The 144,179-nt window shown below is 46.5% G+C and overlaps 2 long non-coding RNA genes across 2 annotated transcripts; one reads left to right on the forward strand and one right to left on the reverse strand.

Annotated features, from left to right (window-relative positions):
• The first annotated feature begins 39,319 nt into the window (after nucleotides 1-39,319).
• LOC142774397 (uncharacterized) lies at nucleotides 39,320-114,534 on the forward strand. The gene is made up of 3 exons (XR_012886379.1): nucleotides 39,320-39,424; nucleotides 49,743-49,818; nucleotides 114,385-114,534. It is a non-coding gene; the product is annotated as an uncharacterized LOC142774397 (long non-coding RNA).
• LOC142774396 (uncharacterized) lies at nucleotides 76,335-78,352 on the reverse strand. Its single transcript, XR_012886378.1, has 2 exons — nucleotides 77,996-78,352; nucleotides 76,335-77,585 (listed from the first exon to the last, which is right to left on the reverse strand). It is a non-coding gene; the product is annotated as an uncharacterized LOC142774396 (long non-coding RNA).
• Nucleotides 114,535-144,179: the final 29,645 nt, after the last annotated feature.

The following is a 144,179-nucleotide window of genomic DNA, read 5'->3' on the forward strand; positions in this document are numbered from 1 at the left end:
GCCACCGTGGCAGTGGCAGACTATAGATTGCGATGTGTCTTTTTTAGAAGTTACTAAACATGCGCCTATTGCCCATATTCGAACATACTTCTTGGAACTTCAACACAAATACACACGTCCTGAGTTTTTTACAGATGCCTCTAAGTCTAACTCCTCTGTGTCCTACGCTGCTGTTGGCCCTTCCTTTTCGGATGCTGGCCCTCTACATCCAGACGCAAGTATCTTCACAGCGGAAGCTTACGCGATACTTGTGGCAGCTAAACACATCAAACAATCACAAATACAAAAAGCAGTAATTTATACAGACTCCCTCAGTGTGGTAACGGCTCTGCACAGTCTTAAAAAACAAAAAAAAAACCCTGTCCTAGTTTCACTTTACTCCATTTTATGCACCCTCCACACACTCAACAGACATGTTGTTGTGTGCTGGGTGCCAGGGCACCGTGAGATTCAAGGCAACGTGATGGCGGATCAGCTTGCTGCATCCGCCCACGAAAGCACCGCCATTACACCGACATCAATCCTGGCCCTTGATCTTAAGCCGTCTCTCAAACGAAAACTCAGGGACTACTGGCAGAGCAAGTGGGATACACACACACAAAACAAACTACACGTTATCAAGCCACACCTTGGCCATTGGCCACCAGTATCAAAATCACGTCTAACAGAGGTAACACTAACAAGACTCAGGATAGGACACATATACACGACACACACGCATCTTTTGTCTGGTGGTGATCCACCATTGTGTGACAGATGTGGAGAGGCATTGACAGTCCTTCACATATTAATCCAGTGCAAACACTTAGAAACTCTAAGAAAACGCATTTTCCATTACCCTACCGACAGCATATACCTTTACACCCTGTAATGTTCTTCGGTAGGGAACCGCTTTTTAGTCATAAATCATTGTTAGCGTTTTTAAAAGAAATTAATAATTTTCATATCATACACCCGGGCATTCCGTAGCACGACCTCTCTAGAGAGGTTTTTGCTGCGGCAGTTACACAAGAAAGCACTTGCCTCACGGCCCTTGGACGCAAGGGTATGAACGAGTGAGGCACTTGTGCTAATGCCATTCATATCCACCATCGTTTTTTATAATCACCAACTCTTGTCATCTATTCTCACCACACACACCTTTCACGGCATGGTCATGATTTTATTACATGTACGTTTTTACCCGCCTTACCGCGAGGAATTTTATGGCCTTTATACAGCCGCTTATCACAATCATTGTCCATATTATTAGTAACATGAACTGGCGCTCTTTGGCCGTGAAACGGCCCTTGCACCACAAAACTTCAAACATCATCATCATCGCTGAAGCTGGGCCTTGCGACAGTTGAACCGGCTAAACCTGTTTTTTCCAAACTTGCTTGCTTTTCCTTCTCCACCGTTCTGGTTGCCGGTTCTCTACTGTTCTCTCGGTAGGTCGCTTCTTCGTTCAGCTTCGCTAGCGCTTCCTCGGCGGACTTCAGTCTTTCTCCCATTGCCCTTGTTTTTTCTTGCTCTGTCGCCAACGCAGTCTCGAGCTCGGCGATTCTCATCAGCAGTTCACTCTGGGCAACCATCATTTTCTCCATTTTTTCCTCTACCTCACATTGCCTACACTTCGCGTCAGCCTCTTTTCCATCCGCTTTTACGCTTGGGTCCACTTTCAAACCCACTCCACATCCTGAACATTTTACAGTCTCTTTAACCATGCCTTTCTGACACCAATTGTCCCTATACTCGATAAATACTAAACTCGAGCCCTGCACTACGAAAAAAAAGAAAGCCTAAGCTCTACTACAAAAATTTGCGTGTTCAATGTACGCGCACCTCCCCCGCTGGGTGGCAAAAGAAAAAAAACAACAACAGCAAAATTCAAACACACACACCCGCACTAACTAATAAATACCTGGTGACTGGCCCCCGAAAAAGCCGTACCATAAAATAAGTGCTACGAAGATTTCCAACGCTGCTTTATAGTTATAAGGACAAGCTCAAAACATGCAAAAACACTTATCTGCGCAGTCGATCCGGAGCGCTCAAAAAACACGTCCATCCAACTTGACAGCCCGAACTGGAACCATATGGGTGGATGGATGCTATGAGCGTCCCCTTTATAACGGGGTGGTGACAAGTATGCCACCAGGCTCGACAAAAAAAAAACCTTTTTTCCCTTTTTTTTATGTCGGCCTAATGCCTCTACTTCGATAAATTCTATCTTAATGGAAAAAAGGTAAATTTTCAGCTTAAGTTCTCTGCCATTTACGGCACACTGTCCATATTTTATTTTTCCAATATTTATTTTTGTCCTTTCTCTCTAATTTTCTGCCACCAATACTCTAACCGTCTCTTACTTATTTCAATCGCGGGTGTGTTCAGCTTTCCATTGTTGTCCCTAAAACCCAAGGCTTCCTGTAGGCTCGTGCCCAAACGTACACCTGGGTGGATGTCTCCACATTAATTCAGAACATGCTCCGCCGTTTCCTTATCTTTCCCGCAGCATGTGCATTGTTCTTCTTCTTTACTGAATCTTGCTTTATAACTACGCGTTCTAAGGCAACCCGATCTCGCTTCAAACAGTAAAGCGCTTCCCCTTGAATTATCGTAAAATGCCTCCCTCCTTATTTCATTTTTGCCCTTTCGGTAGTTACTCAAAGCCGGTTTTTTCTCCATAGCTGCCATCCAGTAAATCCTCTCCGCCTCCCTGACTTTTCCCTTAACGCTCTTTGTTGACATATGGCTCACAATACCAGCCGTATATTTACTAGTGAGTCTTCTAGTTCTTTTTCTCCACTGTGTGTCCACGCTCTTCCTATACAAATAACGGAACACCTTCTCTGCCCATCTACTCTCCTTCATATTTCTTAGCCTTTCTTCGAACCTTATTTTGCTCTGCGCTTCCCTCGCCTCAAAACCTGCCCACCCCATATCGCCCTTTACAGCCTCGTTTGTCGTCTTCCCGTGAGCACCCAACGCGAGGCGTCCCACAGTCCTTTGATTTACATCCATTCCCGATTGCACCTCTGCCCTCATGCACACCACTGAGTTCCCAAAAGTAAGCCCTGGAACCATTACACCCTTCCACAGACCTCGAAGCACCTCATACCTATTGTATCCCCACAACGCTCTGTGCTTCATTATTGCCGCATTCCTCTTTCCTTTTGCTGCCGAGGCTTTTTCCTGTACCTCCATGTATCTATCACTCTCATTTACCCATACTCCAAGGTACTTGTATTCACTTACCCTCGGTATTTTTTGGCCTTGTATGGACACTGTCTGATCACAGGGATCATTGAATACCATCAAACCACACTTCGTTACACTGAATCCTAGTCCAAGAGCTTCACCTTCCCTTCCGCATATATTCGCCAGCTGCTGTATATCATCTCGACTGTCCGCAAATAAGACGATATCGTCCGCATAAAATAAACCTGGAAGCTTCTGCTCAATCATCATGCCGCCCTGTTTGTGTGACAGATTAAAACCAATGTTGCTACCTTCTAGCGCTTTTTCCATACTCACCATGTACAGCATGAATAACAGTGGGGACAAAGGACATCCCTGTCTCAGACCCCTGCTAACCTCAACGTTCTCTTTGCTACGCATTTCTTCCCACTCTATGCAAACTGTATTTTCTCGGTATATCTCCCTCAAAAGCTGTATACAGTCGTCGCCCATGCCCATTCCTTTCAATATATCCCACAAAATTTCCTGATTAACGTTGTCGTATGCCCCAGTGATGTCTAGAAAAGCCACGTACAAGGGCGTATTCTCTATTTTAGATATTTCTATACACTGAGTGAGAACAAACAGGTTATCGTCTAACCGCCTGTCGACTCGAAATCCGTTCTGAAGTTCTCCCAAAATATCGTTATGTTCGGCCCATGTTTCTATTTTCATTTTTACTGCTTGCATCGCCAACCTGTATAGTACCGATGTAATGGTTAGTGGTCTATACGAGCGAATCTTGTTCTTTTCTCCCTTGCCTTTATAGATTAAGTTCATTCTACTTTGTCGCCAACTGTCCGGTATTTGTCCGTCCTTTAAGCTTTTTTCTACTGCTTTTAACAATGCTTCTTTAGTGTTATGTCCTAGTTCGTTAATGAGGCTAACGGGAATCCCATCTAAACCCGCGGCAGTGCGCTTTGGAATTTTTCCTTCGGCCTTTTTCCAGTTGAAATTATCTAGTACTAGCTCTTCCTCTGTTGCTTTCTCCGCCACACTTTTACTCACCGGGGAGATCCCCTGGACGCTCTTTTGAAACGAATCGGCTGTTACCTTTTGGATGTAACCTAGCGCTTCGTACCCTTCCAATTGATTTCCTCCTTCATCTAGAATATGTTGTTGCGTTGTGACAGACTTCCTACCTAGCGCCTTTATGTGGCTCCAAAAAACCCTAGGCGCGGCCTCCTTTTTTTCGTGTATCTCTGTCATCCAGCGTTCACTTTCATCTTTAATTTTTGCCTCTACCAATTTCTGTACAAGGGATTTTTTCTCCAAATATATTTCCCATATTTTTTTGACTTCGTCCTGCGGCCGCTTCTCCTTTTTTGCCTTTCTATGCTCCCGTGATGCTTCGCGTCGCTTCTCGATCGCCTCCCGGATTTCCTTGTTCCACCAACTTTTTGGCTTCCTTTTTCCTTTCCAGCAAACGGTTTTCTTCTCTTTCCCCATCTTCTTCGTCATTAGATGTAACAGCTCCCTATACTCCCAGTCCTTGCCTGGTATTTCGCCTACTTCTTCCTCGACTCTTGCGGCTATATTTATTATTTGTTTGTCATTTAAATACGAGCTGCCAGACTTTGATTCCATGCTCATATTTTTAGTTTCGTATCCCATTTGTAATGTTATTCGTTTATGATCACTACCCAAGCTGTTAATGCCTTCCTCGTCTATCCTCATTTCTGTCAGTTTGTGGTAAATTCCTTCAGTCATGAGATAATAATCAATACTTGATTGCTTGTTTCCGACTTCCCATGTGATCTGGCCGTCACATTTAGGCCCCGTGTTAACTATCTCCAGACTATGTTGCTCGCAAAGATCTAGTAATAACTTCCCATTGGTGTCTGAATATCCGTCAAGGTCATGTATGTGGGCATTCATGTCCCCTAGAAGGATGATTTCGGCCCCATTACCAAATTCCTTAATATCCGCACTCCTGCAATCCACTATCTCCTGATTCTTTTCTCTGCAGTTATTCCCCGTCCACAAGTAGGCTACCCCTAGCCACGTTTCCTTTCCACCTACTGTGCCCAGAACCCAGAGGTGCTCTGAACACGTCTGTTTCACTCTAACCCATTTGGCTCCGCGGTGAATTAGCATTCCTACACCCCCACCTTTCCTTTCCGATATGGTCCTGTTACACCCTTCCCAAAGATAATTTTTAATATGTGGTGGCTCTTCCAAGTCTCTAAGGTGTGTTTCTGTAACCGCATACACGCCTATCTGTTCTTTGTTTAACTGCTCCTCAATCTCTAACCATTTTGCCTTCTTTCTGCCACCCTGCATGTTTATGTAACTAATTGCAACACGCGCCTTTTTCCTTTTTCTTTTACCTTTTTTCTGGTTTTTCGCAATTCTACCTGTCAAAGCGTCCTCCTGGTTGTTTTCCCTGTTACGAGCTACCCCGGACTCCGAAGGGCCCGTGAGCCCCCCAAAAAAGCTACTGCGCGTCCTGCCAGTCGCCAGCCCACCTCGTGTCCAAGCCTCTTATTGAAATGAATCTTGTCTCTTTGGAATCCACCCCACCTGTGCACTTCCCTGTTTAAATCCACTACCTCGAAACCCTTCTCTCGACTAATTCGCCATATCTCTTTGTTTGCGTCGACTACCGCTCTTTGCAGGTTGACGTTGCGTACTGGTACTTCCGGTACTGTGCATACTACAATTTGCACCTGGGGGGACACGGTGCGCATGTCATCCACCCCTTTCGCCAAGGTCGTCGCTAGTCCTGACGATTCTTTTTTCAGGACGTCATTTAACCCTCCCGCAATTACAATGAGGTTACGATTGTTAGCTTTAGCTGCGAGTTGTTCACCCGCTTGACTCATTACTGTCCCCAGCGTTTGTCCTGGGAACGTCCCTACCGCAACTCTCTTGTCGCCTTTCACCCTTTCTTTGATTGCCGCTGCGCATCGGACTAAATTTGAGTCACCGGCGATGATGACCTGTTCAGACATTCCTTCTGAAACCTGCACCTGGCTGCCGACTAGGTGACTAGCGTGAGTCACGGCTGCTGGTTTGCTCCCTCCCTCCCTCAAAACTACTTCCCGGTAGCTGGGCCCTGTGGCCAATGTATCTGCCTTTGTCATGCCTGTTTCCCTCATCTCTCCCGCACGGGGGGTCGTCGCCATAATGCTTCCGCCGTCACCTGCGTCTTCGTTCCCCTTCACGACCTTCGATAGGCCTTTCTCGGCTGCCCGGAGCCTTTCCTCCATGGCTGACGTTTTCTCTCGCTCCTTCGCCAATGCATTCTCTAGCTCTGCGATTTTCTCCATGAGCCCACTCTGGACCGCCATCATATTTTTCATTTTCTCCTCGAACTCGCACTGTCTACACTTGGCGTCATCTTCTGCTTTCTCTTCCGCACTAATTTCCACCTTCCTCCCTATCCCGCACTCTGAACACTTTACGGTCTTTTTGACCATGGCTAGCTCAGTTTACCGATGCCCACGTGTTAGAAAAACTGTACTAAAATACACTGGTCTAAGCCAAAAAGAACCACAATAATAAATAAATACGCTACACTTCACAGCACCTGCGCATGCACGTGGTCGGTCTACGCGCAGGCCTCAGCCACGTGGTGGCTGGAGAAAAAAAAGACACAGTACAGAATACTAAAAAAAAAACGTACACCGTACTAGACCTAATCAAGCTTTACGCTAGCGCCTTACGTTCTCATAACGCTACATACAGAGGCAAGCTGGAAACATGCAAAAACACTTATCTGTAGCTGTCATTCCGGAGCTCTCCAAAAACACGTCCGACCTCGACGAAGGCGCCTCAGCAATCCAATCCTTGGATTGGATTGCTGAGATGGCTGAGATGGCGCGCCACTACCATATTTTAGGTAGTGGCGCGCCATCTAGTGAGGATTGATCAAATCACCTTAGAAGCGACCGGAGCGGCGACCTTGAGCGGTGATCGATGTGTAGACTGGCAACAGTGGTGTACACACCCGCGCCACCAGACCGAGCGCTAGCATAAATGGATGGCTGAGCAAGCTCCTAGAAGAAGAAAAAATCCTCACGCTAGGGACACCAGCTTCTTTGAAAATTCAGAACTGTTGCCGTAAAAGTTTGAAACACTTACACGCCGAAAATCACAACACTTTTATATAGTTTTAAAGCTTTATAATGGACTGTAAGGTATAGTAAACAAACTTTCGTATTTACTCCAATGCAACATATCACGTTTAGGTACCCGTAAAGGCAATAAAACGAAACTTCGATATGAAATTGACCTTGCCTGCTTTTAATGGCGTCACATAAATGACACCAAAGTTTTGCTGCACATCGTCGAGGAAACTTCGAACATATAGATGACAGCACGCCAATCTCGAACCTATAGGCGCCTTCGGCGGTACACCCTCGCTCCCAGAGACGCCACAATTTCTTTGCAACTGCGAAGGCGCGCCTCGCTAGCATGGAATGCAGTGGCTCTGAGAGTTTCAAATGCGAAAAACCATCTGTTCACGTTGTGCATGCTTCTAAAATGTCATCTGGGTACCACTGCGCTGTCATCTGATGCGACAACAGCCAGTGCACGAAGAAGAGATTGCTGAGCACTGCCTGTGAAGTTCACAGTGCATCGTGGAATCGTGCACAGTGGACTCGTGCCGGTGCGGTGCTTTGTAATTTCACAGATTTCCGTCAACAGCGGAAAACGCAAAGCTCCGCCGTCTTAGAATATAATCGCAATTATCAGGAAAAACTACGAGCCCAGTGAAGTGTACAAGTAAGTATACTTATTGCGTTAATGCAAGCGCGACTCCAGCTGTTTTACTTTACAGCAGTGATTTGCGTGAAGTATTCCTGTAGTATGAGGCAAAAAACTATTGCCGTGCTCTTCCGTAAGCCGCACGCCAATAAAAGGATATACGTATTACAACTCGCGCGTGGATGCATGCACCGCGCAGGTTTCGTAGAACTGCAACGGCCTACTATCACGATGTGTGAATGACGCGGAAAGCATGACTTTCGACTCAGTCAAACTGCGACATGCCTGGACTGTCCCTATAGGCGAATTAAATGTCCTTTTAGTCGGCATTACCGTAGCATTTTAATACATTGTTCTGGCTTGCTCTTTTGCAGCACGTGTGTGTTCCGGGTGCCCGGCTTGACCGGCAATTGATACACGTGTGGTGCAGGAGCGTAAGTTGGGACCAGAATTTATAGCGCTACGATAACACCGGCTTACAGCACAAATTCTGCCTTGTCACAGCCAAGACACGCCGGTGTTCGACTGAGTCGAAAGCAACGCTTTATCTTGTTTGCGTTTCTCTCAATCGCCATAGTACGTATCTGATGAAGCTGCTTCCGTAGTTTGCAATGCACGTGCTGCAGACATTCCGGAGTGTCGAGGAAGTTCTCCTCGACGTTTTACAGGAAATCAGCATAGAATTTCAGCAGAGCAACTGCGCGAAACATGCGTATAGTCAACTCGTGTTGTGAAGTATCGCGTTTGATTTGCAGAGCGTCTGCTCACCTATCAGTTGAGTGTGTTGCTTGGCCGCGCTTGCAACAGACGGTGCGACGCGCTTTTCAATATGGCAGCAAGCACTAAGGTTGCTGTGTTCTGGTGTATAGTGTGCTCGCGTGTTGCTAACGTAGCATCACTGTGCCCAGAGTGCGAGCGTGTCAACGCCACATCGCAGTATATTGGGTCTTTCATGATGTGCTCGTGGCCATTTTGCTAGCTCCACATATACCGAATTTTGTGTTGCGTGACGTCAATGCGTGGTGAAATATATGACTGGTGCAAACATGATAATCTTGACACGCGCGTGATGTAAGAGCATGACAACATACGACGCTCATAGCGTGCTCGCTTCCGTTTCGCGAGCTCCACATATACTATATTTGGTATCACATGACGTCAATAGATGACGAAAGTAAACTACACATCCAAACACAGTAATCATGACACGGAAGTCATGTACGACATCATTTACCTCCACCTCGTTGCGCAGTGCTGATTTTAAAGTGACATATTACCCTTTTTCATTCGTGCTTCGAATATCGTTGATTCCCATTGTACGTGGGATCTGCCAATTTTTTTTGTGGGTAGAGTACAGACACTTCATGTCACCTGATTCGCAGTAGCAGTGGTCACTGCTTTCTTCAGACCCACGTGTTGAAAAAACGACGGTCCATAAAAAGCCGAAGACATTTTGCACGAAATGGCTGTACATTTATTTTTCTACTTGTTGATACAAACAAATCTTGTGTTCGGCCTTTTTGAATGCGCCTCTTCACGGCCGAACATCGGCTATGTGGACGACAGCGGGGAGCCAGGCACCCTAAGGACCCGCCAAACACCACTCCCCTACAGCACTAGCTGATGTTGAGCAGAACAGAAAGGAGGCGCGAGCAGAGCGAGTGCTATAGATGTGCGCGGCCCTATAGTCGTCTCCTTTTAAACCAGAGCACGTGCCGAGCGTGGTCTCTTTTCGGAGTGGTGTTGTGTCATCTAGAGAGCGTTCTTGAAATCATTGGTGGGAGAGCACAGTGGCTACGGCGGTGGACAAACTCCAACAAAAGGAGCAAGCCCCGAAAACAAATAGCAAGGAAGAGAGAGATTCGAAGAAAAGAAAACGAAGTGTATAAAGAGAAAGAGACAAAAAAAAGGGAAATGATAAATTGAAATAGAACTAAATACAAAAATTAAGAAAGATTGATTCATTGATATGCGGGGTTTAACATCCCAAAACCACTATATGATTATGAGAGACGCCGTAGTGAAGGGCTCAGAAAATTTCGACCACCTGGGGTTTTTAACGTGCACCCAAATCTGAGCACACGGGCCTACAACATTTCCGCCTCCATCGGAAATGCAGCCGCCGCAGCCGAGATTTGATCTCGCTACCTGCAGGTCAGCAGCCGAGTACCTTAGGCACTAGACCACCGCGGTGGGGCAATGGAGAAATTATAAAATAAATAGAACAAAATAGGAATAAAGTTAAGGCATGTACATAAAAAGTGGCCATTGAGACGTCTCGTGAGTGTTACCTGCCATCGTATAACTGGTAAAAATTTTTATAAATGCTTCGGTGAAATATTACGAACTGTGTCTTGTCGTTCAAGCGGAAAGCTATGTTGTAAAATGCAGACCCCTTAGCCGACTAGTCTAAGGAGAAAAGTGACTACCGGTGCTGCCCTAAATGCGAGTGGTGAAAGCACAGGATTAGTGAGTACGGCTTGATGTGTGCCAACATAACGCCAGAACGCGCTAAATTTTGTGACTTCATAGTGACGCCATCAAGACGTATTTGTAGAGTCAGGTAAATAAATCATCGCCTCGTGAAATGCGTGACGATACCTGAGGCAGCGCAATACTAGAAAACGTGCAGAAACCTTCTAATGCTCGCAACAGTGGAAGTAGCGTGGATGGAAATTGACTAAGAAGAAATAAAACGGAAGCTCAGAGTCTAGCAACCCAGCCAGCCCGCGTGCCCCACTTAGATCCCTGAGTTCGCCATTGGATTTGTTTTTCATTCGCGATAGGAGCAGTGCTCTTGTATCAGTGTTGCGGGTACAGAATAATATGAAACGGGCGACTGAAAGCATTGTGTAATTTTGTGCCATCCTGCATCTGAGCATACAATACGTTCCCAATAAACGCCTCGGTGTTCGTGAGGGTGGGTTGTCGCTCACCGGAATTGTTCTCACAAACTGTTAAACCAGACATAAAGGTTTGCAATTGACGGTATGTATCATGTACTATTTTATGAGTAAGTCTACAGAACAATAATAATTGCAACGAAGAGCACCTTTCAGCACGATCCTCCAAAACTTGGCTGGCTTATTTTCATCGTGAATATGAAACTGAAAAAAATTCACACCCGTATGAAAATGACAAAAACAGAAGAAATCGTATTGCGGTCGGAAACCAAACTCGCGACCTGTTGGCCCACGATTTTAAATGCCCGTCGCTCTATATCAACTTCGCCAACACCGCTGATAGAGGATGTACCAAGAACACACCTTATATTGCCATGTTCCGTGCTCAAATTCTGTTATCGCATCGTATCACTGCCAATATTTCTAAGCGCAAACCACGCCTACACTGTTCGAGAGACTTTGAGATGGTAGAAGATAATTTTGTTAATATTGTCACGCGCTAAGAGCTCCAAGGAACGTATAAAGGAACGCGACTGTCAAAAATGTGAGAGACAAAAAGGATGTCTCCACTGGCACGGGTTGCTCGTCTTCGTCTTCCTCGTTCACCGGCACAGAACTGACCCACTGTTCACTAGCACAGAACACCAGGTGGCATTACTCCTCCTCCCAAGAGGGCATCGACCCGATACCGAAACAAAAGTGTGCACAGCAGTGGGTCGAAGTGGGCAACCTAAAAAAAAACATTAAACAAATTAGTGCACGAGAGAAAATTCGTCCTGGGCACGGCAATCGGAAATAAATAGCATTCACTGTTCACATGAAGAGTTCACTGGCACAAGAAGAAAATTCACATCACCACGTAAAGTATGGTTTTAGGCGGACTACACGTACACTCTCTGGGCGTGGTAACCTACGCTGGTATGATGGTGAGCATCCGTCTGGAACCACTTCGTAGTTCACGTCGCTCACACGTCTGAGTACTTTGTAAGGTCCAAAGTACTTCCTCAAGAGTTTCTCACTGAGACCTCGCCGCCTAATGGGTGTCCAAACCCAAACTTGGTCACCAGGTCCATAATACCCTTCTCGATGGTGGATGTTGTACCGCCGTGCATCTGCGCACTCTTGAGTTCGGATGTGCACACAGGCCAGTTGACGTGCTTCCTGAGCGCGCTGAATGTACTCAATGATGTCGGGGGCTAATTGGTCGAGCTTGTCGATGTCCTCATATGGAATATTGGCGTTCAGCATAGTTCTAACATCTCGACCATAAAAGAGTCGAAATGGCGTGAAGCGTGTAGTTTCCTGCGTTGCAGTGTTATAGGCAAATGGTATGTACGGCAGGATGTCGTCCCACATTTTGTGCTGCACATCCACGTACATAGAGATCATGTCAGCTAGCGTTTTGTTTAGCCTTTCTGTTAAACCATTACTCTGAGGGTGATACGCAGTGGTCTTTCGATGGTTTGTGTAACTAAACCTGAAGATATCATCCAAGAGTTTTGCTGTGAATTATGTCCCTCGATCAGTGATGACATATGACGGGGCGCGATGCCGTAGCACAATTTTATGCACAAAAAAAAACTGGCAACTTCAGATGCGGTCCCTCGTGGCAACGCCTTCGTCTCAGCGTAACGCGTCAAATAATCGGTTGCGACAATAATTCATTTGTTGCCAGAAGAAGGCAAAGGAAACGGGCCCAGGAGGTCCATCCCCACTTGTTCTAACGGTGTACGTGGTGAATCGATCTGTTATAGATGACCTGCAGACTTTAAATGTGGTGTCTTGCGATGCTGGCATTCACGACATCCCTTCACGTAGCGTTTGACACAGGCAGACATTTGAGGCCAGTAGTAGAGTTGTCGCACCTGATCCGTAGTTCTCGAGTAGCCCAATTGGCCAGATGTGAGCTCGTCGTGGCAAGCTAATAAGACGTCATCGTGGAGGGCTTTAGGCACGACGAGAAGATGAGATCTGTCATCAGCACCGGCGTTCTTTTTGTGTAAGACGCCATTTCGTAGGCAAAATGATGGCAATGTTTGCGACATCGAACGAGGAATGGGCACGGTGCCACCTTCTAAATGATCTATAATCATTCTTAGGTCGGCGTCATTTCGTTGATGAGACATCAGATCTGGTCCGCTGACAGTTACCACAAAGGTGCCGTCCTCTCCTGCGCTAGTACTGGTGGATTGAAGAGGTGCTCTTGATAGGGTGTCGGCGTCTTCGTGCTTTTTGCCTGACTTGTACACGATGGTGACATCAAATTCCTGTAGGCGCAGACTCCATCGTGCTAACCATCCTGAAGGGTCTCGTAGATTGGTCAACCAGCACAAACCATGATGGTCAGTCACATCTTTAAATAGTCTTCCATAGAGATATGGCCTAAACTGTGTAATTGCCCAAATGACCGCGAGACATTCTTTTTCTGATGGGAAATAGTTAGATTTCGCGCGAGACAGTGTGCGACTTGCGTAGGCTATTACCCGTTCAATGCCATCTTGTCTTTGCACCAAAATAGCTCCAAGACCAATATTGCTGACATCAGTGCATACTTCAGTGTAAGCATCTTCATCGAAGTGCCTGAGCACGGGAGGGGAAGAGAGCCGGTGCTGTAGTTCCGCAAAGGCAGTCTGCTGGTCATCAGCCCAGACAAAAGCTGTGTCATCACGCGTGAGGCGTAATAGTGGCTCCGCAATGTTAGAGAAATTTTCAATAAAGCGCCGGTAATACGCGCAATGACCCAAAAACCGTTGAAGACTTTTCTTGTCAATTGGAGGTGGAAAAGCGGTGACGGCAGCAGTTTTATCAGGATCAGGCGGAACACCAACGGCGCTCCCGACATGACCAAGAAACTTAAATTTTTCGTAGAAATGACATTTCTCAGGCTTGAGTGTGAGATCGGCCGATTTAATGCCTTCGAGCACATTCAGAAGGCGACAAAGATGCTCGTCAAACGTTTCTGAAAACACAACGACATCATCGAGGTGGACGAGACAGCTTTTCCACTTGAGGTCTGCCAGGACGGTGTCCATCATTCGCTGGAATGTGGCTGGAGCGGAACAGAGGCTGAAAGGGAGCACTTTGAATTCATAAAGTCCATCAAGCGTTACAAAAGCGGTCTTTTCCTGGTCACGTTCATCGACCTCTATTTGTCAATAACCGCTCTTCAAGTCGACGGACGAAAAAATACTTCGCGCGTCACAGCTTGTCCAGAGAATCATCGACTCTGGGCAACGGGTACACGTCTTTCTTTGTGACATTGTTCAACTTTCTGTAGTCGACACAAAAGCGAAGCATGCCATCTTTCTTTTTTCACAAGAACGACTGATGATGACCAAGGGCTGCTTGAAGGCTGTATCACGCTATCCTGAAGCATTTCCTTAACCTGCGTTTGAATCGCGTGCCGTTTGATTGGCGTAACACAATAAGGCTGCTGCCGTATTTGATGCGCGTCGTCGTAGGTGATAATGTGGTGTTTGGTCATTGGTGTTTGACGTATCTTCGAAGAACGTGCAAAGCATGTGTTGAACTCCTGCAACAGCTCGCTCAAACGCTGCTTGTTCGCTTCAGAAAGCGTTGGATTGATGTCGACGCTGCGGAAAGGCGTTTCTGCAGTGCCGATGGCCTCGGAAGCAAAACACTCGATGACATTAGCGACTGGGTCGGCGTAGGCGATGACAGTTCCAGGAAAAAGGTGCCGGTGCTCGTAGCTGAAGTTTGTAACAAAAACGTTGCAGTGATTATCACGAAGATCAACAAGACTTCTCGCTATGCAGACACCCTGAGACAGCAAAAGCAAGTGATTGCTTTCTACGACTGCTTCACCGTGCATCACTTCGTCTCACGCCACCCAAACCACAACAGTTGCACGGGGTGGCAACGTGACAGCGTCGTCGACGACGCGAAGAGACAGGCGGGAGTGGCTGGGGTCGGCGTAAGCTGTTGTGGCGTTTGTGGTCGCGAAAGTGACTAGACGTCGTCGAATTACAATTATAGCACCATGCTTTCTGAGAAAATCCATGCCAATGATCAAGTCTCGAGATTCAGCCGGAGAACGCTCAAACTAGCAACAAATATACAACCGCGGACTTGAAGTCTTGCCGTGCACATACCAAGTGGCGTGACGATATGCCCGCCAGCTGTACGAATTGGCGTTCGGTTCCAAGGCGTCGTTACTTTCTTGAGAAGGGCGACCAGCTCTTCGCTAATTATGGAATAGTCCGCACCAGTGTCCACCAAAGCGCTGACTTCACGACCATCTAGCAGAACAGAAATATCTAAGGAAACCCTTCCGCAATCAGCCGGTGGTGTCGTTGTCGATGTATCGTCGGTATCTTCAGTCCGCGACAATAGGGGGCCTGGTGCATGACCAGTCTGAGCGGCCTTGCCCCTGAAGGTAGCTGAGGCTAGTTTTCCCGACGCGGGCTAGGTGACCGGCCCTGCGCCACGCCCGCATAGGTGCGATGATTCGGTGAGGTTCGCCGTGGTGATGGAGAGCGTGAGTGTTGCCGAGGTGTCGATCCGTGCTGCTGAGCAACGTAGTCAGTGATTTCCGGAGGCCACTGGCCGAACCTAGGAGGTGGGGAGTTGGCCGAAAAACCACGAAGTCCCAGCTGTTGATAAGTGCACTGTCGGTAGGTGTGCCAAGGTTCACCACAGTGATAGCAAAGGGGACGTCGATCGGGGGCCCACCACACGTCTGATTTTCGCGGAATCGGTCGGTGGTCACTGAGGTACGAGCCCGCTTGGACTGCCTAAAGCATGGCTGGGGCTGTGGTACAAGGCGGAGCGAAATGTGGTGCAGGTTGGCGCAGTGTTTGGTCTGCCGGAAGCATGGCAGAGGCCACGGTGGGAAGCGGAGCCAAAGGTGGTGCTGGCTGGAGCAGAGTTTGCGCATACGACATGCGAGGGAAGTCATTTAGGGGCCGCGGCTCTGTCTGACAGGACGGTTCTTGTAGTGCCTGCCGAACTCCATCTCGGACGATGCCGAACAAGTGGGCATTGAGGGTACAGATAACTTTTGCAGTTATTTGCGAATTACAGAGCGTATGAGCTCTCGGAAGAAGTCGACGTGGGCGCCAAGACCACCCATGTAGTCCGTAGCAGAAGCAAATTTCACTTGTCGCTGGTACGTTTGGGTCCGTTGCCGAAGCGTGCTTTCAATCAGGACGGCTTCAGCAAAAAACTCTGACGTACTCTTGGGGGGCTGCGTACAAGACCACCGAACAGCTGCTCCTTCACTCCACGCATCAGGTATCGCACCTTCTTCTGTTCTGGCATGTGAGGGTCGGCTCGTCGAAAAAGACGCGTCATGTCCTCAACATACATTGCTACGCCTTCATTTGGCATTTGCATACGGCACTGGAGTTCACGTTCAGCTAGCTCTCGGCGATCGAGACTTGCGTACGTTTCAAGAAGCCGGCGTTTGAAGTCCACCCATGACGTGAACACACCTGCCTGGTTTTCGTACCAAACACGTGCCCCGTCATTCAAACTGAAGTAGACATGTCGGAGCTTGTCTATGTCATCCCACATGTTATAAGCAGCAACGAAGTCATAGTGGACTGGCCAATTTTCAACATCCTCATGAACAGCACCATGAAAGGGATTCGGCGTTTTTGGTTTGAACACTGTATATTGCAATGGCTAGCGCCTTCCATACCGGCTGGGTTGGAGCCGCTTGGGACGGCGCTGCCTGGAATAGTTGGGGCCGTCATCTCCTCTGAGAGAAGTCTGAACTCAGGGTTTAGTCCACGGATCCTGTGGCTAGCACGGTGAACAGGCGTAACCACCGGTATGGGGCTGGAGCTTCTTGTACTAGGAGGGGTTAGGTGCATAGGGTACCCCGCACCTCCACCAGTTGTCACGCGCTAAGAGCTCGAAGGAACGTATAAAGGGACGCGACTGTCAAAAATCTCAGAGACAAACAAAGAAGGACCTCTCCGCTCGCGGGTTGCTCGTCTTCGTCTTCCTCGTTCACCGGCACAGAACTGACCCACTGTTCACTGGCACGGAACACCAGGTGGCAATATTACACACACTTTGTGAGCATTACAGATCATTCTGAACATACGTCGCAGCTAGCGATAACGCTAGAATATTCGATGGCAAGTGTACAAATGCCAACACGATTCACCGCTTGCCAGCTGATCGACAACCAATGCTCTGTTCGCTGCTATCAGTGCCAGTGTCTCACCTTTTGCGGGGCCACAACTTCGGCCCGAATGAACAGTTTCTTCTTTGACCTGTAGTCTGCTCCCTTCGTTCACGACATCTAATGAAGGTGCTGCTTCTTCCATGTACCGGACACCCCCATCAAGCCAGGAACCAAGTCCCCGTCGCGGAGAAGACTCCGACGCCAGACACGAACATTGAGTTAGCCGTAGGCAACAAGGTACGTCTGCCAACGGAGTACGTGCTTCTACCAGACGCGACACAGAAGGTCAAGAGCTTAAAGTTGACTACGACACAAATGAAACCGTCTGTGCCACCTGCACCAGTCTCCGGCAGTTCCAGGAGTTCGAGAAGCCGCCAACTTTCTGTGGTTCTCCACTTGAAGACCTAGAAAGCTGGCTGAAAAGGTTCGACCGCGTCACTCTTTTCAACACCCGGACCAACGATGACAAGCTGCGGCACGTTTATTTCGCCCTACAAGATTCAGCCCGGACAAGGTATAGAATCCAGAGGCTACACTTCTCACAAGGGACATTTTTCGTGCGTCTTTATGGACACCTTCACAAGCGTCGTCCGAAAGGAACGATAGGAAGCCTTATTAGAAAGGCGTGTACAGCTCGCAAACAAAAACGTTGGCATGTAGACGCAGGAAACGACCCGCTTGTTCCGTCTCGTGGATCCTGACATGGCTGAGGACAAGAAGATCGGGTTCCTCATGTGCGGTGTCAAGCAGGATCTCTTTGCGGGACTGACATAAGCTACAACGATACAAATCCTGACAGAAGCTACAACAATAGAGAAGGCGCTCGATGTGAGAACAATGCAATACAACCGCCGCTCTTTGATTTCGGGATACGCCGAAGTTTAAGCATTCAACCCCGACGATATGCGTGAGACCATCCGAGCGGTCGTACGTAAAGAGCTGCGTAAGATGTTTCCAAAATCGCAAACTAGAGTGGACTAAGTCCCCGACGTTGTTCGTCAAGAAGTCCAGCAAGTAGTTGGAATTTCCAAAGCATCGCAGCCTGAAGCGGAATCAATGAACTACGCCGCTGCAATGCGCCGCAATGCTCCTCCACGCCCTCGTAACGACACTGCCCCGCCGCAAATCTTCCGCGAGGCACCGCCACCATCACCACCATCGCCATACCGCCCGCCGTCCGGCCAGCGCTATGCTTCGAGAAAGACTGACGTCTGGCGTGCCCCTGACCACCACCCACTGTGCTACCACTATGGTGAAGCCGGGCACACGTAGCGCCGCTGCCAGTACCACCAGCTGAAACTACGTGGTTTCGCCATCGACGCACCGCGTCTACAGCGGGGCAAACGACCACGTGAAATCACCGACTATATCGCGGGAGCGCATAGGACACCCCGGGGATCATTTCGTTCACCCTCACCAGGCCACTACATGTCACCGTACTGTCGGCAGTACACTGGCCTAAAGAGAGACTGGGCGCCAAGCCCGCATCAGGAACACTAAGGGCAGCAATCGATGGAGGTGCGGTTGCTGTGCTACAAACTGCTGAAGATCCTCCTTCTCCTGACAATGCAACGCTGACGACGCAACGTAAAAGCAGATGTACAAATCGTCGTAGCCGTGATCCGACGCCAACCAACTGCAACGCAAAGTGACAAACTAGCGACCTCGACCACACCGTCATCGACGGCCACAGGGTCACAGCTCTCGTCGACACCAGAGCCGACTATTCTATCATCAGTGGGACGTTCCCCACGAAGTTGAAGAAAGTTAGGACAGCCTGAAAAGGCCCCAAAGTTCATACTGCTGGAGGTCATCCGGTTACGCCGGCAGGAATCTGTACAGCCAGAGTCACCATTAATAACAAGATTTATCCCGCAAGCTTCGTCGTACTACAGCGTTACTCGAGAGATGTATTTCTTGGTATAGACTTCCTAAGCCTCCATGGTGCCGTCATTGACCCGAGAAGTAAGTCCATAACACTATCTACGGATAAATTCCTGCCACCGCAAACGTCGTCAAGAAGGCACGCCTTGAATGTGCTTGAAGATCAAGTCACTATTCCTCCTCGCTCCCACGTCAGCGTTTCCGTCGGCTCACAAGAATCAACACACATGCAAGGCGTCATTGAAGGCGACCAGCACCTGTTGATCAACCGCGAATTTCGCGTCACCAGAGAAACAGCCATGCTGCGAGGAGGGAACGCAACAGTGATCCTCACAAACATCAGCAGCGAGTAGAAGCACCTGGGCAAAGGCACGATGGTTGCCTACATCGAAGAGATACTGGAAGCCAGCAACGCTTTCGCCCTTAACGATTCCGCCGAATCTACTCCGACAACTGAAACCCTTCAACCAGCTTTCTACGTTAATCCGAGCCTTTCAGAAGATTGCCATTCAGAAGATTACTAGGTAGTAATCTCGCTTTCGCATTGCTAGGAAATATATCATCATATGATAAGGCCGATTCCCGCAACGTGCCACTTATAGAGACAATATCATTAAGCCTTATAAAGAATAAGTCCAATAGCTGCTGGGTAAATACTACCTGAGGAGAACGAAAGCGAGGCATTGTTACATTGAAATACATAGCTAGATCACTCATTATTATATATTGTTCTCGTATTATCGGTGATTCATAGACTCTTAAGAATGTTTGAGCTGTGAATAATTTGAATCTAACAGGAAAAGACGGTATTTCTGATTCCTTATACAGAACAGAGTTTGCTACAAATTTGGGTAACCCAAGGCACCAGCGAAGTGCTTGGCGCTCAAGTAGAAGTAAATGACGTAACATTCATGCTGGTACGCCAAAAATAATAGACACCCAAACTCCAGTTTAAGGCGTATGAACTGGTACGCCAGAAAATAAGGTACACCCAAACTTCAGTATAGAGTGTATGGACATCTTCTAAACCAATAATAAGGCGTCTGTGCGCAGGCCCCAACGACTATTGCTAATCCTTCTTGCTAATCCTTCTTAGTAGGGGACGAACAAGCGTCTCTTTAGAAGAACGCTTATTTCTGCGCTCTGTTTTTTTAGTGAAATCATCGGTCCTTTGAGGTGCCTCGCCTCCCCATCTTGCGGTGATGGCCGTGGAGCATGCCAGAGGCCCGCCTGGTCACAGGTCCTCACACCCGTCAACCGCAAGGAAGCGAGCTGGCTCTCCCAGTGACACTGAGGACACCGATCTCCACTCTTTGTCGGAAGACGACACAACCGATGGCAGCTTTATACCTGTCCGGGGTAAGAGGGCGAAGAGAAGGATGGCGAATACAGCAGCATCAGCTCCTACAAGCACAACGACTGTGCAGTCAAGGCCTGCGCGCTGGCCACACGTCATCATCTTTTTGCCCGTATATCCATCAAGCAACCTACGGCTTCTGAACAGGCAAGCCTTTTCCGTTGCTCTCGAATGTGCGGTGCAACATCAAATTAAGGACGTACGAGTAAATCCAAGGAAGAACATTCTCGCGATAGACGTGCACAATGTGAGTGCACCAAGACAGCTGCAGAAAATGACTGAGCTTGGTGGCATTAAAATGCGCCCCTTTATCCCGATGGATGATAAATCAATTGCCGGTGTAATTTATGACGTCGACATTGCCATTCCTAATGCTGACTTGTCTACCCTCATCAAGCTAGCAAACGAGAGAACTGTCATTACGCAAGTGCGGTGCCTTGAAAGTACGCGCTGCGTAAAAGTGTTTTTCAAGGGAGATTGCATACCATTCCACGTTAAAGTTGGACATTTCCGGCATCCGGTTTGACCATTCATCCAAAATCCACTTCAATGTCATCAGTTCTTCAGGCTAGGACACGTCAAGGGCGTATGCCACAACTTACGACTATGTCCCCGCTGCGCTGAACCTCGTGCCGAAGACGCATGTCGGTCGACTACTCTGAAGCGCGCCAACTGCAGCGGTCCTCATGCTGCCTCGTCGAAAGACTGTCCTCGAATCCAAAAGGAGCGCGCGGTTTTTAGACAAATGGCGCGAGACAACTCGACACACAGGGGGGCAGCTGAAGTAGTCCGGCATCAGCGTCGACGTCGGCATCATCTAAAGTCTTCAAAGAAGGCACATTCCCGAGACGCTCCTTCCCACTCTTTAGCGGTTCCCTCCAGTAGCGCCGCGAAAGGGCCCACCACTTCTACAAAAAAAAACAGAGAAGCTTCCTTCTCTTGAGGAATAGGCCACGCTGCCGACGCGCTCTTCTGCCAAGGAACCTCTGCAGGTTCTGGCCACACCAGAGCCGTCTCCAGCCATGGAAGATTTGCCTAAAACTGATCGTCAAGTGATCTCGGTGCTGCGTTCCCCCATAGAAGCCATCCCCATAGAAGCCATCCGAGCGATATTAGTCGACATGAAGAAACCATCTGCTCGAAGCACCCTTGGACTATTGCACGCACTAAGCTCAGTGCTTGAATCTCTCAACTAGGAAGATGGCTACTCACACCTCATCATTTCGTAAAGAAGTCAAGGCTGCATCCGTCATCCAATGGAACGCCAGAGGACTAAAATCACGCTTTTCAGATTTTCGTCAGTTTGTGTTTACCAATGTCTTTCAATCACCGTCATTTGTGAACCCAATTTGTCGAAACCAATAAGACTGTCGGGGTACGAAGCTGTCATGTCTTCAACGAATGGTGCGTGCAGCAAACTCATCGTCTATGTTCGTCTTGAACTGACGTATGTTGTACTCACGATGATAATCAGTATATCTGCATCACTGTGAAAAAGAACAAACTCATGTTTACTCTCATAGGCGTTTATATATCGCCGTCGAATAATCTCAATTCCAGGAGATTAGCGGATATTTTGAGAGTGTGTCCTGCACCATGGGTCATCATAGGTGATTTCAATGCGCACAATCACGCATGGGGAAGTACGCGGACAAATGCAAGAGGACGCAGGTTGGCAAACATCGTCTACAACTATGGCCTTACTCTCCTAAACGAAGGCAGCCCCACTTTTCTTCGATGGGTGACATAAAGCAGCTGTCTCGACCTCGATTTTGTCTCCAACTCCCTCGCGAGATACGTAAAGTGGTTTCCAGATGTTGAAATACGAGGAAGTGATCACATTCCAATCTACCTTAACATCAAAGGCTTGTCTAGTTATCGTCCACGGACGACCATTCGAGCAGTCCAATGGACTAACTTCAAATCTGACATGGAAGATGGTTGCAGCGATGGCCTACGATCTGGGTTAGAGGAAACAAAAGCACAATGCAAAACGCCACTAGCAGAGTGACGATATCTTCCACACTTAAACGACTTTAATGTAGAGTTGGAGCGACTCCGAGCACTGCGACGCCGGGCAGAGCGTCGGTATCGGCGTACAAAATAAATTCACGATCTTACGGCTGCCAGGAGGATGCAAAAAAAGATTCAGCGTCACATGGATAGATTAGCGTCGGAACGATGAACAACGTTTTGCCAGTCACTACACTCTCGCAAGCCACTCTCACACATTTGAGAAACGGTGCAAGGTCTGCGTCACGCTACGGAACAGCGCTTTCCATTTAATGCGCTCGCGCTATTTCAAAGGAAGAAAGACATCGATCTCGCAGAAGATTTCTGTGCGCAGATCACCAACCAAGCCACTCGTTCAGATTTTCTAGTGAGAGGTGACGTCCCCCGTTCCCGTGACTACCACATGGACCTCCCTTTTACAATGAAGGAGCTCAAGGCAGCACTAGCTCTCTGCAGGCATTCAACTTCTGCGGGCCCAAATGGTACTCCGTTCCGAGCCTTGTGCAACCTTGGGGAAGGTGCAAGGAGACAGCTGTTGAGCCTCTACAACATCTCGTGGCAGGATGGCAATGTCCTTGATGACTGGAAAGTAAGCCGCTTGTTACCCATCTTGAAGCAGGGCAAATCCCCACTCGAACTCACCTCATACCGCCCAAAAGCACTGGCCAGCTGCGTAGGGAAGATAATGGAACGGATGATACTAGGCCGTCTGGAGTGGTATCTTGAATACTACAAGATTTATCAGAATTCAATGGCTGGTTTCCGACGCGACCGATCTTCTATTGACAATGTCGGTGATCTAGTTTCGTACGTTCAGCACGAAAGATCCCGTAAGCGACTATCTGCAGCTTTGTTTCTAGATGGGAAAGGCGCTTATGATAATGTACTACATGAAGCCATTTTGGGTGCTCTTACGGTGGTTGGCCTTGGTGGTCGAGTCTTTCGGTGGATTTCGGGTTACCTGGCTGCGAGATCATTTTTTGTCTTAACAGAATACGGCCCAACTACGCGACGCTATACTTCCAGGGGTGTTCCTCAAGGCGGAATTCTTAGCCTGACGCTATTCAATCTTGCACTAATTGGCCTGGCTGAATACTTGCCAAGCACCATTCAAATCTCAATATACGCAGACGACATCTGTGTCTGGACTTCGGCAGTCACACGTTCCCGGCTTCAAAAAGCAGCAACTATGATTGCCAACTACTTGTTCAAACAAGGTCTCAGCATATCACCCGAAAAATGCGCGCTGGTGGCCTTCACTCGCAAAGCAATGACCCCTTACGTCATCTCAATCTGCGGGCGACCGATTTCTTACGCCGAAACCCACCGGTTTCCGGGTATCATTATTGATAAGGACCTCTGTTGGAGTCCGCATGTGATCTATATGAAGAAGCGCCTGACCGCTATTTCCTAACTGTTCACGTTCCTGGCAGGAAAGACGTGGCGGATGTCAGTAGACGAAATGATTGAGCTCTACAGAGCCCTGTTTCTCGGTTTCCTCAGATATAGCTTGCCCGTGCTCAGCTTTCCCGGTTTCCTTAGATATAGCTTGCCCGTGCACCTGCAAAACCAATGTTCGTGTTCTACAGGCAGTACAAGCCTGAGAGCGTGCCTCGGTTTGCCCAGATGTACGTCAACGGAAGCAACAATTGCAATTGCTAGTGACTATCCGATACAAACTCACATTGTTGTAGAAGTCCTGAGAACGCACGTTAGACACTTCGCACGTGCTCCCTGTCATCACCTTGCACTATTGCTTCAGGGAGGCGCCAAGCTTCATTCCCCAAAATGATTGTGAAATACAACAATAAACTTCCTTTCGGCTTCACTCCCGCATCTAAACCACCCATACTGCCTTGGTGTCTTATTTGACCCACAGTGCATCTTAGTGTACCAGGGATCCAGGGGAAATCTGACCTTTCGTCGCCCGTGCTGAAACAACTGTCTCTTCTTCTTTTGCACGAGAAATATTCAGACAGCATACATGTATACACTGATGGTTCCACGAACCGCCAGTGTTCATCAGGGGCAGTAGTTGTCCCAGTAAGAGGTGTTAATATCAGCTTTAGGTCTGACCACTCCATGGCATTTACCGCAGCGGAACTAGCTGCTTTGCGCACTGCACTTTGTGTGGTCAATAAGGAACCACCGCAACAATGGTCGATTTTCAGTGACTCAAAAGCTGCCCTACAATCTGTGCTCTCAGCACTGTGTCGCGGGCTATACGAACAGCTTGTTTTCGAAATTCAATGCCTTCTCCACACTTCACACGAGAAAGGGCATCTTGTGACGCTTCAATGGCTGCCAAGTCACTGCGGCATCATAGGGAACGAACATTCCGATACTGCCGCGCGGGCAGCCCTTGAAAGAACACGAGAAGAAGCCATACCACTTTCGCAGACCGATGCTGCCAGTAATCTTCGACGACTTGCTTGTGAAATCACGTTTTCACTGTGGTACCCACCAAGCATCGATAAGAATCGTCAACACCACCTGTCCTCTTTGATGGCTCTCCGCATGCTCACTGGACTCGACCGAAGAGAAGCCACCCTTCTTCATCGCTTATGGCTATGAGTGGCATTTACAAAATCTCATTTCTTTGTCATAGGAATGACCGACAACGCTCTATGCAATGCCTGCTATTGCGAAGAGACGCTACACCACATCCTGTGTGACTGTCCGTTGTATGAAATCCAGGGACAGTCGCTGGCGTCCGCTTTTGCGCGCATCGACAACAGCCAAATGTCTGTGGACACTATTCTGTCAAGTGCCCGAGAGAAGACATTGCAACAGAAGGCGACGAAAGCTCTGTTGAAATTCCTACGCGACACGGACTTGAACGAGCGACTGTAAGAGCAATGTCACACGCCGCGAAAGACAAGACTGGACTATGACTGAGTGTGCGCGCGTGTTCTGCCGAATGTGCAGCGTTTCTTTCTTCCCTCTCTGCTCTCTATCTTTAATCTCCCCCATCCCTCTCGCATGCGCAAATAGTAAACCAGCTGCCTATAGGCTGGTTAACCTCCCTGCCGTTCTTTTCCCTCTATTTTCTTTCCTTCCTTCCTTCCGAGTAGGCCTAATGCGCGTGACGCTTTCGTCACAGTATGTTCAATATAGGCATGTGCCAGTTGATTTTCATCATGGATGATTCCGAGGTGCTTGACACTTTGCACTTGGGGAAATTCTGCTTGGTGGAAGAAGAGTGATATATTTGTATTGTATTGCGGAAAGAATGCTGGAACTGCACACTTCTGTACATTATGGGTAAAAAACACTGTCTAGCAAAGCTTTTAAGGTCAATAACTATCCTTGTAAAGGGGTATAATGTAATTTAATGTGATCCATAGAAGCAAAGAATTCTATATCATCCACGTTCACTGTTTGAGGACGAGAAATGGAGCTAAGCAACGTATTAAATAGTAGACGGTACAGAACCGCTCCTTGGGGGAGACCACGTGTCTGTCCAAATTTCTATGTTGATATCCCACCTTGTAAACTGTAAAACTCCTTGTCCAGCAAAAACTCAGTCGTCCATGCAATAAAGAGTTCAGTTAAGCCAATCTATCGCATCCTTTTTAGTAAAATTGGGTATTTGTTATCTACCAGAACCATTACCTGCTCGAACACCAATAGGTCTTCTTTATCTTCTACTCTCCCTTCGTTGTAGTGATGTTGCAGTTTCGCAACTATATAAAAGCGTATTTTGTAAAGCGTTTAAAGCATATGACCATGTTGCAGCGGATAGCGTTTCTGACATCTGTTCTGGTGGACTCAGAGTTCATAGCTTCGACTCCCTTTGTCACAACTCTTTCTCTTGTGATCATGCGTATTTTGGACGTCATTTCCGTGACGGAAATGTGTAACTGAAATCTCGGTGGGCCCTGGCATAAAACAATTTAATGTTAAAAACGAACTACAGTCGTAAACAACGAATAGCTACATAAATATATGTCTATAAACTTGAGGCCAAACCAGTTCTGTTCAGGAAGGTAATAAAAGTTTATAGACCTGGTCACGCCTAGCGGCATATTTTCCCGGGAACAGGCTGTTATCCAGCGTCATGCACTTAAGTCTAATAAGCATAAAAATACGCAAAGAATACCTATCCAGTTATCACCAAGAGCGGGCCAGCGTGCGGCAGAGCTGAAAAAACCAAATCTGGAGCACAAGCTACAGCTGGTCAACAAGGCTGTGCTACCGGCTCAAGCTCACAACTTCCAAGACAGATGCTGCCAACCACTTCCGGGCGTAAACACTCTGAACAAGGAAATATTATAGTTATTTGTGTTTGACATCTTGATGCCGTGATATCAATATGAGGGATGTCATAATGGGGGCATCGGCGATGGGGAGCACCCTGTGTTTCCTTTAAGATGCACCTAATCGAAGTACAGGTATTAGGTTTAATTTTCTCTCCTTTTCTAACATGCTGTGAAGCACGTAGCAATATAGACACTAGGAATGCAAATCTGTTCCTTTGGCATTTTCGAAATAAGAGAGTGTCCCTGAGGAGGTCTGCACGTTGACAATGACGCATGTTGCTCAAAGTGCAATTGTTTTAAGATGATGTCGGCAAGAGTCATCTCGCCCTGCTTAATTAAACGTTTATGTGAAGTCGTTCACCTCCGTGGTAAATCTTACTAACGTCACTACGTATGCGCATCATCGCTGCGACATGTAGAATAATATGCATGACAGAATAAGTGTACTTGGCGTTGCTAAAGGTCGGGAACACTCATTGCACAGACGCCTGTCCTTTGGAGGTCTCTGAACAATGACGTGGGCAATAAATTGGCCTTCATTCAACTTTAAAGTGCTAGCCTGCAGAAAGGACAATGTCAGCATTGCAGAACCAAATTATTTGTTATCATGGGCATGTGAAAGCATTCAAGCATCTAAGTGTGCACCCATAATTAGGTATAATGAAAATGATAATAAAACAAGACAGACGTCTTATTGCCAGCTGGATATCGTGCGCCAACAAGACTAAATTTATTGTCTTTGTTTCAGTAGAAAAAAAGACGTATTCGTGTAAGGGATGACCTTGTGTGCTTCCATATGTGCAGTTATTTATTGAAGGATGACAGGCAGACGGAAAAACTTTCAGAAACGATGAAGAGCCAAATTGACATTCACGCGACTTTTCACTTCATTGAGTACGACTCCGCCTCTGTGAAAAGCTTGAAAAACTCAATTCTTTCGATCAGCGACCTCCATCAAGGGCAAAAATTTTGGGTTCATGGCAAGAAAAAAAGCTACAAGCCACTGCAGCGCGTGCAGCCATTCATTTTCTGGAGGAATCAGAAATAGCTCAAAAATACTAAACAAAAAAAAACAAATGTACTTCATTGTGAACCACGATATGTTTCAAAACAGTGTTTTCGTGTTTCACTATAATATTTTTGGGAAAAATTTTCCGAAAACAGTTCAGTATTTAAGTGACAAGATCACCTTGGGCATTTTATTGAACTTTGACATTTTGCGTGAACACCCAAATTGGCGTGATTACTTTTGTTTTTACAAACTCAGTGTGGTGCGGACACAATTCCATGTAGTGTGAACACATTACTGTGTGGTGTGGACACTGAGTGTTGAAAAACGTGAACTTATTGTGTAAATGTTGTGCTATGTACATATGCATGGCCTTGTGTTTGCTACAAAATGTGCGTTGACGACTTTTGTGCAAGAGAAGAGGAGTAGCTGGCGCCACGCATTGGCACCAACATCTCCCTATATTCACTTATTAAAGAAACGCTACTTTTCATATTTTAACAACACAATATGCCGACTGTGCCTACTCTCATGAGTAGAGACCAGATTTCAGACAAAGGCATATTTTGTTCCAGTGTACCTATTGTGTCACAATAATATATGAGCATGAATTGAAGAATAAGAAGGGTGTTCACAACGTTTTAGAGTGCCTGTAAATGGCTATTTTCACGTTTCTGCTTAAGTTACAATAGGTGCCTACAAATGCGTATTTTACAAATTTGGTGCCTATATAAACACCATTTAAGCTCAAACCTCTCAATGCAGCTTAATTCAAATTGTGAGCGCAGCGCAATAAACACTGTGACCATTGGAATTCCGTATCTATGCCTGAACTAAACAAAGAAACATACTACCTAGTATTTATGTATTGATGTCAGGCCTCAAATATGCCTATTATTTGCTTTTTATTGACAATGTGCGCAAGCACGAAAGCTGCTACCAGATAAGGATGGGCTATCGTTGAGCACAAGCTTGAACTTTGGCCGGTAATCTTAACAGATGGACCAACCGACCGACCGACCGACCGACCGACCGACCGACCGACCGACCGACCGACCGACTGACCGACCGACAGACAGACAGACAGACAGACAGACAGACAGACAGAGTTATTCGAAGAAAGACTGTCATCCTCAACGAAAAATGCCGTCATAAGCTTGTTTTTACTGCGATAGCAAATTAATAGGTACTCGCGGCTGGATTTTGCCACCAGCGTGGGCGCCGACGTCGGCATCACTCACCGTATATGTATACGTATCTATATGTATGAAAATAAAAGAAAGAAAGAAAAACCCAGGAAGAGACTCCGGTGCGCGGAATCAAACTAGTGTTCTCTCAATTGTGGTGCACCGAAGAGCACGTCCTTCAACCTTCTAACAGCAAGCTACTTATATCTACCACCTACCGCAGCTGACGGGCATCTCACAAGAAATTATTGTGTTTACAGCATTACCAGCAAGATGGCGCAATGACCGCGTCTCGCCACCTTGCGCGGTGGAGTGCGCTGTAATCTCCAACGCGTTCTTTGCCTTGAGAAAAGGAGAAAAGGAGCGACGCTTCCTCACTCGCGGTGGGGAGGAGGGAAAGATCGTACGTTTAGGCTGGCCTCGAGCTTTACCTGGAACGATTCTGTTCCAGGTAGTTACCAGGTGCGAAAATTCACTGCGATCATTGCAGTCTCCATTTGCGAAAAGCGCACGCTTTTCAGACACAGCGAAGTAGGTACTGAGACGCTTATTCGCGTGCACCTGTACCCGTTAATACGTTTTATGCGTCATTTTGTGCTTGAGAAACCTGGCGCACGTTTGGATCTGCTCTTCAATCTGCGGGTGACCTTCCACAATGTTGCTATCACATTCATTGCTTCGCCTTTGTGGCAAAGCTGTTACGTTTTTTTTTCATAAAAACTATACCCATGACAAGAATGATGACCTAGGAGCTTGTTCTAAAGGTTAAAGGCGGTAACAGTGAATCCTCCGTACACCCACTCGATCATCAAATAAGGACGTGACACGGGAAGCGTTGTGTCATTGTATGTACTGTAAGGAATTCAGATGAGAGACAACACCCGTTCTCTGGACTTGCCATTCTTTATCTATTCTTCATTTTCGTCTGCTTCGCTCTGCGTGCCAACGCGCCCGAGTCCAAGCGTGTTTTTTATGCGAAGCATTTTTTAGAGAACCTCAGCGACTTTGCCCGTATCTATCTATCTATCTATCTATCTATCTATCTATCTATCTATCTATCTATCTATCTATCTATCTATCTATCTATCTATCTATCTATCTATCTATCTATCTATCTATCTATCTATCTATCTATCTATCTATCTATCTATCTATCTATCTATCTATCTATCTATCTATCTATCTATCTATCTATCTATCTATCTATCTATCTATCTATCTATCTTTCTATCTATCTATCTATCTATCTATCTATCTATCTATTTAGCCACCTACGATTTTTAGCTCTCCTGGCTGTTTCAATAATGGCATCGTTACCAAACTTGGTATGGCATAACGTTACTGTATGAAGAAATCAAGAACATATTTGACTAGTCATAACATAAAAATTATGACATGAATGTCATGAATATAATTTTACATTTGATGGTCCAGCAGCTCTTACCGTGGTTTCGTTCGCAAGACATGTTGAAAATCTGTGATGGTATGACATGATTGCATGGCGAACACAAGCGACAGACCCTAACATGAAAATCATGACACGCGTGTGATGTAACAACATGAATACATGCCAAGCTTATGATGCGCTCGGGGGCGTTTCGCTAGCGTCACATTTACCAAATTCGGTATTACGACATGTGAATGAATGACGAAGGTATGTTACTCGTGCGAACATGATAATCATGAGATGCGTGCCATGTAACAACATGACTACATGCCACGCTCATGCTGCGTTGGCGGCCGTTTCGCTAACTTCACTGATACCAAAGTTGGTATTACGGGACGTGAATAGGTGCCGAAGGTATGATACCGGTGAAAACATGATAAACTTGAGATGCGTGTCATGTAACAATATGACTACATGCTATGCTCATGATGCGTTCGTGGCCGTTTCGATAGCTTCACGTGCACCAAACACGGTATTACACGACGCGAACGGACGACACAGTTAAATGACACTTACAAACATGATATTGATGACATTCTCGTCATGTAACATGACTACATGCCACACTCATGATGTGCTCGCAGCCGTTTCGCTAGCTTTACATATGCCAAATGTGGTCTAACGTGACGTCAATGGATGACGAAAGTATGTGACTGGTGCAAACTTGATAATCGTGAGATGCGTGTCATGTGAGATTATGACTACATGCCACAGTCAAGGCCCCAATGCAGTTTGACGTGACACGGTGCGCGTGCTCAACGGGGTTCATTTCGTCGCGTCACGCCGGCGTTGCCACGCCAGGTGACGGTCTTGCCATTAACTCGCACGCACGCGCCACGCTGCATTCCTTTGACGCATGCACATTTCAGCGCGTCCAGCGTCCCTTCACGAAAAGAGGGAGACGCACTGTTGTCTGGTTAATGCATGGGCGTGAAACACAGCATGTCGCATTTCACGCCGGTTGCCGGTCACGCCTGGCATCAGACTATAGGCACCCGGCAATGCAGTTTACGAGATCTGATGGTAGCGCCAGAACACACAGCCTAGCGTGTAGGCGCAGCAAAACCGAGTCTTTCAATGCGTAGCCTAGCAAGTGGACGCAGCAATACCATACTTGCACGTGCATATTATTTTCTTTTTTAGTTGTGAGCACGGTGTCACGGCTTATTATGTAAGCGGCCAGGAAGCGTTATTTGAAAACACGCCATGAAGAACATTCACACTTCAGCGTCTCAATGTGTTCAGCGAGAGATTCATTTCCTTGGTATCCCTGGCGGTCGGTACCAACAATGCTGAGGCGGCCCCAAAAGCATTGTCGCGCCCTCTGGTCCACTGTCGGGTGCGTAGCGTAACTGTGCCTAGCGTGCGCGCGCGTTAACGCTACATTAGAATATATTGGGCCCTTCATGATGCGCTCGCGGCCGTTTTGCTAGCTCCACTTATTCGCAACTTTCACCACCTAGAGAGGGCGTCAGTGCAAGCCGAACATGACTGTCGTTTGGGGGATCCTGCAGAAGGCGTGCCGGCAGTCACCGCTGATGTGCCCGGTACTTTGAACTGCGTAGTAATTTCGGCTGAAGCCACCGCGTTGTCAAGGCTTTGCGCAGAAGGTCATTGACTGTAGCATGTAATATATCTTACACTGCGTGTTGAGAAACGCTTGTACGGCGTATATTGAAGGAAAAGAAGCTTTGAACGCCGAGTACATCGTCTGCTACGGTGTGAAGGAATGCACTTCCAGCTTTGTGAATGCTGCTCTTGCCACGGCCTTGGAAGATCGAGCAGCCGTGCTCCTGCAAAGCAAGAAACCTCGCTTTTGACTGCATGGCGTCCGCACAGCGCTATCTAACATATTTCGCAATTCTTCTAGCTCAGCAAGCAAACAATAGAGAGTAAATCATTGCTACTACGACTCTAAGTACATGTCCGACTTCGGTAGTTCACTACCGAATTCAGAATAACCGTAATAGAAATTGCCAATAACTAAATATAAAGCGCCAGTGAACCGCCAAAGTGAGGCCGACTGAACGATGGCATGGGCTGGCTGCGCAAACATCCCCCAAGCGACAGTTACGATAGATGCCGCATGGCGACGCCACCATGTGTGAAAGTTGCGAATACCATGGTAGGTGTTACGTGACGTCAATGGATGACGAAAGTACATGCCTGGTGCAAACATAATAATCCTGCCACGCGTGTAATGTAAGAACATTGCAAAACACCGCGCTCATAGCGTGCTCGCGGTCGTTTCGCTTGCTCCGCATATACTAAATTTGGTATGACGTGACGTGAATAGATGACGAAGGTATACGACACATCCAACATGATAATCATGACACGGAAGTCGTGTACGGCGTCATTTACCTTCACGTTGTAACGTAGTGCTGACTTTAAAGTGAGATATCAACCTTTCTTGTTCGAGCTTCGCATGACTGCGAGCAAGTGTTGCTGCTAGCAATGCTTCTGGTGGGTGACACTGGCTACCGTAGCGCTTGGTCGCAGCCAAGTTGTGACTGTGCCTGTGGACGTGTCCGTGTTTTGCAACGTTTCGAGAAAGTCTGTCGGCGATTTCTCTGTCGGACAGACCCGACTATTTCCAGACTTCCTCAGGTCTAGTGGACGCTTGTCCCCACTTCGAAAGCACATGTTATTTTTAGAAAATTTTGTTATGTACGAGTTGGTGTGGTGTTAACACAATTGATATATTTATTTGAATATGGCTTTACGGACCACAACGGTTGCCTCGACTGTAGGTATTTATATGACCTGAACATCGGAGAAATGTTCCTCTTTAAGCACAACGACCATTTGATCCGTAAAATACTGAGCCAAGGGAGCTTGAAATATTCAATGAAGCCGAAGTTTCGTGAACGCGATGTCTATACAAGTTCCCTTCTCTAATGTAGCCCTTCGGCTTGTCGTTGGTAAAGTAATGAGAGAATAACAGAAGAGTATTGACCTGGAGCTGAAGACCTCGAGGATCCTGAAATAGGGTATGCTTTTCGACAAGCCCATGCTGCTTCGGCTACGTGAGCCCTCGCAACCGTCGCCGCCTCAATGCTGGTGGTGTCTTGTGCTAGCCGCCGGCGCTGGCGCCTCGCTTCTGTCTTTCAAGCTCTCACCGCGGCGTCTTGAAGCGAGCCCGTGCTGCTGCCACGTTGCGAGCCCTCCGTGAGCTTCTTTAACTTCTCTGGTGTTCATAGAAGAAGCTGAGTAGCAGTATCGAAACGCGTTGTTATGTTTGGCAATGAAGTTCATTGTGCCAAACGACTTCGTGCGTGAACCTGTCTACCAGAATGCTTTCATCCAGAAATCAGCGCTTGGTCGTAAGCACGAAGCACGAGTTCGTCCTGCACGTTGGCCAGGCGGTTCTCTGCGGTGGAGTTATAAGCAACCCGATGGAGGTATGCTTCACAACCCTTTGTTGAGTGGGGTTGAACAGCGTGAGACAGCGTCGCTGTTGCCTTTCTCATGAAGTCAACATCTCAAAAGACACTGTCTTCTACACGTGGTCATGACAAAGCACCGACTGTTCATCGGCGTGGAACGGCGTCCCAGTGGTATTTCTCAGGAATTCAGCACCTAAACCCAGCCATTGACCACTGCAGACATTCGTTCCAGCGGCCATATTCTCCACAGAGGTGCCCAACATCCCCCTCCTTCGAACTTTACCTCCTCATCCTCATCTCAGACGTATTCGAGGCATAGGATGGGTATAGCATTGTGTGGTGCACTAGTGCTACCCATCGAGCCTTTTGGCTTAGGTTCCTCTTCAAAGGAGTGGTAAATTTTTGCACCCGTTCTGGTGGATGAACCACAGAGACTGAAAGTCACCTGATTCGCCGCAGCAGCGGTCACCACCTTCTTGCAACCTCTGTGTTGGAAAAACGATGGGCCATGAAAAGCTGAAGATGTTTTGCACGAAATCATTGTACGTGTCCCTTTATCACTCTTGATATAAATAAATCTTACGTTCCATCTTTTTGAGCGTGCTCTCTCACGGGTGAGCATCGGCTATATAAATTATGGTGGAGAGCCAAGTACCCTAACAACTTCCGCCCAACCTCACCACCTGGAGCACTGACTGATCTTCATCGAAAGAGAAATAAGGTGTGCGAAGCGTGAGCGCTATATATAGGCGCGGCCTCATGGTCGTCTTCTTTCTAACTAGAGCACGTGCCGAGAGTAGTCCGCATTCTGAGCAACTTTGCGCCATCTAGTGAGCGTTCTTGAAATAAATGATGGGAGAGCACAGTGCTACGGTGGTGAACAAGCCTCGAGCACAAAGAGCGAGCCCGGAAAACAAATAGCAAGGAAGAGAGAGAATCAAACAGAAGAAAACGAAAAGTATAGAGAGAAAGAAACGAAAAACGAGGGAAGCGAAAAATTGAAAAAAAAAAAAACGACGAATGCTATGAAGATGGAAAGAGAGAGAAACAGAATGAAGGGGAGCTTAATAACCAGCGCACACTCTCACTCATTCAGTTTAATGATATGGGTTATCACCTATAGAGTAGTGATACTATCACTCGGCGCCACAGTGTTTGGAAAACTTCTCGAGTGGTTATCACCATTACGACAAAATTGCGCGTGTGGCGCGAGTACGCGTGCTTATTTTCAAGCTAGCACGAGTTCCAGCGATGAGGCTAAAATTTATATAATTCACGAGTAAAAATTACATGTATTGCGCCAAGTCTAAAATTTCTGACGGCCGACATTTGTGCTCGGCGCACTGGTTTGGTTATCAACGTTAGTGCTTGTACAGTAAATATAGCTCAATTTTTGATAAACAAGTGCGCCGAATACGGAGTTTCATTTTTAACACATTAGAGACCACCTTTCCTACTGCCACAACCTTGTGACAATAATTACACCAAAATGAACGAATGCCTGTGGTAATTTTCAGGAAATCGTCAAGAGAAATTGTCTAACAAAAAACTTCGCCGCAGTCGGCGGTATTGCCTTTCCAACTATACTTCTGCACTTCAAACCATGGTTTCTCTAGATTCGCAATCACATATAAAAATATACGTGAGGGATGAAATTAGTGAAGCGTAGGGATGTACATAACAAAGTAATCATTGAGACGTCGCGTGAATGCTAGCTTCATTCGTATAACTGGTTGAAATTGTTATAAATGCTTCGGCGAAGTTGTACGAACTGGGTTTTGCCGTGGAAGCGAAAAGCTATGTTTTAATGCAAACGCCTTAGCCGACTGATCAAAGAAGAGTGCTTGCGCTGCCTTAAATGTGAGTGATGAAAACACAAAATTGGTGAGCACGTCTCGCCAATCCTAGAGCATCGATTGGTTTGACTCCTACAATACTAGAGAATCGAATTATGAGCCTCCTACCATGAGCAACTTCTGAAAGGCAATGGTGATGAAGGGCAGACGACAATCCTTCATGGAGCGAGACAGGCCAGTGGAAGGCGGAACGCCTCCACACGTTCGCAGTTCAAGCTGCGAATTTGTGCCTCACGTGTTGATGAAGCGCAGTGTATTCATGATGACAAGCATCGGTCACCCTATTGCTCGGGGGTGTACACCGTGCCGCCCACGTATCTCTGCAATCAACGGCGCATTAAAGAAGCGCATACCGAGTAGCAGAGCTTTTATCCCTGTGTTGATACCATCTTTGCCCAATATTCATGATATGGTGTGCCCACTTATGAGCTAACAACTCCAGCTACCACAAAGCCTAATAGTCATCGGGGGTGCTAGTTATCGCGACGGAGATATGCCACACCGTCCATCCAACCCAAATGGTGCTATACCTGCCGAGTACCAATATAAATTGCACAGGTGGTCGTAGGCCTATGTATAGAATTAACAGTCAACTACTCCTGTGAAGGCACGTTCAACTTTTCAGTTATACCAGTTTGTAGGATGGATAGATGAGCCATATTTTTTTCTTATACGCAACAAATGTCTTGTGGATACCACATGTTTCTTTACGTGTTTACTTGCCTCTATTATGCCAGAGTCGGTGGACTGACGTAAACCCTTGCGCGACCTTGCCCGGTCATGTATCATTGGCACAGGTTAATGGGTGATTTAGTTGGTAACATTCCTCAATAAAACTTGAAAACCACGAACAGTAATGAATTAACCAAGAAGCTTCAAGTTATTAGAAAGCATGTTGTTTTTAAGCAGCAAGCGACTTGTGAAAAGGTTGGAAAATAGCAGTTCAGGTCACTTAGAAGTTCAGGTTGTCACTAAACATTTACGCAATGATTTCAGGCATAAACTGACAGTTAAAGTGGCAACAAAATAAAGTGAACAAAGTAATGATGATGAGTGGAACGAAGCGTCCATCAGTCCACCTAGCTTCCGTCCGTCCGTACGTTCATCCGTGCATCCGTCCCTTCGTTTTTTCGTGCTTCCAGACATCCGGGTGTCTATCCATCCATCCATTTGCCTGTCTGCCCATCCGCGCGTCCGTCCATCCAGTGAACACTCCAAGTACCATCACCTCGCATCTTTTCATCGTGATCCTATAGTCGCGCCATCGTCTTTCTCCTTCCCCTGTGGCACATACCCATCTATCCCCTGTTTGGTATGTGCCACCGGTGGTTACGCACAACGAGAAAGGGGGACGCACAAGCACCGCAACAATGAGCTTTGTCCTTAAAAAACGAGAGCCTTACGCGAAGAGCGCACCACGATCATAACAAAAGCTGGAAGATCGGTATTACTAGAGCCCGTCCTCACATCTTTTGGGGCTACTATTACAAGTTCACTTGCAAAGTACCCACTACATCGTAAATAGAATATCTGTGAAGTTATGTCACTATGCATCATTCTGCGAACAAGCGCGCTACCCGCTACACATCCACAAGGCAGTGTGTGCACTTTCTAGAGGTGATTGCAGGTGACGATGAAGAGCTATAACCTAGAGCTTTAAAATAGATATGAATGATCCACTAGATAAGTGGTTCGCATTGGGTCACCCGCGGTCACTCCGCTCTCCTGCCACGCACTATTACGTATACGTTAACGCTAGGGAGAACTTCATTGAGGTTTCGAGCAAACAGAGAATAAGCTGTTATTTGATTCATTAGTAGCTATTGCAAGTACACTTGCGTGGTACCCACTAAGGTATAAGCCATCGTAATTATGTGATTTAAGAACGCAATCATGTTACTTTATACGTCATTCTGGGAAAGGAGCCGCACTTGCGACACATGTGGAATAGATTATGTGCGCTTAATTGACGCTATGGCTGATGGCGATCATGAATTATGGCTGAGCCTTCTTAACGTGTCGAGAGCATTCAGCGACCCACTAGTTAAGAAATTAACTTTCGGTGACCCCTGTTTACACTATTCACGATGGGGGACGCTAGTTGTTATTTTGCCCTTCTACCACACTGTATTACACATGTTCATGCCGTCACTTCCCAACATGAAGCCTTATATATGGTCTATTTGTGAAGAAGAATGAAGTAGCATCTTGACTTTGTGGTAGAATACTGGGCTGCCATAAAGTGAGCCGAAATCCAAACCGCGTCCTATCATGGATATTTCAGGAGCTTGCTCGCAAGCTTCTTATGCTCGGGGCATGTCTCTTGGCGTGTACGCTATAGGTGCAACTGTGCGATTCACCCACTACACACCTGGCCACCGTAACTTTCATGAAGTAACAAAGCGCCCACTACGTCATTCGTTATTCTGCTGATAAGCGGGGTATCCACTGCGCATCTGTGAGGAATATTTATCCTTTGTTCTGTGAAGAACACTCGTCAACAGGCGGACCCCTATATAAGAGCCCGCGAAGCGAAGGCGGCACATTAGCGGCTGTATAACAACCTCTACTCGGGGCCTGGATCAACATTGCTTTCTACAAATTTCAACTGCAACATCGAATTCAAGATCCCCTCGACACATACTTCACCAACAACAAATTTACAATCTTCAAGGGAACAGTTTTGCACAAGTTGGTATTCTGTAATGTAATCATTGTATATAACTGCATCGAAATGAAAATTCTTTCATATTGCGTATGTATAAGTGTATATAAAATCACCCCTATAAAAAACATTTCACGCCTTTATATCATAGTAGATGACTAGTATGGAAGATTCCCGGAAGATTCCGATCAGTTTCGAACCAGATCCTCAATCATTATTGACTTCGTCGAGGTGGCGGGAGTTTTTCTTATTTCTTTCGTTTTTGTTTCTCATTTAGCCTGGTTACAGACACTGGCGGCAATGGCGGATAACTATGGTGCCAAAACTAAATATCCGTTGTGTTCTCATAACAGGTTTTGCTGTAAAGCTAGAAGAGGCTTGCTGTTCATGTGCATATGCGCATCTAGATGAAGTGGGACAAGAAAATAGTTAAGCTTGCTGGTAGAGGTGCGATGTTTTTACCGGTTCTCCCTGATGTAGTACTTCCGCGCCTTGTACACATTTCTACTCTCCCAGTGAGACGAGGCAAGTGTTATCTACAAACGACTAGCCAGGTGACGACTGTGGTGAAGTTCAAATGGTGCCAGTCACGTAATACGCCGACAAATGTGTACAGCACCTCTAACTGTACTTACGTCTGAGAAGGGCTTTATTGAGACGAAATCCTTTATTTCCTTAATAATTAGGAAAATGGACATTTGGCACGTTCGATGTTTGGCAAGACTTGAGGTGTGTAATTCTCATTAATTCGAGGTGAGTTCAATGAGAATGAGAATATAGTTTTCGTGTCCCTCTTCCGTTCTCCCAAAAAAAAAATGAACGTGATAAGAACAACATGCTGACTCCTAATTGAACCTGGTGTGAACCTGCTATATGAATTTAGTGAAACTTCAGTCTACTACTTCAGCTCTTTTTTTGTGTACGGTCTTGATTGTGGCGGTTAAATGCGCCAAAATAACGATAATATTATTAAAGACGCCTTAGTGAAAACCTACACAAATTTTCGCACCTTAATCTAAAAATATACGCGGCCTGACGCATTTTACCGCTGTTAAAATTCTTGGAAAGCGGTCGGATCACGTACTGCCTTCCGAGAGAATTCGAATGAAAGTCCTGGCGCCTGTAGTTATGTATCGTGTGTCGAAAATTGTGCGTCAATGAAATTCGCAACTCAGCTGGCAGCTCTGCAATGAAATGCCTGTCTTCCTAATTTTCCTTTCTTTTTCAAGACAATGCACATAGTACTATAAATGGAGGGACAATCATTCGGGTAACTTGCAGAATCACTGCTTGGCTTCATTAAGACTCCTACCATGATGAGATATGCATTAATGTTGCTGGTTTGCATGCTTTGTTTTACTGGGTAAGTGAAGTATTTTTGTATTTTTTCTTCAAGCTTTGGTTTATTGTAAAAATTCTTAGATATGTCACGGTGTCCATTAGGCAGCAGTCAGCGACAAAGCGTAATGGCGATAGTCACGGCCTGGCACGGACTCCCAGTGCGAGCAGCGTCCTTTTTGAAGAGGACCCACTAGAAGGCGCTCGAGAGTGAAAGCCATCACTAAATTCCAAGGCTTCGCTACACATATACTTTACCATACCTATACTGAGTTTCACAACATGTAGCGCCTTCATTATGGCTTGCATGCTTGCAGAGTTTAGCGTCCGAAATGCACTCAGACACCATTGTGAAAAGCTGTGGATGATTTCGATCAGATAATTCTGCAACAAAAGGTTACTGTATTGCTTAACTGGCCACAATTCTTTGAGTGTTTCCGGACATAAGACTGAAAATATTAGCAATGCCAATAAAGCGTAAAAGCTTCCTTATCAACAAGCCACTCACACCAAGTTTTTTTTTTGTCGCTGCCGTGGGTTGCCACGCAAGCAAACCACCAATCATATCCGCTATTTTTTCCCTCCTCAAAAAGCTGTCGTAACAGTAACCGTGCTACGGTGAACGTAATTCCATGAGTGGTACTGAAGTTCGCCGTGGTGCCACAAGCACTTGTGTCGTCTGCTTGGTTTAACATGTTCGAATGATAAAGAAAATTAATGACTGTAAATGACAAAATTCTTGGAAAAGTCAATACACGATAGAAACATTTTACCATTTTCGTGAATTTTTGTGCGAGAAAGCAGCTAAGCAATGAAAAAAAAATGTTTTCAATGGCTCTGCTGCACATTTGAGCACATTGAAGTTACGATTCTAGCCAATGGAACTTTCACAAAATGATGCCTTGCATTTACTTCACTTTTAATGGGTGAAGGTCCTTTAGGCGTGGGCTGTACGTCCCTGTATGTAGCCACCTCTCGTTTAGTTTTTGCAGTGATCACTAGATGGTGGTACCGTCTCCTGTATGTTGCCACCTCTCATTTAGTACGTGGGGTGTTCACTAGATGGCGGTACTTGTCGCTTATGATGGTGGCTACATACGTGACAAGTCACCCCGGAAAAGAAGACACAAACCCTGAAGTTGGTGAGATGAGGAAGTTAATAGAGCCATAGCAAAACGTCAGGAAGCCTCTAGGGAATACAGACATGCTAAGCAGCGGGGTGGACCGACTGATGATGTTGAAAGAAAATGGGAAATCTTTCTAAGCTGTAGGAAGGATGCATCCCTTCTGATCAATGAAAAGATTGGAAGAAAGGTAGCTCAGTGGCTGGCAGAAGTACATAAAAAGACAGAAAGGCAGCTGCAAAATCTTGGAACCATCTAAACTCCCTAACAAATGAGACGAGCCTAGAGCAGAGGTTTATAACTACAGCCCGAGGTGCTAGGCTAGAAGGGGACAAAGCTAATGAATATATAAGAACAAGGGTGACAGAAAAGAAATTTCAGCAAAGAAGTGCTTTGTGCACCACATTAGACAAGGATGAATCAAGTGGCGCAATGGCTCCATTTCCACAAGAGTGGGAAAGAGCTGAGAAAAGGGTCCTTAGTAATACATCAACAGGCCCGGATGCCATTCCAATTATGCTGATACAGACATTAAGTCCGCAGTCTAAGCAGGCTTTGAGAGAGGCAGTGAGCAAAATAATAATCGATGGAGAAGTTCCTGATGAATGGAAACTTAGCAGGATGAGCATGATCTATAAAAGAAAGGGGGACAAAGCTGACGTAAACAACTACCGTCCTGTAACAGTGACATCAGTGGTCTACAGGCTGGGGATGCAGATTATAAAGGAAAGACTACAGGCATGGATAGAGGATGAGGGGGTGCTGGGGTAACTGCAGAATGGGTTTCGGAAAAACAGGAGGTTGGAGGACAATCTGTTCTCACTGATGCAGTGCATCGAAATAGCAGAAAAAGAACACAGGCCTCTGTTGCTATCATTTTTGGATATCAAGAGAGCGCACGAAAGCGTAGTTTAAGAGGATTGTGAGGAATACTGGACACACTAGGCGTGGAAGATATCGTCACTAATCTTTGAAAGGATATATATTAAGGTAACAAGGTAATTATAAAGTGGGAAAAACACGTATCCAAGCCTGTAGAGATAAAACGTGGACTTTGGCAGGGGTGTCCCCTGTGACCCTTATTATTCATGATGTAACTACAAGGATTAGAGGCCAAATTAGAGGGAAGTGGACTGGGCTTCAACCTCTCTTTCCTCAAACAATGAAAACTAATTGAACAGGCACTACCAGCATTGATGTACGCAGATGCTATAGTGCTAATGGCCGACAACAAGGAAGATTTGCAGAGATTGGTGGACATCTGCGGTAATGTGGGAGATTGGTTAAATTTCAGACTCAGTAAGGAAAAATGAGCAGTCATGATTTTTAATGACAATGAAAGTAGCGAGCTTAGAATACAGGAGGTCACGCGAGAGATAACAGATAAATACAAATATCTGGGCGTACGGATAAGCAATGGGGCCTAGTACCTAAGGGAACACATATACGTGTCGACTAAAGGTAGCATAATTGCAGCGGTAATGAAATAAGGGGCACTGTGGAATTACAATAGGTATGATGTTGTGAGAGGAATATGGAAAGGGGTCATGGTTCCTGGTCTGACGTTCGGCAATGCAATCTTGTGCATGATATCACAAGTTCAAGCAAGATTAGGAATTAATCAACGTGGATTAGGTAGGCTTGCCTTAGGAGCTCACGGGAATACACCAAATCGAGGAGTACAAGGTTATATGGGATGGACATCATTTGAGGGCAGGGAAGCTAGCAGCAAGATAAAATTTGAGAAGCGATTGAGAAAAATGGGGGAGGAGCGTTGAACTAGGAAGGTTTTCAGCTACTTGTACATGAAGAATGTCGATACAAAATGGAGGAAGCGAACCAGAAAATTGACTGGTGAATACTTAGAAAACAGCAGGGGGCCAAACCAGAAAGACTTATCGGCTAAGAAGACGGTAAAGAAAACGGAGCCTGACATGTGGAGTATTGACATGGTTAAGAAGTCCGCACTAGAGATCTTTCGAACTTTTAAGCAGGAAATCGCCAAAGAAAGGGCCTATGATAATACTCGAGGTAGTTCTCTACTGTTTGAGGCCAGAACGGGAGTATTGCGAGCCAAGACATATCGGGCCAAATACGAAGTGGTAGACACGGTATGCAGTGCTTGTGGGAGAGGAAGAAGAAACTGCCGAACACTTGATAATGGTCTGTAAAGGGCTTCACCCTATAATTCAGGTTGATGGCGCAGAGTTTTTCAAAGCACTGGGGTTTAGGGACAGGGAGGGCAAAATAGACTTTAAGCGAGTAGAATTAACTAGAAGGAGGTTATCTGATTAGTGGATAAATCAAGGTAAGAGTGAAAATAAATCCTTCACTGCAAAGTACCAGTCCTCAACTTCACTATTTAAGAAAAAAAAATAATTCTGGTTGCTGGTTCACTAAGTATTATGGCTGGGTGGCATTAGCCGCCGCCCGATCTAAAGGGCACAGCCATATCAATCCATTCATCCTTCCGATGAAAAAATGCAAGATGTTATAAACTAGACGGCGGTACTTGAAGTTGATGATGAAAGATGCGAGATGTTATAAAATAGGAATGATGTCACATAGGGCGCGTGTCATTGGTGGAAGGCAATCGTTGGAAGGCAATTGCGGTGACGAACGCTAGGAGGCACGTTGTAATAAATTTGAGTTGGGAAAATGTACGGAGGAGTCATGGTTTACCAGGTTTACCTTCGGAGCTTCGCCTAGTCATCATCATTTACTTCGTGGATATGGCGGCACTTTTTGTTTTTTGGAAATCTAAAAGTACGCCACTGCACTGCGATACATTGGGTCTTGTCAATGCTACAATAATATGGGCTGCGCATTCTGCGCTACGTGTAGGTATATATTTTTATGCGGTCCTGAATGAGCCTTACATATGGTTCATTTTAAAGCAATAAATATCATACCACACTCTCAACAACTTTCTGTCATTGATGCCTCCGCCATACTCCGTTGTGAGGGTAGAAATATGTGATGAATCAAGATACCTTATATAAATGACACGAGAATCAGAAATTACAGACGCAACACACGCAATACAATGACGTTATCAAGTTATTGATCTTTTTACAAGGACGTAAACTCGATAAATATTTCTCCAGGGCCCTTTACACCTATGTAGCGTCCTGCTTAGGTCCATGGTCTCCAAGATGGGGGCGCGTGCCTGCCAACTCTGAGGTCGTGCTAAGACTTACGCATCACGATACTCGCTGTTGTATGTCGTTCTCGTAGTCGTCGTTATGATTATCGCAGTGGCTACGACGCGATGTCTTCCGGCGGTTCAAGACAACTGTTAAGACAGCCTGTGATAGCGACGTACTAACACGATGCTGTACATGGTCGGACGAGCGGCAGCAGGACATAGGAGGCGAGATTATTGCGAGACTATTGAGTAGTTAGACTCGCTCCTTGTAGCATTTCAGGCTGTGCTGCACAAGTTTACAGCGTCGTCCTTGCAGCGAAGTTAATTTTTTATATAACTCGGAACTTCTTTTTTCATTCGTTGCAAATAATAATTAACAGGCTCGATAATCAGCTTAGCTCAATGCTCAGCTCATTCTTCGTAATAACTTTTTTAGCCGTCTTCTCACGCCTTTCAATACGTTTTGTCGAAAATGCTGCACTCCTCGCACCACTGTCGTCATAGCTACCATACTAAGGTACATTTATTTTCAGCAGCAATCGTGAAGTTCGTCACAACAACTTGTGACGTCTGTTTGATTTACCAATTTCAAATGCTAATGGGCAATAGGAACTGCATATCATAGGATGAAATTTCTAAATAATGTCAATACAAGATATAATCATTTTATAATTTACACGTAATTTAGGGCAGAAATCAGCCCAGTAATAAGAAAAAAAAACGTTTTTATTTGTTCTGCTGCACGTTGCAGTATAATTAGTTTCTGATGCTACTGCGCGAATTTGACGGAAGAATTAATAATATGCATTTCTTTTGGATTATCTTCTGTAATCTCAGTTAATGTGACTGCCCTCTGATCCATTCCGTCGCACTCATTAAATGCTAAAATATTATACGCCGCACCATCTATGCTTCGCGTCGGAAAATTGTTCTTAAGCTGCCGCCGTGAATGAGCTTACGATTTGGATACTTTTATTGCCATTATGATCATATACCACAACGAGTTTGTGCCGTTGATGCCTCCGTCGTGTAATGGTATAACAAAAAGATCTTGAATTTAACGCCGCAAAACCACCATATGATTATCAGAGACGTGGTAGTGGTGGGCTCCAGAAATTTTGACCACCTGGAGTCCTTTAACGTGCACCCTAATCTGAGTACAATGGCCTACAGCATTTTTGTATTCACCGAAAATGCATCCGCCACAGCCGGTATTCAATCGCGCGACCTGCGGGTCAACATCAGGGTGCCTTAGCCACAACAGACTGGCATGAAGCGAATGGTGGGAAAGGCAAAAAATTATAACGACACAAAAACCTTTTAATAAACGACACAAGGATGGAAAATTTCACTTGCAACACATGCATAAAACGCCATTAACTGGTTAGAACCAAGGAAGGGTAAACGTAAGGGCTTGTTGTTTTTTGTTAGAAATGATATTGATGAGAACTGAAGACAATTATCTCTAGAAAAGTATCGAAGATACTATTAGAAGTAATTGTAATTAATTGTGAAAAAAGCAAGGTGGTTGCAAAGATCATTTGCCGTGAGCACGGATTGAACCTCCGACCATCGAATAACGCGTCCATTGCTTTACCAACTGATCTACCACAGCGGCAATCCCCCCCCCCTTTCCATCTATTTCATGAGGTTCGTAAGTGCATTTAAACATGGGACCGTCAGCTAGCTCCAACTGTTGCCTTTGCGGCGACTGTACGACACTCAATTTTTGCCCATTGATGTCACATAGCCAAGGATGTTATTACGAGCTGGTAACTGACGAATAATACCTCAGATACCACCTGAAGGAAATAACTCTGCCAGAAGAAGACCCTCGCTATGAATGAAAGAAAGAAGTGTGCATTCAAGGGCTCATTTTTTTGTTTGTTTGTTTGTTACGAAATATAATAATGAGAACTGACATACAAATATACCAAAGAAGGTGTAGGGAATATCATTAGAAGTAATATTAAAGTAAATGTGAAGAAACAACAGCGGATAAAGAGATAACGTGCCTGTGGCAGGGACCGAACCTCTGAACTTCGAATACCGCATCCGAGGCTAGTGGCATTTTATATGGACGCAAACTAGAAAAAAATTTCCCCGGACCCCTGTTCTTCTATAAAGAAGAACATTGTTTTATAAAGAAGAAGATTGCAATTTTGCATACCGCAACTTGCCTGTGTAAGTCGATGTCGTTGTCGAAGTTACGGTCATTGCTACGGTTTGTCATGGCCTTGTCTGGGGCATCGGTACTACTGGCGAGGCAACCTGTGAAGGTGGCGAATTACTGCGATGCCGTGAACGGTCAGACGAGTAGCAGTAGGATACAGAAAATGAAATCGCGGTATTGCGAGATTGGATGAAAAACATCAATCTCCCGCTGAAAGAAAATTGAGAGTATATATACGAAGATGCGAGTGCGAATGCTTACACTGGCAGCGGCGTTGACGCTGTAGCGCTCACCGCGGTGTTGCGCAGGAGAAAAACCTGGGAAGGCGCAAAGCACGGAGTGTTGTACGGGTGTTTCCTACTAAAATATGCTTATTACTACTAAAGGACAATGAGAGACAGGAGAATCCGATTGGACCTAGGGACTCGCCGTCCACCTTTAGTTCACGCACAATCCAGGAATTTTCATCTTCCACGCAGGGAAAAAATTTCCACTGGCACTTCCTCGGAAGTCAAGATCCAGTGTCTATGTATTCGGCCGGTGAACAGTTGTGCAGCGCAAGCAGTCGGTTTTTTTCAATCAAGAAACTTGTTAGCAGATGCTGCCTGCTGCGGCGTTGCGAGGCGAGAGGGGGGAAGCGTAGGGGGGACAGAGAGGGAGAAGACGCTCATGCGGAATGGTGGTGTAAGTGTCGCGGGGAGGAGTGCGTAGAATAGAAAGAGGGATGAGCGAGCGTAGGCTAGTGATGCTGCCTGCGTCGGCGTTGCGTGGCGAGAGAGGGGATGCGTAGGAGAGGAGAAAAGAGGAAGGGTATGTGCATGTGCAGTATGGGTGGCCACGCTGGACACCGCATTAAATCAGGCACTGCGCCGTGCTCCAGGCCGGGTTGCAGAAATTAGGTGCCTTTTCTCATCTTCTAACCACTACTACCACCACACCGCATTAAACCCTGCTCTAAGATGGTTCGCACCTAAGAAGAGTGAACTCTGAGACTTCCTTCTTATAACACTACTGATTGCTGTGATAGAGTTTACACCATCGCCCTCATCGCAAATTTATTTTGTAATATAAGACATGAACCTGTATTTAGTTTATTGCAAACCATGAACAACATCCTATATAACCTACTAAGTTCAGCGCCCAGTTATTTCTTCGCAATGTTTTCTAAGCCGTCTTCTTAGGCCTTCAATTTGTTTTCGAAAAAATCTTCTTGCCTGGTGCGCTGCTTACTAGATTTATTTAGTTACTTATTTTATAATGACAATACCGTCAGTCCGATTTTCAGACCTTAGGCAGGAGTGGGTGCAAGTGAATACAAAAAATGTTTACATATGGGGTATTGTAGTTGTAAACAAAACCCCGGTTAGCGAATACATGAAGAGAAACGCCACAAATCAACATCAATATAAAACATTAAAATGAAATGATATCGAAAGAAAAAATATAAAAAAATTGCACAATCAAAGAAGCAGCATAATTAAATAACTACGCAACATATTTATAACTTGAGAACGTATTTAGCAAGTGGCAGGGTTCATGTATAAGTATGTCAGATCTATGGAATCACGCAACGCGTAACTACGTCAGCTCTATGGGACAACTATGACGTAGTCATCTCGTTATCTGAGGTAATATATGTTTCCTTTTGATAACTGTGTCCTAAGTAAAATATTATAGTTTGATGTGGAGATTAATGGCTAAGCATTCTTATTCTTCTGGGAAAGAATATTAGTTGAAATAGAGGCAAACATCTTATTTTTTTTTGCCACGGTGGAGCCTCTTTTGCGGTTTCACACACGGAGGAAAACAAAAAAAAAAAAAAGGAGGAGAGGGCATGCCCAGCCGGCGCGCTATGCGAAAACTGTGCTGGAAATGACGTCATGGCACACGGTGTCTGCTGGACGCAATGGCGGCGTTGCTATGCTTACGGGTCGTGCAGTGTAGCTGCTCTAGCAGTGAGTGGTGGCGGTATGGTCTCGCACGGAGCCGTGGCAAACAATATGCGTGGTTTGTGCCGCGTTAGCTACGCAGTGTTCCCCCGGTGATTGTTGTACTCCTAGCAACGTTGGCAAAACTTGTCGCTAGGCATGTGCCCCAACAGTGCGTATAACGAGCACGTATATACATGTGATTGATTTGTGGGGTTTAACGTCCCAAAACCACCATTTGATTATGAGAGACGCCGTAGTGGAGTATATACATGTGCCATACGGCAGGTGAAATATTCGCACAGTGCTCAGCGAAACTGCCATTGAGCACCATAAAACCACAGAACCTCAATAAACGCCTTGAAGGTCAGTGATGGTTGCGCAGTTTTCCTGCTTCTGACAACAAACGAAACATTTGTGCCCTGCAAGACGCAAAAACGACGTCAGGTGCACATATGTAGTTTCGTGTTGAATATGTACCCAGTAACAACCAGCATGTGCGTGTTACACATTTTCTCTTTCGCTTCCTATGCTCGCCCCCTAGTAGTCTACTCTCAGCGCTATAGCGGCCGCGTTCAAGTCTTACGTGTTTGCACCCTGTACTAGATCAATGTGGTTGCACATTGCTGACGCCGGTGAGCGTTTACGTGAAGCGATGACCGGGCGTGCCTCTGCCGCTTGAAAAACGGAATGAAACCATAGAAGGAGGTGCACGGCCGAACATGTTGTCTGGGCAGTGCGTGGACTAAAAAAAACTAAATTTGCGTTTTGGGTAGTTTTTATACCCCTTTTCATTTATATTTAATTGGCTTCACACCTGCTATTGCTGCACGTAGGAGGGGGCTAGTCACAATTTTTATTTTATGGTGTTTTCCTGTACGGGTGAAGAAGTGTTTGAGATGGGGCAGTGCGTAATTAAATGTGAAAGTATTGACACGACAATCACCGTAGTCGGTGCATCGAGAGAGCATCGTGTTGCGCTTGCTTATTTGTCGGTGAGCTGTTACTCGCTGTCCATACTCGTTTACGAACTGATTTCACCAATGGTATTGGGCTGGCCCCATAGAGAAATACACCATATAAACAGCGGCCACTGGGACCTTTTCGCGGCCCAGCAAGAAAGGGTTTGACCAACCGCTAGATGGCGTACCCATACTCACTTTTACTTTTTTCTGTTAACATATGTAATAGCCTCCTCAGGAAGACATTGACTACCCAAGGTTTACTTCAAGTTTTTGTGAAGAAAGTTTATTAACTTGTGCAATATCAATATATCCTCTAGACTATGTTCCGCTTAGGACATTTAATGCCTTATAACTGAAAACAGCGAAGTATGACTAGGAAGTGTAGTGTTTCAGCATATGTTTTGCACAAAGAGGCACATTAATTTTGTTTAGATGTATGTACATGTATCCCAATTGTGGGCGCGTGGGTGTGTAGCCTAGTGCAATGAAAAAGAAAAAAAGAGTGTGTAGCCTAGTGGTAAACACACTCGCCTACGGAGCATCAGCGTACAAGTTCAAATCCCAGCGTGTAGACGAAAAAATGTTATTTTATTTATGCTGAACGCAATACCGGGTCTGACCAACCACTTGTGGCGCTGAAAGCAGAGCAGTAGCTGGGCCGCAGACCCCTATGGGAGTGTCCGCTTTTTCTCAAAGCTGGGCCAGCGTGCACAGCCCCGTTCCGTCAGTTTCGCATCGCCACGGCACGCATGCTGTGCAGTGCACGTGGTTTTCGATCCGGAGAGGGAGACGTGCCCCTTTACTTCTCTAATCATGCATAAACAAGAGAGGAAAATCTGCGCTTCCCAACAACTTCACAGAGCGTGATGTTAGGGCCAATCTTGAGCTTTTTCTTCCACCATGGGTCAACCTATATGGAAGGTCATATGGGGAACAAAACTGTCGCGAAATGCATATAGCGTTTTTTGCCAACACTAGTTCAAAAACTCTTTGGTACTTTTCCAGTTGCCACTGTGGCGCTCCTACAAACACTGAATATTCGATAACAAACAAAAGTGATCCAATGTATTGTAAGCAATTTGTAAGTATTTTGTTGACAATTCTTTATTATCTTCCTCGTAAGCCTCGTATTTCCGACCATGACGTGAAAAAAGTAAAAAAAAAACGCTCGGCTTCGGTTAAAAATGTGGAGATTTCACTCTTATTTGAAAAATGATGGAAGCAAAGTTTAGCTAGGACGTAGCTGACCCATCAGCCTCTTTTGTTTATATCACACTGCGCAATGCTCCTTCCTAACTTCTTTACCCTTTGCCGAGAATTGGACGAGTTTGAAGTACGTGCTATGCATGTCCTTGAAACTCGGACGAATTGAAACTCGTATTAAAAATGCTTAGCAAGTGCTCGCACTACTGTTAAGCAAAGCAACAGTAAAGGCCATGCGTGAAACGATCAAATGTGTCAATAAGTGCCTACATTGGACGTGCTCACGAAAAATGACAATTGACCTACATAAAAAATCAGATTGCCCGATCGTTTAAGGCCAATCACTGACAAGCCCATGATCCAACCAGCATCAAGTAATGGAAAAGGCAGATTGCCACTATCCCTCAAGAGGAAGGTACATAACAGCTGCATCTTGCTGGTATTTAGCTAAGAAGCAGAAACCTGGAGACCTACAAAGTGGGTTCTGCTTAAATTGAGGACGACGCAGCGAGCAATGGAAAGAAAAATGGTAGGTTTAACTTAAAAAGCCAAGAAGAGAGCAGAGTGGATTAAGGAACAAACGGGGGTTAAGGATATCGTAGTTGAAATCAAGAAGAGGAAATGGACATGGACAGGGCATGTAGTGCGTAGGCAGGATAAGCGCTGGTCATTAGGGGAAACTAACTGGATTCCCAGAGAAGGCAAGCGGGTTAGGAAGAGACAGAAGGTTGGGTGGGCAGATGAGAATAAAAAGTTTGCGGGTATAAATTGGCAGCAGCAAGCACAGGACCAAGTTGACTGGCGGAACATGGGAAAGGCGTTTATACTGCAGTGGAAGTACCCTTATGGAAACGCCATACATGGCCCATATATAAGTTATATCTGGCCATATATAAGCATATATGGCAGCATATGTGGCCATATATAGGCATATATGGCAGCATATGTGGCCACATATAAGCATATATGGATGTATATCTGGCGGAGTCGGTTCATGTATGGGGTTATATACGGCCATATATGACGCGGTTGGCCCATATAAGGAGTCAAATCCGGCCAAATAAGGCACGGCCACACCATATATAACATATCAAGTGGATCCTTATATGTGGAAGTGCTCTCCTATTTGGGATGAACCACGTATATATTTAGCACCGTGATCACACTTTTATGCGAATTGTAATATATAACAATTTGTACACAAAGCTGACCTGCTTATTTTTCATAACAATAGGAGTATTAAATATATATGTTGTTTCTGCCGTGCAAAAAAACCGAAATTTCAGGTCAGCTTTGTGTACGTGATAGTTGCAACTCAGTTGAATGCATATATGCATGCATTCGTGTAATTTAACTCGTACATTTTTCATGGCATTTAGGTTTGAAACAATAAGTTGCAATTAATACGACGTAAATAATGTATACAAGAGCAGACATGTTTTACGAGGAAGGAATCGTGTCAAGTCACAAAACGTATTGAAGCTTCCGAACCTCGCTATTATTATAGAGCAATCCTATATAGTATTATGTAAAGACAAAATGCATGCAACTTATATTGTTCACATTAATGCATTCTTTAAAGTGGCAGCAAGAAATAGTAATTTCAATGCGCTTTTAGCTTCCACATCAGTGGACAAAATTCCACATTATTTGAAAGTTTTGATGGCTATATGCTCCCTTCATATAACAAGATTTCTATTAATCCTGTTGACCCCTCATCTGCGATTGCTTTCAGCAGCCATTTACTATAATTGCATGCGCAGTGCAATGTTTAAGGGAGTATTTTCAAAAACAAAAAGAACTTACGTGAATGAAACTTCCAGGCACCATTACGATTACATTCAAGATAGAAGTTGTACTAATTTATTGCAAAAATACATCTTGCGTTTCCTTTGGCTACGTATAATGTTCCTGGCTGTGCACATAGTAAATTTATCGAAAATTTTATGATTGCAAAAGTGAACAATTAATTTAGTGTAATGTTTGCAAGCGTCAAATAAATCTCACGTCATAGACATGTACGTTAAAAAGGTGCAGCTGACTCACATGTGATACATATTTAATGGACAATGTAATGAAATGCTGAAGCTTTATAGCAACATTTAACGTAGGCTGCCGAATTCACATACTTCTATTTTGTGTCGGTGTGTCATTACTTGGTCGAGGTCACTAAAGCGCACGTGCCATCATCAGGATTAGCCTAAACATTGCCTTGTGAATACAATTAGTATGACACATTTTTTGTGGGCTGGCGTGATACCTAAGCCAAACTCTACATTATGTAAACAGCCCCTTGCTGTGCAGGCGCGTAACGATTCAAACTGCTTGCGAACATATCCTTTCAACACCAACACGGTAGTGCACTTATAAGATATGTATGCCGGTACATACCCACCAAACTGACAAGTGTACACTCGCGTATAGAGATTCATGGGCACCCGGACACTGGCATTTCATTCAATGTGGCTAGATATTTTCGGACATGTCAGAATGATATGAGTGTATTACTATTATTATTATTATTATTATTATTATTATTGTTATTATTATTATATTATTGTTATTAATGTTGTTGTTGTTGTTGTTGTTGTTGTTGTATTTCGCAAAACGTCCAACAGCGAATTCATATGCTGTCATACTGTGTCGTTATGTAAGTTTTATGAGATCAGTTATCTTGGTGTTTTTTTTTGATAGCATGCTGAATTTTTTTCTACTTGCATTAAATGTGCTGCCATGTGAGGCCTTCATTCTCTTCCTGTTGGCTCAACATCTCGCGAGAATTCGGTTCTCCTACAGCCTTCTACAAATTGTACACCGCGATATGTCGTCGTCAACTTGAGTACATATGCATAATTGATTTGGAATGGCCCTGCTAAATCCAGCAGTAGCGCCACTGAGTGAGTCCAGAAAAATTTCATAAGCATTTACCCTCATCGTTTCACTAGAATCCTTTCAACACTGCTAGAATATTATATTTGCCATCAGTTAACGGCCGGCAAAATCGCGCTGAGTTGTTATTTCTTTACAAGCTAGTTCAGGGTGAGATATTCTGCCCTTCTCGGTTGTAATAATTTTGAAACTCCGCGTAAGTTATCGAGAGAGAATCGACCGTTGCATGTACCTGCCAGCTTCTTTCAACACTCTATCCTTTACAGAATACTGAGTCTATCGAACGTCAACTTTCTTAATTCGTTATGTTTTTCATAGTCTACAGTCATTTTCTTTTTGTCAGTGAGGGCTGCCCTGTCCTAACGTAGCTTTGCACATGCACAGATTCTTCCTTTTCCGTCTTTCAGGAAGCCTTCGGCACGGTTATGTATATTCTACATTATTTTTCAGTCCCATTCCATGAATATCTACTCTTTTATTTGTTGTTTTCATTGTGTGCTGATTTCTTTTCGACTGCTCGTCTTTGCTCTTTTTATTGATTTGCATTTCTGTGGACAGTCTGTAATGTATTGTTTGTTTTTGTTTTCTTTTCGCGCGCGCCAGCATGAAAGACCCTATGGTTGTTCTTGGGCAGGTTAAAAATGATTGATTGATCATTGGTTGATTGAATATTATTATTATCATTATAAATGCTTGCGAAATAAGATGAAATTTTGGCTGAAACGCGTCTTCGTAGCCAGCGTACACGAAGCAGCGATTTCAGCTCCACGGAATGCCTGTCTCAAAGGTCTTGCACGTGCAGCTTTCTGGGCCCGCGGAAGGAAGTTGAAGTCCATTGTACGAAAAAACTCGCCTGACTGCTAGGTTGCAAGGGGTGCGCACAGTAAAAAAAAATACAAAAAAGGGCGCCCATCGAATGGGTGGACAATTCGGAGAAAGTTGTTCGAAGGAGCGCACGTGGGCACCGGGAAGCCCTGCCGTGGCTTACACCAGTCTGTGGACAGAGCAGGAAAGAGAGTGCCGCGGCCCATTTCAAGTAACGACGAAGAAAATAGTTTGCACAAACATTCAGTCGTATGGTAATAACATGGCGTCAATAATAGTTAAAAAATGAAACGTCGTTCGCCAATAAGCTCAGGAAAATTTAGTTCTAGTGAAATGTGCGTAAATCATTGATCTCAAGGAGTAATGTAGGGTCCATTGCAATATTCATTGTCAAGCCTGCGTGCACTGTATCCGTCCGCGTCATTGTTGTTTTTTTTTTGCTCGCCGGAGTCATGGGTGCCGAGCTGATCGAGTTTGTTATTTTCATTCTTTTTGCTCTTATTTCGTGTTCAACTACTGCTCCAATTTACACAAGATAATCGCGCAGCTCTCAGGAATCTACTTCGCTGTACGTGGCGAAATTGTGGACGGACGTGGAAGTGTTTTTGTGTGCGTGTGCGTCTGTACGCTGGTGGATTGGCGATCGTCAACTTTTCGTGCGAGAAAAAAATGGATACCCGTGCTTGCGGGCAAGCGTTTCTTCAAAACTTCTTCCTAAAGCAGTACGAATGGACGTGGTGGCTTTAAGGTGTGAATAGGTTATCAGGATTAACAGGCTCCTTGAAAGACAAGTCTCGGTTAAATGTTAAGGTAAGTTCATCATTTTCATTACCTTCGCACGTTGTTCATAAATATTATAACTCGAAAACATACCACATTGCATGCTTGCTGAGTAAATAACTTTATGCTAATCGTGGTTACGTCATTAGGCTGTTTTGTTTAGGCGATATGACAACACTTTCTTTTTTTCACTTGATCCAGACAGTGCTCTATTTAATCAAAAAATCTACGCCAGGAAAATGTTGGTTTCGTGCCATTGTACTTTTCATAAATATATTGATGTAAATATACTTGTGTTGTATTTTTCTCATTTTAACGCTTGAGGAAAAACCAAGAATAAATTACAACTTGCGCAATTACAAATAAAAAAGAGTTGCATATCTCCAACTCCAAGGGTGTCATGAGATTTATGAGCCCACGTTTGAATTTGTCTTGCGTTTGAATTTATCTTTCTTCGTCTACGTTCCACTTGTTTTTATATTTACGTGTGTTTTGATAAGGACACGCAGTTAAAATTTTGTTGCTAGTTTGATTCTTCAAAACAGGGTGCAATGTCACGGATCCAAATGGAAAAACTTAAGAATAGCCCGTAATTTCGTTTCCGCCATCTACAATCAGGGTAATATAAGTGTAAATTTGACTGGAATGCGTACATCACAGGCGACATTATCGTTACTGATGTCGCAACATCGCGTGGTTATCTTGAGGAACTGCGCATACCCGCATACATAGTTACACAAAATAATGTGATGTCACGTTTTAATCCGTGAGCACTGTAGATATTTTTACGCAAGCCGAAAAATAAACTGGTATGATGCATTAGAACTTGCTACTGTGTGAAAAAACTGGGGGACTGTTAAGCTCCGTTTTTCACAGTCGAACGTGATTGATTGATATGTGGGGTTTAACGTCCCAAAACCAGTATATGATTATGAGAGACGCCGTAGTGGAGGGCTCCGGAAATTTAGACCACCTGGGGTTCTTTAACGTGCACCCAAATCTGAGCACACGGGCCTACAACATTTCCGCCTCCATCGGAAATGCAGCCGCCGCAGCCGGGATTTCAACCCGCGCCCTGCGGGTCAGCAGCCGAGTACCTTAGCCACTAGACCACCGCGGCGGGGCCAGTTGAACGTGATAGCAGTATCGATCATGTTTCTTGTGTGTAATTCAATCACTTAGTGTGTACTCTTTATTGCATGATGCTACTTGAACAAATTTAATTGTGGAATAGTACTGCGTAATTGAGAAGGTTGAAAGTGTCTCAATGAAGGTTTCGCACATGGCTGCATTTTGTGTAAAAAACGGGTAACATAGTTTAAAGAACAAGAAATATTATGTAATTACTGAGTTGCGCGAAAAAGATAAAATACAAAAGGAACACACCTAGATGCAGCACACACTGACAACTGAAACATTGTTGGAGAAAACAGACATACGTATATATGCGGTTACGAGAACACGTGCGGTGAAATAAAAGGATTAGATGAGCAGACAGATTGTATAAATGAGGCGCTTCCAGGAAAGCTACCTCAGTAGCAAGCAACATAAGTGAGAGTTACGTGACACATGAATCCCCAGCTTTGTTTATGAAATACGCCTCTCCGATTTCCCGCGCTATACCGTGTCACTAAATCTAGCTTTAACTACCGTATTCCAAACAAGGGCGCGCAGCCACACTCTCAACAATATGATGATTGGTTAGAGAATGGTTGTTAATTCCTTTAGAGAAGCTTTGTGATCTACAATTATATAAATAAATTCTAAATAATACTTCCCACATGACAGCGCAGTGCCGTCCATCACACGATGTCCACACTGTGAAAGAAAATGATCAGATGTCTGCTCATCTAATCATTTTTTTTCCACCTCACGTGTTGTCGTAACCGCATACATATGTCTGTTTTCTCCAATGAAGTTTCAGTTGTTAGTGTGCGCTGTGTCCAGGTGTCTTCCTTTCACACTTCAAATTTTTTCGCGCAACTAAGTTAAGATGAAGTACCAACTCGCCCAGCAGAACGTGCTTCTCAATATAATGTGTGTAAAATGTTTTAGAACTTTATGCACTCACTACGCAGTCGTGAGGGAATACGTGCAGTAACCAGTGTGCCTTTTGTAATGGTTGGCTGTCTTTAGACCGCGAAGTCACGTTGGTAATAACGTGTTGTGATGCTTGATGACAATGCACGCTTGTATCATGCAATATAGCTGCGATATTATATGTTGTGTTGTGAAACCTGGTTGCAGGATACATGTATTTGTTAAGCATGAAAGTTATTTTCCTTGCATTTACAACAAGAGGAAGTTATTAACGCTTTATTTCCAAGCAGAAGCATAGCTGTGTGGTAGAGAACTTGCATGCCATGCAAATTGCCTGCATGATTTCGATCATCACTCATATCCCAAAATTTATAATATTTGTTTTATTTGCATTCTCTCAATTTTCGATCATTGACAAGACGATTTTTCACGGAGAGCCACCGATGCCTACACCGGAATTTTTGCAGAATGAGCTCTTTACCACTGTTACATTAATGTTGCATTATTGGCAAAATGCAAAGTGGATTACGTTTACGAAGTACATTTTTAGTGTCCCGTTGGCAAGAAATATTGTTAAATGCCTCCGTTCCCACGCACACAGAGACCTATAGACACCAGTTTTAGCAGTCGTTCTATAGGTCATTAGTCATAATACTTGTACATAACAAGCTTGCATACCAATCACTTTCGACCGAACTCCTTAAAAGTTGATTATCAACTCATTTAAGTTATTCAATGCACACGCAGTTCATACGGTCAATAGCAAGTCAATATTTCGTTTTGACTGACTATGGACGCTCCATTGACACGCGAGAAAAGTTTTAAACATAACACACTGTGAAAGATATCTTTACGAAACTCAAATTGGGTTCTTTTATGCTATTTATTTTTGTCAAGTCGGAATCGATAAAGCGGAATATTTACTTGCACCGTATATATATACTATGTCTCAGACCGTGTTGACCATAGGTTCAAGATAAGAATAATCGCATGCAAGACTGACGTGTTTCAAAATGATTTTTTACCAAAAAAAATTACAAGATGGAACCAGCTGCCTTCTAGCATTGCCTCTACACTCCCAAATATTTGTTTTATTTCATGTTAGAATTGTTCCGATTTATATGTTAGAACATGTTCCAATTTATATATGAATTTCTCTTGCAGATTGTGATTCAGGTGACTTTGATTATTTGTTTGGCTATGTATTTTTTGTATTCTACTTTTCGTAAATGCTCCCTCAATGTAATGCCAATTGTTGCTGTGGGTAATGAAATAACTAGATAAATAAAAGTGTCGATAAGTAAGCAATATATTTAAGCACAAAGAATGTATCTCTTCAGGAAAAGTGGACTAACAGTGACATGTGCCCACCACAAGCTTTAGATATGATGCCAAGTTACATTCTAGCAAATAGTTGTTGAGAATAACTTGAGATATATTGAGGATAACTTAATTGAACAAGAATGTTCAGGGGGTATGTACTGCCTTTGTTTTGGAGATGATAGTGACTGCATGCAGACCTTTCAACAAACAGGTATATTTCTAGCTGAAGAATGATTTGAGCAGCTATATTTTTTGCCGGTGACACAAGCTGAACTAGTATAGATGAATCATTTGAATGGCTTTATATAAAGGTATCCATATAAGGCCATATATGAAAGCATCCATATAAGACCTTATATGGATGCTTCTATATATAGCCATATATGGCCATATACAGCAACACCCATATATGGGGATATAAGGCCCATATATGGCTATATCAGGATTTGGACATATCAGTTTATATACGGCCCATATATGGGGATTCCATATATGGGCCAGATATGCCCAATTTCTGATGAAGCCATATATGGGGATTTTTATATAGGTCCATATATAGGATTTTTGTAAGGGTAGTCAGCCTGATGATGATGATGATGAATGGAAAACGGCCTATAGAAATACGCATGCATAGGTCGTCCAAAAATTGTGGCGCTCACTCAGACTCACCCATGAAATATACTTTACACTTAGTGCCTACGCAGGCTCAGGCCCTACAAAACTTTCATGAGCAGGACTCGTTCGGACTCGGAATCACTAAAATCCACCAGACTCACTCGAAATCAAACGCACCAATATATTACTCACCCGCTCACTAGGACTGAGACTCATGGCTGGATTTGAGTCTGAGTGAGTTCAAGTGAGTCAACTCATGAGTCCGTTACCCTGTAATCTGGTTTTTCGAACATGGCGTCAAAGCTCACGACCTTCAATATCTTGCGCAATACGCGCTTTTATTCGTGCCTCATCATCATCATTATCATCAGCAGCAGCAGCATTGGCATCGTCAGCAGCATCAACATCAGCATCAGCCGGACTACGCCCGTTGGCGGGAAAAGCCTCTTATGATCTGCGAATCACCCTGGTCTCGTCTTTTTGCTGCCACGTTATAACTGCGAACTGTTTATTCTCATCGGCCCACGTAACTTTCTGTCGCATCTTCGTGCGTTTGCCTTCTCTGGGAATTTAGCCCGTTACCCTTATTGACCAGTGATTATCCTGCCTATGGCTACGTATCCGGCCCATGCCCATTTATTCTTTTTGATTTCAATTATGATATCCTTAACACTGGCTTGTTCCCTCACCCACTGTGCTGTATTTCTTCTTTTTTCTTCTTCTTTCAATTGGAATATCTTTAACCCCCGTTTGTTCCTTGACCCACTCTGCTGTTTTCTTGTCTCATAAGATTACACCTATCATTTTTCTTCTCATCGCTCACTGCGTCTTCCTGAGTTTACCCTGAATCACGCATGTAGTTGTTATCGCGTTTGCGTCAGTCACATACCGTCATCATTCATTCCTGTTCCGCAATACAAAATTTGGTATATGTGAAGCTAGCGAAGTGACCGCGAGCACACCATAAGCGTGGCATGTAGTCATCACTTGCATGACAAGCATGTCATGATTTCCACGTTAAGGTTGGTCACGTAGGTGCTCGATACCGCTTTGGCAATATGCCATGGAAACGAAGGCACCGCAAGATCAGCAAGACCATGAAATGTAAATCATGAAATTCTTCACATACATGTAATGATTTTAGTATTATGACTAGTCATTTGTTCTCGTCATACAGTCATGTTATGCCATACAAATTTAGGTATGAATACTATTATCGAAACAGCCAGGCGAGCTAAGAGACGTAGTCGGCTAGATAGATAGATAGATAGATAGATAGATAGACGGATAGATAGATAGATATATAAATAGATAGATAGATAGATAGATAGATAGATAGATATACGGACGGACGGACGGACGGATGGACAGACAGACAGACTGACAGACAGAGAGACAGAGAGACAGACAGACAGACAGACGGATGGATGGATGGATGGATGGATGGATGGACGGGCGAATATAGTCAAACTCACTGAAGTTCGCTAAGGAATGTTTCACATTTAGTAGCAATAAAGAGATCACGTCTCCCTGCCTTACGTCCTCCTTTATTGCGACTCTGTCGCTGTCCTTAAGGAGGCCTGTGGTGGCAGCTGTGGGTCCACTATAGATTTGTTCACTATGGCTATGTAGCTTTCGTCTATTCCCTGATTCCGTAGTGCCTGCACTACTGCTGATGTTTCGATTGAGTCAACAGCTTCTAGTAATCTATGAAATATTTCTACAGAGTTTTTGTTGTATTCCGCACATTTCTCTATTACCTGATTGACAGTATGAATATGGTCTGTTGTGGAGTGGCCCGTACGAAATACGGCGTGGTCCTTCGGTTGATAGAACGCTAATGTTGCCTCAACTATATTAGCTCTAATTTATTAGTTTGTAGGGAACGGACAGTACATAGCTCATAGGCATGTATTTTTAAAGTTCTTATATTCTTTATTATACATTAAAATGATGTTGGCGTTCTTTCAAGATTCTGGTACTCTCACCGTCAAGAGACGTATGTAAGGAGGCCGGTTTTTCTAACACAATTTCTTCACCATCGTTCAGCAGGTTTGTTGATACCTTATCCTCACCAGAAAGATTGCCTCTTTGGTTTCCTTCTAGGGTTTCCTTACTTCCCCTGTCGTTAACGGCAGTATGTCGAATTCCTATGAACTAGTATTACTCGTTACAATACCATCTTGGCTGTTTCGGCTCCTGTACAGCTCGCTGTAAAAGTTCTCTTTCACCTTAACTATCCCATCGGTATTGGTTATGGCATTGCCTTCCATTTTCATTAATGCACACATCCGATTTTCGCATATGCCTATGTTAGCCTTCGCTGCTTTTAGGCTTCTGCCGCTTTTTACAGCCTGCTCGATTCTCTCCATGTTATACCTTCTGATGTTGGCTACCTTGCACCTATTGATTAATTTCGAAGGCTCCACTAGCTCTATATCGGCGGTTGAATTGAAGCTTTCACGGTTTTTCATCTCTGAAAGAGATTTTCGTTCTCTGAGATAGTTTGCTAGTGTCCTGTGTAGTGACTGTACCCTCGACTTTCATTGCACACTCTTTGATGATACTAGTAAAATTATCCTTCATTGTGTCAACGCTGACGTCGTTTACCTTGTTTAGAACCTGGAATCTATTCTGAAGCCAAACTCTGAATTCCTGTGTTTTCCCTCTCATCGCTAGCACATAAATTGGCTTTTTGAATATCAGTTCCTGCCTTTGTTTTTTTCTAATCTTGATGAATACGAGTTCTTACCAATCTATGGTGACTGCATCGAATCTTACTAATTACATCTATACTGGGAGGCGCTGCGAGCACGCGACCGTATCGGGTGTGCAGCACACTGGCTCCGATGATTTTTGTTCGGAACCCCGCATTACCCTATCGAACCTCTAAGAACGTCTCACCACCGTCACCGGAATGTGATTCGGTTCACCTGGATACCACGCTTAGGCAGATGGGCCCTTTCTACGTCTCCTACGGGCCATTAGGTCTCGACCACACCAGTGACGTCGCTAGGCTTAGTGATTATGGCAACTCCCGGTAGAATGGACGGCCGGGCGGCTTCACACCGCATGCCGCTACCGTGGCGGACACCCAAACTGGATATGATCATCACTGAATAGTGTGGACCAACGTCCCGTCTTCGGGCAGTTGACAGGAGCTGCCTGAGTTCTTAAAGGGCACCGCACTTTTAACCTCAGTCGCTCGCCGAGAGCAGGCGAGCAACGCACTCACTGTGACCTCAACCAACGTATTGTCTTTGGTCACAGCTGCCAACGTGGACGCTGGCGTCTGCTCCCCACACTTTCACTTTCGTTGTCTGCGACGCACTCCGTGGTCTCAATGCGGGGGCACCGAAAGCCTTTGTGGTGGCCGCAACCCCTGCCGAAGCAGAAAGCAACGGACTTCGTAGTCGTGCTCAAACCCTGAACTCAGCTGTCTATCGCCGACGCGTTCCCCGAGAACGGGGCCCGACGCGCGCTCATCGTTTACCTCGCAGCGACTGCGACACGCCTAATCGCTGTTGTATGGTGCGGGAACAAAATTTCATTCTAGTCTATACCACGAATCCGCACATAGCGGACAAACTTATCGGTGAGTTTGCAGTTCCCTTACCGGCTGGACTAGTGCCCCTGTTTGGGTACTTGCGCGCGAACACTCAAGACTCCTTTTATGGAGTAGTGACATTGCGAAGATCCGACTCTAAAGACGCTCTTCGTGAGAGCCTTTATTGACCCAGACGTGACATTCTAAAGGTGCGGTGACTGGAAACCTCGAATTAGGTGTGCCTCGGCAAAGCTCCTTAAAGCAGCACCCGTTCGTCCCTAGTAGTAGTCGTAGTCGTAGTCGTAGTGTGTAACCAGTCTTACGTTTTGACCTGCAAGGTTTTGACTCACGCTTTGACCTGCAAGAAAGTGCGCGTGGTGGGAGATTTCTCCTGTGCGTTGATGAACAATAAAAAAATCGCTGCGTCGTGCGCGTTAACTAAAAGCCGAATTCTCCTGTCTCTCATTCCCCATTAGCAGCCATTGACATGTACATTAATGACTATCTGACAAGAAAGAGTTGCTACGTTATACTCGCTGGGTGTAAGCTACTTGGTTTTAGAAAGGTTTAGTGAGCGTTGTGCCGCAGTGCCATGAATACAGTGAACTAGCATATACCATTAACTCGTGGTGGTTCAAGGAGGGAAGTAGACACGAAGCGCAAGCCGTAAGAAAGTGCGCGTGTGCCACCTCTCCTTTAGTCCTTGGAATGTCCGCTGGATTGCGGTGCTTCTACATGGGGGATATATGATGAAAGGATGCGAGGTGGTGGTATTTGGAGTGTTTAATAGATGGACGAACGGACACACAGACAGATGCATGGACGGACGCACGGATGGCTGCACGTACGGATGGACGCTTGGACGGACGCAGGGGCGAATGCAGGGACGGATGCGCAGATGGACGTGCGGACGCACGAAGAGACGTACGCATAGACGAATGGAAGCAAGAACGAATGGACGGACGGATGCTTCACCCCATTCTCCATCATTCACTCCGTGGATATGCTTCCATTTTTTTTCGGCCAGGTGAAGCCGAAATACGTTGCTTACGACGCCCTGCTCAAACCTCTGCAGCCATACAAAAAAAATATTCCAGCCTGCACTTAGTGTGGCTCCGTTTGACATCTACCTGACGCCTGTCCCAGCCGGAAACCAGAATTTGTGGCACCTGCGGAAAGGCGGTGCCGCCCACGGATGGCGTCCGTGCTTCTCATGAGTGTACGCCCAGGTGTGCTCTCTGTGCCGAATCCCACATCACCGGGGATCGGTGCTGTAAAGAACGCTACAAGGCGCTGCCATTTAAGCCGCCCGCTCCTCCTTCGGTAGGTCAAGCCAGCTGGAAGAAGAGAAGACGTCCGTGCCGACGAAAATTGGTTTCCTTGTCGTCACCGCAGGTGGCTCAGCCCGCAGCCATCAACCCTGTCCCGCCCCTGCTCCCTGGCGCGGTAGCTCTGGGGCTTCCACTGCGATGCATAACTATGGACGAATCTCAAGCCAGGAGGTCTACAGCAGGGCAGCCTTTGCTCACCCCACCCAAACCGAAACCGTCGTTGCATGTACTCAAACCCGCTGCCCAGGGATATTCATCGTTGGCCGACCGCATCAGACAAGGATCTCAGGTGAGTTGCTCCGGTGAAGGAGCCTCTCCGCCCACACCCTCGGAGATTTCCCAACCCAAACCACCAACCCCTTTCGCTACCATGCGGGACCAAATTGAATTCCGCAGGTTGTAGGCCTAGGTTGCCTCTTTAACACAGGCGGAGGCTTTTGCAAACCGCTCGTCCTCGCCTAACCCGACACACATAGCGCAGGAAGACAGCACGGACACCGCGGTGCATCTCACACCGTTTGAGGCGCACCTCGTTGGCTTAGAGGCCCAGATGGCGTTCATAGTGACCACGGTCAAGGATTGATTGGCTGCTCCCCTCCAAACCGTTTTTACCGCATTCTTGGCATGTTAGTTGTTCAGATGACTCAACTCTCTGTTGGGATTCGGCGTCCTAAGCTTAAGCGGCTGTCTCAATCTCAAGCGCGCTGACCTCATTTTTAGGTAGCCGAAGTAGACGGACACTATGGAAGTTCGACTGCGACCTCGTAAGCGAGCACAGGATCGAGCAGCGAAGGCTGTATGGCCCACCAGGCCCTCGCGGTGTCCACCCATACGCTTAGTTCTTTTGATGGCGGGCAATTAACGGCTCTAGTTCGTGCCACCTCCGTGCAAATTTGGACCTTTTCACAATCTTACAGTGGAATTGTCTTGGATTTACGGCACGCACTAAGCAGGCTGCTCTGCGGCTCTACTTAAAAATTTGTACGCATTCGCCCATGGCAGTGGCCCTTCAGGAGTCGGGCGAGCACGCTGTCGTTACAAATTGTACCATGTTGCAAAGGGATGCTCAAACAGCACAGCCAGAACAGCGTGGACAGAATTTCTACCACAAACCTGGTGGTTCTCGATTGCGATCGGCTTTACTCCTATGTTATGGTGACTCTCCTCCCGCTTCGCAAGCAGGACGCGTCAGTACACATCCTAAACACCTACAGTTCTCCGAAACTGCTTAAAACTTACGCTGATGTATTTACCACGGCAGGCAGGCAGCCACTAATCATTGTAGGCCACTTTACGCCCGTAGTCCTTAGTGGGGTTACTGTAAGGAGGATCGGCGTGAAAGAAAGTTGGCGGAACTTATTTCCATCCTGGGCCTCACTATCCTTACAGACCCTACACACCCAACCCATATTGGTAACTCTAACTCGAGACACATGTCCCGACCTCACACGTGCCAAGCACATCAAGTACGCAGAAAGGTTAAATACCGAGGAAACCTTCGGCAGTGAATGCTTCACCAAACTGAAACGTCAAACACAAGGAGTTACATCGCCTTGTTCACATGCGCAACAACGAGAGCAGTGCACTTAGAGTTAGTTTCCAGCCTTTCAACTGAATGTTTTCTGTTGGCCCTCCGATAATTTGTGGCACGCAGGGGTGTGCCGCAAACAATTTACAGCGATAACGCTTCGACGTTCGAGAAAGCATGAAAACAAATTCAAAGCCTCTTGAAAATTCTTCGCAGTGGGGACGCCTAAGCCTACTGCGGCTCTGAGGGCATCACGTGGAAATTCATAATAGAAAAAGCAGCTTGGTGGGGAGGTTCGTGGGAGTGAATGGTTAAGTCCGTGAAGGTATCGTTTCAAAAAGTTCTTGGGCATCAAAGCCTGCCCTTTGAGGAGCTCACTACAGTTTCAGCAGATGTGGAGGCAACGATAAACTCGCGTCCGGGCACGCTTACATATGTCGTGAAGGAGCCAGGTGAGGCGTTAGTGCTGACACCATCCCATCTGGTAACATGAAATAGATTGCTTAGTCTCCCTGCCTCTCCGTCAAGTGCTGTTCCCACTTCTACAACAGCTGACATTAACCGGCGCTGGATGTACCGGCGTCACGCCTTTTGAAACCGATGGCAAAAGGAATGCCTGCTACAGTTTCGCTCTGCGCAATCAATACCGTCAAGACAGGAAAAGGTTTTCATGGTAGATGACATTGTGATTGTACATGAGGACCATACCAAGCCTCATTTGTAAATAAAAAAAACAAGAAGAATCGTTGAAGTTTTCAAAGGCCGTGACGGAGCAGTGCGTTCTTGCGCCGTAAATTCCCCACTGGAATAACTCTGTGACGTCCGGTTTAACTCCTCTACGCTTTGGAGACACATGTAAAATGAACAAGGCTCATTTTCGGGGGAAGGATGTAATAAACTAGGAGAGCTCCAAAAGTCAAACGATATAACAATCCACAAAAGTCGGTTTTTCCCAGAGGTCGGAACTGCGAACGAAAACAAAACCGTTGACATACGAGAGCCAGACTAACCGTGGAGTGCGAACACAGACAGGAGAGAGTGCACTGCTCTCCCCCCAAAGAGGGATCTTGGTTGGGAGGGGTAGTCTGAACATTGAAATCGATCAAAAAATGCGTGTGTTACATTGTACGTGTGCGTGTAATACAGTTTTTTTATTATACCCTTAATCGTGTGTAGACCTCAACTATTTCGAACTAGCTAATCAGTTTAAAGACAGATAACATCATCCGCGCTTGGAAGACGTGGTAGCTGCGCTACTGACCACTCCGCGAGCTTTTTTCCTGTCACTTTACGTGAGGGTCTTTCACTTACGCCATGATTGTTGCCGTTGTAGCAGGCTGGCCCCGTCCTGCCTTCTGTTCCACATCTTACCGCGGGTACAGGCCACCTCGGTGGCGCCGTCGTGTTTTCGCTGTTGAGTCTCTTGGAGCTCCGCCACACATTTTGGCACTTTCGTCACCCAGTCCAAGCTTTTGCGATTCTGCTAGATTGGCATCTGTACCGTTAACAGTCACTTCTATTGTCAAATTGCCTCCGCAGACGCTCTACAAGCCGACGCCTAGCTGGAGCCCTCGGACACCGCTCCGGCCGCCTCGGCGCTAGGCCAAACTGTGCAGTTGGCGAGGAGCACGACGTGGCTGAACACTAAAGGCACGATAAAATCCTTTACAATTCACACACAGTCTTGAGAATGGTGGTCACAGGATCCTGAGCACGTCTGGAAACACACACAGAACTTTATCAGCCGGCCGTTGTCTTTTCCGCGCGAAAAAAAAATGTCCATTTCACGGAGCCGGCGCAACACACGTTCAGTTTCTTTGACCCTCTAGCGGACCATCTGAGGTGACGAAAGTTGTTTTTTAAATGCCAAGCATTTCTTAGCGAACTTCAGTGACTTTGCGCGTATCTATCACCTATCTATCTAGCCGCTTACAACTTTTAGCTTTCCTGGCTGTTTCGATAATGGTATCAATACCAAAATTGGCTTGGCATAACATAGCTGTATTGCAAACAATAGTGACTAGTCATATCACGAAAATCATGATATCAATGTAATAAGTGTATTAATTTACATCTCATGGTTTTGCTGCTTGCCCCGCCGCGGTGGTCTAGTGGCTAAGGTACTCGGCTGCTGACCCGCAGGTCGCGGGTTCGATTCCCGGCTGCGGCGGCTGCATTTCCGATGGAGGCGGAAATGTTGTAGGCCCGTGTACTCAAATTTGGGTGCACGTTAAAGAACCCCAGGTGGTCAAAATTTCCGGAGCCCTCCACTACGGCGTCTCTCATAATCAAATGGTGGTTTTGGGACGTTAAACCCCACAAATCAATCAATCAATCGGTTTTGCTGCTTTTGCGGTGGTCTCGTTCACATGACGTGTTGCAAAACTGTTGTAGTATCACATGACTGCATGGCGAACACAAGTCACAGACCCCAATGTGGAAATTATGACACGCATGACATGACACGCCATGTAACATCATGACTACATGCTACTCTTATGATACGCTCACGGCCATTTCGCTAGCTTCACATATACAAGATACGGTATTACAGGACGTGAGTGGATGACGAATCTAGGTGACTGGTGCAAACATGATAATCATGAGATGCATGTCATGTAACGGGACTACATGCCGCGCTCATGATGAGCTCGTGGTCATTTCGCTAGCTTCACATATACCAAATTTGGTACAACGTTACGCGAACGGATGACAAAGGTAAATGACACGTCGAAACATGATTATCACGACATACGTGTCATGTCACAACCATGATGCACTCTCGGCCGTTTCGCTAGCTTCAAACATACCAAATTCGGTATTGCAGGTCGTGAATAGATGACTAAGGTATGTGAATAGTCCAGACAATCATGAGATGGCTGTCATGTAACAAGATGACTACATGCCACGCTCATGATGCGCTCGCGGCCGTTTAGCGAACTTCAAATGTACTAAATTACGTATTACTTCGCGACAATGAATGACGAAGGTATATGACTAGTGCACACATGATAACCGCCAAATGCGTGTCAATCAAGAATATAACTACATGCCACACTCACGATGCGTCGCGGCTGTTTCGCTAGCTTCAGATCTACCAAATATGGTAGTACGGGACCTAAATAAATGAAGAAGATATATGGCTGGTGCATGCATGATGATCATGAGATGCATTTCGTAGGAACATGACTACAAGCCACACTCATGATGCGCTCGTGGCCGTTTAGGTAGCTTTACATATACCAAGTTTGGCTTTACGTGAAATGAATAGACGACGAAGGTCAATGACACATTTAAACATTTTAAGTTCAAACATTATAGGCATATGAACGTTCCCCATTCGTGCTTCGCGTATGATCGATTTTCACTGTACGTGGTACTTGCCAATTTCTCGTGATCTTGTTCATCCAACTCTAACTGTCTGTAAATGCCCTCGAGGTCTAGAGAGGCAAAGAATTCCGCATTTTGTAGTCTGTCAAGGGTGTCATCAATGTTGTTCAAATAACGTGCTCCGTCACCGTCGCATTGTAGTAATGAAAGAGGAATGAACATCTCCGAGGCGATGTTTCTGCGCAGCTCATATTATTGCATTAAAAACAGTATGCCACAATTACCGTAAAATTTATTATTAAGCATTTTTTTACAAAAATTTGACAAAACCAAACCGGCGCACTAATTGGTGATCACATTTACAAAGGTCATTTTTAACCTGAATATTTTACGAAACTTTCGCGAGCGATTTTATTTAGTCTGCTATACCTAGAGTGCACAAGCTGAAACTATTACAACTCCGGCTGAATGTAATGTATGGTGAAGTGGCAGGATAGTCTTTGCAAATTTCGATTGTTGTGTTGCCGTAAATAGCCCATTTGCGTCTCGAGGCACCGCGCTTGGCATCAGGCTTAAGGTAAATGCCAATGCTTCATTTAGCGTCCTTTTCAACGAAATATCAGCCTGCAGCGCAGGTTGTGTTGAACTGCGGATGTCACTGTACATGATGCTTTTACGACCCCGCAAAAGCGATGTTCCATGGCTGAAGTAAAGCTGGTTATTTTATTTCATTTATTTTATTTATTTAATTTATACTGTCAACCCCGTGCCTGGGGTCATTGCAGGGAGGGTGTCACAAAGTACATAACGTTCGCACAAAAAAGAAAAATTCAAAGGCACATATAAATACCAGATGGATTACAAAGAATAAAAAATAAGAAACAAACAACAGTGACTACACACATTAAAATCAACGAATAAATGCTGACAACAACATTTAGCACTCATCACTACAAAGAAAACCGTCTAATGCATTTTCAAAATCCACTTATTTTGTTTGTTGCACAACCGCATTGGGTAAACTATTCCACATATCAATTGTGTCTGGGAAAAAGAAGTGGCGGAAAACATTCGCGCGTGTGAAATATGGCTGAATTCATTTACTATTATTAAGACGAGCACATCGCCTACAAGGGGGCTGAATATATAAATCCTTATTTATCTTTGTTTGCCCGCTTCTAATCCTAAAAAGAAATTTGAGACGATGTTTTTGCCGGCGATATTCTAAAGACTCAAGCTCACATGACTTTAACAAAGCTGTGACTGAGTGTGTGCGTCGGTATCTACCGCATATGAAACAGACTGCTAATTTTCGTACTCTTTCAATTTTCGCCCACAACACCTTCTGGTGAGGTGACCATACGATACTAGCATACTCTAAGACATGACGTATGAATGTTTTGTAAGCAGTTAGTTTTACATCTGGTGTGGCATGTTTCAGTTTTTTTAAAGAAATACAGTTTTTTGTTTGCCTTAGAACAGATGTTATCGATATGCATGTGCCATTTCAATGTGTGCATAATACTAACTCCTAGGTATTTGAAACAATCGGCATTATTTAAAGGGTGACTTCCGATGTTATACATGAATGACATTTCCCGCCCACTAGAGTGAATATGTGCAAATGTCGTCTTCCTATATTTTATTTCCATGTCCCATATCATACACCACTGATCTAATGCCTGTAAGCACCTGTGCAGATTAATTTGGTCACCTTCGTAAGTAACTGGGGAATAAATCAAGCAGACATCTGCAAAAGTTTCATTTTAATTGGAGCCTCAACTATTGAACATTGATCATGAACAAAGATCAGAAAAAGAAGTGGTCCTAAAACAGGTCCTTTAGGAACGCCCGAGTACACGGCCACTGGTCTTGAAGTGGAAGTTTCAATTTTTACAGCCTGTTGACGTGCGGATAAATAGGCCTCTATTCATTTTAATACTTCTTCGCTTATTCCTGATCTTTCAAGCTTGAAAAGTAATTTACGATGAGAGACCTTATTAAAGGCTTTTCTAAAATCTACACAAATTACATCAGTCTGCAGAAGGGCATCGCCGTTTTTATTGAAATCATGGAGCGTTTCAGCTAATTGTAACAGTAGAAAGACCATGCCGATACCCATGTTGGCTTGCACAATGTAACTGGTTAGAATCAAGAAAACTAAGAATATAGAGAGTTTTAGTACTGCGTACGCTGCGTACGTGGCAGCGTTGCGTACGTAAGGACGCCACGTTTTGCGTAGTGCGCATGCGCAGACCGCAACGCGCACGTATCGCGTTACGTACGCAGCTGCTACGTACGCACGCATGAGATGCGTGCGTGCGTACGTATGAGGTGATCGCGCCGCTCTTGAACACGTTCGCGACAGCGCAAGACTACGTTTTGCAAAATGGTGGCATCGAAGGCAAGCACCGACCGGCTCTGTGGCTTAAAATATGGCCATAATCTGGCTATAACACTTGGATTGGCTCAGATTGGCTGTCAATAACACGTGCTTCGATTTTGATCTACCAGATGGCGCAACACGCTTCACGCTCGTTACGTACGCGGGTACTACGGCGTACTAAAAGCCGATTAGTGGCAAACGACGACACGTAACGCAAGGCGCTTGCGTGATGCGTACGTAGCACCATTCCGCAGTACTAAAACTCTCTTATGTTTTGCTAATATATGTTCTAGAACTTTACAGCAGACCGACGTCAAGGATAATGGCCGGTAATTGTTTATTAACGAGCGGTTACCATTGCCCCGCCACGGTGGTCTAATGGCTAAGGTACTCGGCTGCTGACCCGCAGGTCGCGGGATCAAATCCCGGCTGTGGTGGCTGCATTTCCGATGGAGGCGGAAATGTTGTAGGCCCGTGTACTCAGATTTGGGTGCACCTTAAAGAACCCCAGGTGGTCAAAATTTCCGGAGCCCTCCACTACGGCGTCTCTCATAATCATATAGTGGTTTTGGGACGTTGAACCCCACAAACCAATCAATCAATCGAGCGGTTACCGTTTTTATAAATCGGAATTACAACTGCATTGCGCCATTCTTGTGGAAGTGATTGCGTCTCAACCAATTTCACAAATATTATTCCTAATAAAACGAGACCCATTCTGCGTATCTTTCCAGAAACTCTGTTGGTAGGTTATCCGAACTACTTCCTTTCTTCGCTTCTAGCTCAAGCAGTAACTGAAAAACACCTTCGCGGTTTATAATAACAGGTTCCATTGCGGTTGTTGCACTGTTACTGATCGATGCGCCTATCTTATCACCCTGGTCTATTGTGAAAACGGACTGAAAGAAGCGATTAAAAGTATCTGCTAAGTCGTAAACTTTTGTCAGGATACAACCCTCATGTTCGATCTGCTCAATTCTTTCCTTTCTGTCACTGATGTAATGCCAGAATTGGGATGGCGAACTTTTAAGGATGTTCATAAGCGTTTGGCCAAAGAACTTATTTTTGGAATTCACAAGGGCTTCTTTCAACTTGATTTTTATAGCTGCAACTTCCGTCGCTCTTTTTTTTACTTTTTCTTAATCTCTTAATTCGCCGTTACATATGTATAATGCTGCGTGTTATCCAGGGATTTTGTTTACGTGTTTTCCTAATACGAGTAGGGACAAAGCCATCAACGCAAGTTACGACGTTGGCCTCAAATCTCTGCCACAATTGCTCCACAGATTCAACATGTGATGCTCGCTCGAAATCATGAAAGTGGAGCTCGGGAAAATTTATCATGGAAGTGTCATCTGCCTTTTTAAAGTCCTTTATTTTTACCGGAAGGAACGGTTTCTCTAAACGGCATGCACTAGTTTTAATGACTAAAGACAACATTTTGTGGTCGGACATGCCATCTAAAATATTTAAAACATAGTCTGTTATGTTTTGAGACAAAAACACGAGGTCTAACAATGACTTCGACGAACCTGTAACCCTCGTTGGTTCATGCACGATTTGTTTCAGGCCATGACAGAATTTAATTTCCAAAAGTTTTTCGCAGCTAATTGTTTTAGACTCACCCGGCAAAACATTTTGCCAATCAATGTGAGGCAAGTTGAAGTCTCCGACCATTATAAACCTCGTGCTCCCGTTAACATGGTCACAAAAAAAAATCACTAAACAAATCCAGAAACTCAGGCTCACACGCAGGTGGTCTGCATACTGAGCCAATAATGTATACTCTATTGTTGAATGTAATCTTACACCATACAGTTTCGCGAACATCACATTGTATCATGCAAGTTGGGATGGAACTTTTCACAATGATAGCAGCACCGCCGCCTCGTGAATCTTTGTCCCACATGAAAAGCTTGTACCATGGAGGAACAATGCAATCACTGCGTATTTCATCGCGTAGCCATGTTTCTGTTAGTAATATAACATAGGGACCATGTGCCAATAAAAGATATTCTAATTCTGTACCTTTATTTATGATGCTACGAGCATTTTCGACAAGAATTCGTAGCTATGAATGGGATTGATTTTTCGAACTACTAGCAGAGCTGTCCGAGTCAAAGGATTCATGTCGGTCATGCTCACTCGATACTGGCGTCGCTTGAACTCTGCTATCGTTCTTGTCACTCCGCTATTGAAAAAGACGGCGTTCATTTTTTTTATCATCCCAGACAAAGACGCGCCCGTTTATCTTCAGTTTATCATGCACCATTGAGACCCTCGCTCCCTTAGCTCGGTCTGGCGCTGAACTTTCCCATAGTTTCTTTCTTAGTTCGACTAATTCTTTTGAGTAATCGTTACTGATACTGAAGAAAGTACCCTTTAGTTTCTTACAATTACGCATTACCTTCTCTTTCTCACGGTAATCCATGAATGTCATAATTACTGGTCTTGCTTTGCCTTGTCTTTGTTTACCTAATCGATGAATTCTATCTACCGATTTAACGCCTACCCCTAGCTTGGTTCTTAAAATGTTATCAACAACGGCATCGCGCAAATCTGCCTCGTGTTCAATTCTGGCCTCGGGAATTCAAAAATGAGTAGATTATTTCTTCGGCTTCTGTTTTCATAATCTACTAGTCGTGCTGCTTGTCGCTGGACTATATTTTCTAACCTTTCCATTTTCTTTTGAATATACTGCATGAAATTAAAATAGCTGTTCATTCTTTCTGACTTTTCATTAAGTTTAGCAACTTCTTTTATAACCGCGTTTATCTTCTCATCAGATTCTTTCTGGTTATCTAAAATTAGTTGCAACAATTCAGCAGTCTTGGGACCCGGATTTTCTTCTACATTCCACGAAGTTAACAAAAGTAGTAATGACAACCAACACTCCACCGCAATGGACCAACATCGCCGAGGGCACGGCACAACAATCAAGAATCTATTGTCACTTTTGCAACAAGCTGCACAAGGCTGTACACCAACCTGCAAAGGTAGCAGCAGCGGTTTAGCCATCCTGCCCGCTTGGCATGTGCCGTGCCCTCTGATGTAACCGTCGTTGTGTCCGTTCTTAAGTACGCCTGCGATCGCTGACGTCACCGTTGTCGACCGAAGATTGTCCGATATGATGTCCGATGTCTTGTTTCCGTAGTCATGCAGCAGAAATGGGAACTGCCCGCGCACGTTGCTTGACGAAATCACGGCGATGATCCAAGTCAGTGCCTGCAAAAGTAGCAGCAGCGGTTTAGCCATCCTGCCCGCTTGGCAGGTGCCGTGCCCAATATAAGAATTTTATCATGTGGTAGAAAGCAGCGCACCAATGCGAAAAAACTCTTTCTTTGGCTCTGTTGCACTTTACAAAAGAATGGTGTTTTGATGCTACCACGCCATTTTCATGGAATATTTGCATGCCTTTCCTGTAGCTTCTTTGCTTTTATTAAACTAAAATTAGACACCTGCAATCTGATCCATTCAGTTGCACTCGTTAAATTGTAGATATTATACGTTGCACAATCTATGCTAATGATAATTGCGCAATATATGCAATCTATGCCAAAATAATGTCACATAATGCTACGAATTCATGCCGTTGATGTCTCCATCCTGTAACAACAACAACCACAACGACAACAACAACAACAACAACAACATAATAATAATAATAATAATAATAATAATAATAATAATAATAATAATAATAATAATAATATTAATAACAATAATATATTAATATTATTATTATTATTACAATAGTAATATCTGCGGTGTACGTGCCAAAAAACCATGTGATAATCAGAGACGCCATAGTGAAGGGCTCCGCAAATTTCGACCACCTTGAGTTTTATAACCTGCACCCAAATCTGAGTGCACGGCCGAACAGCATTTTCTTCTCCACTAAAAAAAAATTGCCCGCAGCTTCCCTCGGGGGAACACTGAGGAGGATACGGAGCATATAATTGGTTAACGGGGTGTTAAAGTGCGACTTACTTGGGTCGATGGCTAAATTGGTTAACGTGGTTGTGAAATGGGGTGTTAAATTGCGACTTACTTGGGTCGATGGCTAAATTGGTTAACGTGGTTGTAGGAGGGGGTGTTAAATGAGTGAACACGTACACACGTATGCGAAAGGGCGGCGCTGGTCGAAGGGACGTCGATCATTGTGTTTGTGGATTCGTTGGAATTCATTTCACCGCGACCTTGGACGTCGACGCGCCGTACAAACCAACCGACGAACGGCAACTGAGCGAGCGAGCGCCGACCTTGAGTATATATACAGCGCGACGGCGCATGCACTGTCAGCTGTCGAATGTTCGAGAAGGGGGAGAAGCGCAACGGCGCATGCGCGCGCGTCAGCTGCCGATGTTCTCGAAGCGCGACGGCGCATGCGCGCGCGTCAGCTGCCGATGTTCTCGAAGCGTGACGGCGCATGCGCGCTACATTATACAGCTAGCGAATGTTCGTGAAGAGGAGAAGCGCACGCGGTGTGTAGAGGAGGAAGGGTGCACAGATGGTGGAGGAGTGAAGCGCGCGCGGTGTGTAGAGGAGGAAGGGATGCACAGATGGTGGAAGAAGGAGGAGGAAGCTTGCGGACGGCGCCGCACTACAAGCCTCGAGTATTAGATGCTCCGCATCTAAAATACTGCCGCCACAGTCAGGATTTGATCGCGAAACCTGCGCATCAACAACCGAGTGCTTTAGAAACTAGATCAGCATGGTAGGAGGGTGTGCGTCATTTTGTATAACAAAGGTAAAAAGACACAATGACAGAAAACCCCTTGAATAATTGACACTATAATAAGAACTTTCACACGCAACACATGCATAGAATCACGTTAACAGGTTAGAAGGAAAGAAGGGTAAACTTACGGGCTCGTTTTCTTTGTTAGAAACAATAGTATTGAGGACTTGCAGACAATTTCGCCTAGGGAAGTATAGGAAAAATATCCGAGGAAATTGTAATGTAAATGTCAGAAAAGAAACGTGGCTGAAAAGATAACTAGCCTGTAAACCTGTGACCTTCAATTAACGTGTTCGAGGTAAGTGGCATTTTACATGGATGCAAACAAAAAATTCTTCAGACCACTGCCCGTGTATATAGCCGCTTACCTGTAGGAAGCATGCATCCTGTTAGTGGCCGGTGTATGTCCTTGTCGTACTCGTCATTGCGGTCATCGCTGCGGCTACGCCATGCGTTGTCCGGTGCATCAGGACTACTGGCGAGGCAACCTGTGACGGCAACGAATTGCGAAATGAACGAATGCTAGAGGGAACCATTTTTATGTGCGAAGCTGCGGCGGGCGCTAACGCTTACACTGGCGGCAGCGTTGACGCTATAGCGTTCATCCGTCACCCCCGGAAGCTTTTCAGGCCTGCGCGTCACGTGACGTGACGTCGACGACGTCACATCGCGCCGGCCGGCCGGCCGCCCTTCGCTGGGTGGCTGCGCCAGCCGCGAGCGCCCTTCACGCCTACCGACTCGGGCGAGGTTCCTTGACACCATGTCCGCACGATTTATCAAGGTATCCATTGATTGTATGGTTTAACGCGCCGACGCAACGCGGGCGATGAAGCGCGCCGTAGGGGAGAGCTCAGGATCAAGTTTTACTACCTGGGAATCTTTATTGTGTGCCGAAATCTCGTACACACGGGCGTTTTTGCTTTTCGCCTCCATCAGAAATGCGGCCGCCGCAGCCGGGTATCGAAACTGCGCCCTAGTGCTCAGCAGCGCTACGCCTTACCCACTGAGCCACCGTTGCGGGGGAACTTATCAAGGTATCAAGAAATAATGAATATCGTGAATGGAATAATGCGTATTTATTTATCACAGCCAGACGCCGTCTGTACAAATATCACAGTGCACATTGTTCTCGGTCCAGGCAGACGACAGGCAACACAAGATGTTGCCCTTAATGCTGAAAATATGCCAAAAGTACAAAACACAATATCTTGCCACATAAAACTCAGAAAACAAAACAGATTGTAACAGCAAAAACATCCCCGAGCTTTGGAACAGAAAAGGCACACTTTCATTTAAATTGTAGGTTAGAGGAAAACATACCATTCGTTTATCATAGTAGCAGTAGCAACACAAGGTATCAGGTTCAAACACTTGTCAAAAAATACAATACAAAAGAACACTGGTGACTAAATTGTGGTCCACAGCATGATAAATGACAGAAAGAAAAGTAATTGTACTGCCACAGGTAGGTGCATGTCCTAGGGAAAAAATCAAACAAAAATCTAAGAAAAAAACAAATCACAGTGCACAACATGTCTGTACACAGAGTGCACAAGGAAAGTGTACACATCTTAGGTACCGAAACGGACTGTACAACTGCTACAGTGGGCACCGAGGCAGTTCGAGTTAAAAAAAAAGAAAAAAGTACAGCACCTTTAAAAGCTAACAACTTGTAAAGAGATACAAAACTGGAAACAAGGCTCAAACAAGGGAATGTATTGCTTGAGCCAGGTGGCAATAAGTGCAGCGCTCCTCAGACAGCATCGACAGGTTGTTCAAAATTTCCAACAAGGAACTTACTTTTTGAACTGAGTCTGGTACAACAGCGCTACCAAGGTTCTTGATTGGTGAACCTTGATAGCAGGCAAAGACTTCAAGGTTTGCAAACACGGTCAATGACGCATTCAAACAAGGTTCACGATAGTCGATAATGTTCAAAAACATGGAGCACTCTTCTTTGTGAATCACAGTCCACTTTGGAGACACTGACACCCCTTGCAGGCGAGCCCTTAGTTCTTCGAGGGACGAAAACCGGTCTCGTTTTTGCTCCGCTTCATATGACGCCAGCGACTTTTCTACAGCACGGGCGAGTTGGGAGGCTTCTTGTCGGCTCCTCTTGGCGTCAGGGGTTTCTCTCGTGCTCTGGTCTCGTACTGATAGGTAGGACGGACAGCCGGAAAATACCGTTGGGACAGATCCAGGACGCAACCGTGGTACTGGGAGTGCAACTTCAATAACTCTCCCTGTCCTTGGATCCGTCTACGATGTCGTCTTCTCAATGCATGAAGCGTCGAAATGATTCGCGCACACCTGCAAAAACGTTTCAAGAACGTCTGAGACGCCACTTCTCAAAAGAAAAAAATGCGCTCCCGTTTGCATGACCGCGTTTACAGTCCGTGTAGCTAAAACAAAGTCTACCTACGTTTCGCAAGCATCTAAATAAAAGCGCTGCGCTAAGCGGTACAAGCAACATGAAAGGAAACACGGGAGCGTGATGTCACCGCACTCCACGAAGCGCTTCCACCGAGAGCTTGCAAGAATGGACGACACCACGGCACTGTTAGTGAACAAAGCGCAGCTGACCATCCTTGCTGCGAACGCTGCTGGCGTCAGCGCTTCGCGAGGCCCGGCGGCCACACGCTCAAGTATTTCCCATCATAGGTGATTTCTACCCGAACAAGCAACGACAAGCTAAGAACAGGAGCATCTCAAATTCTTACCTTAGTGCACGAAGTCGGCACGAAGTCCTTCCTAGGAATGGCACGTAGCCATTGTTTGAGAGCGTCGGCGTCTTTAGGGAAGGAAAACACTTGTATCTTCTTTCCTGTTTTGTAGTTGCCGGTGCATCCGGGTACACAACACTTATTCGGCATTGTCGCATCACTCCAGCATCACGCACGGAAACGAAATTGCCGCAAAACAACAACGGAAAGCAACAAACGTGAAACACCGTCAACACCACGCCGCCGAACCGTCACCACCGCCGCCCGCGCTGCGCTCGCTGCCGCTGCGGCTTCCCCGAGAGTCGGCCGGCCGGAAATGACGTCAAATTGCTGGGCGCAGGCCTGAAAAGATTTTCCGGGGGTGACGGTTCATCGCGGCGTTGCGCAAGAGAGAAACCCGGGGAGACGCAAAGCACGCAGAAGTGGACCGTTTGACCCTATGGGAAGATGTAAATCACTGCTAATGAGCGATGAGAGACAAGAGACTCCGATGGGACACCGAGACCCACATTCCGCTTTTAAGTACGAAGCATTTTTTAGCGAACTTCGGCGACTTTGAGCGTATCTATCTATCTAGCCGTTTACAGATGGTTTGGCGAATATGACACGCTGGTAAAGACATGAATAACGTCACAATGCTGTCGCATATGTCGTCAAGTACTTCCCGCCAGACAGTGGCACATACCCATGGGCGAGTGTATGCCACTGCTATGCGGATGTGCTGCTGGTGATTGACACTTAGTATCTACCCAGAAACGACGAGAATATACAATAGCAATTTTATCGCGTGAACGTTAAGGAATACCCGATATAGGTAGCGTGGACCCAACGAAGGCATAGAATAAATGTCAGTGTTAAGAAAAATCAGACATAGGCGGCGTTGACTCCCCTACGAAAGCAAATAACGAATTTCAGGGTTCCAGAAGGAATCGAATCCAAGCATTCTGCGTGGCAGTCAAACATTCTACCACAGAGCTACGACAGGTCTCGGAAATACTGTTCAAATGGACGCTTATCTTCGTGAAACGTCAATAGTGGATGCAGTGCTCCTTACCCAATTTTCTGAACATTGCACGTGCAATCCTTTGATACGGCCGTCACGCAAGGTTAACCTGAATTGTGGTTAGTTGCCATGCGCTGAAGTTGATTTATGTAGCACTGTCCAGGCCCAGCATCTTCGTGAGCATCAGCTCTCCATATGAGCTTCCGGTGTTGCTATTAATCATGTTCCAGTTGGCATCGTTGCGCAAGTGCAAACAACTGGTTATATAAACATCTGCAACTCTTGAACATATGTCTCTGCGTACAATACTTGTACATTTATTTAGCACCATTTCATGATGTGTCGCTCAATAAAAAAAAATTTGCCGATACCACGTACAATGGGAATCGATGATATGCGAAGCACGAATGAGAAATGCTATGTCACTTTAAAATTCCCACAACGTTACGAAATGGAGGTAAATGATGTCGCACATGACCTCCGTGGCATGATTATTATGTTTGGATGTGTCGCTTACCTTCATCATCTATTCAAGTCACGTCATACCATAATTAGTATATGTGGAGCTAGCGATACGGCCGCAAGCACGCTATGAGCGTGGTATGTTGTCATGCTCTTACATGACACGCGTGTCAGAATTATCATGTTCGCACCAGTAATATATTTCATCATCTATTGACGTTACGTCACACCAAATTTTGTATATGTGAATCTAGCAAAACGGCTGCGAGCGCATCATGAAGGGCCCAATATGTTCCGATGTAGCGTTGATGCGCGCGCACGCTGGGCACAGCAACGCTACGTTTGCCAAACGCGAGCACTCTGTAGCCTGACGCCAGGCGCGACCAGCGTCCATCGGCATGGACCGACGGCGACCGGCACGAAATGCGACATGCTGCATTTCGCGCCGACGTGTTAGCCAGACAATACTGCGTCTCCCTCTTTTCGTGACAGAGGGGCGCCGGACGCGCTGAAACGCGCATGCGTCAAAGCAACGCAGCGTGGCGAGCGCCTATGACAGGACCGGCGGCAGGCGTGGCAACGCTGGCGTGAAGCGACGAAATGAACGCCCTCACTGCACTAAGCCTGTTTAATGCCTGCACTGTTTAGTCTGTTTTAGAATAATCAACATGGTGGCCTCTGTCATCAGTACCGGCCGAGTGTCCGACAACAACCGGACTGCAGCTAAACCCGAGGCCACGTGTTAATTGTTATGGTCAGCCTGCGCACTTTAGTGCGCTGCTCGGCCGGTGCGCGTCGCCTTTGTTGTCATCACCCGCTTGTTCGGTTCGGACTGGAACAGTGGATGGACGTCTTTTTTTATTCTTCTGATCGACTGCGTAGATAAGTGTTTTGGCATGTTTTGAGCTTGCTTTCATAATAAATCAGTCCGCACTTTAAACCTCTATGGTAGTTATTACGCAGGGCGGCTTTTCGAGGGTCAGTTATCAGGTATTTATTTGCTTGTGTGTGTTTTTTGTTTTTTTTTCTGTTGCCACCCCGAGTGGGAAGTGCACGTACACCGAGCACGCAAATTTTTGTAGTAAGCTTACAATTTTCTTTTAGGACAAGGTTCATCGTACACCGTGTTTTGTAATTATCAAATGGGGCAGTTTATAAGAACAATTGGTGTCAAAAACATGATTAAAAAGGCTGTAAATAGTTCAGGACGTGTGGTGGGTTTGAAAATAAACGCAAGTGCAGACACGAATGCAACGGACGCTTACGCCAAGTGTAGGCAATGTGAGGTCGAGGGAAACATGGGGAAAATGATGGTTGCCCAGAGTGAGTTGCCGTTGAGATTCACTGAGCTGGAGACTGTGTTGGCGACAGTGCAAGAAAAAAACGAGGGCTATGGGAGAAAGGGTCAGGTCAGTCGAGAAGGCATTAGCAAACGTCAACAAAGGAGCGGCCCAAGAGAGAACGGTAGGGCACAAGCAATGCCGACTAAAGTTCAAGGCCGAAAGGCTGCCGCAGTGACGTCAGAGAGTGGGGGCCCAGTTACGCCGCGAACGCGGCGGAAAGCCTGTGTTTCGTTCACGTTTTAGGAGAACCAACGCTCCCGCTCTCGCAGCTGCTGCGGCTTGATTGGGCAGAATGAAAAAATGTGGAAAAAAAAGTCTTACTGAGCATGCTCAGTTGGGAAACTGGGCCCCCAACCTCTGACGTCCCTGCGGCAGCCTTTCGGCCTTGAAATTTAGTCGGCGTTGGCACAAGCAACCACAACGGCAGAGAAGAAAGAGCAAGGAAGTTTGGAAAAAAACAGGTTCAGCCGGTTCAATCGCAAGACCCAGCTTCAGCTAAGTAGCGATGGGGTTGGGAGGGGACAAAGCAGCCGGCGTCACAGGCGCAAGTAACCCCCAGGTGCAGGACGCTCCAGCTGAAAAGTCACAGCATGTGATAATCGCCGAGGATTCAAATTTAAATCGATGTGCAAAACGCATCAAAGAGAGGGTAAGAGGTGACAAGACGGTTGCAGTAAAGACGTTCCTTGAACACAAGCTGGAAACAGTGATAAGGGAAGCGAGCGCAAAACTCAAAACTACAGCTGATGGACAAAACCTCGTGATAATTGCTGGTGGTTTAAATGATGTATTAAATGAAGATACGGCAGGACTAGTGACCACACTGGCAAAAGGGTTGATAACATGCACACCATTTCTCCTCAGGTATGGGTAGCGATATGCACGAGACCGGAGGTAGCGGTGCATGACGGCAACCTGTGAAGAGTGGTTGTCAACGCAAACCAAGGAATATGAAAGATGAGCCGAGAGAAAGGCTTTCAGTTGGTGGAAATGAACAGAGAGGTGCATAGGTAGGGTGGTTTTCATTGAGACAAAGTTCACTTCGATAGGAGGCTAGGTCTTGAGGTGGGTTGGTGACTTGCAGGACGCGCAGTAGCTTTTTTTTGTGTGGCACGCGGGTTCTTCGGGGCCCAGGAGAGCTAGTAACGAGGAAAAAACCAAGGGGACTTTTTACAGCTGGTATAGAGAGCTACAATTCGAAAGTGGCACGAATATTCAAGACACGTAGAGTCCATGGCAGAAATCAACGTAGCCACGAGGGCCGAGTCAATTCAGACTTGAGGTATATTAACATGCAGGGTGACAGGAATAGGCTGAAGTGGGAAGAGATAAAAGAATAGCTAAGGGAGGAGAGGCTGATGGTATATGGCTTTGTAGAAACACCTCTTAGGAACATGGAACAACAACTTAACAATCCAGACTACGCATAGGAATATTGTAATAGAACAGGAGGCAGCAGAAAGCGAGGTTGGTAATGGGGCATTCTATCATATAGGTACACACTGGCAAAGAGTCAAGCAAGATTTCAAGGAACAATCGATGCTAAAAGAGAAAGTGGCAGGGCAACTAACGCTCCTGGGTTCTGTATACTTGTGGACAGGGTCAAAAGCCAGAGAGGAAAACCAACGAATGGTGCCATTGACATTGACGACATTGACGAACTAGGAGAAGGGTGACATTGAACAATGACATTGACGAACTAGGAGAAGAGTGTGAGGTAAATATATTAGGATATATGAATACGCACATAGAAGATATGGATAGATATACTGACCCAACAGGCAGAATGCTAACGGATATGTGTGAAAGGCATGATTTAACCATTTGTAACAGCACCGAGATATGCGAAGGGCAGATAAGATGGGAGGTGGGAAGGCTGAAGTCGATGATAGATTACGCAATAATGTCACATAGGAGGTATGATCGGCTAAGGGTGATGAACGTAGATGAATATGGGTCCAGAAGCTTAGGCAGTGATCACAAATGTATCAAGCTGAGTTTTGGAAGAGAAATGAAATTGGAAAGGCAGCATTACGAGCAACCACACGGCAATATTTATTCAGAAAGGCACATAGAAATATCAACTTAAGAGATCGAGAAAATAATCACCAAGCATACTAAAACAGAGTGGAAGTACACAGATCTAGTTCGATTGTTTGAGTTAGAGCTTGCTGAGGTACGAGTCAAATCAACCGGGAAAAACAGACAAAAACCCAAGAGCTGGTGGAATGAGGAACCTAAGAGAGCCATAATAGGACATCTGGAAGCCTCCAGGGAACACAGGTGTGCTAAACAGAATGGTGAACCAGAAGATGATGTGAAAAGAAAATGGGATAACTTTTTGAGCTGCACAAGAAAAGCATCCGAGTTTATCAGTGAAAAGACTATTAGAAAGGGGGCCGAATGAATGGCAGAAATAAACGAAAAGGATATAAAGGCAGCTTCACAGCTTTGAAACGAGCTCAATTCTCTGAGTAATAAAACAAGCATAAAACAGAGGTTTATATCTACAGTTCAAGGTGTCAGACTAGAAGGGCATGATGCGATGGGCTATATAAAAAGCAATGATGACAGAAAAATGTAAACACCAAGAAAGCGCTGCATGCACCATACCAGATGAGGATTGACCAATTAGCTCAGTGGCTCCACTGGGCCAACGAGAGTAGAAAAGAGCAGATAAAAGGGTTCCCAATAGCACACGAAGAGGCTCTGACGGCATCTCAATCCTGCTAATAAAGAAACTAGGACCGAAGTCTAAGCAAACATTAAGAGAGGCAGTGAGCAAGGCAATAATGAATGGTGAAGCTCCCATTGGGTGGAAACTAAGCAGGGTGAGCATTATCCATAAAGGAAAGGGGAACAAAACCGATGTAAACAACTACCGTCCTATAACAGTGACATCAGTAGTTTACAGGCTGGTGATGCGGATAGTAAACGAAAGATTACAGACACGAGTGGAGAATGAGGGCGTGCGGGGGGAACTACAAAGTGGGTTCCCTAAACGAAGGAGGTTGAAGGACAATATGTTTTCATTGACGCAGTGTATTGAAATAGCGGAAAAAGAACACAGCCCCTGAGACTGGCATTTATAGGTATCAAGGAAGCTTACGATAGTGTGATTCAAGACTTGTGGGAAATACTGGACGCACTGGGTGTGGAAGATGGAATAACTAATCTTCTAAAGATATCTGTAAAACTAATAAGGTAGTTATCAAATGGGAGGAGCAGGTATGTGAACTTATATAGATACAACGCGGGCTTCAAAAGGGATATTCCTTGTCACCTTTGTTATTTATGCTGTATGTACAGGGACTAGAAGCCAAATTAGAGGACCGAGCAAGGAAAACACGTTGAACAGTCATTAACAGCATTGATGTATGCAGATGATATAGTACTAATAGCCGACAACAGGGAAGATCTCCAGTGGTTGATAGGCATCTGTGGTAATGAGGGAGGTAAGTAATTTGAAGTTAAGCAGATAAAAATCGGCAATCATGATCTATAATGATAACAAAGGCAGTGAGCATAAAACACAGGAAGTCACGCTAGAAATTGTGGATAAATACAAATATTTGGGCGTATGGAGAAGTAACGGAGCTGAGTATCTAAGGAAGCACGAAAGATACCTAATGACCAGGGCACCAGGAATGCAGATGTAATGAGAAATAGGGCACGGTGGAACTGCAATAGGTATGACGTTGTGAGAGGGATTTGTAAAGGTGTCAAGGTTCCGGGTTTGATGTTCGGCAATGTGGTCTTGTGCATGAAATCAGAAGTGTAAGCAAGATTGGAAATTAAACAACGTGGCATAAGTAGACATGCTTTGGGAGCACACGTGGATACACCAAATCAGGGGGTATAGGGAGACATGGGATGGACACTGTTTGAGTGCAGGGAAGCTAGTAGCAATATAGAATTTGAGGAGCCATTGAGAAAAAATGGGAGAGGAGCGTTGTGCTAGGAACGTTTTCAGCTACTTGTACATGAATAATGCTGGTACTAAATGGAGGAAACGAACTCGGAACTCATCAAGCAAGTATTTAGACAATAGCAAAATACCAAGCCAAAAGGACACATTCGTTGAGAATAAGGTGAAGAAAACAGAGAGGGATGTGTGGAAGATGGGAATGCTTACGAAATAATCACTAGAGACCTACCGAACTTTTAAGCTTGGAATTGCAAGGGAAAAAATCTGCGATAATTCTCGGGGTAGTATTCTGCTCTTCGAGGTTAGAACGGGAGTATTGTGGACCAAGACGTACCGAGCAAAATACGAAGGAACAGACGCGGTATGTAGTGCGTGTGGAGAGAATGAGGAAACGGCTGAACATTTTATAATGTTCTGTTAATGGCTCCGTCCTATTGTCGAAGATAATGGCGCCGAATTTTTCAAAGCATTGGGGTTTAAGGACAGTGGAGGCAAAATAGACTTCGAACGGGTAGAAATAACCAGGCGGAGGCTTACTGATTGGTGGCAACAATCGAGGCACGAATTAAATAGAATCCTTGAACGCACAGTGAAAGTACTTAACTTTATGGCTAGGTGGAGTGAGTCACCACGCGATCTGAAGCGCACAGCCGGATACATCCATCCATCCCGCTAGCACCCGAGCACGTGCGGCTGGTTAATTAGCTATTATTGGCGAAGCTCCTAAAGGCGTTGGTCTGTCCCTTCTAGCTCGTGGGACATCACCTCTTAGTTAATGACTCACTGAGTAGGTGTTGGCGGATGGACAGACGGACAGACAGTTAGACGGACGGACGGACGGACAGACAGACAGACTGAAGAGTCATAGTTTATACCGATAAACCATCCCAAGCTTCGCCCCAATTATCAACAATCAATCCATAGATATATGCTGTAATTTTTTTTGGCTGAACGGTATACTTGGCTAGATAGTCGAGGGCATGCTATGACCAAGCTAAATATGCGAAGTCACGGCAAGAATGAGGTAAACGCCACATCTTACGAAGACCGTCCTGATGAAGCTATGTAAAGGTAGAACTAGGCTAACTAAAGCATGCAAGTTTGAGCTAACTAAACTATGCTAATTATCGCAACGTTAATCATGAGAAGGCTCAGCAAAACCATGCTAATTAGCCCTTACTACTATGTTGACAATTAGTATCTTACTAATCAAGATTATGCTCAATAGCTCGATGCTGATAATAGCCTCGGGAAATAAATAAACTAAAGCCTTATCAATGAAGACAAGACAACCCACTGCAGTGGTGGTTAAGCCTCAGCCGATTATTACAATCACAATTAAGGCAGAACTGATGTGGTCGTCCCTTCGAAGCCGACCACGCACATAAGTAGACAAACAACTTAAAAAGCTGCAAGAAGGTAGGTTATTACAAACTCCTCTATGACTTCAGCTTTGCACAGGTAGTGTAAGATCCCCAAATTATTTTATATGCAAAGAGGCTGTCGCTTAACGTTCACTGCATCACACGCTTGAAAATCACACCGGCTTTGCTTGACAGTCACATCACAGTCACCAGTTGCATTCGGGCCTTCTCAGAATCAACAAGTTCGTGTCCGAGTTCACGCATCTATCAGTTTGATTGACAGATGCCCGCGGTGAATATCGGGTAGGCCCACCAAGTTTACTATTGCCGTGGAGCATTACTCAAGTGGAGAGGCACGATTAAACTATCAGCGTCATCACGTAGACTGTGCACACACGCACGGAGGAGTGAAAGTGGTATCACCAAATGGCCACGAAGTCTCGCATTCAATTTCACCACGTTCACAACATATCCAATCACAGCCACGTTGCCGACTAGATGCTAGTGCTCCTGGCAACCACCAGTCCTTATCTTTATCAGAAATTCTTGATAGAAACAAAAAGAGCTGCATAAGAGTGCTGTGTGTGCACCCTTGCTGCCTTCGAGATTGGAAATTTCCATGCTGCAGGTGGAACAAAAGAACCTGTGCAACAGAGGACATACGCCCACGAACACGCCTTTGGGAGGTGTGTGTTGAGTTGGCAAAAATACAGCACAACAATCACACTGGCGTTACTGCAGTGCTAAAATGTTGAGTGAGTAGCGGCGGTGACGAGCTCGCACGCGGTGTTTTTTTTATAAGCGCCGCGAATGTCCCACATGCATTTCCGATGCCACGCGCGTTCGTTTAGCATTTTTTTATCTACGCTGCTATCACGTGCTCCGCACTGTCTTCATGCCACGCCCACCGCAAGTGAGCTTGGAGCAAACTCGGCTGCCAGAGAAGCTCGGGTCATCTTGCATTGCACGCCGGTATGCGGAATCGAACGTCCGACCTTTCATTCGTAAGTGGGTGGCATTAGCCACTGAGCCACGAAGGCGCACCTCTTTTAACATTGAAACGGAAGCTATTTATATGTACCACGGGTAAAATCTTTACTAGTGAGATGGCGCGGGGACCGCACTCGGATTAAAGGTCGGCGCCCAGCTCGTCGCGATGCGCCGATGCGCGCTCATCTCGAACGTTTGCAAAAAGAGCGCGCTTTTCAAACACAACAAAGTAACAACTGGGGCACTTGTTCGTTCGCACCATAGGGTAGGAATAATCAGGTGTTCACAGTGAGCGTGCCTGAACGGCCAGATAATGTCCGGTCTCGCGCGTGCTGTGCTGCGAGCCGCCAGATGGCGCCACTGCCAACGTACCCAGCGAAGCGGCGCTGGCGCATCTAAATTCGTCTGCCGCCCCAACGTTTTTGCTCTAAATATTGTAACTAACACTGAAAGCATGAAGATAGTTTGTTATCCCAGACTAAAATATAAATGTTTGCCTTGTTTGAGTGTTCATCAACACTAAAATACGTTGTGGAGGGTTTGAAAGAAGTCAACACGAGTCGTTCGGGGAGTGTTGATAGATATGATCCACATTGATATCTATGTCTGTTGACGGCTATCCCCGATACAAAGAATAGTAATTGAAAAAAGGCTAGAGAGTCTACTATTCGCCCATTGAAATATTTACTTTTGGGGAAGAAATACAAGAAATTTACATGTGCTTAGATGCAGGTGCATGCATGTTAAGCAGCCCCGGTGTCACACAGGTCCCGTTAATTCGGGAGGCGATCACCGGGCTAATTCCAAGGGTCGAAGTATCAGCCCCCCGAACCGCACCACGAAAGCGTGGACAATTTAGAAGTGGTCCTTTTTGGCGCGCCAGCGGTCGCCGGCTGTGGCCCAAAGAACAAGTGAGAGCCGAGAGTTGATAAACAACACAAAATTATATTCTCAATAATGGCAGATGGCAATAAAGGCTGTGGAGAGGGCGAGACGGTTCGAATGCCGTCCACGACGGATGACTCAACCCGGCATCACCACGCCCCTTTCCATCTAGAACATTAGAGTGCTTGCTCGGCCGCTGTTGTGGGGTGAGGAGGTTCGTGGGCGAACCTACGCTTCCGCGAGGGGAGGGTCGCGCGCCCCGGGGAGCGCTTGGATGCTTGTTTCTCTCTTTTTTTTCGTCGACCTCGCGGCGTCTCTCCCGGGTTTCGTCGCGAGAATTTGGTGGCGCGCCCTTTTTGAGCACTCGTTCTGTGACACTGCCCCCCACTTTAAGAATATTATCTCATAATATTCAAAGCCACACAAACGAGCGCGAACAGTCACCACACACTCTCACAGACTGTAACACAATCCGTCGCTCATAACACTTCACATTCACAATAGATCACTCAATACAACTATACTTTGCAATTCAATCTCACAACACATAGAGTATAGCCACAGGTACATGAATACAATGCTCCATCACATATTCCAGACAATAGAAATATACAAAGCTCTTATTACCACAATTGCACAATACTATACATCACATCACCGCAACAAACATTTTGATTCGCTCGACATACTGTTGTGCCACAGGATAACAAGAACATTAACACAACATATGGCACTCAGCCCTGCCAAACACATTCCGATTTGACCTCAGCACCTATCCTGTGCATTTAGAGCGGCGCTTGCACCCTTTCTTGCGGTGCTCTCTGGATCTCTTCTTATTGTTTTTGCTCGTTTTGTTCCGGAGAGCTCCTTCCAACGACGGTATCTGAGGCGGCGTCTCAGTCATCGTTGTCACTTCCGACATTGTTAACGGGTCGTGACGCTCAACCGATCCTGCCCGGTTATTCACCCGCTTGTTCACGTCACGACATTTGGCCTGGCCGGCCGACTCCGTCACCTTTACACTGTCGCTCGGTTGAGGTCGTGCCTACGTAAGTCCAGCTGCCCAGCATGTGAACTCATTCAACACGATCATCTTCTCATTCACTGTCTCTTGCTCCGCGGCTTCACCTTGGGCTCGAGTGCGATCCGTCACGGGATGCTCCTCCACTGTATCTCGTGGTCGCTGGGTTGGCGAGGGCTCTATCTTAGGGTCTTCTCTCAAACATTCTGGATCATTCGGCCCTCGCGCCCCGTCGATGTTTCCGATGACGAGGTCGTACAGGTGGGTCATCATTTATAGAGCGGTAACCTTCCCGCTGAAGTACGGGGTTTCCACCTCAATCTCTGCTTCGGGAAGCATCTGAACCGTACTGTCAATTAGGCAAACTGGTTTCGTTTTGCCTGTTAACTCATTTTCCCGTACCAAATTTCTCCGCACGATAACAGTGGAGCTACCGGTATCTCTTAACACCGTAACCTTCTTGCCCGCAACTTTTCCAGGCAGCGTTGGCATTCCCTTCGTAACACCGGTAGGCTGTTTTGTCATTACAGCACCCACAATAGGAATTTTCTCCCCATTTTTCAACTCTACGAATCCATCGGTGATGGCATTATTACCGGATTTGGTGCCGCTTGCACACAGGATACCTGGTGAGTTTGACTCGCACCGTTACGACATGCGTCTGCTTTGTGCCCAGTCTGACCACATTTGAAACATTTTACAATCGTCGGGCTCGTAAAGATCGTTCGACAGTTTTTCGCGCGATGACCCACTCGGTTACACAGAAAACATCGCGGAATGCTCTCCGGTGCACGCTTCTTTTTTTCGGGAGCCGATTTCTTCGAATCTTCGGGACATTCCTTCTTGACCTTGGCCAAATTAGTGCCACCTTGCGCTTCCAAGAATTGATCAGCTATTTCAAGCATGCCTTCAAGTGACTTAGCTTTCCTCTCTTTCAAGTACAGCGACAGGCTTGGGTGGCAACTAGTAAGAAATTGTTCTCTAATTAGGAGCTCTCTAAGCTCATCGTACTCCTGCGGTGTCCCTGAAAGTTCAATCCATCTGTCGAAATAATGGCAAAGTCGGGCGGCATACTGCGTAGCCGTCTCACCATCAGCTGGCTTTCCTGTCCGAAATCTGTCCCGGAATCCTTCCACAGTAAATCTATATCGCTTCAGCAAAGCAGCTTTCACCTTTCCATAGTTGGCTGCATCGGTCGGCGTCAGCCTACCGTACACACTGAGCGCTTCACCTCTCAAGCAAGTACTCAAAGCAGTTGCCCATTGATGTTCCGGCCAATTTTGGCTCCTTGCAACTGTCTCAAATCTGTGAAGGTACGCGTCAAGGTCGTCCTTCTTTTCATCAAACGCTACGAGCAGCTTGCTTGGGTTCAAGCGGAAGCTGTGGTCCTCCCGTTCGCTGCTTTCAACTCTAGCTTGGACCGGAGTTTCACTTTGCTGTTGCAAACGGAGCCGCTCGAGTTCTATCTCGTGCTGTCGCTGCCATTCTCTTTCCTCTCTTTCTTCTTTTGCCATCTCAGCTGCCAGTCTTTCTCTCTCCAGCTCCAACTTCAATTGCTGCTTTCTTTCTTCTTTCAACGGTCGCTCCTTTGCCTCTCTTGCTTCTTTCGCCATTTCAGCTGCCAACCTCTCTCGTTCCAACTCAGCTGCTTTTTCTTCCTTGGCCCTCTCAAGTGCCAACCTCTCTCTTTCCACCGCCTCTTTCTCCTTCTGGCTTACCCATTTCCGTAGTTCGGCGCCAGAAAGACCCATCTTCTCACCAAGAGCAACTAACTTTTCGAGATTCATGGTGTCTCGCAAATAAATTCTTGCCGCGTGTAAAAAGTATCTGCCTAAATCAGTCTATCGGAACACTCCCCTGCACTCGTTAACAAGAACACTGAGCAACACACAAAATCGTTCCGATAGCACTATCAACAAGTCGAGGCTCTTTCTCACTACTTTGTACACACTTTGCACCAAAAGGTTCTCGTCGCGGACGCCAGATTAATTGTCACACAGGTCCCGTTGATTCGGGAGGCGATTGCTTGGCTAATTCCAAGGGTCGAAGTATCGGCCCCCCGAACCGCACCACGAAAGCGTGGACAATTTAGAAGTGGTCCTTTTTGGCGCGCCAGCGGACGCCGGCTGTGGCCCAAAGAACAAGTCAGAGCTGAGAGTTGATAAACAACACAAAATTATATTCTCAATATAGGCAGATAAAAAAAACAATACACAAGTATGCACACTCCACAATAGTTGCATACAATATGTCACCAATCAAACAACGTACTACACCGTACAATCAGCCACACTCGAAACAACGGACACAGACAACAATACGCACTACAATGCAGTCGCATGCATTGAACAACCAAAACACTTAAAGACTAAAGAGATAGAAAAACCTATTCAGTCCAAAGTTCTTGGAACAAAAGTCTCGATGATACTCTTCCGAGAATCACTCACTCAAAGTCCAGCGTTGTTGTCGTTCCGCTGCCCCCGAATTTTCTCTTCCAGGAAACCTCGCCGAAGTTTCTCTTCCAGGAAACCTAACGTCTTCAATAGGCCTCTCCCCAAGCTTCAAACTTCTTCGCCGGAAACACGTCGGCTTCACACACGCAGCTGTTGCCACGCGTCTTCGCTCGATAGCGGTAGACACACGCTCTTGCCTGTAGCTCGAGCCTTAACCCCTCAGGTGGAAATCCTCTTCTTCTCCTGCTTTGTCCCTATGGACAAAACCTTCGCCGACTACACGGCGGAATCCCTACGCGCTCTGGCGCTAACTTCCGTCTTCTCCTGATCTCTCACCTCGGCTGCTCCATTAAATACCTTCCGCGCGAGATTCCAGTAAGTTCTCGTCATTTCGTCGGCGCGATACGCAGCGAAAGCTGTGGAGAGGGCGAGACGGTTCGAATGCCGTCCGTGACGGATGACTCAACCCGGCATCACCACGCCCCTTTCCATCTAGAACATTCGAGTGCTTGCTCGGCCGCCGTTGTGGGATGAGGAGGTTCGTGGGCGACCCTACGCTTCCGAGAGGGGAGGGTCGCGCGCCCGGGGAGCTCTTGGATGCTTGTTTTCTCTCTTTTTTTTCGTTGACCTCACGGCGTCTCTCCCGCGTTTCATCGCGAGAATTTGGCGGCGCGTCCTTTTTGAGCACTCGTTCTGTGACACCCGGACAGTCAAAATTAGTAAAAAGCCCTCGACTACGGTGTCCCTCGAAATCAAATCGTGTTTGCCACGCATGATTATTACCCCCTAACTAAAAAAAATAGTTACTGTGCTAGAAACATATTTCATGCGTATCACCATTTCATTTACGCAGGAAATCGTGCAGCCATAATTGTCCTTGTTCAATGTGAGCGCGAAATACATAAATATTTGAAACGCGCCATTCTTCCATATCAAGCACACAAGAGGAATGGAGGTGTTCCACAAAATTTATAGTTATCTAAACCACACAAGGATTTCTTTTACAGCACACTAAAGCAATGCCGTAGTTCATGGCTAGATGTTACTATTCGAATACACATATTTATGCCAACGATCACTTTCAGACGGCACATTGAAGAGAGGCACACGATCCGCACAAGTCCGATAGCCAGAACGGCAGTGCGCTACAAAAGCGTTCTATACACTCATTGCGGGGATCTCTCAGCCATGCGTTGTCACTTTCATCAGCAGAATGGTATTAAACCACGCGAACCAACAGGAACTCGGCTTAAAAACAGCGTAGTCACACATGCATGCAAAAAGGCCTACAATTGGTAGCATGCTCGTTTCTGCACAGTGTGCTGCCGAGACGGCTGACCCCGCTCGTCGTAGTGCCATCTAAGAAGGCACAGATGAAGCTGCAAGATAACTGATATTGTCCAGAACATTATCTGGACGCGATAGAATTGCGCTTTTCAAAGCGTTGATGGAAGATTGTCCGCACCTGTATATTCCTACACCATGGTTCGCATTCATATATGTACCTGTCTTACGTGCTTGCACTGTGTACAAGATCATGGTGGTTGCCCATTGCTGGCGCCGACGTGCTTTTACATAGAACACAAGCACGATGACCGGGCGTCGCCTCGCTCACATGAGAGAGGATATGCTACCATAAAAGGCTGCGCATGGTCGATCATATTGTCTGTAAAGTGCGTGGATAAATGTCATGAAAATAATTACACCACACACGCCATTGTCAGTGCATCTAGGGAGCGTTGTCTTGTGCTTCTTTTTTTGTTGGTGAGCTGTTACTCATTGTTAACACTCGTACGAAATGATTTCGTGAATGATATCACTGTAGAGAAATAAACTATATAAAGAGTGGCCACTGGTTCCTTTTAGTGGCCCAGCAAAAAAAGTCTGACCAACAGCAGCGAGCGTCGTCTTCTGCTTGATTCTTTGTCGGTGAGCTGTTACTCGCTGTTAACACTCGTACGAATTGATTTTGCCAACGCTATCGCCTTAGAGAAATATCTTATATAAATTGTGGTCACTGGTGTTTTTTCGCGGCACAGTAAAAAGGGTCTGACCAACCACAGCGAGCGTCGTCTTGTGCTCGCTTCTTTGTCGGCGAGCTGTTACTCGCTGTTAACACACGTACGAAATGATTTATCTAGTGGTATCGCTCCAAAGAAATATACCATATATAGAGTGGCAACTGTACCCTTTTCGCAGCCCAGAAAGCAAGGGTCTGACCAACCGCAGTGAACGTGATCTTGTGCTTACTTCTTTGTCGGCGAGCTGTTACTCGCTGTTAACACTCATACGAAATGATTGAGCCAACGGTACCGCCATTGAGAAATATACTACATAAAGAGTGGTCACCAGTTCCTTTTCGCGGCTCAGCAAGAAAGGGTCTGACCATCCGAAGCGAGCGTCGTCTTGTGCTTGAATCTTTGTCGGTGATCTGTTACTCGCTGTTAACATTCATACGAAATGATTGAGCCAACGGTATCGCCATTGAGAAATATACTACATAAAGAGTGGTCACCAGTTCCTTTTCGCGGCTCAGCAAGAAAGGGTCTGACCATCCGAAGCGAGCGTCGTCTTGTGCTTGAATCTTTGTCGGCGAGCTGTTACTCGCTGTTAACACTCGTATGAAATGACTTCGCCAACTGTATCACCATAGAGAAATATAATATATAAAGAGTGGCCACTGGAGCCTTTTCGCGGCCCAGCAAGAAAGGGTCTGACCAACTGCAGCCAGCGTCATCTTGCGCTTGCTTCTTTATCGACGAGCTGTTACTCACTGTTAACACTCGTACGAAGTGATTTCACCACTGGTATCGTCATAAAAAAATGTACTATATAAAGAGTGGCCACTGGAGCCTTTTCGCGGCTCAGCAAGAAAGGGTCTGACCATTCGAATTGAGCGTCGTCTTGTGCTTGCTTCTTTTTCGGCGAGCTGTTACTCGCTGTTAACACTTGTAGAAAAGGATTTCAGCAACGGTATCGCCACAGAGAAATATACTAAATAAAGAGTGGGCACTGGAGCCTTTTCAGAACCGAGCAAGAAAGGAAGTGACCAACCGCGGTGAGCGTCGTATTGTGATTGTTTCTTTGTTGGCGAGCTGTTACTCTTTGTAAGCTCTCGTACGAAATGATTTCGTGAACGGTATCGCCATGGAGAAATATTGCCGCAACGTGCAAAGAACAGGACACAGGGCTTCGTTTTGACGTTAACGGCAAGGCTCTATTTGCACACAAAACCAAAGCACAAGAGCAGACGCGCAATGTCGTTTTCCTCGAAAAACGCCAAAGACTGCCACTCGTGATGCTGGCTTCTTTCTCCTCTGTTGTGCTTACGGCTTATAACAGTGACATTAGCCTCCCTTTAAAGAGGACATCGTCCCGATGCTCTATCATCATGGCGGCCGGTTTCGTAGTCAGTGGAAGCCCACGGGTTCATTCGTACAAATAAGGCTTCATCCAAACCACATGTACAAGTTCTGGTGCATGTCTTTGACGTCTTGAATAATGTGGACTGTCAGGAATCACCTCATAGGTAACATCACTGAGGCGCCGGAGGACTTTCTATAGCCCAAAGTATCGCCTTAAGAGCTTCTCCGAGAGGCCGGGACGGCGAACTGGTGTCCAGATCCAAACTTTCTTTCTTGGTTCACATGAGACTGGTCGGTGACGATTATAGCGCCTTGTGTCATAGTTCTGGTGGTGACAAATACGTACGCGGGCAATTTGGTGGGCTTCTTCAGCAAGCTGCGTTATGTAGTTTGCGCTTGTTTCAACGGGATCACTTTCATGCGGCAACATAGTATCGAGCATGGTTGTGACGTCACGGCCATAGAGAAGACGGAGAGCGGGATCGACGATACAGAGCGGATGGCTGTCCTTGCGTGTGCGCGCTGTCACGTCGGATGTCGAAATGAGGTCGTGAAAAAGGCGGCGCATAAGTCCGGTATCTTTTTTCACAATATGAACAGATGCGGTAAACATGTCCAGTGTCTCCGCAATTTAAAAGAGTGGACTGCTGTCGACGGTGCACCACAGATCCTTCTTGCGAACGAATGGTCGACTGGTAGGTAGCCTCGGCGACCAAATTGTAGGTGCCATCATTTTTATTGCTAATAGGGTAGTATAGCACGCAATCGTCTGCAAACAATCAAATTCTGGAAATTCTGGAAGAAGTATTAGTTGGAAGATCATTACAGTAAAAGAGAAAGAGCAGGGACCCGAGGACTGTGCCCTGGGGAACGCCGGATGTAACGTTCGCAAGAAAATAGGAGTGTTTGTGTTGTTTGCAAGAGAATAGCAGTGTATAGGGCGTATACGAATTGTTGACAGTTGCTCAGAAAATCACGTATGCATTGAAAAACAAGATAATGAAGGTTTGAGTGAGACAGTTTTAGATTTAGACGGTTGTGGGGCACTTTATCGAAAGCTTTTTCAAATTATAAAAATAGCGCGTCGACGGGGGTGTTAGTATCAAGGATAAAACGTATGTAGTTTGCGAAGAGAGCCATTTGAGTGTCACAGGAAGGGTCCTTCTGGAAGCCATGCTGGTTGGGATTAAAGGAGTTGACAAAACTAAGAAATTTTGCAATACGGGAATGGAGAATGTGCTCCATTGATTTCGAACATACACTCGTTAGTGAGACGGGACGATAGTTTCTCAGTGCTGCTGGTTTACCTTTTTTGGGCACTGGGATTACCTTCCCCACATTCCAATACTGTGGCAGGGTACTAGAGGAAAGTGATTGCTGGAATATGCAAGAAAAAATGACACTGGTAACGTGCTTTGTACTTTTTAGTATTTTGGCTTTGATGCCGTCTATGCCAGCTGATGATGTGAACTTTAGGCTGTCGATCAAAGCAGCGATACGTGTAGCCTCAAAGGTGACATCGTGCATTACGGAAAATTCAAACGGAGACAAGTAACGCGAATCTCTATCAGGTTCATTAGTGAAAACTGAGCTGATAACGTCGTTCAATACACGTGCAGTGTCATCTGATGGGATGGGTTGATTATGTTCGTCACACAGTGATATAGTTTTAGATGTGCTTGGATTAAGAAATTTCCAGAATTGCTTCGGGTTAGTGTTTAGCATGTTTGGTAACGTTGAAGCAAAGATGGTGCGTTTGGATTTTGCGGCAAGTGAATCGAACAGTTTTTCGGTGGCGTGGTATCTTTCCCAGATATCCACTGTGTATAATAATTTAGCAGACCGGTAATGTCGTTTCTTTTTGTTTTTTAGGCGCTTCAGTGCTACACTAAATTATGGTGTCTGTGTTCGCTCTGTTACTGTTATAGTGGGGATGAAAGTACGAATGAGATCATGTACTTTGTTTTTGAAAAGGCACCAGTTTGTTTTAGCTGATCGTAGTGAGTAGTCTTCGTAAAACAAACTATAAAATGCTGCAAGTTCCTCGTTAATGGCTAGAATGGCCACTGGAGCCTTTTGGCGGCCCAGCAAGAAATGGTCTGAACAACCACAGCGAGCGTCGTCTTGGGCTTGCCTCTTTGTCGGCGACCTGTGACTCTCGTACGAAATGATTTTGCCAACGGTATCGTCATAGAGAAATATAATATATAAAGAGTGGCCTCTGGAGCTTTTTCGCGGCTCAGCAACGAAGGGTCTGACCAACCGCACTGAGCGTCATATTGTGCTTGTTTCTTTGTCAGCGAACTGTTACTTGCTATTAACACTCGTACGAAATCATTTCGCCAATGGTATCGTGTTGGTCCAGCGTGCACAGCTCCTTTCAATTGGTTTCGCATCGCCACGACACGCATTCTGTGCTGCACATGTGGTTTTCAATCTGAAGAAAGAGACGTACCTTCTACTTCACTTATATTACGGGAAAAAGAGAGGAGAATCTGCCCAATCAACAGGGCCGCCTTCCGGCTTCACAACGACCAAACAGCGCGTGAGGTCAGGGGCTTTCCTCAGCTTTGCCTTCCACTAGGAGTTAATTGTTATGGGAGGTCATATGGGAAAGAAAACTGAACCAAACTGCTGGTAGCACTAGAGGTAGTTCAAAACTTTTTTGTACAATTCCAGTTGCCACTGTGGAGCTGATCGATAGAAAAATAACGAAATAACAAACAAAAGTGATGCTGATTCTTGTCGTCAATTTGTTGGTATTTTGCTGAAAATTATTTGTTAACTTCCTCGTAAACATTGTATTTGCGGTATCGATATGAGAAAAAGCAAAATAAGAAAATGCTCGGCATCAGTACAAAAAAGTGAAGCTTTTCCCTGTTATGTTATTTGAAAAATGATAGAATGAAAGCTTTGCTTGGGCGTACAACCTTTTTCATTTATATCACATGGGGCAACGCGTCTTCCTAACTTGTTTTCGCTTTGCTGAAAATTGGACTTTGCTGAAAATTAGAAAAGTGAAACTCGGACAAAACGTTGCTTATTGCACTACTGTTGCAATAAGCGACAGCGAATGCAATGCGTGAAACGATGAAATGTAACAGCGATAGCTACATTACTTGACCTACATAAAGGTCAGATTAACCAATCAATAACGGCCGTTCACCCACAAGTGCATGATCTAGTCAGCATAAACTATTGGAAAAAGAGCACATGGAAACACCCATGCGTAGATGAGAAACATTGTAACGTTCAATTAGACTCACTTATGAAATATATTTTACATTTAGTGCTCACGCGGGTTCAGGCTCAACAAACTTTCTTCAGCAGGACTTACTCGGACTCGGAATCAAAAAAATGTTTGTCCGCCAGACTCACTGGAACTCAAACGCACTAAGGTATTACTCATCTGGACTCACTCAGGCATAGACTCACGGCTGGATTTGAGTCTGAGTGGGTCCCAGTGAGTCGACTCATGAGTTCGTTAGCCTAGAATCAGATTTTTTGTTCATGGCGTCAAAGTTCACGAACTTCAATACCTCGAGCAATTCGTGCTCTTCTTGGCACCTTTTGATATAACACCTTCAATACAAGTTATCAGTGGTTACGAATGATGGACACTTTTATCGAACGAGATGAGAAAATTAGACAAGTTTATCAAGAACTTCCCTGAAAGTGTTGGCAGGAAGAAGGTAAAGGCAGTCGCCTACGTAATTCAAGCCGCTGATAAATATTGAATTGGTCAATGTAGGATACTGCATTAAAATACGTGTGAGTACACGCAACTATAAGCGTCAATCCAGGCAAAGCTGATGGCAATGCTCAGTATGAATACATAGAATACACTTGCGTACACGCGCATTGTGTACACCCGCCGCTGCGCCCACCACCTCAAATCCCCATTCCGCACATGGTTGCGGAGAGTGATGTGAAGTAACCTGTCGTAGGTATACCGATCATTCATTGCGTATTGCATGCGTGGTAAAGAAAGTATGGGAAGTAGATACGGCGTTAATGTTGTTTTCACGATTGCCAATAAGTTAGGTAAAATTTGCGCCACAGTGCAGTGAAAGAATGGACGAGTAAAAGACAAAAGGACTGTTATTTATTTCGTAAAATACCAAAAAACCAATGATCACCCTAAAGGTGTAGCTATTAAGTGCCTTAGCGGCGTCCCGGTCTATGTTGGATTGACGGGATGCTGCGTTAACCAAATAACAATAAAACAAAGGATATCGCTAACTGGAGGCTCACGTAATCTTTGATCAACCCCTTAACTGCTTTGGAGGAGCAGAGCTCGTCCTGCCCCGAGTGTTTTTTTAGAACTCCTTCTAAAGGAGTAGGTACTCACATCTATTGTTCAGGTGGAGAAGTGTCATATACAGGTTACATTGCGCGCAATCCACTAGATGCCAGCTTTCGCTCGAGGATTTTTTCTCCGATGGCAGGAGCGCGGGTTTCGTATCGAAAGACGGCGTGTGGTGGCGGCAATCCATGCACAGCTGCTAGCCCGTGAACGCGAAAAAGAACCTATTCATTTTCGTCATCTTCTTTGAGTGATGATGATTCACGTACAGATATTTATCTTGTGTCCGGGATAGAAGACAGCGACGACGGTGTATGATTAGCTCCTCCGGTGATGGTGAACACGGCTCGGACGCAAACATTGCTATTGCTCGCCAGTGAAGCCGCTTTGCGTTATTCCGCATTTTGAAATTTCCCGCACAGCCGCGAAGCTCCTGAGTGAAAAACGCCCAGGGAGCTTAGCCTACACAAGTGAAGAAAGATGTGGCGTCTGTAACTGTTTTGTTTATGCCTTTTATTAAGTTTATTATTCGCCAGTACCTGGTTTCCTATGTATTGCTCAAAAATAAACATTAGTCCGTTTATTTAACCAAGCTAGTGATAAAAATATTTTTCAGACATCAACCAGCTACGTTTTAGAACAATAAGAAGCGAAATCAGCGAAAATAACCACTTTTTGAACGGAAATAAAAAAACAAGGAGCAGTTAAGGGGTTACATTGTAGAAAACAAAAGTGCACGCTAATGTTAGATGACTGCGCAGTTTTGTCCATGGCACATAAATGAAGAAATCTATCTGATGATTGAGGCATGGTATATTGATAACAGTGGTAGCATATTCGTGAGCCAACCGTTGATTAACTTGCATATTGAAATCAAATACTTCGAAAGTTATCTTACACGTGGCCCCTACATGTACGAGATCGCAGAGCCAGAGGCGTGTCTAGTTAATTTTAGGAAACTATGCTAGATATAGGGCTTCATGTTTTCGGTTTTATCCGAAAAATGCGGTAATTACTCGCCAATTAATGTTTCAAGTTTAGATTTATTTCATGAACTCTTCTTCCAAGGGGCAATATGATCCGGTTTGTTTTCTCTATTGAAAAGGCAAGTTCTAATCGCTGATCTATATACCTTCTGTTTTGACGGATTCAGTGTTGCCTCCTCATCGACAGTATCTTACACCACATCCATCACGCATTTCATAACGGCATTGTAACGCACGAAGCGAGAAATGTCAACAAATCAACGAACGTATGTGCATCAGATTCCAACGATGGCATCTTGATAGGCAGTCCCCTGGCGAAACTAAGGTGCGCCAGGCAACATTCGTGCTGGTGCCTAAACAACATCAAATATACGGGCCCAATGCTTCTCCACCCGATGTTGCCACTGTGCCCGTCAAGATATTTAATTGGAGTCGATTGTAGCACGTAGTATTGGGTGTGTAGGAATGGTTTTCTATGACGCGGACGCATGCGTGCGAGAGAACAGTTTTAGACAGCCACGATAGTGAGGGTCAAGTGCGGAAACATTCTTATGCTCACATAAGACATTTCTGTTGCGCGTCAAAAGAGATTTCGATCGAGCAAATCGAGAAGAAAACAAAAGCTTTGCAGTGACTACGTAAAAGAGTATAGCCATTTTTAAGAGCCAATGTCCTATGAAGGAGTGAACGTTTTGAAGTTTTGTCATGTGACAGTTAGCATTGCCAACGTCAAGGGCGCCATGAAAATTGCGGACCATTTACGATCACAGCGGGACATCCGTTTGAAAAGTGCCACGCAGACATAGATGAGATTTCGCTGAAGTGTCGTTGCTTCTAATTCACGGCTGCGTGAGAGCGAATGCAGCATGCTGATTCACGAGGTTTCTTCACACACGCTTACTTCTATGCCAGGCTCTAAACCTACTTGCATGGTTTGTGCCCGATTTGTTCACATCGTCTTCTGATTCGCATCTCAAAAAAAAAAACTCATCACAGCAAAGTTTGCTGGAAGAATGCATTAATTGAGGCCGCTCAAAAAGAGAAGATTAAAATGACGTCCCACATCAGTTTCACCGTGCCCTCAGCCGCTTTGAAAGCAAGTATCCGGCGGCACGCACGAAACACCTACATGAAGTCAGTGGCAAATACCTTGAGACGATAAGCGCACTGATGTAAGGCGAGCCCATATTTGTTCCCCTCAATGAGTCGCCAAACTTCGTAAACGTCTGGCCATGGAGATGCTTGCGACATTCTATGATGACAAGCTTCCTGGACGTGAAATCTTCATGATCGACCTACAGTGTAATGCAGCATCAACTGACATGTTGATAGAAACTGCCCTTCAGACTGTTGGAAAGACCTTAGACGAAGTAGCTGTATTGAACTCTGACTCAGCTTTGTGCATGCAGACGCTTGACAAGGTTTTGCAACTCTCCAACACCGAATTAATAGATATGTGGGGTTTAACGTCCTAAAACCACCATAGGAGCCCCGAGTTCAGGGCGCTTTTCTTTAATGATCTGGGCTTCCTACTTAACAATGCTCTGGAAGGTCGAATCAGGACGAGCTCGTTCAACGAGCTCACAATAATCTTGTACAATTTCATAGTGTGTTGAAACAATCGTGCGAGATGCACTGTAAGTTTGGTCTTGTGTTCTTGGCTATGTGTATGGCCATCAAGTCGCTAAAAACAGTATGTCTGTTGAAGTTGATCTCTTTCTATGAAGCTCTAAAAGATACTTTTGACTACTGCGATGCCATTTCGTCTTTCTTGAGAAGCGATAAACCAAAGGAGACGAAGTGTGAGAAGCTCAGAATTCTTGTTTCATCGCCTGAAGGTGGCAACGACTTGCTTGTTAAGATGAGGTTTCTGAAAAATAATGCGTGGGCCGTGATGTCAAACATTAAGGAACTTCTGGCCGAGAGTACCCTGGTACACCAGGTTTATCATATACTGAGGCTTTGTTTGTACGTACTGATCAGACAATGGCGGGATCCAACTGAGGTATTCGCGTCAGATGTCAAAAGTTTGTTAGACCTCCTAGACAAAAATCAACGCTTAACGACTGTCGCAGGCCTTGAAGCATATACGCTGCTGTCACTGAAAAGTGAAGAAAGACATCCGAGAGGAACCTGTGCGATCGACTCCGGTCACCAAAGTATCGTTTTAATACTGTGGACAAATTTTGAACCCAAATGAGTGGAATGAGCTTCCCTGCACGTTAGAAATCTATGCACCTATTTTTCAACTAGTGTTTCTCAAAACCGATGACTTCGGTCAGATACTGAGTGATTTAGTGAACTATCAGGGCTTTGAAATACGCAACATTGTAAAACCCTATCGTTTGGAGACTTCACCACGTCGAGCGGCTAGTGCTTTCTCACTGCACGCTGCATCTACTAGCACATTTTGTTTCTAGTGCTAACGTGTAAAGCGCGTTTTCAAAGCTAATAGCCGTCAATAGAAAGTAGTGCGCTTAGATCACAGACTGAAATCTCAGAATGCTTGCATGTTCTAAAAGAGTTCTTGAGCTAAGGTTGTTATAGGCAAACTTATAATTGTTCTAGAGGAAGACGAAGTGATTCTCTAGTGGAACACATCTTGCTGTCTGTGCTGTATTTTCTGCGTTCCACAGCGCAACAGCGGGGTCTCCAGCCCCCTACATTGCGGTGATGGATGTACAATCCCCGGTGATCCCGCCCAGTACCAGTTCATCCACGGGCATTGCTTCAAGAAAGCGTGGTAATCCGTCTAGTGAGAGCGAGGACACCGAGCTGTACTCTGCATCAGACTACGAGTCCTCGGAAGACGGCTTCGAACCTGTGCTCTACAGCAAGGCCAAACGAAGAATCATGAACGCATCATCGGTATCAAGTACAGCCACTGTGAGGACAGTGCCTCTGCAATGGCCTCACTCCATTATGTTGGTGCCGCAGACTACTACTGCCAATCTACGCATCCTCAACAGGCAAGCACTGTCCTTCTACCTTGAAAACATTGTGCCTAACGAGATTAAGTACATCAGGATAAACACGAGGAAGAATGTTTTGGCAATCAACGTGAGGAACCCGAGTGCACAGAACACGCTACAGCATGTGTTGGAGCTGGGAAACATCAAAGTCCGATCAATCATACCAGCGAATGGTGACACCGTAACAGGAGTTACCTGTGACATAGACACTGAAATCGCCAATGAAGATTTTCCTGTACTGATAAAACCAATGAGTGAAAACAACGTCATTGTGCATGCTGGTGCCTAGGCATCTCTCGTTGTGTGTGAATAACATTCAAAGGTGACTGTCTTCCCTCTTACGTGAAGGTTGACCATTTCCGTCATCAGGTTCGCCCATTTATTCCGAAGCCTATGCACTGTTTCAATTGCCAGAAGATTGGCCACGGGAAGGGCGTCTGCAGAAATTCCGCAGTGTGCCCCTGATGCGCTGAACACCACTCAAAAGACGACTGCAATGCAACTACGTTGAAATGCCCCAACTGCCAAGGAGCTCACAGTGTTTCCTCCAAGGACTCTCCTCAGATTAAAAAAGAGATTTATATTCTGAGCCAAATGGTACGAGACAACTCGGCTTACAGAGAAGCTGCGCAAAAAGTAAGGCGAAGGCGCCGTCATCGTCAAAGGTCCACACGAAGGACAGTGCAAAATCTGACGAGAAAGTCAGAAACTCAAGTGAAATCGACAGGCGCGGCTCCTAGCACGGCAAATATCTGCGCTGAAAAAGAAGATGCTGGGAGATCTCTCTCTCTTTCTCCCCAAAAGAATGGCCACCCCTTCAGCCTTGACGATCTGTTGAGCCTAAACAAAAGCCGCCTACACGACCTGTTGAGCCTCAACAGAAGCCGCCTCAAGAACAAGCACAAGATGCTGCAACGGCCGGGAAGCCAGATCATAGCGTGATGGTGATGCCAAGATCATTAGTGGACACCATTCGCATGTTGTTAAGCGACATGAATACACCGTCAGCCAAAAGTGCCCTTCAAGTACTGGACGCGCTTAGTCCAGTGCTAGCAGCCCTAGAGTAGACCATGGCTAACCCACCACTGTCTTTCAGGGATGAGGTTCGTAAAGCAGCAATACTGCAGTGGAATGCCAGGGGACTGAGATCGCGCATTGGTGACTTTCGTGGATTTGTGTACGTCAATACGTTTCCCTCAATCGTCATCCGTGAGCCGAACTTATCGAGTGCAATACGACTCTCGGGATACGAACCATTTATGTCGTCTACTGTTACTGAAAGCAGCAAGGTTCTGGTCTACATTCGGCGAGACCTCACCTAAATCCTTCAACCTGAACCACCTCATGACGGAAACCAATACGTATGCTTGAGAGTGAAAAAGAGGAGGCTCAACATCACTGTGGTTGGCGCATACCTATCACCATCAAGCCGTTTGGATAAAAAAAGACTACGAGACATCGTAGCGTTAACTCCTCACTCGTGTGTTATCATTGGGGATTTTAACGCTCATCCTACATTATGGGGAATTCAGAATACCAATATGAAGGGCAGAAACTTGGTGTCTTTTGCCTCCGACAGCAAACTTTGGTTACTGAACGATGGCAGTCCTACATTTTTACGTGGCTCCACATACAGTAGCTGTCTCGACTTGGCTTTTGTTTCGCGAAGCCTAGTGAAACATACTGAATGGTTCACGGATATATAAACGCATGGGAGTGATCACATTCCAACATACGTCAAGATAAGCGGATTCTCGCCTCCTTGAGTGCGCGACATAGGTAAAAGAGTAGACTGGGAAAAATTTCAGTCTCGTATGGAAGACCAATGCCAAGAACACATATCTGATTTAGAAGAGGCCATCAAGAGTACTGTAAAAGAGACTGTGTGTACGATTTTATGCCCTGTAGGAATCGTGGACATCGACATAGAGCTGGAGCAGCTTCGAGCCTTGCGACGACGAGCTGAAAAAAGGTACCGGCGCACAAAGGACATAGAAGATTAACGGACTGCTAGACGTATGCAGAAGAAGATCAAACGTCGGTTGGACAAGCTAGAATTCCAACGCTGGATTACTTTCTGCGAGTCAATCGACCCTCGTAGGCTTTTATCGCAGATATGGAGGACGGTTAGAGGTTTGCGGTCATCCCCCATTCAGAAGTCACCATTCAAGGCCTTAGCCCTTCACCAAAATCGACCAGATGTAGACGTTGCTGAAGAGTTCTGTGCCGGATTATCAGGGCAAACTACAGCACTTACCAGCTCACCACTTTCGAGCAGTTGTCCGCCACCACGTGATTCCTGTATGGACTTCTCGTTCACCATTCAGGAGTTCAAGGCAGCACTCGCTTCATGCAAACTTACCTCCGCACCCGGACCTGGCGGAATCTCCTACAGAGCCCTGTGTCATCTGGGTGAGCGCTTGAAAATAGCTCTACTTCAGCTATATAATGATTGTTGGCTAGAGGGCACTGTCCCCTTGAGTTGGAAAACTAGTCTACTAGTACCCCTGTTAAAACGTGGCAAATCACCATTGGAACTCTCCTCCTATCACCCGATCGCATTGGCTAGTTGTGTGGATAAAGTAATGGAGAGAATGATTCTCGGCCGACTCGAGTGGTACTTGGAGTATCGTGAGATCTACCCAAATGCCATGGCTGGCTTTCGACGTGGTCGATCATCGATCGATAGCGTCAACGACCTAATCACGTACGTTGAACACGAGAAAGGCCATAAGCGTCTTTTCCCCTCTCTGTTCCTTGACGTCAAAGGAGCCTATGATAACGTTACACATGAAGCCATCCTTGTCGCACTAGAAGAGATTGGAGTGGGTGGCCGAATGTTTAAGTGGATACGCAGTGATCTCCAAATGCGATCCTATTTTGTGAGTACAGAGACCTGGAACACGTCTGCACATTTCAGTTGTCGTGGCATCCCTCAGGGTGGTGTACTGAGCGCCGTGCTATTCAATATAACACTAATCGCTCTCCATACGCACCTACCAAACAATATTTATCTACCAACATACACTGATGACATCTGCATCTGGACATCTGCGGTAACTCGCCTGTGGCTACGGGCGACAATACAGAGGGCTGCTACTGCAACTGCTTTGTATCTAAGCAATCGAGGCCTAGAATTTTCCTCCGGAAAGTGCTCTCTTCTGGCATTTACGCGCAAACCTATGTCGAATTACAGAGTGTCAATTAACGGTCAAAATATACCATATCGTCGATCCCACAAATTTGTGGGTGTCATAGTCGACAGAGACATATCATGGAGCCCTCATGTGTCGTATTTGAAAAAGCGATTGACAGGCATATGCCATCTTTTCAAGTTTCTCGCTGGAAAGACTTGGGGAATGCAGCCTAATGCTATGTTACGACTGTACAGGGTGCTTTTCCTTGGCTTTTTACGATACAGTCTGCCTGCATTATCAAACACCAGCAAAACAAGTCGATGCATGATACAAAGCGTTCAGGCACAGGCGCTACGAATATGTCTAGGTGTGCCTCAGGGTGCCTCAACAATGGCGACTATAGCTATAGCCAAAGACCACCTCGTGCAGACTCATATTGAAATTGAAGCTTTGAGGACACACATAAGGCATGTGGGCCGGACTCCCCATCACCACCTAGCCTCTCTACCAGCGGATAGACCTCATACTTCCTTTTGTCGAACAATAACTACACATGGTGACTCCCTACCAACTGGTCTTACGCCCGCGGCGAGACCTTCAATTCCTCCATGGTGCCTCAAACAGCCAGTCATGAACCTGACAATATCAGGCATCCAGAAAAACGAGATTTCTCGATACCAGCCCTCAAGCAGCTCGCCCTACTTCTGCCGTACGAGAAGTACCAAAACTGCACCCACGTGTACACCGACGGCTCCGTCCTGCCAAACAGCTCAACTGCGGCGGTCGTTATTCCAACGCACACCACAACCATCAAATTCAAAACAGCCCATGCAACCACAACAACGGCAGCAGAACTTGCAGCGCTTCGCGCTGTGCTGCGTTTCATTAACGACCAAAGCACGCAACGATGGACGATTTTCTGCGACTGCAAGGTGGCACTGCAGTCACTTCTGTCGAATCTACGCCGTGGTCCACACGAGCAGTTGGTATTTGAAACAGCAGAAATGCTACACCATATAACAAAGAAAGGGCACCACGTTATATTTCAGTGGTTGCCAAGCCGCTGTGGAATTATCGGTAACGAACGAGTTGATCAAGCCGCCAGTTCAGCCCATACAGAAGACAACAACCAGTCAATACCTCTCTCAAGGACGGACGCTCCTAGGAAGCTCCGCATGCTTGCTCGCTAACGCTCCATGGCTCTTTGGAATGAGCCTCTTTTTACGCATGCAAGATTACGATCCCTTAGTCCAAAGTTAAGCATACAGCTTCCAACAAAAATTCGACGAGGCGACGCTACTGCTCTGTGCAGACTATGGCTGGGAGTCGCGTTTACCCGTGCGTACGCGTTCCGCATAGGGATGGCCGACACCGCCGACACCACTGACTGCACACTGCGGAGATGAAGAAACAATGCGACATATCCTGTGTGACTGCCTGAAACACCACCTGGAAAGACAACACCTTTCTAATAAACTAAACAGGCTAGATGTCCAGTCGTTGTCAGAAGAAAGTATACTGCGCCATCGTCATGACTCATCGTCACAGAAGAAAGCCGTGCAAGCGCTACTGGGCGTCTTGCGAACTACTGGCCTGTCGGAACGCCTCTGGATGGACTGATTTTGTGTGTGCGTGTGTGTCGGTGTTTTTAACTCTCCCTATCTCTTTCAACCCCATATTCCCCAACCCCAGTGTAGGGTAGCATACCGGATACTAGCATCTGGTTAACCTCCCTGCCTTCCTTTTCTTTCTTAATTCTCTCTCTCTCTATAATTGTTCTACATACGCAAACGGTATGCAGAGCTGCGGAGAGCACGCTACCGTTGCGTTCACGCCAAGGTGATGCAGGCAGTTTAAGTCACGCTGATTAAAAACTCTACCTCTACGTAGGAGAATTTCGCTTGCCTCAGCTTCTTGGTTGCACATACCGATGCGGTTCCAGAAAACCACTCAGACCAGGACACAGAAACAGACAACACATTGCTGGAATAGCAATGGGGCGCTCATTAGAACTTTTTTTTGCATATTTATAGCAGTTGATAGCAAATCAAATGTTCTCTGACTCCCAGAACACTGCTTTGTGCGCATGAACCTCTTTATTTTTCGCTTAGTAGGATATGAAAAGCGCCCGTGCGCATGATTGTTCAATATCATGGGTGGTCGTGCCTTCAGAAATTTCACGCGTCAGCTTGTAATTGCTTCTTGCTGAGATGTGGTGATGCTTGAAGGAAAAGGAAAAGGCACTTATTTCTGTCCGCCCGTTGGCGACACGGCTAAGTGCCTTGTATGAAGGGGGGGGGGGAAAGGAGGAGGAATAAAAAGGATAGAAGAAGATAGATGAAGAGATAGAGATGGCAAGCGGCGGAAAAGAGAAGATAGGAAAGTGGGGAGCCGGTCGAAACATGTCCAAATAGGCGCACCACTCGGCGAGAGTTTCACAGCGTCAGGAGACCGCAGAGGCTGAAGCAGTCGGCGGGAGCTACGCTGTCGTCGGAGTTAGCTGGGGCACGATCGTTCAGCATGAAATCCTCCTAGCAACTCACCGCTGAAATTGTGATGTAATGCAGTGTGATCGTACACTTACAGTGGTGATTGTGGAAGGTGAAAGGCCCAGCAGGGTTTCTTTCTTGTGTTGCCACGACCTTTCTTCTCCTGTCATTGAGGCATCTACCTGTTTGTACGATGTGTCTTCTTCAGCCGAATCCTAATAGATTGTCGCAGAATAACTCTGCGATATATATATATATATATATATATATATATATATATATATTGTTATGGCGTTTATTAGCGGGCAGACAGCGAGTATACACAATGGCGACAGTAACGGCCAAGCACGGACTCTCAGCGCGAGCGGCGTTCTTGTTGGGTAGCCCCACTAGAAGGTACTCAAGAGTTCGACCCATTTCAGAGTTCGGAGGCTTCGCTACAATTACCCCGGGGTCGAAGAGGGAGCCGCCTGGCGATCTAACAGCTTGTTACTATGAGCGGGTCATAATAAGCCTTCAGGCGCTCCACGTTGACGATGTCTCGCCCACGGCGGCGCATGTCCGAAGATTGTTCAACGGGTTCAATCAGATAGTTGACGGGTGAGGTGCGCTTGATGACACGGTAGGGGCCTTCGTATTTGGGACGTAGTTTGGAAGAGAGGCCAGCTGCAGAGGTCGGTATCGAGAGCCATACAAGCGCACCAGGAAGGAACGTGGGCTCAGAAGTGGTGGAGCCTTCACGAATACCCTTCTGCCGCTCTTGCTCTTGCGTCATAAAAGTCTTGGCAAGCTCGCGACACTCTTCAGCAAGCCTGGCTGTCTCGGAAATAGGTGTACACTCAGATGGATCCGGCGCGTACGGGAGCATTGTGTCCATGGTGTGCGACGGGTGCCTTCCGTACAGCAAGTAGAAAGGTGAAAAACCAGTCGTGCTCTGAGGGGCGGTGTTGTAGGCGTAGGTGACGAAGGGCAGTATATTATCCCAATTAGTGTGGTTGGCAGCGACGTACATAGAAAGCATGTCGCCGAGGGTGCGGTTAAAGCGTTCGGTGAGGCCATTCGTCTGTGGGTGGTAAGCAGTAGTTTTGCGGTGGACAGAATGGCACTCTGTCAGAATGGCTTCGACGACTTCCGACAAGAAGACACGGCCTCGATCGCTGAGAAGCTCCTGAGGTGGACCGTGGCGCAGTATAAATCGATGCAATAGGAAGGACGCAACATCACGCGCAGTAGCCGCAGGGATAGCGGCGGTTTCGGCGTATCGCGTTAAATGATCTACGGCGACGATGGCCCAGCGGTTACCAGCCGACGTCAGAGGAAGTGGTCCATACAAATCGATACCTATGCGCCCAAACGGACGCTCAGGGCAAGGTAACCGTTGCAGACTGGCTGGCGACATGTGTGCTGACGGTTTGCGGCGTTGGCAAGCGAGGCAGGAGCGAACGAACTGCTGCACAAAGCGGTACATCCCGCGCCAGAAGTAGCGTTGTCGAATACGACGGTAGGTTTTGAATACCCCAGAGTGCGCGCATTGCGGATCAGAATGGAAGGATTCACATATCTCTGACCGCAGACTGCGGGGTATCACGAGTAACCACTGCCGGCCATCGGCGTCGTAATTGCGTCGGTGTAGAAGGCCGTCACGGATGGCGAAATGGCGAGCTTGACGACGCAAAGCACGCGTGGATGGCGTTGCGGATGGATCAGAGAGCAAGTCGATGAGCGGGCCGATCGAATTATCCTTTCGCTGTTCGGTAGCGATGATGTCAACATCAATGCAGAAACAGCAGCCGAGGATACTGAGCAGAGCACATCACCTTCAGGCAGAGGGGAGCGCGAGAGGGCGTCGGCGTCAGCATGCTGGCGTCCGTTGCGGTACAGCACGCGGATGTCATAGTCTTGTAAGCGAAGAGCCCAACGGGCGAGACGGCCTGAGGGATCCTTCAATGATGAAAGCCAGCATAGTGCATGATGGTCGGTGACGACATCGAATGGGCGACCATACAAATAAGGTCGAAACTTTGTAAGGGCCCAGACGATCGCCAGGCACTCTTTCTCCGTGACGGTGTAGTTTGTCTCGGCTCTCGTGAGCGTACGGCTTGCATATGCTACGACATATTCAGAGAATCCGGGTTTGCGCTGCGCCAGGACAGCGCCAAGGCCTACACCACTGGCGTCTGTGTGCACCTCCGTCGGGGCCGTAGGGTCGTAGTGGCGTAGAATGGGAGGAGACGTCAGCAAATGGCGGAGCTTCGCGAACGCGTCGTCGCACTCAGACGACCACGAATTGAGGGGCCCGTTACTTCCAAGGAGCTTCGTCAGCGGTGATATAATCGTAGCAAAGTTTCGTATGAAGCGTCGGAAGTATGAGCACAGGCCCACGAAATTACGCAGTTCTTTGACGGACGCAGGTTTGGGGAATTCAGCCACGGCCCGAAGCTTGGCTGGGTCAGGAAGAATGCCATCCTTAGACACGACGTGCCCTAGGATGGTGAGTTGCCGTGCTGCAAAGCGGCACTTCTTCAGATTTAGTTGCAAGCCGGCATTGCTCACACGTGCGAAAACTTCTTTCAGACGTTGGAGATGCGTGGAGAAATCTGGAGCGAACACAACAACGTCATCGAGGTAACACAAGCACGTGTGCCATTTCAAGTTGCGCAGAACAGTGTCCATCATGCGCTCAAAGGTCGCAGGTGCATTACATAGACCAAACGGCATGACGTTGAATTCGTACAAGCCGTCGGGTGTGATGAACGCAGTCTTCGGTCGAGCGTCATCAGCCATGTGTACTTGCCAGTACCCCGAGCGCAGATCGAGAGAAGAAAAAAATTCGGCTCCGTGAAGGCTGTCAATTGCGTCATCGATGCGCGGAAGTGGGTAAACATCCTTGCGAGTGATCTTATTGAGCCGTCTGTAGTCCACACAGAACCGCACAGAACCATCTTTCTTCGCGACAAGAACAACAGGAGACGCCCACGGACTGTCCGAGGGCCGAATAACGTCGCGTCTGAGCATATCATTAACCTGCTCGTTAATTTCCCGACGTTCAGCAGGCGACACGCGGTAGGGACGTTGCCGTAATGGTGGATGGGCACCAGTGTCGATACGATGTGTAACAGCGGACGTGCGACCGAGAGAACTTCGCCCGACATCGAAAGAAGAATGATATTCTCGCAGCAGGTCCAGAAGCTGGGAACGCTGTACCGACGTAAGATTGTCATCAATGTAAGGGCCAAATACATCAGGAGATGATGAATCATAAGTGGAAACAGCGCTGACGGTACAGGAACTGGGACAACGCGTGTCATCAGGTACGTCCAGGACTTGTGCGTTATCCACTGGTTCCACTCTGCCGAGACATTCCCCTCGAACCAAGGTAACAGTGTACGGGGAGGGGTTCGTCACAAAAATAGCGGCGTTGCTCTGGGTGATTTGCACGGTCGCGAAAGGTACTAGCAACCCTTTCCTTCGGCAAGCACGGTCGGATGGCGAAACGAGTGCAATTGTGTCGGAGAGTCCAGCGCAGTAGACAGATACACCCATTGCCGAACTTGGAGGCACTGTGGTATCGTCTTTCACGAGAATCTTACTCAGTGTCGAGGGACTGTCTTCCGGCGTCAAATGCGAGAAGGGTGAGAGTTCAATTTCGGCAGCGGCACAATGGATGACGGCGTCGTTGCGGGAGAGAAAATCCCACCCCAGGATGACGTCATGAGAGCATGCAGGAATGATGATGAATTGGCCGACATACAGAACGTCCTGAACGACAACGCGAGCTGTGCACTCTGCTGAAGGATGGATACGATGTGAACCGGCAGTACGAAGGGACAACCCAGAAATTGGCGTCGTCACTTTTCGAAGCAAGCGGCAGAAGTTTTCGTCCATAACGGATACTGCAGCTCCAGTGTCAATAAGAGCAGATGCGTGAACACCGTCCACAAGCACGTCTATGACATTAGATGGGCGGCTCTGGGGGCTTTCACATCGCAATAGCATCGCAGTCCTTGCCTCGGGGACGGCGACGACTAGTTTTCCCGCTCATGATTAGCCGAACTTGGCCTCATGGGGGACAGGGAACGACGTCGTGGAGACGGCGACCTTCGAGGAGATGGACCTGGGCGAGACGGCGGTGGCCTAGATGGTGGTTCGTCGTGATAGGGACGGCTGAGGTGGCCAGCAATAGGGGAAGAAATTGGAGCCGGCTGTACACGATGGCAATAACGGGCTACGTGACCGGCGTAACCGCAGGCAAAGCAGATGGGCCGGTTGTCGGGTGTGCGCCATCGGTTCGCTGGGGTAGGTCTTGTCCATGACGTAAGAGCCGATGGACGGAACTGTGGCTGGAAAGGCTGCAGGGGGTGCTGGAGCTGAGTCTGCGAGGTCACGTCAACATACGTAGCCGGCATAGCCGCTGTAAAGGATGGAGGTCGTGCGGCAGCTTCGGCGTAAGTCAGTGGGGCGGGCGGTTGAACGACTGGAGGCGGCCTGGCGACCACTTGGGCGTAACTTGGGGGCGCAGGGGCCGGAAGCTGTTGTGGTTGGTACGCCGGCATGACCTCCGCTATTTTCTGCTCAATTGCTCGGCGGATGGGTGGAAGAATGGTAGTGGCCGATTGTTGAGCAGCCGGTGGGTGGGCAAAGGGCAGGAGAGAAAACTGCCGCGCGATTTCCTCACGTATGAAGGACTTGAGGTCTGCCAGCAGTGCCACCTGATCACAGCTCGCCTCCAAGCCTGCAAGCCCTGCATCTCGTTGTGTAGAGCGACGGGTCATCGAACGCTGCCGGCGGAGCTCCTCGTAACTCTGGCACAGCGTGATGACCTCAGCTACTGTGCCTGGGTTTTTGGCAAGCAGCATCGTGAAGGCATCATCGTCAATGCCCTTCATGACGTTCCGGATCTTGTCTGATTCGGACATGCTGTCGTTGGATTTTTTGCAAAGGTCCAGGACATCTTCTATGTAACTGGTGAATGATTCACCGGCCTGCTGAGCGCGTTCGCGTAAGCGCTGCTCGGCTTGCAGCTTACGGACGGCAGGGCGGCCAAAAACGTTGGTAATAGCGGTCTTGAAATTGGACCAGGTTGCGAAATCGGACGCGTGGTTGTTGTACCACAAGCTTGCAACGCCCGCAAGGTAGAACACCAAGTTTGTCAACTTGCCGTCCTCGTCCCATTTGTTGGGGACGCTCACGCGCTCGTAGATAGCGAGCCAGTCCTCCACGTCAGTGCCATCGGCGCCCGTGAAGATTGGTGGATCTCGGATCCTAGGGACACCGGCACAAGGGGGTGGCATGGGAGGAGGCGTTTGCTGCGAGGCGTCGTGGGACATTGTAGATTGCAGGGTACGTGAACGCAGTTCCCAGGGCATCAAAGGGGATCGTAGCACTCTCCACCAATTTGTTATGGCGTTTATTAGCGGGCAGACAGCGAGTATACACAATGGCGACAGTAACGGCCAAGCACGGACTCTCAGCGCGAGCGGCGTTCTTGTTGGGTAGCCCCACTAGAAGGTACTCAAGAGTTCGACCCATTTCAGAGTTCGGAGGCTTCGCTACAATTTATATATATATATATATATATATATATATATGTATATATATATATATATATATATATATATATATATATATGTGTATATATATTGTAGGATTGTAGGTGATGTCATGCTCTTGTATCTATTTCAGAGCTCAAGCTGCAATTCTGGGAGTGGTCGATCTGATAAATGCAAGTATCCCGACTGCTACTGTAACTCGGTGGTCGGAAGTCCCATTCGAACATTCTTTGAATGTACGCGCCTGCCGGGTTCTTAGGAAATGAATTGTAAAATAAACAATCTGTGCATTAAGTGGTGACTGGCCGACCTTATTTCTCTTCCTAGAAGCACTGTCAGTTAACGTCGGTAGATGTCTGGTGGTTGACTCCGACCAACATTTAAGTAATAGTTGTGCATTCACTAAACAACGATTCTCGAAGAAAATACAGTTATCTGTAATAGTGCACCACATGGAAATCTTAGCGCCCAAAAAAAACCGGTGTTTAAAGGAACATCTGTGCTATTTCGTCACAGAGAGCAAGTAACCCGTGAAAAAGTTGAGGCCTGCATCATCCTAAAGCATCATTCAAAAACATCAGAAGGCCAACCTTCTGTACTCCTTCACGATAAGAAATTTTCGTTCTTAATAAACGTGTTTCCTTAGTTTCACCGAGACACGCCAGTGCAATAGATGTTTCATTCTTGCTTCGTAGGGTTTTTTCGGGGCACTGTTATAAGTTTTTTCTTAGGTTTCTTGGTCCTAGTTATGCATGCACGTTTACCTCTTTGTTTCGTGATTATACGGTTCTTGTTTTTGTATGATATTGGTTAGTACTATATCTGTAAGAGAGGAAGGCGTGAGATGTTTGAGATTGGAGTTCATATAAATGTTTGTTTCCAAATAAACGTGGTTGTGAAGTTAGCGCTCATGTTGTCTACGTCACTTTCCTTTGTCTCCTTTTTTTGGCGCTAAGATTTCGAAGTTATGCAGTTATGCCTCGGCAAGTTTTTCGAGAAAGTTATTCACGCGCGTCTATCACACTATCTCGAGGAAGGGGGTTTTGGCTTTACCCACAAGTATGGTTTCCGCCACAAGCTCTGAACTCAAGGCGCTTTCCTCTGGCTTCGGGATGAAGTATTACGCGACATTCCTTCAGGCATGGGACACATTTTGGTTGCTGTACACCTAACAAGTGCGTTCGATACCATGGGCCATAACCTCATTTTGCAGGCGCTCAGCTCCTACAACTGTGGGGATAACTATACCGCTATATGTAGTCTTTTTTCAACGATGAACTGCAACAATAGGCTTAGAAGACATGAGATCATCGGCTTTTCATATGCCCCAAAAGAGGAACGCCTCAAGGGGTCATATTATCTCCTTTACTTTTTAATGTTGGGATGACACACCTTGCCCTACAGCTCGAGTCTATTCCAAATTTGGGATACGTCCTGTATGCCAATGATATAATTTTTTGGGGGATCCGAAGCGTCTCGGCCACAAAGAAACTACTCTCCAAGAAGCAGCTCAGAAAGTGCATTTTTTCGCAGAGAGTTGTAATATGAGTTGCTCACCCGAAAAATCAGAATTTGTTCGGGTGCATGGTAGGGGTTTCCGAAGTAAACCCCCGCTTGCACAGGAAGTAGGTGGTGATTCTATACGAGAGGTAGCGCGTACACGTATCCTTGTTCTCTGTACAGGAAAACAGGCACGTGGACCCCACCCTCAGAACTATTCGTACTTCTATTGAACGAATTGCGTGCATGGTACACGGAGGGACTTATCACCATAAAGGCTTTGGAGAAGTGGACGCGCTTCGTATAATCGAAGCCTTCGTAATTAACACAATAACGTAAGGTCTCTCTTACCAAGAGCTCAGTAAGACTGATATTGAGCAAGTGGATACACTCATTCAGACCGCCTATAAGGCTTCCCTTGGCCTACAAATAAGAACATCCACAGATCGAGTTCTTGTCTTGGGGATCTACAACACCTTCAAGGAGTATAAGGCCGTGGTCCTCATCTCGCAGCGAGACAGACTTAGCCACTCACCCTCGGGTAGAGAAATATTACGTGGCTTAGGATATTACGTGGTTTAGGACGAGGAACTGGAGCCCCTTTCTGCTCGTATCCATGCCCAAATCCATATCACTCCTCTACAAAAAAAACATGAATCCGTTGTACCACCGAGCGCGTCGCAACGCCAGAGCCCGGCAACTCGCCAAACAGTTCGGAAAGGTCCCAGACACGCTATATACGGACGCAGCCCGCTGTGGCATCCAAGGCTTTTCATTGGCCGCTGTTGGTTCGGTGCGCAGCCTGGGTTTATTCACCTGTGCTTCAACAAGACGAACTCGGCAGACATGGCAGAAGCCCTCGCGGTAGCACTCACTATCAAAACCAAAGACGTTATGGAACAGCAGTATTATATCCTCCCGGACTCTGAAATAGCCTGCCATTATTTCACTAACGGCCATGTATCTGCGCGCGTCGCCCGCCTCTTAGGTGCAACACTAGCCCAGGAAAACTGCATCATATGGTGCCCCGGACATATAGCGGAAACGGGTAATGATAGAGCAGACAGTGCAGCTCGAGCTATTACTCACCGAGCACTCATCTTTGGTCCAGGTACCTAATTGCTGATCCAGGCTCCCCACACTCCTCGAGATATCTTAGAACACCAGCGTCGCCAACGACGGTGAAACTCACCGCCCCATTCTCGGCGGAGTGTAAAAGAAGCGCATGAATGGCACCGCCTGCAGACAAATACATATCCGCATCTGCGTTTAAAACATGCGATGCACCCAACCGCATATGTGGATTCTTGCCCATGTTGCGGAGGACAGCCAACACTTGCTCACATTACACGGGGTAGTAAGTTAGGGCAAGCCAAAATTAGTACACCCCAGATTTCGGTGAAACAATTTACGATAGAGCAGTGGGGGACCTTGCTCGCCAGCAAAAAGAAAAAAAAGGAGGCCCAAGTGGGGCTCCTCGACTAGGCCTGACTGCTGAGGCCAGTGGAGCCCTGGACTAGGAGCCACACCCACCTTCTTTTAACCCTTTTGTTTTTGCTGTAATGAACATTTTCCATCCATGCATCATTGGCTTTTGGAGGAAAGTTTGTGGAACGAAGCTGAATTAAGTTCACTGGTACTGTGATTAGGATAGCTGGCACTCCGATTGATTTAGGCGGAAAACGTGAAGTTGAAACATCATGCACGCATTAAATTCACATAGCTCTACGATTACATGTGGTGGCACCAGTATTAAATTCTTGGCCTTTGTAATAAAAATTTCTTACCCAAGTTAGGTGAGCAGGAGTAAACATATTTAAAAGAAAACATAAAAGTGAAGTCGTTAACAGAAGCACTTTTAGAATGCCTGCAATAATGTCTACAAACATGACAGTCGCACAAAAAGCCGTACTTTTTCTAACACTGAAAAATTGAAATGCGGTTAAACGTATATCCGAAAATGAAACTATTATAACCGAATAACCAACTGAATATAAGGTGATTCCAGTTATGTTGTTTCGGAACTTGAATAACCGATGAATTGAAGAACTAGATAACCAGTTTTGGCATAAATAGGTTTGTGATGATGCAATAATCTGTTCTACGTAAGTATGACTTCCTCATAAACGAACAGAATTTGCTCACATCAGAAAGAATAGTGTTTCTTAATAGGAAAGTGAAGGCCTCAGGAAGCGCTAAACGTAACCATTGGCGTCGTCGCAAGCGTGAACAGAAGCAAAGGAATCCTCACAAGATGTCTCTACCCAATTACGCCATCGTGGCATCGCAGGTAGCACAAATGACCGTCGCTGCTGGCTGTAAGGTGGACTGATGTCGGATGTGCTTCAAAACCATGGTGACAACACAAACCCTTTCGTGTGTGTGTGCGTTTGAGGTGGGGAGGGGGTTTGGTACTCGCAGATCTCGTGAGCGATTCGTGTTAGGCAATTGTGTAACAAAATGTTCGACGACTTCCAGCACTTGCCGAGGCAAAACAACGTTGATAATGAAAACATATTGTATTTCCAAAAGAGACAGCTTCATACGTAGACACCGTTTTCACTTATCATTGAAATACATTTTTCTTACCAGGAAACAACTTGCTTCGGAGGATTTCGTTTATTGATAATGGGAATTGATTTCATTGGCTAAGAAACTGCTTTGCAAAGCAGACTTTCGGGACGTAATTAGCTCGACAACACTGAAATGCTCAAATTCCGTGTTTGTTTCCTGTCTGTTCATTGAAGAGCTACCGTAAAGAGCGGAAAACGCCGCATGAGCAACTTGAGGAGCCACTACCTGGATTCCTCAAGGTCCACACCATGAGCTCGACAACAGTAACGCTAACGGTTTTGGTGCTCTGCTTTGCTGTGTAGAAAATATGGTCATTACTTCTAGTTTTCACATTTCTTGAAATTTCAGGTTTAAGCTGTTTTGTAACAATAAAGAAAATTTGAGTCGGTGCCTCCAACAACATTTTCGCAAATGTGAATACTGATGTGAAATTAACAAAAAGAAACTGTATTTCTCCACTTACCGGTAAGACATTTCATGAGTGCTCCCACACCTGTATCAAACAATGATGATGGTATATCTGAATACCCTAAAAAAGTTCTTCGTTGCGCGCCATAAACATATATGTACAGATTCTTTTGTAATTATTTCACGGTCACCGCTGCTAGTTTATAGGGCTCAATATGCACGGTACAAAAATAAGGCGCCTTCGTCTTGGTGGCACCAAGCATGAAGAAAGCATGAACTTGTGCAGCCATCCTTGTTTCTCGAAGATTTTCTCTTTAAATTCTCCTCTTTTTCTTTCACTTTCTGCCTTCCAGTTTTGCTTGCCTTTTCTCTATTTCAATTTACTTTCTACAGTGTCTTAGTTTCTCTCCTCCTATTTATCGCTTGCATCCGCTTTCAGTTTTACGTCTAGCTTGGGTTGCCATGTATCTCTAGATATATTAGTAATGTCTTTACTTAACATAATGATCATCAAGGATCTTGAAGAACTATAGGAAGAATACCTCTTTGGTGCGAGTGGGCGCTCCATATGCTACTGCTGGCTATGCTTTCTGTAGTTATGCCTGGGTTAATGAAACTGCGGCGATTTTTGATATTCACCGATATCAATAAATCATTCACGTTATGTTCTCTTCTGTACCTTGATTGTATGCGCTGAGTTTTACAGCCGTTAGTCATTTAGTTTTCTTAGGAAAAAAACTTTATTTGGTGCTGATTTGATAACCATGTTTGTAAACTCGGTTCATACTGGGTATGTAATATAACGCGCCTACTCTTTCGCAACCATACTTGGTTCAACACATAAACGAAGCACCTGCTCTCTTCTGCGAAGCCACAACGATGCGGGAAAAAGTGTTTACTTTTCACAGCGGCATACAGTGTACAGTCGCCTCAAGCTTAACGCAAACGCTCCAACGCATGACCTGCGCCACTTTGACTGATGGCAGCCGCGAAGTGTTGGGCACTGTTGCCAAGATAATACTTTGGTATGCATGCATAGTATGGCGGCCTGCATGGGTGACATATGGGCAACACAACCTGAAGCTATGCGACTCTAACGTCAATCAAAATGTTTCAGGACGTGTAGTGGAGTGTACATGTTAAGCCTGCTGTCGAGTGTGCATGCATACTGTGTGCAGTGCATATATGCTTCCCAGAAAAATGTTATTGAGGATGGCAGCTACCTTAGATCCTATGCACACGTCTTTTGCTTGTTTGTACATGTCTCCACAGACTCTACTTACGTGTTGTGTCAAGTGAATGCTACATGCGTGTCGTTTGAAGTATATGCTTCTCTGTGAATGCTTGCCAGCATTGACAGGGAGCTTCAAACTGATTTAGTATGGCAAACGCACAAAGTATTCAGATGTGTTGATGATTACTTTGTTTGGGGCAGCCAATAAAATAAGGAGGTGCCAGATACCTCTAAAGAACACGAAGTAGCAGGCGCCTACTTTGTGCGCCAACATCTCCTTACATCACGTCAATAAAAAAAAGGAAGCGCTCACGAGGAGTGTAATAGAATTCTACGTTTCTTGAAGAAAGGGCTTGTCGTTTGACGTGGGAAATTCCCGTAGAAAACTATTTGCAATTTCTTGATGGAAAGATAAAAAAAGTCTTACGGAGCATGTGCGCTGGAGTTTCTTGCCCATAGCGGGAAATACGCCTTTGAGCTTCGCCTCTATTAATTCCAGACTTGTGAACAATGACATTGACTTGTCTTTCTTTTTTCCGTTGAGCGCTGAGAGAAATAGTGTGTACATACCGCTAAGACCGCGTTGCTCAAGCAAGTTGACCGGCTGATTTGGGTGGGGTACCCACTCCCGCAAATGCAGGCCTCGTGCGCTAAGCTAATAAAAAAAATTGTAAAATGAGCTACGTACTGTTAGTTCGAAACAAAATGATTCAAAATAAAAGGCAGCAGTGATCCGTATGTTCATGGCACTTCCCATAGATTTATTAAGGTGCCAAAAAACTAGATTACAAGTGGTGTTTGCAGGAGAACAAAATAGAGCGTGTCTGTTTGAAGTTAAAAGACATGTTTTAAAGCGAAAAAGAAGCGGAAAAAAAGTATGTAACATCAAGCATCCAGGTATAATCAGTTCATAAATTTGCGAGAAATGTGCGATCCAGAGTTTCAATGAAGTGCGACAATGCGTACCAGGGGTAGGCTGGGATCCTGAAACACTACACTAAGGAAACACTTGTCCAGCCTAAAAGGTCACACGAGCACGCATTTGGCTCTGTAATACCTGAAATGTGGGTGCACACCCTATCCTAGCAGCGCAAGCGTTTGGTTCAAACACTTCAATGAAATGGCAAGAGTAATAATGGAAGCCCATTGAATTCAGAAATAAAAAAAATTAATCATTGTCACAAACGACTGTAATTGTTTCACCCGCGCGCCCCATCGTCCAAGGAAGGGCGCTTTTGTGTTGGGAAGACGACATCCGGTGAAAAACGACGCAGCAGCGGCGCCGCTACGTCTTCCTTACACCTTTACTGAAAGGAAAGGCATGTGTTCGAGAAAAAAGAAATAACCTCGAGAGAGGACGGGACGTCGCGAAAAAGTTTGGAGTGCATCGAAATCGGCAGTTGACGTGCAACCATCAAGAATCGTGGTCATCGGTGTCGCGAAGCTCGCGTAGGCGGCGAGTATGGAGGGACCCGCGCAACGTGTGGAGATGGCTACAATACCGGGCACCCTCGTCGCCTACTAAGCTGGCGAGATCTTCAGCGGCACCCATCGACTCCCCTACGTGCACCAAGAGCTGGCCTGGTTTCTATGAACATTTTTATTGTGACTTTATTTACTGTTATTTGTTTAGAACCAGCTTTTCAATAGTTGTAGTTGTGTGCGCTGCGACGCAGGTAGACGTTGAGAAGCACACGCATAATCCATTCGTAATTATTTCTCTGTATCTCTTTTTGATTTCCTTCTTGGCATTAGTTTATTAACATTCCACGTATGTGTGTTTTGTTTGTACCAGTGGTCGTGTTCTTTTAGAGCATTGTTTGTTTCGTAGCTGTTCTTTTTCATCGCGTATCAGTGTTTGTTCTGTGCTGATTCTTTGTAATCCTCTCGCCATTGCCCTTGTTTTATTTAAATGCTTGTTTGTATTAAGTCAAATGTCCGTGTCTGCTCCATGAGTACGTCAGTCGGGCTCATAGATCACCACCCGTGCAACCCCACACGGGTCGGCCGACCTGAAAATAAATTTGAGATGTACCACTTCGAGGCCTTTCAGGCGTCGAAGGATGAAGCGTAAAGTGAAAGCCTGGGAGTCTGCCACACGTCGATGTTGGGTCGGTGGGGCCTCACCTGAAGTGTGTACATGGCTTAGCAGAAACTCGTGATGAAAACACTGACTTTTTGCTAAATGCTGTAACACAGGTGCTATCTGAGCGTCTTCAGATATGGTGCCCAGTTATTGAGCGATGTAATCGCATAGGCAGATCGCGAGAAGGGAGAACACGACCAGTCATAATAAAAATCTTTGATTACAGGGAAAAAATGTGCGTCCTGAAATGTGTTTTGAAACTAAAAGGGTCTGGTCTGTACATAACTGAAGATCTATCCTCGAATGTGCGCACCTTACGAAAAAAACTTTGGGACGCAACTGCAAGTTATCGAGATAGCGGATCCAGAGTAAAACTACGGTATGATCATGCCTATATTGATGACGTGCGCTACATCTGGGACAATAGTACAGATACCTTAAAGCGTGATTCTACTGGCGCCACTAAGGAACCGTTTTGTTCAAAAAGTAAAGCACCTTCTCGTTGACTGCCAGGAATTTCTCACTAACTAAGTATTTTGTATTTAAATGCCAGAAGCATTGTTAAAAAGCTCGTGCCTTTACTTGCCCTTGTTACGTCGTACTCTCCCCATTTAGTGGCCATAACGGAAACCTGGCTACATGATGGAGTGTTTGATTGTGAATTTACACCACCCGGTTATGTAGCAGTACGCAATGACCGATCACATGACAAAGGTGGTGGTGTAGCACCAGTGATTCGTTCAGACATTAAATTTTTTGTGCTCCCCGACACACCTTATGTTGAACTAGTTTGGTGTAAACTATGTTTAAATAAACTGTCAATAATTGTTGGTGTATGCTATCGTGCACCAGGTTCTTCCTTAGAATATCTACAAAGGCTTAGCGCATTTGTGCACAAACATGACTTCGGTGACTCAGAATTTGTCTTTATGGGGGACTTTAATGCACCGGGTATTGACTGGCAAACAAAAAGTCGCACTGGGCAAGAAATCTATATTTGTAGGGAACTCGTATCTATGTCCTTAACCCTGGGCCTTACTCAAATTGTACAATTTCCAACTCGCCACAACGCTCTCCTAGACCTCGTTTTACTCAGTTCTCATTTAGTTCAAACAGCATTTTAGTGCGACGTCATTGATGGCATTTCTGACCACAAAGCTGTGCACATATCGCTTCCATCCTGTCTAATTAAAAAGCAGTTTAGCGTTACGCAGTTTCATGATTTCGTTCATGCTGATGACGCCTCTATCACAGTTGTGCTAGCTTCGAACTTTGATTCTTTTCACGCACTTTGTAGTCATGGTCATGTTGACACTTTAGTTAGTGCATTGGAGCATGTCGTAAAGTCATGCATTGATCAATTCGTCCTTGTCAAGACCAAAAAAAGAAGTCTGCAGATTCCTTGGATGAATTCCAGCTTGCTGGAAACTTCACGTCGCGTTCGTCGTCTGCGCCATTTGAAAAAGACAGGTAATCCAGACGTTGTCAGTCGCTTTAACACTGCTGTGATAGATCTGCGTAAACAAATGGAATGTGCTAGGAACTTTTATTTCCAAATTGAACTTCCAGCACTAATAAACTTTAAACCGCGCAAATTTTGGTCTTCTATTATCCCCGCTAGAACTGATACAGTTTCCTTTATATTAGACAGCAAGGCAGTTGCAGACCCCATTAGGATAGCCAATGCGTTCAATACCTATTTTCAGTCAGTATTCACGAACGACAATAATGTTCTCTCTTCGCTTAGAACTTCAAATCCAGAGCTGTCTGTCGACGATCTGGTAATTAGCACAGATGGTATCCTAAACTTGATTTTCATTTTAGATACAAAGAAGTGTACTGGCGCCGATAATATTCTGAATAGCTTTCTGGTGCGATATGCTCTATGATGTTCACGTTATTTGACCATCATTTTTAACAAATCTTTGTCTTCAAGTACAGTTCCCGAGTCCTGGAAGTTAGCCAAGGTCCTGCCTCTGCATTAATCAGGAAACAAACAACTCCTCTCCAACTATAGACCCGTACCACTTACCTCCAATTCTGGAAAGCTGCTCGAACACATCATTCATAAACACATAACTGAGTTTCTTGAAACAAATAATCTTCTGTCCTGCACACAACATGAATTCCGTCGCGGCTTCAGCACAATAACACAACTGGTGGAATTTTCGCATGATATTATTAGTAATTTAGACATTGGTAATCAAATTGATGCATTTTTTATAGATTTCTCGAGGGCTTTCGACACCGTCACACACAGCAAGCTTCTATGTAAACTACAGGTAATTTTAAATAATCCTCAATTGATTGACTGGTTAGCAAGCTTTCTAAACTCGCGCTCTCAATTCGTCTAATTCAATTCCAAGTCGTCCTCAGTCGTAAAAGTCACATCTGGTGTCCCCCAGGGCTCCGTTCTCGGTCCAATTTTATTTTTGATTTTTATAAATGACCTTTCTTGCAATATTAGGTCCCAAGTTCGCCTGTACGCCGACGACTGTGTACTTTACCAGGTAATTAGATCTCCTAATGATCATGCCATGCTTCAGGATTCTTTCTCGCAGTTTTGTTCTTGGTGCTCGGACTGGCAGATGCGCATAAATTTCCAAAAAACAGTAGTTTTGTCCTTTACTAACAGCCACTCACCATCACGATATGCATACTCCTTTAACAACATCGCAGTTACCCGAGCACAGACGTACAAATACCTTGGCGTTATGCTCACACACAACATGCAATGGTCGTATCACATAGACTACATTACGTCTAAAGCATTAAGAAAAATAGACGCTGTCTCTGCGCTGGTGACAAATCAGTGCTTACGTCAATAGGTGGTGGGGCTGACGTGGCTTGCGGCTCGTCTTGTTGTACTACACAGCCCTCTCGGATTTCGGTGATCTCGTCGAAGTAGGCAACTGTAGGGCCTTGTGTAATGTGTCGTCGCTCGTTGGTAAAATTCGTCAACAGAACCTCTGCTTCAACGCACACAACATTGACGACACTTCTGGCAATTTCAACACCGCGAGAGAGTAGAAGCGTCAATACTTGTTCAGCGATTCCTTCTCCAGTATTCTGCTCGCTGCACGTGACTTAAACAAGGCGGCACAATAACGGAGGTATGGTGACATCGTCAATGACTCGCAGGGATTTTCGGTGTAGCGCTGCGCTTCGATCCGCTGAAAAGGTCAGTACACCGTCCGGAAAAATGATGATGGCACGATATTCACGCAAGAAATCCATCCCCAAGATTGCCTGTTTGCAACACTCAGAAAAAACAACAAAAGTTGCGACGAAGAATGCATCCCCTATCTTCATTCTTGCGGTGCACTTTCCGGTAGGTGTGAGTAGCTGCCCTCCAGCTCCTCTAATATGTGGTCCTGTCCATTCCATTCTAACCTTCCTGAGCGTGGCTGCCAAACTCTCACTCATTATTGAGAAGTCCGCGCCAGTGTCGACCAATGCCATGACGTCATGTCCGTCAATCATAATTGCAACTTCGGCAGTAACAACCCCCTTTTTCGTCGATTCATTGAAAATGTGTCTCTCTTCGCTCAGCAGTATTGGGTTGCATATGACCCAGTACTTGAATGAGGTAGCAAAGTTTCTCCTCCACAAAAAAAAGAGCATTGCACCGAGGCTGCAAACTTGTGGAAAAAAAACAAAGCAGCTTAACAAGTAAAAAGAACACGAATAGCCAAATGTAACATGCCAACAATTCACCAATGATAAAGAAATGTCAGTAGCACCAATAAAATCACCAAAGAAAGATAAAAATGAAATTACGAGGAATTCGGAACACGCAAAATTTTAGGTTCTCATTTCAGGTTCTCATTTCAAGTTCTTTGAATGCCTCACGTTGCGCAGCTTTTCATTTGAAAGGGGCGTCCGACTTGGTGAGCGGCGTCAAAGAGTCAGCAATGTGTGAGAAGTTTTTGACGAACCGCCGGTAATAGGCGCACAGTCCTGAGAATCAGCGCACTGCTCTCTTATCTTGTGGCTGAGGAAAATGTGCGATAGCGGCTGTCTTCTCAGGATCTGGTCTTACGCCATCTTTGCTTATAACATGGCCAAGGAACTGTAGTTCTTCATAGGCAAAATGGCATTTTTCTTGCTTCAGTGTCAGCCCTGATGACTTAATTGCGTCCAGCACCGTCCGGAGCCTTTTCAGGTGGTCGCTAAAGTTGGAGGCGAAGACGACCACATCGTCCAGGTATACGAGACATACTTTCCACTTGAGACCTGCCAGTACTGTGTCCATTAGACGCTGGAAGGTTGCTGGAGCGGAACAAAGTCCAATCGGCATCACTTTGAACTCATACAATCCATCCGGCGTGATGAAGGCTGTCTTTTCTCAGTCTCTTTCATCAACCTGAATTTGCCAATACCCTGTCTTCAGATCAATGGACGAGAAGTACCTTGCATCACTAAGACGATCTAGGGTATCGTCGATCCTTGGTAAAGGGTACACGTCCTTCTTGGTTACACTATTCAACCGTCGGTAATCGACGCAAAACCGTAGACTTCCGTCTTTCTTTTTGACCAGGACGACTGGTGCTGCCAATGGGCTTTTCGATGGCTGAATTACATCGTTGTGTAACATTTCCTCAACTTGCTCTCGGATGGCCTGACGTTCACGTGCCGACACACGATAAGGGCTCTGAAGGAGAGGGCGGATGTCTTCTTGTGTTATGATTCGATGCTTTGTCAGAGAAGTGTGTCGGACCTGTGAAGAAATGGCGAAACAGTCGTCATAACGTCGAAGGAGGTTCTGGAGCAGTTGCTGCTTGCATTGAGGCAAGGAAGGGTTAATGTCGAATGACAGCTGCGAGTTGTGGGTCTGTGGGGTGATGGTCGCTGGATTCGAAAGGGCGAGGGTGTCACTGACTTCCGCTATTTCATCGAGAAAGGCAATGGTCGTGCCTTTGGCCAGGTGACGGTGTTCTTGGCTTAAATTTGTTAGCAGCACTTGGCCCTGTCCATTCCGAAAGTCCGCAATGCCTCTTGCGATTGCGATATCCCGGCCAAGCAAAAGCTGTATGTTACCTTCAACGACGCCATGAGCATTGTCGGCAGTACCAGTGGTTACGGGAATTAGGGTCGTTGATCGGGGTGGGACGCTCACGTCATTCTCGAGCACACGGAGGGCTGCGCCATTATGTGGTGCCGAGTATGAATTTATGGCTTCATCCGAGGAAAGTTTGATGGATCTGCACGCCAGGTCAATAACTGCGTGATGTTGAGTCAAGAAGTCCATGCCGAGAATGACGTCACGGGAGCACTGTGGGAGCACCAAGAAAGTGGCAAGGTATGTGTGACCATCGAATGTCACCCTTGCAGTACATCGCCCCGATGGGGTGAGGAGGTGGCCTCCCGCTGTGCGGATCTGCGGGCCGTCCCAAGCCGTCTTAACCTTCTTCAGTTGTGCTGTCAATGGCCCGCTGATGACCGAGTAGTCAGCTCCTGTGTCAATCAAGGCAGTTACCGGGTGGCCGTCGATAGATACTTCAAAATCGGTGGCACGTGGGCTGGATTTGAGCATTGGTTTTGGGTTCGGGTCACGGCTTCGTCTTGTTGCTTCGTTTTGCTTCGTCCCGCGGCTTGGGTTGTTGTGCGTTGTCGTCGTCGTAGATGATGTGCTGTCGTCATATATGGTCGTCGGTGGAGGGTCTTCGGCTTTTCCTCTTGATGCAACCTCACCCCCAAAGGTTGCTGGTTTTAGTTTCCCCTACGGGGGCTTGGGGACCTTCTTAGTTCGTTGTTGCTGCGGTTCGGTGACGTGAAGCGTGGGGATGGCGGTGATGGAGAACGGCTGGACAAGTACTCTGTATGGCGCAAGTAGTCTTCGATTGCCGGAGGTCGTTGTCCAGGGCTTGGCCGTGGTGCCCGAGGTGAGAAGCCATGCAGTACCATCCGCCTGTAGGGGCAGTGTCGAAGAATGTGGCCGGCCTCACCGCAGTGAAAGCATAGGGGACGGTCGTCGGGAGTTCTCCAGGTGTCGCATTTTCTTTGGCTCGGGCGTCTCTCGTATGTAGGGTGGGCGCGTAAGAGTGGACGGCTAATTGGGGCTGCAGCGTACCGTCGAGGACTGGGCTCGTTTTGTCGGGGTGGCCTAGTGTTCCCTGCAGCGGCGTAAGTCATTGCTTCGGCCTCTGTTCGAGTCGTCGCTGATGAAGAGCCAAGCGCCTGCTGGACTTCATCACGCACTATGTCCAAGAGAGATGCTCCTTGGGGGGGCTGGGGGGTAGGAGGTAGCAATAGGCGTAGTTCTTCTTTAACCACTTCTCGAATAGCTTTCCGCAGATCGTTGGTGGTTAGCCCACCTCAAATCGGTTCCGAGTTGAGCGAGCTGAGCTGAAACGGGTGGTTGTATTGCCGAGTCCGGGCGTCCAAGGTCCTTTCTATGGTGTGCGCTTCTTCAGTAAATTCGGCGACTGTTTTAGGAGGGTTCCTTATGAGACCGGCGAAAAGCGACTCCTTCACCCCTCGCATTAGGTATCCGACCTTTTTGTCTTCGGTCATGTCTTGGTCCGCTCGCCTAAATAGACGTTTCATTTCTTCGACGTACACATTCAGGGTCTCATTGGGCTGTTGGGTTCTCGATTCTAGCAGCAGCTGGGCCCTTTCTTTTCGCATGATGCTGATGAAGGTCCTAAGCAACTCATTCTTCAGAAATTCCCAGGTGGTCAGTGTGGTCTCATGGTTTTCATACCACGTTTTGGCGGGGCCGTCCAGGGAAAAGTAAACGTATTGCAGCTTCATTTCTTCATCCAACCTGTTTATGGCAGCCCCGCGCTCGAATTGGCCGAGCCATTCTTCTGGTTCTTCAGGAGCATAACCATGGAAAGTTGGGGGCACCCGCGGCTGCTGCAGCGAGACAGGGGTAGGTGATTGCGGGGTGCTCATGGTGGCTGTGGAAGCGTCTTTTTGTGGTCGCGTGGGGTCCGGTAGCGGTCCCAGCTCAGATGGCAGGTTTCGGAGGCGGCGACTGCTTCGAGTATTTGTGTCTTCAGCGTCCTCTTTCTCTGCAGTGGCTGTTTTAAGGTCGTTTTTGTGCATACCCAGCTCCTCCACCAGATGTCACGTAAGAGTGAGGGTAGCCCAAAGACAGGAGACCGGGAGGCCAGTAGAAATAGAAGGAGATCCGTTTATTTGGCGGACTTGCGCCCACTAAAGGAAAACAGACACATCGGCTTAGCGGTTGGCGAACAGCGTGTGCGACGGCCGTCGGGGAACAGAATGTCCCACTGGATCGCAAGGCGCGTTCACCATCCGAGATACAGTCACCGTAGCGTCTGGCGCTATCTCGTTATCAACGAATGGTCGACGTGCGGGCCATGATCTTCGCAGATGAATCGCGGTGCATCCTGGACCATGATAAGGCAGCATGCCGGCGGTATCGGCATGCGCAACACTATCCGCAATACGCCTCGCGGCATTATATATATATATATATATATTGTAGTGGGGAATCCGCAAGGCACTCACTAGTGGGACCATCTCTCTCGGAGTGCGAAGCGCGAGTGTGTGCACGAGCTGTAGACGCTGGACGGCTCGAGCATTTCTGTTCCTACCGGCTGCCTGCCTACTACCTGGAGTCGCTATTAAACTCCCTTGCAAAGTGGTGGAAGTGTGCTGGGTACGCAAACCTGGAACTTCGAAGCCGGAAGCTGCCCACTGCATCAGCAATGCCTGATCAGACGACCGAGCAAGGCACCCCCCTGCAGAGCACGGCCCAATCTCAACTGGTCATCGTACCTACCACCCTGCGCCAACGGGATCCCCCCTTCTTCAGCGGCACCGAGGACCAAGATGTGGAAGACTGGTTGCAGCTGTTTGAAAAGGTGAGCGCCGCCAACAAGTGGGACGACCCCTCGAAATAGGAGTACGTCCCATTTTATCTCAAAGACGTCGCCAGCCTGTGGTTCACAAACCACCGTACGGTATTTATCACTTGGGCCGCGTTCAAGACCACCCTTGCAGCTGTGTTCGATCGCCCCGCAGTGCGCAAACTGCGTGCTGAACAGCGCCTACGCGGACGAGCGCAAAGGCAGGGCGAAAACTTCACTAGCTACATTGAAGATGTTATCGATTTATGCCGGCGCTTTAACCCTGAGATGACCGAGCAAGAAAAGATCAGGCATATCTTGAAAGGCATAGACGATGATGCCTTTCAAATGTTGCTGGCGAAGGGCCCAAGTACCGTATCCGAACTTGTAACCTTGTGCCAGAACTTGGAAGAGATTCGCAAGCAACGTGCATTAGTTCGGAGGTCAACGACAGCAGACGACTCTCTCGCTTCCCTGGCCGTCAGTGGTGACAGCACCCTGCTGGAGCAGATAAAAGTATATGTACGTGAAGAGGTCGCACGACAGCTATCGTGTCTCTCGTATCTGCCGACCACCGAAGCACCAACGAACCGTCTAACGCCGACAATCAGACAGGCTATTCAGGAGCAGGTCTCCGAGGCGTTGCCTTTACCTACGCCTGCCTCTCCATCAACACCTGTTGCCGCGCCACTGACTTATGCGGCCGTCGCGGCAATGCCTCCGCCTCGTCTGCCATTGTATACGCCACAACCTGTGCGACCTTCTACCGCGCCGTTCCCAGCTACACAGCAGCATGCTGGAAATCTTTGGCGCACTGCTGATAACCGGCCGCTATGCTACTTTTGCTGGATTCCAGGTCGCGTTGCGCGTTTATGTCGTCGGCGCTTCGCAGCTAATACACCAAGATACCCTGACTACTCGTTTCGGCCTTCATGCCACGTGCCTCACGTGCCACCGGAAGTTCACGAACGCGATGCGCAAGCTGCTTCCGGCACCCGAACCTCCGCTTCTCGACGTTCTACTTCCCGCTCACCTTCCCCTTCACCAAGTCGTCGTTCCGTGTCGCCTATGCATCGACGACCCACCTCCATTGAGACGGAAAACTAACTGCCGCAGCTCCGGAGGCACGAGCTGCGTTATCGTCTAATTGTTTAAGTCCTCGCCTGTCTCCCGCCAATCTTATCGATGTAATCGTCGAAGGTGTACAAACACTTGCACTCATCGATACCGGTGCCGCGATATCTGTGATTAGCCAAAGACTCTGCCGCTCTCTTCGTAAAGTGACGATTCTTTCTCCCGTAGTTTCTTTGAGCACTGCGAGCACCCAACAAATTGAGCTCGTCGCGGCTTGTACGGCAAAAGTGGTTATTCGAGACGTGTTGTACATCATTGAATTTCACGTGTTGGCTTCATGTTCCCACTATGTCATCCTAGGATGGCATTTCCTATCACGTCATCACGCCGTCGTGGACTGCGCTCGGGCCGAAGTGGAGCTGTTACCGTTTCGTGATGCGCCTTCTGTTGATGCGGCCGTATCTAGTGCGGCTAACCTTGTCATCGCGACGGACATAGACCTTCTTCCTTCAGCGCCCAGTTTGTCCCTGCCTGCTGCACTTCACTTTCTGACGCTACCGTCCTATTCACGCCATCTCACATCTTTGGTAGCCGCCATCACACATCGCTGCCATTCGCCGTTCTTGCGCTTTGTAAAGACACTACCAGAATATTTATTTCGAATCCGAACTCGTGCCCCCTCAGTTTGTGCCGCAACGAGACGCTCGGCCACATTCAGCTTATCGATGAAGGTACTATCGTGCCTGCCGATTTCTTCGACACCAAGCCGAATATGGAACTGAACGCGTTGGTTCCTCACTTTGCCTCGAACAGTGTGTCCTCCGATGCATTTCATCGTTCTATTCACTGCCATCTAGCCCCGGCTCAACGAGAGCAGCTTCTTACCCTGTTACACGAATTCAGGCGTTTGTTCGACTTTCCCCAAGCGGTTCTAGGAAGAACGAACGCGATTGTGCACACAATTGACACAGGAAAGTGTACTCCTTTGCGCCAGCGCCCCTATCGTGTGTCTCCGGCAAAGCGTCGTGTAATTGCAGAACAAGTAGACGACATGCTACAGCGTGGAGTCATCAAGCCTTCTTGTAGTCCTTGGTCTTCACCAGTTGTACTCCTCAGAAAAAAGGATGGTTCGATACGGTTCTGCGTAGACTACAGGCGCCTAAACAACATTACGAGGAAAGATGTTTACCCTCTTCCCCGCATAGATGACGCTCTCGATTGTCTGCAAGGTGCAGAATTCTTTTCCTCGCTTGACCTTCGCTCAGGCTATTGGCAGGTCCCAATGGCTGAGTCTGATCGTCCAAAAACGGCGTTCGTCACACCAGATGGTCTCTATGAATTCACCGTAATACCATTCGGACTCTGCAATGCGCCCGCCACATTCGAGCGAATGATGGACAGCATTGTACGCGGTCTCAAATGGAACATCTGCTTGTGCTATCTTGATGACGTTGTGGTCTTTTCACTCGATTTCACTTCGCATCTCACTCGTCTGCGTAAGATTCTACAGTGCCTTACAAACGCCAGGCTTCAGCTTAACCTGAAGAAGTGTCACTTCGGGGCTAAACTACTCACCATACTTGGTCATGTCGTCTCGAAAGCCAGCATTCTTCCCGACCCTGACAAGCTTCGTGCTGTTGCCGAATTTCCTAAGCCAACTACTGTTAAAGAACTATGGAGCTTTGTGGACCTGTGCTCCTATTTTCGTCGTTTTGTCCGGAACTTTTCCTCCATCATCACTCCACTCACCAAACTCCTTGCTGGCCCTGCAGATCTTTCGAATTGGACAGAAGGCTGTGACGAATCCTTCACAACACTGCGCCAACTCCTTACCTCACCACTCGTACTGCGTCATTACGACCCTATTGCGCCGACCGAAGTACACACGGATGCAAGTGGCGTCAGCCTTGGTGCAGTACTCGCGCAACGCAAACTAGGTTTTACGGAGTATGTGGTCGCCTATGCCAGCCGCGCCCTCACTAAGGCAGAAGCCAACTATTCTGTTACTGAAAAAGAGTGCCTGGCGATTGCGTGGGCGTTAAACAAGTTTCGCCCCTATTTGTACGGCCAAACTTTTGAAGTGGTAACAGACCATCACGCACTCTGCTGGTTGGCTTCACTGAAAGATCCTTCTGGTCGCCTCGGACGTTGGGCACTACGCCTCCAGGAATTCGGCATACGCGTCGTCTACCGATCGGGGCGAAAGCACTCTGACGCAGATGCGCTTTCACGATCCCCCGTGAAATCTGATGAATCGGAAATATCAGCCCTTGACCTTCCCCTCTGCTCCGTCAGCGTCACAGACATGCCATCCGAACAGCGGAAAGACCCTTGGATTGTCTCGCCCTTGAATATGCTTTCTGACACATCAACTTCCGGTTACCCTCGTTCTCTTCACCGCCAAGCAACGCATTTCGCCATACGAGATGGCCTGTTATACCGTCGCAACTATCAAGCGGTGGGTCGTAAATGGCTGCTAGTCATACCCAGCCATATGCGCTCTGATATCTGCAAATATTTTCATGCTGAGTTTCAACACGCACACGCCGGTGCGCTAAAGACGTATGAACGGATCCGCCAACGTTACTACTGGCGGGGTATGTACACGTTTGTACGCAAACACATTCGCTCATGTTCCCTGTGTCAGCAGCGCAAGACATTCCCTCATTCACCCGGTCAACTGCAGCCTTTACCATGTCCTGCACGCCCATTTGACCGTGTTGGGATTGACCTATACGGCCCGCTACCGTGCTCTGTTGGTGGTAATCTATGGGTGATTGTGGCTGCTGACCATCTGACAAGGTACGCCGAAACGGCAGCGCTACCTTCGGCTGGTGCTCGTGACGTTGCAACCTTCATCTTGCATCGGTTTGTTCTTCATCATGGTGCACCACGGGAGCTCCTGAGTGACAGGGGCCGTGTATTCTTGTCCGAAGTTCTGCAGCAGCTCTTACATTCATGCCGCACGGTACACCGCACATCAACAGGCTACCACCCTCAGACGAACGGCCTAACGGAACGTTTCAATAGAGCTCTCGGGGACATGCTCGCTATGTATATTGATTCGGACCACTCCAATTGGGACGTTGTCCTTCCTTTCGTGACGTATGCCTACAATACGGCGATTCAATCAACAACGGGCTTTTCTCCATTTTTTCTTTTATATGGTCGTGACCCATGCAGCACACTCGACACAATTCTGCCATACAATCCTGATGCCTCTGAGTTCAGCCCAGTTTCTGAAATGGCAGAACATGCCGAAGAGTGTCGTCAGCTTGCACGGTCCTTCACACCCGATAATCAAGCCCTCCAAAAAGATCGCCACGACCGTGATCTTGTTCAGGACACATTCCCCGTCGGTTCTCTCGTGTGGCTCCGACTGCCTTTCCACTCCCCTGGACTGACTCCTAAGTTTGCACCGAAGTATACGGGCCCTTACCGCGTCATACAGCACCCTTCTTCTGTGACCGATGTGATTGAACCGCTCAAGCCATCCAAGGACAAGCGCCGCCTTGGTCGTGAGATGGTCCATGTCAGTCGCCTCAAGCCCTGCTACGACCCTCCTGTTCTCTCGTCACCTTGAGTCGCCAGGATGGCTCGTCTTGGTCGCCGGGGTATTGTAGTGGGGAATTCGCAAGGCCCTGACTAGTGGGACCATCTCTCTCGGAGTGCGAAGCGCGAGTGTGTGCACGAGCTGTAGACGCTGGACGGCTCGAGCATTTCTGTTCCTACCGGCTGCCTGCCTACTACCTGGCGTCGCTATTAAACTCCCTTGCAATATATATATATATATATATATATATATATATATATATATATATATATATATATATATATATAATATATATATATATATTTGCAGGACGTTGAATGTTTGTTGACGCATGCTCTTACATGTCTTTCAGCACTGCGGCTGGGGGCAGTGTTCCCGGGAACACTGCTGCCGTCGACGGATCTCCAGAAGTATTTTGCAGTCAATCGCAGTGTGTACTACACGTCGTCGCTGAAAATGTTCTTAGAAAATTAGTTGTCAAATAAACACTCAAGGTATAAATACGTGTCTGGGAAATGTTACTTTTCTCCTGAGAAACGCTACATGGGAGTCGCTATGTGATGGCCCGTACGGAGCAAGAACTTGGAAGTACATTTGTATGCACGAAGTATGCATTCTTGCGAGAAATTACCATGATCTGCAGTACGTCAGTTCGGCTTGCTATTGCACGAATACAATTCACTCACAACTGAAAGAATTTGCAAGAAAAAGAAGTGGCGCACCAACTTGACAAGAACACAGATAAGATGTAGGAGCGTGAACCTTCAAAAAACCATATTTTTTTTCGCAGGCAGCGTACAGGGTGTCGCAGCTAAAAAGCACGAAGACATAAAAATTGATACGCATGTACAACTAGCGCAGTATTGTTATCAGCCACGTAAAGCACGTCAGAATATCTCCCCCCTTCTGATTGATATGTGGGGTTTAACGTCCCAAAACCACCATATGATTATGAGAGATGCCGTAGTGGAGGGCTCCGGAAATTTAGACCACCTGGGGTTCTTTAACGTGCACCCAAATCTGAGCACACGGGCCTACAACATTTCCGCCTCCACCGGAAATGCAGCCGCCGCAGCTGGGATTCGAACCCGCGCCCTGCGGGTCAGCAGCCGAGTACCTTAGCCACTAGACCACCGCGGCGGGGCATCTCCCCCTTCTGTTCCACCATGCTTAAAAACTAATAAAAATAGCTTATTAGTCTTATAGTGAAACCTGCTGTGGGATCCCGTCAAGGGTCGCGTGCACCTTGGTTGTCCGCCGCTTCCACCACCGCCAGTGTTTGTAACTACGATTACGCAAAACAAGAAAGCTAGCTATTAAAAAAGTTAAAGGACACAATGAAATTAAAACTCAATAAGAATCCCCTTTGCACCAGCGCAGTATTCTACCACTGAGCAACGCCGGTGCTTGAAATTACGTTGTAAACTTACAATGGGTTGATGTCTGGAAGAGAATTGAGTTAATATAAGTAATAAAGCGTTTTAGAGAAGCGAAACCACAACCAAGCATCACACAATGCGAATTTTGTAACGAGGTGGTCATTGAATACCCCAACCCCATTACAAAACTTCAGGCTGAATTCTTCATCGTCATGAGCCACAGCATAAAAAAAATGCACAATATTCCTTAGAAGTGTGTAGCGGGTACACAGCTTCCCCCATGAAGGGTACAGAATGGCATAGAGAGCTGGTCTGGCGATATCTTCCCTGTGCCCGTTCGGGGAAGAAACAAACAATTGAGCATTCATGTTATATCGGCACTATTCATCGATTGGGCAAAGACTTCTAGTTGTTGCATTTTCCAAGGTAGCTTTAAATTTACCTGCAGATGTTGTTCGCAATTTCAGTGGCTTGGCACATTGCCACAGAAACCAACTTGATGCAGTATTGGTGCTTTCTTCAACAGTCTAAACGAATGTCAGTATTGTCACGATGAATGACAAGTACTGGGGTTTATTGAACCAACGAGTAGCTAGCTCTAGGACTCTGCGTAAGCCATGGCTTGCTCTCGAGCAGAGAAGAAGCACGCGATCTTCTTTTTCCTCCAGAATGAGAGCCGCTGTTGCAGTCGACCCACTACGTGTGGGTGGCATTATCTCCCCCTTTCGAAAAAAAAACATCCCAAAAGAGGGAAAGAAAAGTGCATAGAACCACCCCGATGTTACAGCGTAGGCACCAGAAAAAAAGAAATTGGAAATGTGGCTAAAGTAAAAGTAGAAATTAAAGAGCGTGCGAATATAGCAAAAGTCAATGAACAAAGAATCACCTTTCCAAAGATAAATAAATAACACAAAGAGTGGTGTACGGTAAAGAAAAAGATACGAACGACGCGCAATAAATGGTTTCATGCGCAACACATGAACGACGTCCGGCCTCGGTCATGTCCTGGTCCATGCCTGTGGTTTTGAGTCCGGAACCACTTCGTAGTTCACGTTACTGACGTGGCGTAACACTTTATATGAGCCAAAGTACCGGCTCAGTAACTTTTCTCTGAGCTCACGGCGGCGGACGGGCGTCCACACCCAAACTTGGTCTCCGGGGTTGTAAAATACTTCTCTGTGGCGGTTGTTGTAGCATCGTGCGTCTGCCTGCTGTTGCTGGCCGATGTGCTGTCACGCGAGCTGCCGGGCTTCCTCAGAATGCTCTGCGAATTCTTCAGCGTTAGTTGCCAACTCATCTTCGTCTTGACCCGGTAGCATAGAGTCCAGCATGTTCTGCACTTTGCGGCTGTAGAGAACCGAAATGTGGTAAATCGTGTGCTCTCTTGCACGGTGGTATTATACGCGAAGGTCACGTAAGGTAAGATCCGGTCCCATGTTTTGTGTTGTACGTCGATGTACATTGAGATCATGTCTGCGAGGGTCTTATTCAGTCACACGGTAAGTCCGTTGGTTTGCGGGTGAAACGCAGTTGTCTTTCGATGTCTGGTGTTGCTCAGTTTGAAAACTTCGTTCGTAAATTGCGCCGTGAATTCCGTCCCCTTGACCGTTATTGTACTGGAAGGAGCACCGCGTTGTAACACGATGTAGCACAAGAAAAATTGTGCTACCTCTGAAGCCGTGGCTCGTGGGATCTCCCGCGTCTCAGCGTAGCGTGTAAAATAGTCGGTCGCGACGATCACCCATTTGTTGCTATCCGCAGACAGGGGTAATGGACCGAGAGTGTGCATGCCGACTTGGTCGAACGGCGTGAAATGTGCTTGAATGGGCTGAAGCAAACTAGGTGGCTTAACAGACGGTTGCTTTAGGCACCAACATTCCCGCAGCTCTTGACGTACTTGACGCTTGTCGAAAGTCCTGGCCAATAGTACCTCTCGCTCACTCTGGGAAGTGTTCGTGAGTAGCCCAGATGACCGGATGTGGGTTCGTCATGACGAGCTAAGAAGACGTCGTCTCGCATGTCTCGAGGAACCGCCAGGAGGTAAGCACGGTTGTCTGAACGAGCATTCTTATTGTATAGCACACTGTCTCGAAGACAGAACGACGTCAACAAGCGAGATAAATGACTTGGTATGATTGTGCCCTGGCCCTCTAAATGATCGGTGATCGGACGAATCTCTGCGTCATCTCGCTGCCGTTTGCTCAAGTCTGATGAGCTAATGAAGCGCAGGAAGCCTTCGTCTTCCTCTGCTTCCTGAATGACGACATGAAGGGATGCGCGTGACAGTGTGTCAGCGTCTTCATGCTTACGGACGGACCTATGGACGATGGTGACGTCTAAATCCTGAAGCAGCAAGCTCCACCTTGCTAGCCGTCCTGAAGGGTTGCGCAGGCTTGCCAACCAACAGAGTGCGTGGTGGTCCGTCACTATCTTGAAGGGACGATTATAAAGGCACGGGCGAAACTTGGTGATTGCCCACATGACTGCGAGGCACATTTTCTCTGCAGTGGTATAATTTGCCTCGGCACGGGATAGAGAGCGGCTGGCATGGCTGTCACTTTTTCGGTGTCCTCTTGACGGTGAACGAGCACTGCACTGACCCCAACGTTACTATCATCAGTATGAACCTCCGTGTCAGCATCATCATCTAAATGAGCGAGAATGGACGCTTATTGCATGCGCTGTCGCAGTTCATCAAAAACTGCTTGTTGCTAGTTTTTTCACACAAGCGGCGTGTATTCCCTTGTGGGACGAGTCAGATGTTCCGCTATCAGTGAAAAGCCATGATTGAACCGGCGATAGAAGGTGCACAAACCATGGAAGCGCCGGACGGCTTTCTTATAAACAGGAGCTGGTAATTCGGCAACAGAGGCAAGTTTGTCCGGATCAGGCTAGACCCCTTCGGCGCTAACTACACGTCCAATAAATTTTAATTTTTCATAGCTTAAGTGGCACTTTTGTGGCTTTAGTGTGAGGTCCGCTGATCGGTTAGCCTCTAGCACGCTGCGCAGGCGGTGAAGGTGCTGCTCGAACGTGGCAGAGAGGACCACCACGTCATCAAGGTACACAAGAGAAGTCTTCCACTTGAGGCCTGTGAGGACAGTGTCCATCAATCACTGAAAAATTGCCGGCGCTTAGCACAAGTCAAAATGAAGTACTCGAAATTGGTATATGCTGTCTGGAGTCACGAAGGCTGTCTTCTCGCGGTCTCGCTGATATACCTCGATTGGCCAGTACCCGCTTTTGAGATCAAGAGAAGTGAAATAATGAGCATATCGAAGTCTATCCAGCGAATCGGCGATACGCGGCCGTGGATACACGTTCTTTTCGGTCACGTTGTTAAGCTTTCGGTGCCCGACGCAAAACCGTAGCGACCCATCCTTCTTTTTGACAAGCACGACTGTAGATGAACACGGGCTGTTCGATGGTTCGATAACGCCATCGTCAACGATCTCGCGGGCTTGCGTACGTATCACTTCACGTTCTTTGGCCGAGACGTGGTAGGGATCTTGGTGTATCGAACGTGCGTCGTCGTACTTGATGATCCTGTGTTGAGTGATGAACGTCTGGCGGATTTTTGAGCAACTTGCGCAGCAAGACCTGAACTATTGGCGGGCAGATCAGGATTGATATCAGTATTACTCATTGACGTGTCTGCGGCATCCACTAGTTCTGAAGCGAGACAGTTGGTGACGTTTGCTGCTTCGTTGGCCAACGCTATCTAAGTGCCACGGAAAAGGTTTCGATGCTCGTTGCTAAAGTTTGTAACGAGCAATTCAGATTAGCCATCACGAAAGTGTGTTACACTTCTAGCTACACAGATGCCTTGCTGCAGGAGGTGTTCTAAATTTGTCTCAGCCCCAACATCGCCATCGCTCAAACCACAGCATGTTACGTCGACTAGAACATTTGCTCGTGGAGGAAGCGTCACGCTCTGTTCAGAAATACGAAGTACGTCGACACGCCTTCCGTCATCTTGCACGTTGATTTCTCGCTGGGCTGAGAACGTGACGCGGCTCTCTTGCAGATCAATGATAGCTTCATTTTCCTGTAGAAAGTCAACTCCAGAATGACGTCACGGGAGCATTCACGTACAATAAGGCAGCTTGCTACGAATATATACCCTGAACCAGTACTCCAGTTGTGCAGGCGCCCAGTGGAGTAATGACATGGCCACCAGCTGTCTTAATCTGCGAGTTATGCCACGGCGTGATTACTTTTTCAGCTGCGTTGTCAGTTTTCCGCTCAGTACGGAATTGTCGGCGCCGGTGTCCACTAAAGCATTATCTGCTCAACCATCAATTGTCACTGTTATATCGAGTGAAAGCCGCCTATTGTTTGCAGTACAGGTGATGTCGGACCAGTTCCTGTACGGTTCTGCATCAATAGTAGGTTTACAGCGCTGCAACGTTTAGCGACCCTGAACACAGAGGTCGCTTAGGCTAGTTTTTTCTCGGGGTTGGGGGTGAGGACGGGCTGTATAATACCGCTGGGGCGTTGACAAAAATTGCCTCTGTGATGGCGAGTGCGAATGGCGCCTGGCAGACGGTGGTGCATGCTGCTGGGAAAGCTAGTTTTCGAAGTCGCCTGGTCTCTGGCTATAACGGGGTGGCGGCGAGTACGTAGAGACGCCGCGAAGCCCAAGACGGCGATATGGGCACCAGCGGGGTACTAGTGATCAGCTTCTCCGCAGTGAAAGCACGGAGGCCGGGGATCAGGTGTGTGCGAAACATCAGACTTCCGAGGATACGTGTGCCGATCGTCGATCTACTGGACCAGCTGCACCTAACGATAGGCGACAGAAGTGCCACGGACAAAGGGTAAGGGCGGTGGCGTGTACTTGCCTTCGTAGTACGGTATGTGCTGTGCTGACTCGAGGGAACCAGCAGGGGCAGGATGAACAAATAATGGCGATGGTGCAGCAGGGCGTTGCAAGGCTTCCGCGTAGGTTGTCCCACGGCGGTATTCAGCAGGAGCTGGCGCAGCTGTATCAGGAGGCAAAATATCCTGGAGGGCCTGGTGCAGCTCATCCTTGATCACAGTTTCAATAGAGCTAAAGGTAAGATGAGGTTTTACACCAGCCTTTTGCAGCTCTTCACGTACCAAATTACGGATAAGTTTCTGTAGAGAGTCACTGCTGGTTCCAGCGGCGGTGAAAATGTCAACAGTGGACATGCCACTGACTTGCCGGTCGTATTGCTTGGATCGCTGCTGCAGCATTTTTTTTTTCATTGTCATGGCTTCGGACAAGAACTCCGCGACCATCTACGGAGGGCATCGCACGAGGCCGGCAAAAAGCTAGTCCTTGACACCACACATAAAGTGACGCAACTTCCTGTACTCCGTGATTCTTAATCAGCCCGTAGAAAGAGGCGCATCATGTCTTCGACGTACGTGGTCACAGTTTCGTTTTGCGACTCGACGCGGGCCAGAATAGCTCGTTCAGCTCTCTCTTGGCGAACAGCACTGGCATAGGTCTGCAGAAGCCTCCGAGAGAATTCGGGCCACGTCGTCAGCTGCTCCTCTTGATTTTGATACCACGTACGTGCCCCGTCTTCGATATAGAAATAGACTAGACCCAGTTTCGCCGCGTCGTCCTACTGATTCAAGGTGGCTACGCGCTCGAAGTCCGCCAACCACTCCTCAACGTCCTCGCGCTACGTACCACGGAACGTCGTTGGTGTCCGTGGGCCTTCCAACGTATAGCGGTTCGACGTCGTGCTTCCCGTGCCGGTTGGCGAGGTTTGCACCGTAGGGCTAGTCATGTTTGTCGATGTGTTGAGCAGTATTGTCGACTTCCGGAGGCAATCCCCTGATTCGGTGGCTGGTGCAATGCACGGGAGCATGAACTGGCACTTGACTCGTATTACGGCTCCCTGGGGGTACTGCAGCGTCCGTTAGACTACCCAGCACCTCCACCAGTTTGTCACGATGAATCACAAGTACTGAGGGTTCATTCAAACCCCGAGTAGCTTGCTGTAGGATGATGCGTCAGTCGTGGCTGGCTCTCGAGCAGAGAAGAAGCACGGGATTTTCTTTCTTCCTCCCGAGTGAGAGCCGCTCTTGCAGTCGACCCACTACGTGTGGGTGGCAATATAACGCCTGCTTCAGTATATTCTTGACGAATACTTGTGATGTGATTGGTAATGTAAATGCACGTCGGACATACAGTCGATCTTTATTGAAAGAGGTAAACTGCAGTCTTTGACCAACTGAATATTGTAGTCATTTTATGCGGTATTAGCGCTCGTTTTGTTTACCCATTCATCTGTATTTTATCATTCTTTATTTTTGAAAAATAGTTTTCTTTGTTAATTTTTTCAATAAGCTGACAAAAATTATATAGTTTTCACATGTAGGCTTCTAGAAGCTTTCTTGGCAAATATTCCAAAGTGGGTATGTAGCAGCGTTCATATGCAACAAACAAAACACTCTGAACCACTTCCCCGAAAGAAACCCTGATGAGAAGCGAAGCAGCAGCTGTCTGCACGGCGTTAACGCGGTTGAAAAGGGCGTCGACGCAGATGCTGGAAGAATGGTTTAGAGCAAAACTCGGTGTAGCATTTACTGGAGTAAACGTTTGTTTGAAACGCAAAGACATGGGAAGAAGGACGCGTTGAAGACGCTTGTGCTTGGCTTTTTCGGCTCGCGTCTCGTCGATGTTACCCGCACGGCAAGCAGTGGGGCGCTGCTCACATGCCGCCGCCGCGGGACCACGGCCGAGCTAGACTACGGCACGTGAGTGCACACAGTGCGCCTGGCCGCAGCTTCTCAGCGACAGGGGGATAGGGTTGGCGTGGGAGAGACGATGCCAACGTGAGGAGTGGGCTCGAGGTCCGGAAGAAGAAGTACTCGAGTGTTGCGAGCTGCGGAGAGGATGAAGTATGGAAGATGACACTCGGCGAGTGGTGAGACGCTAGAGAGAGAGAGTGACGTCACGCACAGGCACTGCGACGGAAGGTGCAGTCAACTTGCCCCACCCCTGTCCGGAGGGACAAGGTTTCACAGGCTAGTCAAGAGGCTGCTTCGCTTCTAAAAAGAATGCCTCCTTACATCAAGAAAATTAGGTTGATTAATGACGCAATGGGTACCCTGAAAGTGTACTTGCAGCAGATACCCAAAGAGTGTTTAAAAAGCTCTGAAACACCACTTTTCTGCTCTCACTATGACTGCGATGCACGTCCTGCACAGGCCTGTTGTTTTTAAATAGCGAATTTAGAGAAACTTTCTTTATGCAAAACTTGTAGTGCTTATCCAGAAATAATGAAATTTTTAATCTGCTGTAAGATAACTGTGCTGCTAGATTGTTTTACAGCCCTGGTTTATGGGCTTGAAGTTATATACTATCCCTTACGAAAATGTCATATATGACACCTATATAGGTTATATGTGGCCACATATAAGCATATATGTCAGCATATGTGGCCACTTATAAGCATATATGTCAGTGTCACACATGTCCCGTTTATTAGGGAGGCGATCGCCGGGCTAATTCCAAGGGCCGAAGTATTGGCCCTCCGAACCGCACCACGAAAGCGTGGACAATTTTGAAGTGGTCCTTTTTGGCGCGCCAGCGGACGCCGGCTGTGGCCCAAAGAACAAGTCAGAGCCGAGAGTCGATAAACCAAACAAATACTATATTCTCAAAAATGGCAGATCGAAAACAATACACAAGAACGCACACTCCACAATAGTTACATACAATACGTCACCAAACAAACCAATCAATCAACGTACTACACAGTACAATCAGCCACACTCAGAACAACGAACACAGACAACAATACGCACTACAATGCAGTCGCATGCATTGAACAATCCAAGACACTTAAAGACTAAAGAGATATAAAACCTATTCAGTCCAAAGTCCTTGGATCAAAAGTCTGAATGATACTCTTCCGAGAATCACTCACTCAAAGTCCAGCGTTGTTGCCGTTCCGTCGCCCTCGAAGTTCCTCTTCCAGGAAACCTTGCCGAAGTTTCTCTTCCAGGAAACCTCACGTCTTCAATAGGCCACTCTCCAAGCTTCAAACTTCTTCGCCGGAAACACGTCGGCTTCACACACGCAGCTGTTGCCACGCGTCTTCGCTCGATAGCGGTAAACTCACGCTCTTGCCTGTAGCTCGAGCTTCACCCCTCAGGTGGAAATCCTCTTCATCTCCGGCCTCGTCCCTACGGACCAAAACCTTCGCCGACTACACGGCGGAATCCCTACGCGCTCTGGCGTTAACTTCCGTCTCCTCCTGCTTTCTCGTCTCGGCTGCTCGATTAAATACCTTCCGCGCCGCCTTCCAGAA

The sequence above is a fragment of the Rhipicephalus microplus genome, chromosome 10 (assembly GCF_043290135.1).
Source record: "Rhipicephalus microplus isolate Deutch F79 chromosome 10, USDA_Rmic, whole genome shotgun sequence".
In the NCBI taxonomy this organism is placed as follows: domain Eukaryota; kingdom Metazoa; phylum Arthropoda; class Arachnida; order Ixodida; family Ixodidae; genus Rhipicephalus; species Rhipicephalus microplus.